We start from the raw sequence: 137,871 nt of genomic DNA on the forward strand, positions 1-137,871 counted from the left end.
GTGACATTGTCTTTTTATTTCCATAAAGAACATCTCTAGAGACATATTACAAGCAACAAACAATACAGCAGAACTTAAATTATATTTAAAAATAAAATAAAAAAAAGTTTATTTTAATTGAGATAATGATTATTACTGCTACAACATTGTACTACAGCAATGGACTTTAAATCTTTAATCCGTCTTCAGTTTGGTCCTAACGACCAATATGAAAAAAAAACAATATTATCTATTATAATAATTACAAAGGAAAATACCAATAAAGAAATAAATTGTCACCCTTTCCTTTAATTCAATACATCAATGCAATTTTGCATATGAAACAGCTTCTTGAATATAGGTTTCCTCTGTTAGGGATTCCAATAAAAGCCTAATATCCAGGAATATACAACCAACCTGTTCCATCAAACTTTATCTGGACTTTGATGAGCACATCTAAAAATGTTTATTAAACTAGCCGCACACAACCGCTGAAAGATCTATCCTGGGCTTATAAGTGAAACAATGACTTGAAGTGCATCCTCTATGGACATGCCAAACATTTTACACAAGTGCAGCGTGTTTGGTTACGTGTTTGTGCTCGAGAAAAAGAGTTAACTGTTGCATTTCCTATAGAATGACGAGTTTCCAGGACTCTTTTCATGCCTTTCTCAGGTCAACATTTTTCAACTCTGCACATTCGCCGGCCGAATTCTCAAGATGCTTCTCTCCGGCCTGTGAGACAACTTCATACAAGTCATTTTTGTTGAAGAACCATTATAATTTCTCAGACTACACTGCCTCATTTATTCCTCGTAGAAATAATTAGTGGCAATGCTGCATGAGACAAACGCAAGGGCTTCAGTCACAGACAATGATCATTTAAAATTGACTGACGATACACTATGGTCAAAAAGGGTGGCGACGAAATCCATGTTCCACTGTCCGGTTAACCAAACATCTGCTCTCCTTGAAACATGAAATTACATGAATAAAATGGCTCTCATTGGACATCACTGCTCTTCAAGTGCCATACTTTTTTTGTTTTCTTGCTATCACAGACGAAATGCAGTCATTTTTATTTAGTGCCAACACACCACACCCATCTAAATTCTTGTGGTGCCTGACGTTTGGTGCTATTCAACCATACAACGTAATAGCAGTACATAACACAATTGTGTGTGTTCAATACACAGTTACAGTGTCTCATCTGACTCCCAGTGTTTCAAATACAGCAGTAGGCGACACAGACAGGCAGTAGAGATGGGTAAAGGTAAGATAGAAAGACACAAACAGGACACACACCTACCCATCGTACCACAAAGAATAGAAATCCAAAGGTCAAAGGCCATCATTCATACGGCAAACCCTTAACTTCTTGTTGCCTTAGAAGTGGGTTGATTCGGACTAAGGGAAGAGACAGAATGGACATCTGCGAACAAAAGCTCCCTTAAAGTATCTAGTAGTTTTATTGTAAACACACACGAAAAGCCACTTCAGTCTAACTTACTCCCAAGTCTGTTTGGATGGAATATTGATAGCAGCGATGCAGTTCCTAGCAGCAATCTTTGGTTCTGGCCTGGTCCGGTTAGGTGAAGGACCCTCAACTCTCGGTTGGCGCTGCCTGAAACATACTGTAGGCATGATTGCTGTGGGCTGGCGTGTTTTCGTCCTAGTCTGCTATAAGTGATGTCTCTACGTTTTCTCTCTAGAATATGTGACACACTGCATCTCTTCAAAAGACGGGTAGAGAGGCGTCTATTGCCTGAATCCTAACGCATCTAGGAAACAAAAATCCTACTAAAAACTCTGCACTAGGTCTTTTCTGTTCACTAGTAAATCCGCGTGATACCTTTGCGTCTGATAGGGCGCAACAGTAGCCTACCGCTCTCTGGCGCATCCCACAGGGGAGACGTGGCACAGTTAGCTGGACTGTCCGGTCAAAGTGGGGTCAGTCTCACATTTTACCTTGAGGGGCGGCTCGGAGCTATCGGAGGCGGCGCCGTGAGACGAGGGTTGAGGCTGGGAGGTGTCGAAGCCCTTCTCCATCCTCCCCTCCCCGTTCGCCCTCTCCTCCCCCTGGCCCGGCACAGACTCGTGAGTGCGCATGTGCTTGGCCAGGTGGTCGTTGCGCATGAACACCCGCGGGCACAGAGCGCAGCTGAACTTCTTGGCGCCGGTGTGGGTCTGCAGGTGCCGCTGGAGCTCGTCCGAGCGGGTGAAGCGCTTGCCGCAGAAGAGCCAGTTGCAGACGAAGGGCCGGTCGCCGCTGTGCCAGCGCAGGTGGGCCTTCAGGTGGGACGTCTTGGCGTAGGCCTTGCCGCAACCGGGGATGTGGCAGTTGTGCATGTGCTTCCTCCTGCCGTCGTCGGTGCTTTGACCCAGCTGCTCGGCGTGGACGCAGTTGGGGCACCGGCACACCGCCTGGCCCGAGCCCCGGGAGGCGGAGCGGCGCTGGGGTTTGGGTCGGGCCGAAGCGGCGCCCTCCTGCGGCTCCTCCAGGGAGTACTGTTCGGGCTGCATCATCTCCGGGCCCAGCGGCTCCATCTTGAAGCCATCCTGGGGGAAGAGGTGGGAGGAGTGGGAGCCCGGGCCCAGCTGGGCCGGCGGCAGGGTGCAGAGCTGGGGCTCGGAGCCGTACGGCCCCAGGGACGACTGCAGGCCCATGGAGCTCCCGGGGCCCACGGCCTGCAGACCGACGCCCTGGCCGGCCTGCAGGTCCATCCAGCTCCCCGCCCCGGTGTGGAGGTCCCACCAGGACGGGACGTTCATTTCTTCTGAGCTGCCTCCAGGGGGCGCTGTCCGTAACCAGGGTTCATAGGGGTGGGCCATGAGAGCGGCTGAGGTCCGTGAGAAGATGCTACCGAAGGATGGGGTCGAAGAGGCGTGGGAGGGGGGCGGGGACGAAGCGGGTTGCTGGTTTAGAGAGTTGAAGCGAGTAGATTACAACATGGCGGTGTGGGATGGAGGTGCCGAACGGTTCTCTCCAGAGAGGCAGATCTGTAGGCGAAAGGAAATACAGAAAATCACATTATAGTTATTTCTGTAACTTTTTCACCGGCCCGAAACTGAATATTAACACCAGCTTTAAATCACATTAAACATTGTTAAACGCGGGAAAAGTGCAGTTTCAAGTGATTCGTCTGTGTAGTTTTCTTCTACTAAATGCCTCTGTGGGAGGGGGGGGTGGAGAAACAGTCGGTAAATTGTACCAAACATAAAACATGCAAACACTCGAACCCAAATCCCCCAACCACATGTAAACACGCCCCCCACCACCCCACCAAGCAGACCCGCCTCCCTGTCGCCCTAGAAACCACAGTTCTCACGCTGCGTGGCCGTGGAGAGAGAGGAGGCAGAGAGAGGGGAGAGAGAGAGGGCGGGGGGGAGAGGGGAGAGGGGGGAGAGAGAGAGAGAGAGAGAGAAGGGGAGGGAGAGAGGGGAGAGAGAGAGAGGGGAGGGAGAGAGAGAGGTGAGAGAGAGAGGGGGAGAGGGAGAGGGGGGAGAGAGTGAGAGAGAGAGAGGGGGAGAGAGAGAGCGAGAGAGAGAGGGGAGAGAGAGAGAGGGGGAGAGAGAGAGAGAGAGAGCGAGGGGAGAGAGAGAGAGGGGGAGAGGGAGAGCGAGAGAGAGAGCGAGGGGAGAGATAGAGGGGGAGAGAGAGAGCGAGGGGAGAGAGAGAGAGGGGGAGAGAGAGCAAGAGAGAGAGAGGGGAGAGAGAGAGGGGGAGAGAGAGACGTGTCCGGGCAGAATCCTGCCACATGTAACCGCTGCCAGGTACTTCCCGTGGAGGACAGTCAAAGACGAGAGCTCGAGAGCTAAAAAAAAAAACCTCATCAAGCCCTGTGTGGAGAGACAGAGGTGGAGTGAGACTACTACATACTAGAGAGACGCGGAGGTGGGGTGGGGGGGGGAGAACGAGAGAGGGAGTGTTGACAGCAGCGGAGGGGAGTGTAAAAAAAGAAGAAGATCCAGGGAGGTATGGCTGTAGGCCAACATCTATTTGTACGTCTCTGAGGTGGCTGGAGACGAAGCCTGGCAGACAGAAGAACCAGTTTTTTTGTGAATCACACATGATTTACAACAACATCCCTGGAGGCGAATGAGCAAAAAGAAGAGCGATGCGCTGTAAAAAAAAAAAAAAACTAAAAGAAACGCCCCGCCCCTTACACACTGGCGGCAGGAAGCTTCGACGGTTGCAGACTGATGGCATTCAGGAGCCTGAGAACCGAAGTCCAACAATAACAGCAGAACAATTACTTGTATCCGTATAATTATGGCAGCACGCTCTGAAGCAGCATCCTTCGCTGTTCTGCAGTAGGTATTATCGAATGAACCATAACAGTATTATCGCCTTCTCCACACACGCCCCGCGCAACCGGCTGTCAAGGAATTTTTACGGGTGACGGAATTCTCTCGTTAAAAGCCGTACCGTGTCGACGCCAGACATATTTTCTCCGTCCAGAAGTTAAGACCGAGCCCACAGGAGGCCGTTTACTCGTTACGCAACGCAAAAGTGATCCTAAGAATGTTCCGGCCCCCAAACCAGATCTGTTGGACAGCAACCCCCACGAAATATGCAATTATCTTTACAGCAGGAAACGGCGAAGTAGTTTCAGACTTAAAAGAGGCTGGTATCCTCAGGTCCTCAGATCTCAGGTTGTGATACCTCGTCTGTATAAGAGGACAAAACCGCACGGGTCACCGGAACGCACCACAGGTCAAGCATCAAGGGGAGAGGCGCGTCCTCCTGTCTTCTTCTGTGGTACCGTGGAGGCCAGACTGAATAAGCGGGTGCTACAGCATAACCAATTGATCAATTGATCTCAATTTGCTGAGTCAAGAGCAGCAGGATGATGAGTGATTTTTCGGGGGTGTGGGCTCTCCTTCTCCCACAGGTCTCACTTAGTCCCCGGACGGAGATGTCCTCTAGTTGTAATGAAATCGTAAAGCGATTAGTTTGGAATGCGGTAATTAAAGGTCTTGTGTTAAAGGTCAGCTTGATTTATCTCACGGCCCCTCTCTGGAGCCAGTATACAGCGCTTTTCTCTGTAATCTTCGGGGAATGCGAGAGTCGTACGTACGGCGCGCAACCAAACGTCTCCCCTCCTCTCCTCTCTCCCCCGGACACAACAGTAAACAAACTAAGGGAGAGAGAGAGAGACCGGCGATCCTCCTCCATTCACAAAAAAAAAAAGGTGTTACGGGATCGTGAGGGGAACAGCTGGCCAGGGGCCCTGGGGCGGGAGGAGGATCGCGGGGGGGGGAGGTACAGAGCGATGACAGGGCCCCGGTCATAAAACCTGCCCGAGACCCGGCGAGGGCCCCACTTTACAAGCCTTTCACAGACAGGAGCCTCCGAGAGGCCGCGGCGTCGGCGCTGAAAATGAACCGAGCGTTTGAGTCACGCAACGGCGAGGACGAGACGAGCATCTCATGAGCTAGAAGGGACTTATAGGCTTTTTCCTTGTTTACGGCCCGGTCTTTTATAAACTAGATCATCCTCAGATTCACTTGTAGCTCATGATCTATGAGAGCCTTAAAGGGTTAAGTATCATCTATTCTCATCGGTGATTCACTAAACAAAATGGCAGGAAAGACTTGTGGAACTAAAATGTAGAAGCGATTTAAGTGTGGTTGGTTAAACATGAGACTGGTACCACTGACATTGACATTTTAGTCATTTAGTCGACGTTTTTATCCAAAGCGACTTACGATTAGTAGATTTGTTTACTGTAAGTGAACCGACTATTCGCACTAATTGTCCGCCTTCAATGAGAACACGTGAAATAGGAAAAGACGAGGACAGGGTTGTTCATTTTGCTCCGTCTTTCACGCATGCGTACCAAAAAATTGCAGTTAGCATTTCGGACAACAATGGGTAACAGTTGGAGTGTCAGGAGGTGGAGAGGTCAAAGGTGGCGCAGCCCAGGTGTGCCCTAAAAAGATGGATCTTGACTCTCCTCATACACTATGTATATTGAAATGCTGAGGTGAGCTTGTCCTATAGCGCCTGCGCCCGACATGGATCTCGAACCTGCAACCCTTAGACCGAGAGCCTCATGCTCTTCCGACTGAGCTAGCCCCGCAATGCCATCTTTACTTGGTGACCAATTGGTCACACGCCCTACTTGTATGACTCACAGACGTAACAATATCCTTTGTGATTGGACTGTATACTTCACTACAATGTTGTTGTAATTAGTGATATATTCATTATATCTTATCAGCCAGGCAAACTCTGGCTCAGTGGCAATATGAATATGCCTCTCGTGGCCTTGTGAGTGTGAATTCATGTTTTGGCAGGTGGACATAAATACTATGATGTATAGCAAGCAACATCTCGCATTGTATTTTTAAGATTAAGCTTCTGGTATAACCTATCCGAGTGGGATAAGTAGGCCTAACTGCCCACGAGGTCATTGGATTGAGTCACCGAAAGCCTCCTGTCAACTATTACATTTAAATATCATTAGGAAAGCCAAGTGCTCCAGTCACATAGTCTCCTTTTGCGTGTCCCAAACACTAAATCACTGTCTCCTCTTTAAAGTCTCTTTAAAGGTAGGCCTCCAAACCTTATATCAATGCAAATACTAAAGCAAAAACATAACAAAAATATTCACACAGTATATATATTATATTGTGTGTGTGTATATATACATATTTTTTTATTATTATTTTTACAGAACACATAATTGATTTGTCTGAATTGTGTACGCCATTCATTTCAATGACCGTGATATCTGTATGGCAGATTTTGTGTCATTTGAGTGAGCACATGAGTGCTTAACCCTAAAACTTTGTAATACATTTATAAGAAAACTAGCAAACCTCAAAACCTTTCTCAAGTCTTTCTTAATTCAGTGCATGGTCACAAGGAGATAAGTGTGGGGCTTATTTTCTGAAATACATTTCGACTTCAAATACATTCGCCTACTTCAAATATACTGACTTTCCCATTTATAATATCTTCTACTTCCAAACGCGCGTGGTGTTGCTGGTAACGTGCCGTGTCCAACCAGATGTAAAATTGCTGACACATCCAGACAGAATGTACAGTAAATGATGACAAATGAATATGCTTACCCACTGATACGTTTCAGGTTGATTATAATGAAGTGGGCACAACTTTTAAAAACGAACATGTTCATAAGGTTCATATTTGGGGGAGCACTTATGCAATCTGTCAATCAAATCATATGGTGAATTGTATGGATGTTTGCATGTAATATATTATAGCCTAAATATATCTTATTTAATTTCCACTCGGAGATAAATAAAGCACCTTTCTTTCTTTCTTTCTTTCTTATCTATCGATCTATCTATCTATATTTATTCCGACATAAATAGAAATGTAGGCCTATCCATGACATCTACTTTATAGGTTATAATAATAAACTATTTAAAATAACAAATCATTATGAAACATGTCTCCAAATAAATTAACATGTAGCAGCCCAACGTTGGGAAAAACTGTATATTAAGTTTGTAAAAAAGAGAGGGAGAGAGAGAGAGAGAGAAAATAAGATCATTAGGTTACTTCTTTCTCTTAGGAAGTTTTGTCTCCCTCACATTGAAGCAGCCTGCCTTACTGTCCACGGAATATTTCCGAAACAAAATGTCACGAAGATGCGCCCTTACATTATAATTGTGAACCCTTATATTACAAGGAATAAGCTACAATGTAAACTTGAACCTAGAGCAACAATGAGCGGATGGTTACCTGCTGCGTCTGCAGTTACCTCACGATGCGATGGAGATGCGGTTCTTTGAAACTGAGGCTACTCCTATGAAAATAAATGATCACATCGGCTGCGGTCAGTTATAATCTACAGTCAAAACTGCGTAAAAAAGAGAAAATTATCCTCATGTGTCACAATGTCTCGTCCATCTCTCTCCCAAGTGCGACAATGTTTTCGAGCACAGGTAAGCACTACACTCAGTGGTAACAAAGTTTATGATAGGCTATGTATCTTTTTCTTCTGGGAGGCTCCGCCCTTTTTTGGTGTGTGTCTCTCCTTTGAAGATGCGCCCTCGCCTCGCGTCAGGAGGTAAAGAAGTCGTCACGTCCATTTATATTATCTGGGAACTGGATAATAGTCTCGATAAAATATAGAATACTACTTATTTGACTTATTTAACTTAATGGAAATTAGAAGGGGGAATATATATATATATATAGCCCTGAAAATGAAATTAAGTTGTGATATAGGCCACAGTATGCTTATTTCACTGCATGCAAATACATTTCTTTAGCACGTAGTCAACCTGTTAGTCAATGAATACATTCTTTTCACAAAACGTCCCTGACTCAACTTCCTCAAATAGTTTGTAACCAATCACAAGTTGCCTGTTCCTGGGCCACTAAGACCAGATATACACTCCAAAGAAACCATAGAACTATTTGTTACAAGAGAAACCCCCTTTTAAGGGTTACATATTACATTACACATTACAGCCTACAAGTTCCAGAGAACCCCGTTCAGCTCTGTAAAGTGCATAAATGGTTCTATATCGTCTTTAAATGTTCTGTATGGAACCTTAGACTCTCTTTCAATGGTTCTCGTATTGTTACAAATGGTCATATTAAGTATCTCTTTTTAGGGTGTACAATAAAGCCACTTTTGGGGGATCTAGAAGTGGTGTCATTGCCACCTGCAAGATCATAATTGTGACGGGCCAATATTGTGTTCTCCTGAAGACCAAGGTTCTAGGTTTCGAGCCTATTTGGACACACAGGGACTAACTCTGTTACCCATAGGCAAGCATCTCACTCATCTTCTTCTTTTATCCCATAATACATGTGTGTGTCCTGTCATGTACAGTGCGTGTCGAACAGTCGACCTGATCCCTACTCCAAATGGGTATAAGCTCACAGGGGGTCGCCGGGAGAGTTTAGCATTAAAAAAGCTTAAATAACTACTGCGATACATCTCTCTGACTGCGGATGTACTGTAGTACAAACAGCCTAACAAAACATATAGCAGCCGTGTCAGTCCGCATTGTAAATATCGCAGCACATGACCAGACATAATAGTTTATCACCGTCTTCCTCAGAGAGGTTTTTTTTGTCTCCCTCGCTCAGTTAATTCCTTTCCTGTCACAGCACGCCGGTGGAGCGACTTCAAATAAACTGACAAACAGATACCACAGACAGGCCGGCGGGAAGTGGGTTACTACCTTCTCCCTCTCTGCCTCGCCACTCTTCTCACGTTGTCTTCTGCACTTTTAACGGCCGAGTTTGACAATAAACCCCACGTTATATAACATATTCACTTTGGAAAAAGTTGTAAAATATTTGAGTGAATGTGCACGGTAGGACCGGTAAGACAAAAAAAAAGTGTCCAATGTGTGACAGGCACTGGATCATGACCTGTTTGAATAGAAAGACAGTTTATCCCTTCAGAAAACATTTCATGCTGCATTCAGTGTACTGTACAAACACCTGCTCGTCTTGTGGGGTTGTGATTTCTATATGCTAGCTTTCCCACCCTGTATTGACAAGGCCACGGAGACGGAATTCCTATCAATGGGGGTTTAAATGTGTGTGTGTGTTCTCAGGTTCAGCGTATTGTAGATATACTGGTATATGTACACACTGCAGGGATCAAGTTGCTCACTCAAAGACCACACACAGTCTAAATGATGTTTACCGGTGTCTTTCAATAGTCATGCATATTTGTGGATGCAAAATGCCTCTGAATCAAAAAGAGACTGTTTAATAACATTTAATTACAGTGTATGTAGGTCAATTACAAGAGGGGCTTACAAATTCATCTAATGTTTTTTAATCTGTTTAGACGGCATGTTTGACAGTATTGTGTGATTGGTTGCATTCTGTATAGAGTGTGTCTTTAAAGTGTGTGTATGCTTAAATTGTTTGCTTGTGTTTGTGGTTTTCCCGCTCAAACAAAACTCTTAAACTGAAGTATAAGTCAAATCAACTGAAATGCAACTTTTTTTTTTACTGAAAGTTGTTGACATGTCAAAGTGGTCTACCTCAAATTCAGTCAACTGTCCTACATAGAACAACTATAAAGTTGACTTTAGCTCATGGAAGCGACATCTCTGTGAATTGTTGCATTTGTTCAAGATGCACCGTCATACTGTCTGCCCTAACCTCCATTGCAGCTGCAGGACACCCCATAATTTCAGTGCCTGTAGTAAATCCTTCAGCTGTGGCCAGGGTGCCAAGGTCTTCCAGACCGATCCCTTCTCCTCCACTCCTTCCAGGAAGCTCTTCGCCTGGTTCTATCTCTCACTGTCATAGTTGTGTATAAATCCGTCCACACAACCGTCCTCGGACACAAAAGACACTCTGTTCAACTGAAAAGATTCTAGAATTATCTACACAGTTTATCAAATGAATCATTAGCGACCGTTTCAAAGTCACAGTGATCATCCGGTACATTCTGTCAATGTAGACGTTGACTGGCAGCCTGAGTACGCTGTCCAAATTGCTGTGCTTTTCAGTGTATCTACCACTTAGAATGTAGTTTGGTCATAACATCCTCACTCTCCTGAGTAATTTAAGGTTATGTGAGGACTTGAAGGTAAGAAAATATGACGCAAGAGCATCGTTTTCCTCCTTTTTTCCCATATTACTTTTTCTTGGCCTTCTTTTGGTTCTTATGAATAACAAGTAACCATAGTGCCCGGTTTGCTTTAGTCCCACGGGAACTGTAATAGTCTCCCAGACAAATCCCCTTGCCAACGTGCACTCCTCCATCTTTCCAAAGGCCTAGGCCAGGTAAAGCCCCACTTCCCCTCGGGAGGGGGGCTGATCCAAACAAAGCTAAACCATAAGCACACAGTGGGCTAGTCCACTTCCTTATCCCGCCTGATTATTCAAGATCCCGGAGGAGGGAATCGGCCCGGGGTTCTGTGAGCGACTCTGAGTCCCTCCACACACACACACACACACACACACACACACACACACACGGTGAGAGACACTCACTCACCACCACAGCTCCCCCTCGCGCCCTGCCTCCCCTTTCAACTTCAAACCCAGTCATTTCTGCAAGCTGCACTTTGATTGTACCAAACACCTGTATTTTTGGAGAGAGACTTCCTCAGTAGCCCCCGCCCCCCCCATCTTTGATAGTTAAACAGCAGTGGCGCCGTCATTACCGTCTGTGCGACTGATTCCGCCCCTGCCTCTCCTCCCACCTCCCACCACTGCCTTTTAACCGGAACTTTAATTGCTCGGCGAGAATATGGCGGGCTCCATTTTCTCCCCCCCCCCACTTAACGCACGTTCAGAAGTTTGGCCTCTTGTGTTGATGAAGAGGATTCTCTGCGCTCTCTCTTGTGGAAATTTATGACAGCTGTGAGGACGGCTTTAAAATGTGGTGGTAGTTGAGGTGTTGAGCTTTACATTTACTTCTAGGCTATCTAGATCTGGTGAGAAAAAGGTGAGAAATACAGAAACACAAGGTTGATTGCCTTGTTTTAGGCTGCATTGCAGACAGTGTGGGCCTTACACACACTCTCTCTCACACACACACACACACGCACAAATACACACTCTCCCACACACACACACTCTCTCACACACACACATGCACAAACACAGACACTCAAACTCAGGACGCACACACGCACAAACACAGACACTCGAACGCAGGACAGACACACACACGCACAAACACACACACACACACACACACACACACACACACACTCTCCAGTAGTAATACCAGGCTTTATTAGCGGGGCTTGCCATCCTGTCTTCCCCCAGATAGACGTCCTCGCCGCGCCGTCCAGCTGTTTCCTTCCCAGGATGCCCCTCATCTCACCGGCCCCCGGGTCCAGACGCCGGCCCCCGAGAGAGGCCGGGGGCCTCGCCGCCAAACACGCCTGTCCCACTCTCTTCACGGGGGGGGGGGCGGAGAGCAGCACCCAGTAGCTTTCCAAGATAGCCCCCACTCAGGACAGCTACAGGAGAAGGCGTTGCATGGCTGTAGCACACTAGACCTGGTTGGTAGAAACTGGCGACAGAGAAAATGTTCTTCGTCGTCGATACCGTAAGGGAGCCCTCACCTTACAGTATTTAAAGGGTTGATGTAACACAATATCACTTTAACCACGTTAGTCACTGAGGAACTGTAAAATTGGCAGTTTTCACATTTCAGGATTGTATTGGTAGTGCTTTACTGTAGGTAACTTTATAATGATGTGTTATCAACACTGTGTCATGCTGCTGTATTTGTTTTGAGAGTGAGCTTGAGGCTTGAATACACCCACACTGTTTATTTGTTTAGTCTGTGCTTGTGCATTTGAGTGTGTGTTTGTTTGAGTGAGTGTCTGTGTGTGTCTGTCTGTGTGATTGTGTGTGTGCGTGTGTGTGTGTGCGTGCGTGTGTGTGCGTGTGTGTGCGTGCGCGCACGTCTGAGGTGTTACCGATGGGTGTGTCCGTCGTCTCGGGCCGAGGTGGGTGTTTACTTCTCATGGCTTCTGAGTGTTTGTGTCTCAGCACAGACAGGATATGCAGAGGTTGTCAGCAGGCTTGGGGGAGATGAAAGGGCCGGAGGGGACGGGGTGTGTGTGTGTGTGTGTGTGTGTGTGTGTGTGTGTGTGTGTGTGTGTTGGGGGGGGGGGTTATAGCTGGGCGGTGTTCAGGTAACAGGCTGTCTACTCGCAGGAATCTCAACCCGCCGCCATCGACGGCCGGCACACACATTCTCGGTGTGTTACGCTCGTGCACACTTGCCACGAGCATACAACACTCAGCACTGTGCTGCTTTCACATCCTCCCCCCCCCCCCCACCAAACACTCAACACCCCGCATAAAGCTGAGCATAGCTAAACACCGGTATGGCCAGGTGCTTTGTAAAACTTTATTTAAAAGGAAAAGAGGGGGGGGGGGGGGGGGGGGTGGAGGGGTGGAAACACAGCCCAAAATCAAGGTTGGTCATGTTTGTGTTGACAATTTCCTTACTTATATGTCCTTCCTGTGCGTGTATCATCACCATATAATAATCTGTCTTGTGCGTCGTGCTTAAAAAAGAAACATAATTGATGACAATATTGAAATAACACTGTGCACCTCCGGAATGATTTTCATAACCACATTCCTGGATGTCAAACAGAACAATGTCCGAAGTCCTAAACTTCAGTGAAACAGCCATGTCTGGTATGTGGTATGGGTGAAATGCTGTCTGGCATGCTCATATTATTCCTGCTTGTATTGCTAAGCTACTTCCTCTCTGCTGCCTCATCCTCGACATGAGATCAACGCAAGACGGGTGATGACACAGCAAGGTTGGGAGGTCAGCATCTTAGCGTTAAGAGTTACAGTAGGAGTCTGAGTCTCGCGGGCCTCAGAATGTCACTTTTAGATGAAAGGTGTTGTCACTTTGACATTTTCTGCCGTGCTGTACAGATGAGGAGTTTGATGCTAGTGATGGTGTCAAGATGGTATGTGAAATTGTTTGACAATATTCAAATGTAAGTTTCCAACAAAATGCAGCAACACTAGGAATAATCTAGTGTGTAGAATCAGACCCATACATTAGTAAAATTAACTTTAAGAAGAGTAGCCTAAACATAATTTAGGGACAACATTTGGATTCAAAGGAAATGTTTAGGCTATAGTCTAATTCCTTCCTCCTCCTCCTCCCCCTCCTCCCAAATAACTCCTCTCATTTGTACGTAGTAGGCTAATCTCTTACCTCAGTTCAGTAATCTGGACCCGTTTAGAATCTGTGTCCACAGTTTAGTAGCCGAATCTGTTCCCTCAGTTTAGTAAAAACTGTGCTCTCACATTACTTGTTGAAATGAGTTGATATCTAACTAAAATGGCAGAACTCTCACTGACTGACTGACTGTCTGTCTGACTGTCTCTTCATTATCTCGAGAACCCAGCAGTGTATGAAGTTGATATTCGTCAGATGTAATTGCTCAGGTGACAATATTTCAGGTACTATTTGATGAGGCGTTGCGAGCCGCCCGCAACCAATCATCCTATCACGTTTGATGGCCCTGAGGTGTTTGTGAGTTCAGTGACTTATGCCAAACAGTAGCTAACGTTACAACTCTAAACCAAACTGATGCTGAACTAATACTACCGGCCATTGGCTTAGATGGCTAGAAAAAAAGTTGTCCTCGGATGATCTGCAAACCAGGACGGCTATGTAATCAACTATGTCAAGGCAAGTGTATTTAGAATGAGCAGAATCTTTTTGTGCAAAATGTAAGTGTAGTATGCACCAACTGACCAAAGCAAATTCCTAGTATGTGTAAAAACTACCATGGCTAATAAAACTGAATCTGGTTCTGATGTTTGTGTTTGTGCCTCTGTGTGTGTGTGTGTGTGTGTGTGTGTGTGTGTGTGTGTGTGTGTGTGTGTGTGTGTGTGTGTGTGTGTGTGTGTGTGTGTGTGTGTGTGTGTGATGTTTCTGTGTGTGTGTGTGTGATGTTTCTGGAGGGGGGTGGGGTGGAGGGTGTTATAATTGCCATTTAAACAATACATTATATCTTCCTCAACTCTCTTAAAGGGGCCATGCCATCAAATGCAGACAGACAGACAGAAGTCCAAGTGTTCAGTCCAGATCTTGGTCAAGGACCGGATTGAAGAGCATCTGTTCTTCTGCATGTTTTCGTATTGTGTTATTTGGGAAGAAACCCTTGCGAACACGGAGAGAACTTGCAACTTGGGGTTCAGTGTCTTGCTCAAGGACATTTCGGCACAATGCCAGGAGCTGAAATCGAACCGGGAACCTTGCGATCCCCAGCCGGCCGCTCAACCTCCCGAGTTACGTGAACTGAGGAAAATATGACCCTGGGAATATACGAGGTGCGACCGAAAGGTCCCCGGACTGTGTCAGCCACGCCTCTATTTGAATTGAAACAACAATGATATCCCTTTGTTGCCCTGTATCTCACGACTATTCTGGTATTATATTGTTCACCTCACTCAATCGGTGCTTCTGTGACAGGCTGTTTTGTAGAATGTCGCAGGGGTAGCTTGTCACAGTTCTACTTTGCTGTAAGGTGTCTGCATATTGCCCCAAGTGCTTCCATGGGTGGCAAAAGCGAATGCAGAAGTGCATTAACTCTGGGGGGGACTACTTTGAGGGGGACAATGAGTAATTTCTCTGCAGATTCTGTAATAAAAATGTTTTGAGAGTGTACTTTCATTATTGTAATAAAATTGTTGAGTTATGGGAGTTGGTAGAGAAAAGTGCCACAACTGTGACAAGCTACCCCTGCTACACTCTACAAAACAGCCTGTCACAGAAGCACCGATTGAGTGAGGTGAACAATATTATACCAGAAGAGTCGTGAGATACAGGGCAACAAAGGGATAGCTCTATCATTTTTTCAATTCAATTGAGCGTGGCTGACACAATCCGGGGACTTTTCGGTCGCACCTCGTACAACCAGGGAACCTATGACCCTGGGAACATAGCCTACGACCAATTTATGACCCTATGTAGCTGAGAGCATATCCCTGGGCTGTTCACTGTGAACATGGAATAGCCTATGCTTTCAGCTACATAGCCATGCAGGAATTGTAGTTTAATTTACTGTGCAACATAACTGTCCAGTTGTCAAAACCAATTGCCAACAAACTGGTTAGGCTTGCCTAACCTGATGAGTGCCAGGAGTGAAACATTGTGAGCTCGAGGTCAATGCTAGCCAGCTATTTTGCCCCAAATAAATGTGACGCTTGTTTAGTAGGCTACGTTATAAGGCTGCCAGGCACATGAACCTGACGTGGTGCTAGATGGTTTGTTACACAGAACCATCGGGGAAAGTGTCATTTGAAACTGTTTGGAAAAGGGCAGGTAGCCTACTTTCAAAAATAATTGTCATGTGATTGGATAAACCACCTGTCTATAACTATCTATCACGGGCCTCAACCCACGTCACACCAGAAGGCGTCGTTGGAAACGATTAAGAAAAGGCACTTACATCATGAATATACAACAGCTATTAACCAATCAAATTGCGGGATCAGAACTATTTTGTATAAGTAGGCCTGTGTACTTTTTATATAAGTAGGCTATGCAGTTGTATAAGTATGCGGTTTTTACTCAGCTAAAGGAACAAATTACTAAACTGTAATCTAACCTGAGATTACTAGCCTACATCTGTTTTTTTCTTGTCCACCAGGACACCAAAGGGGGGTCTGTTCCCGTGTTTTGCTGTGCAGCCCGCCGGCCCATTCAGAAGAGACGGAGACCTTTAAATACAGACCATTGGATTCGGTCACGTGGTACAGTATCACTCCAACCTGCCTTCTCGCAGCTAGCCGTCCTGTATTGCGATTAAAAAGGTAATACTTTCCCAGCGGGGTTGCATCGCGTCAGTAGTTAAAGTAGCCCTATTGCGCATACAAGTGTAATGTCAACCAATCCATAAATAGAAACGAGATGACAGTTGTTTAGTTTTGTTGTTTCCTTTGACAGGGAAATGACTGCTATACGGGCACATCGCTACGGACACATAGGCCTGTCATCCCGTATTACAAACACATAAAGCCGCTTTCTGGAACACCTCGATCCGACGTCGGGGCACAGTTAACATTATTTCCGGATGTATCGAGGAAGCGTTAGGGGCTACAAAGTAGCCAACGACGAAGAGTGTAATATACACAGCAACGTGTCATCAGGATTTGAGAAGATTATACTAGTACAGTAAAGTGCAGTGCAAGACCAACTCCTAATCTCAGCTGAGAAGGGATGGTCGGTAGCGTGCGCTGGTTGAATTCACTCTGACTCTGTTTAAGGGTGTGTGGATGGGATGCCTATTCCATGCAGTGTGAAAAATTATGACATAAAACAATAGCTAAAACCAAAATGCATAAATAAGCTGTTGTAGCAATTACACTTGAGTTCACTAAATATTTGTTTATTGACCCCATCAAAATGTGTTTATTATTATTCACTAGGCTATATATTATTGTTCACTATGTATACACTATGTATATTATTATTCACTATCAATAGACTGATATTGTCGTGAGTATGAATTGTCTTAGGTAATATCTTATCTACTTACAATATGTATCCGACTTTTCTTCACCTTTCCTCTCATTGAATGACTAACTTCAGTAGTAAATTAGTGGTTAAAATGTCTCCCTGTCTCTCTCTCTGTCTCTCTCTCTGTCTCTCTCTGCCTCTGTCTCTCTTTCTGTCTCTCTCTGCCTCTGTCTCTCTTTCTGTCTCTCTCTATCTCTCTGCCTCTCTCTCTGTCTCTCTCTGCCTCTGTCTCTCTTTCTGTCTCTCTCTCCATGTCTCTCTTTCTGTCTCTCTCTCTGTTTCTCTCTGTTTCTCTCTCTCTCTCTCTCTCTCTCTCTCTGTCTCTCTCTCTCTGTCTCTCTCTCTCTCTCTCTCTCTCTCTCTCTCTCTCTCTCTCTCTCTCTCAGGATGGCTGAGCCGCCTAGTTCATGTGATTGTTTTGTATCCTTGCCCCCCGGTTCTCGTGACGACCACGTGATCTTCGGTAAGAACTCAGACCGCCCCCGGGATGAGGTCCAGGAGGTGGTCTTCTACCCTGCTGCCTCTCACCCAGCTGGCTCAGTGGTGGAGGTAAGAACACTCACCTCATTGTCAGTTGGTTGGTTGGTTGATCAGTTGGTCGCTCGGTCGGTTAGTCGGTTGGTTGGTTAATTGTTTGGTTGGTTGGTTGGTTGGCTGGCTGGCTGGTCAGTTGGTCAGTCAGTCGGTCGGTTGGTCGGTTGGTTGGTCAATTGTTTGGTTGGTTGGTTGGTCGGTTGTTCGGTTGGTTGGTCAGTTGGTTGGTCGGTTGGTCAGTTGGTTGGTCAATTGTTTGGTTAGTTGGTTGGTTGGTCAGTTGGTTGGTCAGTTGGTCCGTCGACTGGTCCATCGGCTGGTCAGTTGGTTGGTCGTAGCTGCTTCAAACTCACTGATGATGCTAGAGAAACTAACCTTGAAACTCACCCTAATATGATAAATGGTCAAACCGGTTATGTTTTTTAACATAAAGTATTGTGAAGATACCATGTTTGGCTTAACCATCTGAGATCTGAAGTCTCACTGAAATCTAATATAGTTTGTCTCAGTGGGCCACAGTCTTGCGCCATACACGGAAGCCATTTTCTAACCAGTGACCGGCGACAACTATACTATACTGTACTGTATACTATACTATACTGTAGGATAGTGTATGGGAATGGAGTTTCAGCGCCGGTGTCTCTTTCTCTCCACAGTGCACGTATATTCAGATCCCCCAGGTGGAGCGCACCCACGCCGTGGTCCTGAGCAGGCCTGCCTGGCTGTGGGGGGCCGAGATGGGGGCCAACGACCGCGGGGTCTGCGTCGGGAACGAGGCTGTGTGGACCCGTGAGCCCGTCAGCCCCGGAGAGGCCCTGCTCGGGATGGACCTGGTCCGGTAAGAACCACGGATGTGTCAAAGTTTTCAAAATAAAAGCATGTAGCCTAACAGACCTGGGTCGAAAGAGATGCACACAACACTGTAAAACAATAGTAATAATTTGAAATACTTTCAATCACTGTAGTGTTTGCTTGAGCCTGCCTGGACTGGAGTGTCAGTTGGGTGTCAGGTTCGTCGGTTACCTCATGCCACACAAGAGCAATCATGCACAGAAAAGTAAATGAAATTCAGGAAGTTCAGGTCTTATACCCCACCAAAAAGGTACACCTATGGCCTATGCCCGCTCAGATGAACCCTGCTAAGACGAAGGTAACCACAACTCTGCACTATCTTATTATGTACAATCGGAGGCTTGCTAGACAATTGGAGGCACATCCATAACACAGCATTATCTAAGATTAGGTACTACTGCTGATGGGAGGTTTCTAAGAACGTTTTTCAGACGACAAAACAAACGATGGACTCGCTTCTATTGGATTTTGGGAAGTTTGACCAGATTGTTAACATTTTTACATTTATGTTTTAGTTTACACATTGTTAGCCGTTCAATAACACTTCGAGCCTAAGCGCCTTGTCATGACGCTGTTTTTACACGGTCATATAAGCGTGACACAACAGATGTCATGTTATTCATCTCTATGAAGCCTGAGACAGACTGATTGTTAAATGCTCAGGCAACATGTATCCAAGTATAGCTACAAACAAACCATCGTAGCGGTTGACAGATCATTGGCCCAGACGGCGTTGCTATAGAAACATGAAAGCGGTGCGACTCTTGATTCAACCTGGGTTCAAATACATAAATCAAATACTTCAATGTATTTCCCTCTCGGAGCTTTTGGGGCCGTTCAACCCGTCCAACTGTTTGACGGCGTCGAGAAATGTTAGCGTCTGCGTCTGCGTTAGCGTTAAATTCGCGTCTGACCCGGCTGTGCTCTCGATCGGCAGCTTGGGCCTGGAGCGCGGGGACAGTGCGTGGGGGGCCGTGGCGGCCATCACCGCTCTCCTGGAGGAGCACGGGCAGGGGGGGCCCTGCAGGGAGGACCCGGAGCCCTTCAGTTACCACAACACCTTCCTCCTGGTGGACCGCAGCGAGGCCTGGGTCCTGGAGACGGCAGGAAGGCTGTGGGCGGCGCAGAGAGTCACAGGTGAGGATGAGAGGGTGCTGGTGGTGGTGGGGGGGCTCGTTGTAACACTGCTGGTGGCCTTGTTGAAGTAGGGTCCGTTGTGGGAGAAGCAGTCGGTTTCGTGCAACGGTGGGGCGTAGCGGTCGTTTGAACGCAACAGCAGCTGTGGCGTGATCGGACGAACCGCCGCGAACCGACAGGATGTAATAGATCTAGCTCTGGAACAGCCTGCCCCTTCATATTACATCCTCCCAGACCCTTGAGTTTTTAAAATCCTCCCTAAAAACTACCTTTTCTCCCTGGCGTTTTAACCAGTCTGTGCTCAAGCCTTGTTCATGTTCAATGTCTGTATTGTTTGCTGTTATTTCCTTGTTTCATTGAGAGATGTTTTTATCCAGGACTCACCTTTGTACAGCACTTTGGTCGACTGCTGTCATTTTAAACCTGCTTTATAAATACATTTTGATTTGATTTAGCCCAGTTGTCGACGCGACACACAACCCGTGTTTGTTTGTTCCCCTTCTCCCCACACAGCGGGGGTGAAGAACATCTCCAACCAGCTGACGATCGGGACGGAGGTCTCGGCGGAGCACCCGGAGCTGCGCAGCGTGGCGCGGGCGCGGGGCTGGTGGGGCGGGGAGGGGGGGTTCGACTTCTCCCGGGCTCTGAGCCCCGAGAACCCCCCCGCCCGGATGGAGCTGGCCAAGCAGCGCTACCGAGGCGGCACGCAGCTGCTCCAGCGACACGACGGTGAGGGAGAGACGGGACTCTGTGACGACGCTAGGTGACACATATCGCCGATAGGCATGTTTACATGGATCCTAATCGTTTGATTTCATAGGTTTAAAAGCCCAAACCGAATAAAAGTGCTCCATATAAACCTTAATCCGAATAAACAGGCCCAACCTGATTGGAATTGCAACCGGTTGCAGAGGGGTAGTTTAACCTGTTTCATAAACCGATCGAGTATCATGTGAAGTATCACGATGTAACAGATTATTAACGTATTCACTCCAGAACTGGACCACAGCTGAGTTTGTTTTTAATCCAAACGCAGAACTGAACATTATCGGACGCCTAGATGGTAGAAAATAAGAAATAACAACCTGTTTACCACAACAAGTCCACAAAACATCTGGGAGAGTAAGTTGTTATGCTGTTGTTTCATCAAGAGCATCACAATAACGGCAAATAACGCGATGAACAGACAGACGATAGAGATCCATTCTAGCCAGGTTTTGACTTGTGCTTCCGTAACCATAGCAGCTCACTCACTCTGCCAGAGTGCGCATGTCACAGCCTTTCTGATTACATGCGTTGGCGCATATAAACACCACAATGTATTGGATCACATCCCATGTAAACAGTTGACCCGAAATCTTCAACCGGATTGATTTCAATCAGAATGAGAGAAAAAAAGTGCATGTAAACGCAGCTAATGTTGTTGTTGGGTAGCTGGTTTCTTGCTGAACGTGAACGCCTTAATGAGAGCAGACGGAATGGGGGAGGATACGGAATTCACTCGGGCGCCCGTGTCGTTAGAGAACGAGGAACTAGGATGCGCGTCTGAGTGAAAGAACGATAAATCTTGTTATCGCCACAACTCTTCCTCCCCTATCACCCCTCCTGCTTGGCTCACCTCCTCCTCCTCCTCCTCCTCCCCCCCAGGCTCTGTGACTGCGGAGGTGATGATGTCCATTCTGAGGGACAAGCCCAGTGGGATCTGCATGGACTCTGGAGGGTTCCGCACCACGGGGAGCATGGTGTCCATCCTGCCCCGGGACCCCCACCTTCCCTGCATACACTTCCTCACCGCCACCCCCGACCCCTCCAGGTGAGCCACGGGCCCAGTCCCAAACCAGACTGTCCCACGGGCCCAGTCCCAAACCACACACTGTCCCACGGGCCCAGTCCCAAACCACACACTGTCCCACGGGCCCAGTCCCAAACCAGACTGTCCCACGGGCCCAGTCCCAAACCAGACTGTCCCACGGGCCCAGTCCCAAACCAGACTGTCCCACGGGCCCAGTCCCAAACCAGACTGTCCCACGGGCCCAGTCCCAAACCACAGACTGTCCCACGGGCCCAGTCCCAAACCAGACTGTCCCACGGACCCAGTCCCAAATCACGCTCCTCGATACACCTAGAAAAACGAATGCAGCCTAAAACAACAGTCCTGTAATTAATCTCTCTTCATGATTGTTATAATGTTCCCCTTATGTTGAAACAGTTACGAGAGGTGGTGATTCAACTATATGATAATTTTGGAGGATGTAGTTTGTGATGTTGTTAAATTGTATTGCATTGTACTAGCATGTGTTTCTATTATTTTGTCCACCCTATTTCAATCAAAGGGGTGGGCAAAATAATAGGAACACATACTAGTACAATGCAATACAACAGTTTAACAGCATTACAAACAACATCCTCCTAAATGATCATATAGTTGAATCACCACCTCTCGTAAACTGTTTCAACATAAAGTGAACAGGGATATCAATAATGAAGAGAGGTTTTTTACAGGACTGTTGTATTAGACTGCATTCGTTTTGCTACAGTAGGTGTACCTAATGAAGTGTCCGGGGAGTGTCCCAGTGGCCCAGTCCCAAACCACATGATATATGGCTGTGGTGCTGCACAGTCAGAGCTTATGTGGTGTGGCGTATTATGGCCCAGTTCCAAACTTGCGTCCACCACCTACACCCTAGGCACTAGGCCCTTGTTGTGTTGACGGTTCACTGTGACCTACAAGGACTAGAAAGTGGGGATGGAAGGAGGTTGAGATGGTTTTGAGACGTCCCAAAGTGCACTGCCAGAGGACTAAAATTGGACTGTTTGGGCTCAGCAGCCTAGACGGTATTTATAGTGTCAACGAGGGCTGTAAGGAAGGAGGCAAAGGGATTTATTTTTATTTGACCTACGCGGACGAACTGGAAGTACTTCAGATTCAAGATCAAGAGATACCCTCTCCCTTTTATCTCCATGCATCTCTCTCTCTCTCTCTCTCTCTCTCTGCGAGTCTCCCACCCTTGGGCGGTTCAACTGAGTCTCTCTGTCTCTCTCTCTGCTGTATACCCACCCACCCCCGGGGTCGCCCCCGCCCCCCCCCTCCTTGTTCTTCCTGACCCCTGGGGGTCGCCCCTCCCTCTCTCCCGACAGGTCCGTCTTCAAGCCATTCGTCTTCTCGGAGTGCGTGACCCCGGCGACCCAGGTGGTCTCCCCGCGGTACGGCGCCGACGACCCGGTTGGGAAGCGGCCGCGCTTCCAGAGCCGAGTGGACCGCCGGCACAGCCTGTACAAGGCCCATCAGGCGGCGCTCGACGCCACGGAAAACGACCCGGTGGGTGTGACGACGAAACGAACGGGCCGCTGAACGCGGGTTGTGAAAAGACGGATATCCAGGCGCTGAAGTACATGGATACGAACGGACTATCATCGCTGTCAATCCAGTTAGAATTCCCTGTGATTGTCTTTATGCTACTTATTTGGTATTCCTGCTCAAGTTTGTTTGTAATCCATGTGGGTTTGCGCTCAAGTTTTTTAATCCATGTGGTTTTTGATTCTTGTCTTGCGCGTGTGTGTGTGTGTGTGTCTGTGTGTGAGAGTGTGTGTGTCTGTGTGTGTATGTGTCTGTGTGTGTGTGTCTGTGTGTGTGTGTGTGTCTGTGTGTGTGTGTGTCTGTGTTTGTGTGTCTGTATGTGTATGTATATGTGTCTGTGTGTGTGTGTATGTGTGTGTATATGTGTCTGTGTGTGTGTGTGTGTGTCTGTGTGTGTGTGTCTGTGTGTGTGTGTGTATATGTGTGTGTGTGTGTGTGTGTGTGTGTGTATATGTGTGTGTGTGTGTGTGTGTGTGTGTGTGTATATATGTGTGTGTCTGTGTGTGTGTGTGTCTGTGTGTGTGTGTGTGTGTGTGTGTGTGTGTGTGTGTCTGTGTGTGTGTGTGTGTGTGTGTCTGTGTGTGTGTGTGTGTGTGTGTCTAACTCCCTCAGGATGAAGGGAAGTCTCTGTATGGGATCCTGCGGGAGCTGGAGTCTCAGTGTGTGAGCGACATCCAGGCCATGCTGAGCGGAGAGCTTCCCCTGGAAGAGCTGGGCGATCTGTTCTTCGACTGCGTCGACACAGAGATCAAGTTCTACCAGTGAGGAGGTCAGTCGGAACCGCCGCTCTGTGTCTGTGTGTGTGTGTTTATGTGTGTACATACGTGCACGGGAATGTGTGTATGTGTGTGTGCGCACGAAAATATAAAATACTAATATAATGCCTTCTTAGAACTAGTGTTATACAGAATCAAACTCAACACCCATGTACTAAATGTGTCTCTCTGTTGTTACAGCGCCCTCATGTGGAGATCTCTAGTGCTTGCAGGGCGGCAGGAGATGGCCCCGGGACAGCTACCGTAGCCTACATTCTGTGTTCACCGTTGGGATGGCTGCCATCTCACACAGAACATACCCCTCATGCAATTCCATCGTTAAACACAGACTAAATGTCTTTGACTTTCCATGCAATTGCAGCAATCATCTGTTATCATCACTCCCAGGGAGCAATGACTGCACCTCGTTAGTGAGTAAGTGAATATAGACCACACAGGAGTGTATGTAGAGCTCAGATGACATTGCACAATGAGGTCAAGTATGTAATTAGTATAACATCATGAAGCTAATCATTGTTGCAAGTGATCAACGAGTTTGTGGACTGGCCGCACACAAGTGTATAAATTAATAAAGATTGTGCTCTGTCTACTCATAAGTGAAATTTGAGTTTTTACACTTATGTACTTGTGCTTCGGCAAACCTTTCATAAAAGAAAGAGTAAATACATTTGACATCAAAATCAATGTTGCCAGATTAGGTGGTTTTGGGCTGTTTTTGTTTTTAGGGGGGGTCAATTAGGGCGGATTTTGAGGGTTTATTGGGTTGGAAAACGTCAAACCAATCTGGCAACAGTGATATTGTATTTTGTATTTTGCACTGCTCGTCTGCACTGTCCCCGTCTTGTCCTTGCACCCTGTCTAATGTTGTCTCCATCAGTGTTATGCACCAACTGACCAAAACAAATTCCTGTGTGTAAAAATCTACCTGTCAATAAAACAGATTCTAATAAATCTAATCAAAATGGTTGGATGCAGTTAACGCTGTACACTCCACCCTGTTGGAGGCGCTCGAAGGATATTGTGCGATACATTTTACGCATGAAGCAGAGGACAGGAAAAGGATGCAGACGCGTAGTGTTTATCCTAACCTGCCCTGTATGCTATATATTATCCAGCAGAAAACGTTAGCTAGTGTCGTCATTGAAATTTCAATAAGTTGTGAATATAAACCAAGATTTCTTGCAATGTGACTTGCAAGTTCAAGCGCTGGTGTCCGCTGGTTGTTTGACCCACGAAGCAACGAAGGAAATGCGCAGCAGCTCACAGCGGGAGGCCTGCGACATTAAAAGGGACACCTCACAGTGAAGGCAAACTACTAAGGTTAACGTTACAGTGATCGCACTTGAACTATGAACTTTCCCTTGCATTGCCTTGTTTGAGCCGTTTTCATCAGTAAACTTGGCGTACATGTCACCACCCACCTTGTAAGCTAGATAGCAAAGTAACTAGGTCACGAGTTGGGGAAACGAGTTGGGGATTGTGATGAACCCACGTGAATTTCTAGCATGCTTCTGTTCTTTCTTCTGCAATGCACAACGCAGTGAACCAGACAAGTGATACCTGAGCCGGGTAACTTTGGAGAGCATGGATTCAGAGGAAGCAGAATACTACCTGTGGAACCAGCATGGGGACTCTGGGCCAGGGCAGGGGGATGATGCCAGAGAATGGAGGGGGAATGATGAGAGTTGGTCTTGGGATCCCAGCAGCAGCGATGCCGCAGGAGGAGCCTACACCGGCATGGAGTGGACTGGTGGGGGATGGGAGTCTGAAGAGCCCTCTCTTGGGAGTTACAGCACAGATCCGTACAGAGAGTGGGGTAGGTCCGGAGAGGGCGACCCGGCGATGAGGGGCAGAGACCCAGTTAGCGGGGGACATCCGGAGAAGGATGACGGCGTTTCCTTCAGCCCGCCACTGGGCATGGACGTGGACGGGGAGCCCGTGGAGCCCTGCGCAGGCCACCAGGAGCTGGCCAGGAAGAAGATGGAGCTGCAGTCCATCGAGGAGCAGATCATCCTGAAGAAAGCCTCCATCGCCATGAAACAGATCGCGCCCATTCTGAAGGCGATGAAAGCCGTGGAGAAGCAACGTCGAACGTTTGCGGAGGACGAGGACTTCATGAAGAATCAAACGCCAGAGCATCTCGAGGATGTACCGTTTGAAGACAGGATCAGAGGCATTTTGCGAAAGCGCGACATTCCGCAGAAAAGAGTGAGTAGACATGAATTCTACATGGATTTGTTAGTATGTCATAATATGGACCACATGAAGACTGTAATGTATCCAGTGTTTTTCAAGTAATTTATCTTTGAGGGCTTTTGAGCACGCAAGTAAGTGGGAGGATGTTATCACGGCCTTTCTCAACATAGTCGAACTGTTTCGCCTTCCGAAGATCAGAGTGAAGCCCAAACAATGTACCCACTGTACCGGCAGCCTCGAAATGTGTGAGAAAAATACAGTTTTTGATTTATCTCTTCTTGCTTAGGCCTCTGCCCGGCCAGCTGCGGTCCCTGAGGCCAAAGTGCTTTTCGAGCCCCCCAGAGTGGCGAGAAGCTTCGTGGAAAAGATGAACGCTTCCATCTTGGACAAAGATAGCCGGGAGGACAGTCGTCCTCTGGAAGGCGAGAGGGAACATCCGCTGAAACGCAGAGTGAAGCGTCTGATGGAGGAACGCCGCAATCCTGCGCCTCCGTCGAACGAAAAGGTAGGACCCGAACACACGTCGAGCACACATGGTTAAAGATCCGGTTTAGAATGAAGGTCGAGTGTTTAAACGATACCTCAGGGTCACTCTGTCTGTAGCATGTAGTGTTATATGCATTCGAGGTATGCTAGTTTGCTTATTTACATGATGTTGACGTTACGCTCCGTCAAGAGTGGGGTTAGTCAGTGACGTCTCCTTGTATCTGTCGCCTAGAAGGGTCCGGAAGTCGCGCCCAGGCAGAACCGCGTCGAGCCGGAACCGGAACCAGAACCGGATCCGTACCCCGCAGCCAAGGGCTTCCAGCGCTTCCTCAGCCTCCTCAACAGAGGGGTGGACATCGACCGGATGTCAAAGATCGTCAACGACATTCCCGCCGCGGACGGCAGGCCGCCGGAGGCCCCGCCCGAACCGGCCTACGGGGACGACGGCCGAGGGGCCCGCGGCGGCGGTGGGGCAGCGGCGCTGGCGCCGCAAACGGACCGCGGCCGCTCCGAGAGCGGAGAGAGGAGAGGGGGGGCCGACGCGACGTGGCCGGGCGAGCGGAGGGGTTCTCTGTCGAGCGGCGGGACGACGGGCAGCCGACGGTCCGAGTCCCCGGTGGGGCCGGGGGTGGGGCCGGGGGCGGCGGGGGCCGAAGCGAAGCCGGAGGACGGGCAGAAGTACGGGCAGATGCAGGACCTCCTGCAGACCATCGGGCTGGACCTGGGCCTGGAGGAGATGGACGAGCTGACCGGCCGCATCCAGGAGAGGCTCTACGGGAAGAAGGAGACGGAGCTCTCGCCCGGTCTAACTCGAACTCCGAGCAAGGCGCGTAGGGACAGCAGAGGGGGCGTCGCCTTGACGCTGAAGCAAGGCGGCCCCACCGATGGCTCCCAGCCCCAGCCCATCCCTACCATATCCCGCTCCGCTTCTGGGCACGTGACCTCAACCTACACCCCGGCCCAGAATCCCCAGCACTTGGCAGACAGCGTGAGCCGCTACCCCCCCGACGCCGAGCCTCCTCAGTGGGGGTATGGACATGACACCGCCCCCCCGCCCCCGCCGCCGTCGTCGTACCCCCCCGTGTACCCCCCTTACCCTCCCCCCGACCACCCCCCTTACCCTCCCCCCGACCTCCCCCCTTACCCTCCCCCCGACCTGCCGTATGACTTCAGCGCGCCCCCGGTAGCCTCCGGCCACGCCCACGCATACCATCAGCCCCCTTACTACCATCCTCCTCAGGGCCCCGGTTTCCAAGAGCCGTGCGCCGACCAGTGGAACGCGATCGGCCCTCCGCCGGGGTGGCAGGGGGCCTGTCCCTCCCAGAATGCCGTTCCCGCCTGCCAGTACGTCGTCCCTTGCGATCGCGGGCAGTTTCTGGCGAGCATCGCACCCGGGAACACCATGTGGATTCCGCAGTTGGCGGAGTTAGTTAATTGGAAAAAGAAAGGAAAGAAGAAAAAGAAAGGCAATAAGGGGAAAGTGGCGACGCAGCAGCAGAGTGTGAAAAATGTAGCGCAGAAGCAAGGTGTGAAAAATGTAGCGCAGATTCAGAGTGTGAAAAATGTAGCACAGATTCAGTGTGTGAAAAATGTAGCACAGATTCAGAGTGTGAAAAATGTAACACAGATTCAGTGTGTGAAAAATGTAGCACAGATTCAGAGTGTGAAAAAGGTAGCACAGATTCAGAGTGTGAAAAATGTAGCACAGATTCAGAGTGTGAAAAAGGTAGCACAGATTCAGAGTGTGAAAAAGGTAGCACAGATTCAGAGTGTGAAAAAGGTAGCACAGATTCAGAGTGTGAAAAAGGTAGCACAGATTCAGAGTGTGAAAAAGAAAAAGGTTGAGGTGAAGACCATAGCGCCCGAGGTGAAGACCATAGCGCCTGAGGTGAAGACCATAGCGCCCGAGGTGAAGACCATAGCGCCCGAGGTGAAGACCATAGCGCCCGAGGTGAAGACCATAGCGCCTGAGGTGAAGACCGTAAAGCCTGTGGCCAAGGCCTTAATGCCTGTGGCCGTAGCTAAAGGAATAACACTAGTGTTGAAGACAAAACTCAAATAACAGGAGAAGACCCTGCAGAGGACTCTGAAACTTTGCCTGTACCAAAAAGGTAATTACGTAAACCTGGGAGTCGGAAGGGGTAAAGAAAGAACCTTGGAACTTTCATGGGAGAGTTCTAGGATTACTTATTTTGTAGTAAAGAGTAATGGTTTAGGTGAGAAGTAATGCTCCCACTTGACAAAATTAGGTTAAAGAAAACACTGGGTATTATGAGTTTTTCAGCAGGCAATACCTCAAATGTATTGATTCTTCTTTGTATTTTTTACAAGAAATGTTTTGGTGTCAAGTTTGTTGAAAGCTTCAAAGATTTGCTTGAAGAAAATAAAATTGAACACAGTTTGAAGTTTTGAGTTCGTATGTATATTTGACTGTACTTTTGTTTTTTGTTTATTTTGTTAAAAAATAAAAAATTGTATTAGTTCAAGTTAACTTTAATTGTCACATATGCATATATATATATATATATTACATGTATAGTCACAGACTTATATAGTTATATAGATATATGCTAATGACTAATTAGCATAAATATAGCATGCTGTTGTGCTGAGTAGCTGTTGAGTTACAGTAAGTCCAGGTGATGGAAGATATTTGAAGTTGTCCACTCTCTCCACTAGGGTCCCATTGATATTCAGAGGGCTGTAGGACCTTTCCTGCTTCCTTCCATAGTCCACTAGCATTTCCTTTATCGTACACACATTCAGGTGGAGGTTGCTGTCCTGGCACCACCTAGTCATGCACTCCACCTCCTCCAGATTTCCCTTCTGTGAATCAAGGGTGGCTATATAGTAGTGTGTGTAAAGGGAGTACAGACGTGGGGATAAGACACAGCCCTGGGCCGCACCAGTGTTGACGATGAGGAAGATGGCTGTCCACTCTCAACGCCTCAAGTCTGCCCGCCAGCAACTTGAGAATCCACTTGCGCAGGGAGATGTTAACTTCCAGGTCCTTGTTTGGAGGTGAGTAATGTTTAGGATGAAAGCTCATCCTTCTGCTGCCTCTACCAGGACACATTCTAGGACATCTCTAAAGGTAAGAAAAGGAATGATACTGTATCATGCGAAGTGAAGTCATCCGGCCAGTAGGTGGCGGTAGACGGTAGGCATGGATTACTTTTGTTGACCCACAGCTGTGAAGCAAAACACGTCTGTTAGCTTAGCTAGCCAGCCAGCCATTTGTCGTATTATCACGTTTCAGGTTAGCTAGGAGAATTTGGTCACAACCATAGGCTACTACATTTCAGTCAAAGGAAATGACAATCCATGGCTAGTGTCCATGTTTTTGTCGGACCGGTATTTTGTGAGAGACTCTTGAAATGCGACAGACCTCCAGAGTACTACGGTAGGCTAGCTAGCCTAGGTGCTAAAACAGAAGTAGCACTAAATCAATTCAAAGTGTATAACGTCCTTCTCTCTCCCTATCTAAATGGGCTCTAACGTTATTTACTAACGTCTACTATTATTGTGAAAGGGCCTTCTACCCCGAGTATACATGTTTCCTTAGTTTACTATCTCCATTTCAACGCACATATCGATTTGACTGCCTCAAAGCGACGTTTTATCCACCAGCTAACCTTTGCTTCGCCTTAATCCTGAAGCTTGAACGACCCAGAGACTCTGGGACTCGGTGAACGAATACCTGAGAATACAGCATGTCTAAAGTGAGGCCGATTGGAGAACGAGAGCCAAAGGAGTTGGATGAGGCTGTACATGAAAGGACAAGGAACGGCCACGGGGTGCACAGCAGTGTCAACCCTAGAGGAGCAAGGGATCCAGCGAGGGAGAGGGATCCAGCGAGGGAGAGGGATCCAGCGATGAGGGATCCAGCGAGGGAGAGGGATCCAGCGAGGGAGAGGGATCCAGCGAGGGATCCAGCGAGGGAGAGGGATCCAGCGAGGGAGAGGGATCCAGCGATGAGGGATCCAGCGAGGGAGAGGGATCCAGCGAGGGAGAGGGATCCAGCGAGGGAGAGGGATCCAGCGATGAGGGATCCAGCGAGGGAGAGGGACCCAGCAAGGGAGAGGGATCCAGCGATGAGGGATCCAGCGAGGGAGAGGGACCCAGCGAGGGAGAGGGATCCAGCGAGGGAGAGGGATCCAGCGAGGGAGAGGGATCCAGCGAGGGAGAGGGACCCAGCGAGGGAGAGGGACCCAGCGAGGGAGAGGGATCCAGCGAGGGAGAGGGATCCAGCGATGAGGGACCCAGCGAGGGAGAGGGACCCAGCGAGGGAGAGGGATCCAGCGAGGGAGAGGGACCCAGCGAGGGAGAGGGATCCAGCAACGAGGGACCCAGCGAGGGAGAGGGATCCGGTGAAAGAGACGGTGTCGGGTAGGTTTCCAGCAAAAGATCCGGTGAGAAGGAGTGATCCACTTCATAGGAGCAGAGGTCAGGGGATGAGTGGCAGTGCTACCTTCACCCCAGAGCCGGATTCGGATGATGTTGCGGTCGCGTTTCTCAGTGCGGAGGACCAGGAGCTCGCCAGGAAGAGGAAGGAGCTGCAGTTGATCGAGGAGGAGATCATACGCAAAAAAACGGCCCTCGCGATGAAGAGAATCACGCCTCACTTACATCCAGAGGACGGCAAGCAGAAGAAGAAGGCGCCACATCGAACGTTTCGAGAAGAGGAAGAGGATGATGTCGCGCCTGGCCAGCCGCCTGCGTTTGAAGGCGCACCTGCGCGTCTTGAAGACAGAGTGGACGCCCTCTTGCAGAACCGGAGACCCTCTAAGGTGAGTGAATCTGCTGTGCACTGAGATGGATAGATACATTTGTCAGTTACACTTTTGTACGCCAAGTAGGCCTATAGAGTCAAGTGTACGATGATAGGCGTTATAGTGGCCCCTAATATAGCCACAGCTATTTCTTTACTGAGAAACTGTCACAAAAACTAAGTAAGTAACACATAGATATATACTTCATAGATCTCCCCCAGGGGGAAATTTGGCAACACAATGCTCTTCCACTTATTTCTACACATTTTTGAGCAGGTCCTTGCCAATCCAGGCGCCGGTCCGAAAGCTGCCTTCCAGCCCCCCACGGCGGCGAAAAGCTTTGAGGAGAGGCCGAGGAACGACGTTTCCACCTGGAGCCATCCGAGGGACGGCCGGAGCCTCCGGTACGCCGAGGAAGACCATCCGTTGAAAAGCAGAGTGAAAGCGCTGATGTGGAGACGCGCTGATGGGGCTGATGGGACCGCGGCCCCTCCCCCGACCGAGCAGGTACGTCCCCTAGAGATCCTCGCCTGGCACGGCGTGAAGGTCCGCTTGACTGTGTCAAAAAAGTAAGTATCTACGCCTTTTGAGAACCAATGTTTCTTTCTCGGGCCTAGTGGCCCATAGGGCAGGAGCCTATCTCCTGTTTCTGTAGCGTGAGGCAGTTTTGAGGTACAAGTCCACCCCCTGGACATGACGCTAGTATGACACTTGACTGTGTGAACGTATATTGCCGTTTCATGTACTCCAGCTATGAAGCAGTAGCTATTTTGTCAGTTAATGTCAGTAAAGGATGGATGGTCACGGTTGGTTCTTGTACCTGTGTTCTGGAAGGTTCTGGAAGGCCAGCTCGATGCCCCCGGCTGGAACCACGTCGAGCCAGAGCCAGAACCGGAGCCAGAACCGGAGCAGGACCCTGCAGCCAAGGGCTTCCAGCGCTTCCTCAACATCCTCAACAAAGGGGTGGACTTGGAGCGGCTGTCGGAGATCGTCAACAAGGCGAGCGGCGAGGAACTGCTCTACGGTGGGCTCCTTCTACCGGACGGCCGCCCCAAAGCGGCCTATCGGCGCGGGATGCCGGGTCACCACGACGGAGCTCCGCGGAGAGACCCCAGCCGCTCCCGAAGCGGAGAGGGAGGAACGGACCCGCGTGTCCCGGACGGACCCCTCGGCGCCGTCGACGATCGAACTCGCTCGCCGCCGAATGAGAGGCCCGTCCGGAGTAGCAAAGCGACGGGCGGCCATTTTGGGTCCGAGTCTCCTTCCCCGGTGAACGACAGGAAGGATGTGAGGCCCGAGGACGAACAGCAGCACGGGCGTCTCCTGGGCGTCCTGCAGACCATCGGCCTGAGCCTCGGCGTGGAGGAGGTGGGCGAGCTGACCGACCGGACCCAGGAGAGGCTGTTTGGGAAGAAGGAGGAGAGGGAGAAGGAGAAGGAGAGGGAGCTTAAGGAGCGGCTGCTTCGGCTCCACAGGTGCTCGTCCTCGTCTTCGTCCTCGAGCGCCTCCAGTCCCAGCCCGCCTCGCGTCTCCTCGGGCAAGGCCTCCGGGGACGGCGGAGAGGAGAGCCGGACCCCTAAACGCAGCCGCTCTAGGGACAGGGGAAGGGATGGGGACGGAGACGGAGACGGAGACGGAGACGGGGACGGGGACGGAGACGGGGACGGAGACAGGGACAGGGACAAGGACAAGGACAGGGACAGGGACAGAGACAGAGGTAAAGACAGAAAAGGAAGTAGAGACAAGGACAGAGACAGAGTTAAAGACAGAAACGGAAGTAGAGACAAGGACAAGGACAGAGACAGAGGTAAAGACAGAAACGGAAGTAAGGACAAGGACAGAGACAGAGGTAAAGACAGAAACGGAAGTAGAGACAAGGACAGGGGTAGAGGTAGGGACAAAAACGGAAGTAGAGACAAGGACAGGGGTAGGGACAGGGACAGATATAGAGGTAGGGACCAGGACAGGGACAGGGGTAGAGGTAGGGACAGGAATAGGGACAGGGACAGAAGTAGGGACAGGAGTAGGGACAGGGACAGAAGTAGGGACAGGGACAGGAGTAGGGACAGGAATAGGGACAGGGACAGAAGTAGGGACAGGAATAGGGACAGGGACAGAAGTAGACACAGGAATAGGGACAGGGACAGAAGTAGGGACAGGAACAGAAGTAGGGACAGGAGTAGGGACAGAAGTAGGGACAGGGACAGAAGTAGGGACAGAAGTAGGGACAGGGACAGAAGTAGGGACCGAAGTAGGGACAGGGACAGAAGTAGGGACAAACGGAGCGCATCCAGAGAGGACCCCAATGGCCGCCGGCACCAGCCCATCTGGATTCCACCTACTCCGACTGCGACGTCCACCTACACCGCAGCCCAGTACTACCAGCACTTAGCATACTACAGCTGCCAATACCCCGGCCTGTACCCCTCAGGGTACCCTTCCTACCCAGCCTACCTGTCGTATTACTATAATAACAACAACAACGTCAACAACAACGTCAACGCGAGTGGCGTCCAGAACGCGTGGCTCAACCCCGACCTCTCCCTGAGCGAGGGCCAGGAGGGCGAGCAGCTGGGGCCCCGCTGCCTGCTGGAGCCCCGGCGGAACCTCCAGCACTGGCTGTCCAATCCGAGCCCGGCCGTCAGACACCTGGTCGACGTCTCCCAGCCAGGGGCCCCGCCGGAGATACCCACGGCCGCAGGGGCCGGGAACGCCAAGACCCCTCGGACGAACAAGAAGACGAAGACGGCGGCGTTGGCGGAGGGCCCCGAGGCGCCGGGCGTAACGCAAGAGGAGATGCAGCTAATGACTGAGGAGGAGATGAGGACAAGACTGAAGAAAAAGGTGTGTGGGACTTTTGAGTTTTAAGAGCGACGCGTCGAGAAATTGTAGAGAATTTAGCAATATGCTAAGTGTGTCTACTAGTGTGACGTAGCTTTTACAGTAACTGAAGATAACCAGCTCACTTTCTTGTTGATATTGAATGTGTCCAAAGTGAAATGTGAAAAACATCCAAGTCACAGAAGCAACACAGAGCTCTTATAGTTATGTTGTTCATTGATTGTCAGCGACAGAATCTGTCTTTAAGTCATTATGAGTGTTCATTTCCAGAGGGTGTAAGATTGAAAAAGTTTCCATTATTTCTCAGCTTGAAGAGTTCAACCTGAAGATGAAGCAGAATCCGGTGAAACCAAAGGAAACGACCTCAGTGGCGGAAGAAATCGACTAACCTGAATGGCTGATTTACTGTGTGTAAGTAAATATTTATTTATGTATTTGTTATATTGTTCAGTAAACAATTGTTTTTTGTATTCTCATAGTGATAAGGAAACATAGTGATCATTGTTTACCTTTTGGGATGTACGTAGGTTTAACGTAGCATACGCTCACAGAACATAGAGAAAGTAGTATTCCGATCGTCATTTCTTCTGATATCGACAGGCCTCCTCCGTACACCATCTTCAAGACAAACCTGAAACCTCCAATCCAACCGGACAGCGTGGATAAGGGCTGCCTCACACACTCTGTCCTACCAGCAATGCTTTCATCTGATCACGGCATAATCTTAAATTCTTTGGATATCTTCCAAGCCATATGAAACGACTGTACATACAGTAACATTAGAACATGTTATTGAGATGATAGTTCCAGCCAGCCGATCAGTTTGTCAGTGTTTATGCATGGTCAGTTGGTCTTAATCTGTAGGCTACTGTGTATGGGATGGTATGAGAGTGTAGTTAAATGGCAGTTGAAATTGTTTTAATTTCATAGTTCTGTTATAAGTTAACTGTGAGCTTTTTTGTAAATACTACATTGCAAATACTGTATCTTAAAAATTGTGGTGATTTAGTCTATATTTCTACTAAAATATTTTTCTTCTACCTGACAGTGTCTGACTTTCTCTTCATCCGATGGTACTTAAAGATCAGTATATGATTTTGTGCAGTGTATTCCCATATGTAATATGTACGATCTCTGTTTTTCAAAGGTGCTGTATTACACATCAAATGTTAAAGGCTGATTTTTATTGCACACGTCGCAGAACACAAGTACAACACAAATACAATTTACAGATCTCGCAATGTCCAGACATCTTTTCAAATACAGTGGTTTTGTAACAAAACCAAGTCAAATACAAATAAATTACACAACTAGTCAAACAAAAAAGGAGTCTCTTGAAACGCCCTGATCCAAAGTGTCACATTTCCCCACTCCTGTGTTGAGTGCCATACTTGTTGCCCTAATATCTAACGTTATGAAGTGTGTGTGTGTGTGTGTGTGTGTTAGGTATTCAAAGCTCATCCCTCTCCTCTCCCTCACACATGCAGGCAGCCCTCTGGCTGTTCATGTAGGGCCTGCAGCCCAGGGTCCACACCGTGTTGAACAAGGTGTCTGCTACCGCCTCGCACGCTGTGGACAGAGAAAGAGACCAGATGAGTCACCAGCACGTTATGTACTCTGTAGCTGTAGTATCATTCAAGCGTATATTTTCCAGAACCTTTTTTTTTTTTTTTTTTCCCATTTGTGTATATAATGTACATGAGGATATTAAATCTTAAGATCATGCTGAATATAGTTCTGCTATAGATGACATGGTTAGGTTATACCCTAAAGCATAGTCTTGAAGTTCAGAAAAACGTTTCAAATTTATAGATAACGAAAAAAAAGGCAGCCTGCATTTTGATCCTACTGACCTTCGACCTTTGACACGAACCCGAGGCTCTTCTTGAGGTCGGAGCAGATGCTGTGGAGGCACCAGCGGAACTTGGAGTCGCAGCGGTACTTGTTGGAGCCGCACGTGTCGTAACACATGTCCAGCTGATTGCAGCACTTGGTCATGGCGGGGATGCCCAGATCCATCTGGCGTAACGTCACAGGACAAAGGTGGTGAGGCGGTGTCCCTGTGGCACTATGTCCTGTACTCTTGAATCTCTCTAAGATCTGAGATCTATCACTTTTGTCATTGTGTTAACACGCAAAAAAAGCTACAGACCAAAGCTGTGTACTGTTACCGCGAGTAAGACTTATGGTTTGTATCACAATGGGCTTGTACTGTGTGTGTGTGTGTGTGTGTGTGTGTGTGTGTGTGTGTGTGTGTGTGTGTGTGTGTGTGTGTGTGTGTGTTCTCTACCGATACTAACCGAATTGGGTACAGGCAGTCCCATGAAGTAGGAGCTGCAGCCGTTGGGCTCGGGCGTCTCGTAGTTGGGCCGAGGGAGTGGGGCTTTACCTGGGAGAAACAGCGGGATGTCGTTAGCAGAGTTTACCGGTTCTAATCGGACCCAGCAAAGAGAACTCACATGGTGTTAAGTTTATTTTTAGTTCATGCTGCAACACAAAATGCCTCTTAGAGAACATTAGTGTTTTCTCTATGTCAACAGACCTCGGAGGGAGATTATCAGGTCAGTGAAAACAAACTCATTGAAATCTGTTAGGAAAAGTATTTCACAGTCCCCCTCTCATCATCACTCATCTCAGCTCATAGTCCACTTTCAGGTGCGCTGTCTGCCTTCATCATCTTTATCAGTAAGTTGATAAACGGTACTACTCATGCCAGATGAAATCACAGTGTGTACTCAGTCATGTAGTCATGGGGTCTGTTTAAGGACTTTGGGGAGTGTCATAGATATATCAGTGGTCATGATATGACTTGTTAAGAAGACATGACAAAAAAAAAATGAAATTAGTAATTAGTCTTTGACAGTTAACCTCAAGTCAGGGCTGCCAAAGGTGGTGGGTGTTGGGCCTACCCTGTTTATTATGTCCGAGTCATGTTAAAATGTAAAATCGTCCATTTGCTACAAAACAGCCCCGACTTTAAGAAACCAAAAACTCGATTCAAGTCATCATATCCTCCTACAGAACAACACTTACCGTAGCGACATTTGTGCTGGCACACTCCATCTCGTCCGCCAAGCAGCTCGAGCATGGAGTCGAAGTATCCGTTGACCGCCTCGAAGGACCCCCTGAGAGAGTTCAGCCCCCAGTCTGAGTCTTCCTCCTCGGCTCCTTCCTGCGGGGTGTCTGCCTGGGCTGCTTCCTCCGGAGGTGGGGAGTCAGTCTCCTGGCTGAGGGCCCCGTGAACACAGAGGCCCAGAACCAGGAGCGCGATCGCGGCCCGGTATAGCATCCTGTAAGGCTAGGAAGGTGGAGAGTTAGGGGTGGATTTGAGAGGTAGTGCCCGTACGAGTTCAGATGGGGAGACTGAGAGGAGGGCAAACACGTAGCAGGGAGTCTTGTCTGCATCAGCGGGACCTGGACTTTGAGACTCACACCAGGGACAGGCTCCACTGTGGAAGTACAAAGTTCAGCCTCCTATCTGAGGCATTTTTATTATCTTTTCTTTTTTTTAATGAACATTTGCATTGAATGTGTTGTTTATCAGCTTCAGCATTTGTTTGTTATCAGAATGGAATTCACTGAGTTCATGTCAAGTTTGTGAAAAGTAGACACCTGTGTCATTGTCCCCTTATGATAAATCAATCATTATCATGTGCAACTCACATCAATTCTTCTATTCTAAAATATTAATTAGTTGTATGTTTAATATAGTTATACTGGAACTGTGCATGCATTTCAAAGCATTTAGGCTGAATGCACAGATGGTTTGTGCGTAGTGAAACAGAATGTGAGCTCGTGAGATCAGGATGGTCTCGCGAGGCTACAGATCGTTTCTGTTAAAAGGAGACCAGGGTGCTTTTATTTTGAAACGTGAGAAGTAGGCGGCGACTAAGTAAACGTGCACGGAAGTAGACAACGAAAACATGAAGTCCTCCAGCAAGTGGAAGCACGATTTTCAGTGATCCACCAAATTGTAATATTTGCACCTCAAAGTAATTTAGCTAGCTTTATGATCATGGAAGCAGCGAACCAGAGAAGCATCTAAAAACTTGTGAAGTTCTATAAAACTAGAAGTGCGAGCGCAAAACTAGTCACGGGTTCCTCACATAACGGGTTCCACCAGCCTAGAGTTTTTGTAGTTCTCGAATGTCACTGGAAAGTGGATCTTGAAGGTGAATCGTCTTTAGAACTATCTCACAGTTCTAGAACACGAAGTGGCAGTTTCAAAAACCAACATTCTATTCCAAAGCTACGGCTGTTGTACGTGAACCCAGCTTCAGTTGACGCTCACGTTTGTTAGCTAGCTAGGTGAGTTACGTGAGCTAGCTGTGGCGTGGTGATCAACTCCAACGAGGCGTTACTCCGACCAAACTTCGTATGTATCAAGATTCAAGCTAGCTAGCCAGATTCAAGCTAGCCAGCCAGGCAAGATGGCATTTGCCAAACTCTTCACCAGTCTAACGTTACCGACTGAAGATGTCACGCCCCCACGTGAGCCTGTCTCGACCATGGAGAGGTAGGTGATGGAGCATTAATAGCTGATAACTGACTATTATTACCCAGCAAACACGCAACGTCAGGGAGACGTTCAGATCACGTCTTAATAACGTCCGTCTGTCCAGAACCCCGTGTGTTCGTCTGCTGGACCCCTCAATATTCACACGTCTGGCTTGGACCCCTCTAAGACGTCTGTGGACGTGCAGAACGGGTCCAATATCTGAACGTTAAAAAAAACATTCATTCTGGCTCCTAATGGGATGTCTTTGGACGTCCGAAAAAGACAAAAAAGACGTCTTTTAGACGTGTCTTTGCTCAGTGGGTACGTCCTACTTGTTTAATAGTGTGTGAGTCAATATGTGTTTTGTTACATGTTTTTAAACCTTAACCCCTGCACCCTTATTTAAATGCGGATTCTTCTACAAATGGCAAATAAACTCTCTGACTCTAACAGTAGCTAGCTAACGTTATATGCGTAACGTTAGTATGTTTTTTTTTCTTTTGATGCAATTCCTTGACCTTTATTATGTTCAATCTAAGGGAGGAGGGCGAACTGGGGAAGAGGAAGAGGAATAAAAAGAAGAAGAAGACAGAAACCCAGCAGGTGACGTAAATCATAACGTTTTGACAGTGCTTATAGAAAGGTCAGCTAGTCAATGCAAAACCAGACTAGCACTAACAGATAAAACCCTATTTTTGTAACGTTGGCCTAATTTAGCTCTAAACGCACCATTTAGAAATCAATCAATCAATCAATCAAAGCTTTATTTGTATAGCGCATTTCATACCCAGAGGCAATACAATGCGCTTTACAGAGAACAAGGGAGGTGGGTATACGACCCACCCCTACATATTCCAGAGGGAAGCCAGATAAGTGAGCTGTAAAAATTCTTCCCTGACCCCTCTCAACGAGGCGATCGAGCAAGCTCCTGGAGTATGTTTGTCTACCAGATAAGAACATTTATAAAGCAATAAATTACATTAAATTACATTTTCCGAGTAAGAGAAGCTAAAAAACAACATAGGAGAGACATGGCAAATACTGGTGTGTGTTTGCTATGGCCCAGGCCTAAAGCCGGAAGTGGGCTGGTGTGTGTCTGTGTGTGTGTGTGTTAACTAAATGCTACGACATCCACAGCAGACACAGGGGTATCTATCGGACTCAGGGAGGTCTGCTGGTGACAGTGGGGCATCCACTGGACCTGGTTAGAAGATAGGAGGGAAAGATAGCGTGGCATCACGACACCACAGTGAAATAACATTCTGTGTGTGTGTGTGTGTGTGTTTCCTGTGCAGAGTCCATCCAAAGAGCCCGAGAGGATCAGCAACAACCAAAAAAAAACCCATATGTCACAGACGGCCCAGAGGCCAGATGCCATAGACAACCAATCGAAGACGCTACACAATAAGCAACCAGGCCTGGACTTCAGCAAAGAACTGGACCTCTATAGACGTTCTGACCAGGGTCCAGGCTGGCCGCAGAAGAGGAAGAAGTGGGACCCAAAACAGCAGAGCCAGAGCAACTGGCGAGGAAACTCTACCGACGGATACGGCAATCAAGCTAACAGGTCCAGAGGCTTCCACGCATCCACGAGAGGCCGAGGTTTCGCGGACGGAGGCGGACAGCGGGCCGGTAGAGGCCGGGGCTGGACTCGGAGGGGCAGTGATTCGCCCAGGATGACGGAGGATAGTTCCAGGGCGGGCGGCGGGAGCACAGACCAGAGGGGCCACCAGAGGGGCCACCAGAGGGGCCACCAGAGGGGTCACCAGAGGGGTCACCTTCGAGGCGCCGACCGCTCTCAGAGAGGGGATCAGACTCGGCGGTGCCGAGGTGGCGGGAAGCCTCCGGGGAAGGTATTTAAAGTTCAGCGTCGCATCGCTTTAGCCGTTAGCATCGGAGGATGTTTTTCTCTGTTTCTATTGTATATATTTGATTTCAAATTGGTGACTTGGCAACATTTGTATTACCCCTTCACCCAGGCCCCTGTGGTGGAGTTTAAAAGACGCATGACACAGGAGTTCAAGGACCAGAACGCAGTCGAGATGGATGGGAAGTTGATCTGTAAACATTTCCTCAGGGGAAATTGTCTCAAGGCAGGTTTTTCATCCAACAATCTAAGTTTGTCTTCGATCCATCATATAATTCTACAAATGGTGCTGGGTGATTAAATGTCATGTGACCATGTTATGTCATGACTCCATGTATTGTCACGGTGACGGCTTTGGTTCATTTGTTTTCCCCAAAAGGTTGATGAATGTCAGCTCGAACACCCAGTGGCTCTCAAAAATAACATGCTCAAAGAAGCGTGCAAGTTCTACATCCGGGGGTATTGCTTCAGCGGAGAGAGCTGCCCATACATGCACCATATCCTTTTACCTGGCTATAACCTCCTGGTTATAACTTCCTCATTCAATGACAGAACAACACATGGCTGTAATCAGGAAGGAGCTATCACTGTCATTTGTTATTTACTTAACAGAGTAGCCACAGGCTTTCCCGTGCAAGTACTTCCACTCGCGAGGAGGGTGTTTCTGTGGAGACCGGTGCAGGTTTTCCCATGAACCCCTGACTGACCTCACGAGACGACTGCTGAACGAGGTCAGTGGGTCCATCTGACTGGCTTCATCAAACGGGGATATTGTGAACGTTTTCTTATGTTTTACCTGGTTTGCGTTTAGAATGGTTTCTTTCCTTTACTTTATTCAGTTTATTTTTTACAGGGACAATGCACACCGATCAACAATTTTAGGAACATTTTAGTAAATGAGCCCTCATAGTAAATGTGCCAGTGTTAGCTGGGTAGCTAGTTTTCAACTGCTGTTGAACTGCATCTTGCACTTAACTGCACTTAACTGCAAGATGTTAAGTGCTGGATAAAAACAGTAAGAACATCACCAGAATGTTTTTGAAATGTTTTGTATTCCCAGAAGGGAAGCTGTTTATGAAGTTTTGCGTTCTGCCCACATAGGCATTGAAAAGGGAAAAAGAGGAAAAGGAGTTGATGTTGGCTCAGTCAATGAACACGGACCAACCGATGACCACCGAGGATGCCATGACCTCTGACCCGTCCAAGCCTGCCACGGACATACTCCTGAATCCTTTAAGGTGACTACAAGACTCGGAGTAGTTTCACATTATTGCAGTAATAGCGGCATACTTTAACAGTGTAACGGATAACCTTTTCTTGGCTCTACCTTCATACAAACCACCTTCGCTGTAAAAGGCAACTGTATTGTTGACTAACTGTTTTGCCATGTTCGATAGGATTATCACCTATTACATTTATGTTTGGATTTCAGGCTAAGTTTTTACAACAGCTCCTGCCCATCTGGGCCAGATGCAGAGAAGACTGCCCCCTTGTGGAACAAAGCGGTATCACCAGAGGCTGCAGAGAAGGAGACCCATCATACCTACTCCCCTCCTGCCCTCAACCCTCCCCCAAGTCCTCCTGACTTCAAGGAGCCGGTCTCCTATTCCATCGAGGCTGTTCTTGGGTCCCGCAGACCTGTCGACGCACCCAAACCCTACGGCGTTCTCACTCCCCCCATCGGCCGGCCGTCTCCGGGACATTCCTCCCGGCGGTCCCCCGATCGTACCTCAAGCTCTGCGGACCGCCAGGGAAAAGCGGCCGAGCTTCTCGGATCACACGGACATCAGGAAGAACCTCCCCGCGGCCTCTTTGCGGGCGCCGTCGCCGGGGCCTCCGGTGCCCGACTTACAGCGGCGACAAAAAGATCCGCGGACGGCGTTGACGTTTCTAATTCAGACGAGACTGTCGTCGGATCTAACGAGCCCTTTGAAACGCATTACCAAAAGCTTTTTTCAAGCCCAGGCGGTCAGACCTCCTTCCCGCATCGTGGAGCGAACAGGTGCCCCGATCCTCCCCGTACCGCCCACGGCTGTAAAGGACCCGTCTCCCGTCCAGATAAGAGTGCGTTAGGGACTCAAAAGTTCCTCAGCCTTTTCGCGGGTCCCATCTGCCAGGCGACTGCTCCCAAACGCCCCGCACAGACAAAACCACATACCCTGACGACTCCGCCCGGTCCCCCAGAACAGACGCGGACCCCTCATCCTCCAAGAGCCAGGGACGGTAAGAGGAAGATTTCTCATTTCGTTGAGACAGTAGTATCCAGCAAACCCCTTAAAACGCCTTTCGCAAGCCTCTTTTCAAGTCCAATCGGTCAGAACTCCACTCCCCAACCTCCAAATCCCACAATTCCAGATACTCGTACGACTCCATCTTGTCACGAAGACTCCATACATACCCCAGCTCCTCCTCCTCCTAGCCCCAGAGAAAACAAAGTTAAGCCCTCAAAGTCACCCTTTCATAATCTCTTTTTGGGCCTCGATGACCAGTCCACCACCCACACCCCTCCATTTGAGAAGTCACCCAATCCTACCAGCTCCTCAAGTCGGAAGGGGGAGGTTCCTTGTTCACTCGAGTCACACAAGCCCCTGGACAAACCTTTCTGCAGCCTCTTCGCCAGCCCCATCAGCGAGGCCGCCACCCCTCGGTCTCCAACACGGACCAAACCAGAACCCGTCAACACCAAGGCCAAAGTCAGCCTGCCAGACCCTACATCAGACAGAGGTAAGAGGGGCTGCTTTCAAACTAGGCCAACTTGTCATTCTGTGTGCATGTTTAGAACTATAGATTTTGAATTAAAAACATTTCATCTGGTCTCTTCAGAACCAGCTAAAACCAATTCAGTTTTGAAGAGCCTTTTTCGGCGCCTAAGTCCATGCCGCCATGAGGGGGAGCAAGAGGGCGGTCAGAAGCTTAAAGGCTGTAAAGCCACTGGTATGTTCACATTCACTTTCATTTTACTAGATATCTAGTCATTGCAATAGTTGTGAAGTTTTGTGCGGTTTCTGGTTTCCCCGCTAACATTGCTACATAGTTTTTTTCTTCCTTTATCTATAAGCAAATTAACTGGATTCATCCTTTATGAACACAACAATATTGGGGCTCATTTGCCAATACAGCAGGTGGATAGAGAAAAATATAATATTAAACTGCTTCAATAATACAGTCACAATATATGACCATCACACTGGAGTTTACAAGACCCGTTTTGCTGCTTCTCAGGAAGCGATGCCTTGGGCCTCAGTGATGAGTGCAAAAGCACCAGAGGATCTGCCTGCACTGACAACCACAGGCGGAAAGAGGCGGAGGAGAGGATGGAAGAGGACGAGGGACAGGCGGACGACAAGAAGGCGCCAGAGGGGAGTGATGCGAGGGACGAGCCGGCGGCGATCCCATCGACGTCTCGTTTGTCTCTTAGCGGCCCTCCCCCTCGAGGACCGCCCCCTGACGATCTCACGCCCCTCTCCCACCACCCTCGGTACCCCGACCCCGACTCGAAAGCCGTCGGACCTCGGCCTCCCCCGCGAGACTCCATCTCCCAGGGGGCCGCGGTAGCGCAGCGCCCTCCCCACCGGAGTCACATCCATGCGGGTGCTTCCGGCTTCCACAATCTACCCATCCGACCTTTGGCGCCGATGACACGACCTCACCCCAAGCCTAGGAAACTCACCCCGGCGCCGCAGCAAACCAGGGGCCAAATTGAGTACGGGACTGCCAGACCACTGAAAGACCTTTTTAGTACTTTTGACCCCACAGCGTCACCTTTTGGCCAGCACGATGAAAACTTCCACACAGTGTAAACAAAATTTAAAGACGCTCATAGTTTTGGAGACGCATTGGTACGTGAGAGATAATAAAGATATTTAACGGTAAATGAATGTGGATCAGTGGACTCTTTGCTCCCTGACAATTTAGGTTCACTTTTAGCTAACTTCAGTTGACCATACAGTAGTAACAAAAATAGTGCACGTTTTACCGTTTATAACAGTCAATTGGCTATAAACCTTTTTACAGCACTTATAAAAGCACTTGTAAAAGTGTTTAAACATATTAGGCTCCTCGGAGTCATGATAATCAGAATATGCACATGGAATGGTGTAATAACTAATCTTTATTCCCAACAGATTGTGCAGTGTCATAACACTACTGCATGGTTATAATTTGTACATGTCCACATTGTTTAGGATTAAGATCTGACCATTACCATCTTAAACATGTTTTTTTCATTTGACTTTCTCTGCATTGTGGAATGCTCCCTGAACACTTTAATGTGACTGCCCAAGTGAATTAATAAACACATGAACAAAATGTATGCACAGAATTATTCAGACTTTGATACATACATTTTAATTATACAGTTGTGGTCAAAAGTTTACATACACTTGTAACATGTATGCGTCATGGTAGTCAAGAGTTTCCAATAATTTCTACAACTCTTATATTTCTGTGATGGAGTGATTGGAGTACATACTTCTCTGTTACTATGGTAACAGTGTGACCAAATGCTGTGTCAAAAATATACATACAGCAAAACAAATGATCAATGTTGGTGCTGTAGGAAGTTGTATAAATCAAATTAGCTTTGTAGAAAGAATGTATTTTGGAAGATCCAGAATATTGGCAAATACAAGAGGGTTCCGGGAGCTGAGGTTGCCTGGCCCCTAATTAATTACAATTAAACATAATATGTACAATATTGTTATTGTTAAACTTCAAAGTGTATGTGATCCAAAAATGTTCTCTTATGGAATTCTGCCTACATACTGTAGGCCTACATCAATACACTTTATAAGAGATGAAAGATAATGGCATATTACATTGCATGTAAGACAAAGACATAAAAAATCAAAATCAAGGGGTACAGGTAGAAAATCTACAGCAAAGCACCACCTCCAGTCAAAGGTTTCAAGTCAATTCAAGGTGGAATATAATAGTACAGAAAAAAATACACACAATACAGTACCTACACATACTGCACTTTATTTTATTTTTTAAGTAACATTTTATTAACATAAGTTGTTCAGCCATACATAAAATACAGCACAACAATTGACATGCCAGGGGGGCATAATTATAGGCCAATAGTAATACATTTCATGTTTTTATAATATTCATTCCCCTACCCCTTCCCAGTTGGTCTTTCTCAAAGTAATATTTATGCAGGATGCTTTTAAACACATTACTACATATATAGTCTAGTCTAACCCTCTAGTCTTACACATACACACTCATTTGCATAGCAGTCAAAAACAATATGATTCATGATAATAATAGTGACAGGAACAAAAAATATTAAAGGAGTAGTAAAGGGAAAATGCATGTTTAGCCCTGTTTTAAGGTTACTTATGATCATATACAATGGTTCAGATCAAAACGTTGACAAAACTAGCACTTTTGAGAAAGTCTGATAATTGCTCTACCACCGTTTTGGTCATACAATGGATGTGGGTGGGCACCTTGAAAAATCTTTCAAAAACATGTTAAACTCTCGATTTCAATGTTTCAAAATGTCATTGTATATGATCATAAGTAACCTTAAAACAGGGCTAAACATGTTTGCATTTCGTCTTTACTACTCCTTTAACTAAACATAAGTCATGACGTTAATTGATTAATGTTAATAATAATAACAATGTCCATGATGATGTGCTTAATAATCATAGTAATAATAGAAATGCCCACAATAATGATGACAACCACATACAACAAATATTTAAATATGGTTATAAACTTTGAACACAATTAAAAAAATTTTTTTTTTTTATAGTATCCACATAAATCACTGAGTTCAGTCTTAAAAACAGGAACAAATGGTTTAGATCCATTGAATGTACATTTACGGATGTGGTACAAAATATAAGATTTATTAATTAAAAAGTCTTCAATGTCCTTAAAATCAAACACACCGAAAAAAAAATCCATAAAAGAAAAATGTACAGTGAAATACAGAATGTATAGATGAATATGTACTGTATGTAAAGAATGAAATATGGATGAATGGATGGATGAATGGATGAATATGTATAAAATGTCCAACCATCGTTGTCATTTTCACCGTTATGATAACGGTGATAACTTATCAAGCAGTGGTTTTACTTCTGCGGCACCACCAGACCCCACCTCGGCCTGCTTGCCCCCAGACTCACTGGTCAGGATATTGGCAGGACTAGCCTGTGGCTCTTCCCCAGCAGAATCCATACGCTCTTCCCCAGCAGAATCCATACGCTCTTCCCCAGCAGAATCCATACGCGTTTTCCTCTTGAAGCATCCCATCTAAGGGTGGTCGACAACATTAAAGATAACCAAATGATTTCTCACCCAGAATGTTGGTGTAGAGGTGTGTTTTTTTGGGGGGTCTCACCTTGAACATTCCCACAGTGATGATGACCAGCAGTAAGAGTCCTCCGCCAACACCTGTTCCTATAATCAGCTGTTTATCTGGGGCGATGATGAACTCTGCCCGCACAGAAATCTGTCGAAGTAGACATCGTGTCAGCGGTTCACTGAGGGATGTTGAAGGAACAAGATGCCCTCCTCAAATTGGTCAACATAGAAAATAACCAGTCTCAGTTTTACCTGTGCCTTGTGGAAATCGATATCACCCATGCTCTGATTAGAAAAAAGAAACAATTGAGGATGAATTTAGCTTTTTGCATAATAATTTAAGAGATACAAACGTATTTTGTTGCCTCACTAAACTTACCCTGCTCTTACTTGACTTCTGGACATATCGTTTGTTATTGTAGCTAATTGCCACGGAGCTTTTGAACGTGACGTCTTCTCTAGCCCCTTGGAATGTCTCTAGCGGTGTCATGCCCTGTGAATTTAGAGAAAGAGTAGTTAGTAAAATATTAGTACCTTGCTCCACTCCTTCCAATTACCTTGTTTATTGTATTGTGTCTTTGTGAGGTACAGACCTTTACGTATCGCTCAATGTCCCAAAAGGCTACATATCCCGACAGTGTGAAGTTCACTTTTGAATATCCATCCAACATTAAAATCTCACACTTGAAGGACTTGCAGTGTTTCTCCTGACTACAGTCCTGTAACGGAAGGTGTGTGTTTATCATTACGATGTAGTGATATTCTTACTTAATTTGAATTCTCACATTTCTTTACTTGATATAATGTGTAATAGGATTCACTCACATTTGAGATGACATCAGCACTTGGTACACATTCAGTATTGTTCTAAAAAATATGAGGAAAGAAAACACTGATGTTTTATCCATTTCTAAAAGTTGACAGTAAAACAAATATTACATAAAGGTAGGCCTATTATACTGGGAAATACTCGCTTTAACTAGTTACCTGAAAGGCTGACACTTGATAGGCGTTCATTTTAAATTCATGTTCAAGCACAGTTGGGAACGTGAAGTGGACTGTGAGAGGCAAAGACCTCGCAGCCAAGTTCATAACCTGTTAATGTTGTTACAATGAATTACATTTCCTTCATGTTGCTTTTATTTTAGAGCTATTTGTTGTGGCACAACATAATACAGTAGACTAAAACTCTGCCAATTAGCGATGCAGCATGAGTAAAACCCTAACTAGCAAACAATAAAAAGATTGAGCAAAAAAATAAAAAAATAAATAAAGAGATTGAGCATGAAAACACATTGAATGTGAATTTGTAGATTAGTGGCTTCTGAAGAATTGATTGCCTACCTCATATATATGCAGCAGCTGTTTGGGCCGTTTGTCTTTCCGAGTGAAATGAGCGTATGTGAAGGACTTTTCATCAAGTCTGAAAAGAAAGATTGTGACCTTGAATTGATTCAGCAGTTATGTGCACGCTCTAAAATGCTGACTCACAAATGTAAACGCATGTAGAACCAGGATCCTCCCTCTTAAGCACCTATTGTATTTTTAGTTTGCTATTGCACTTTGCCTTCAGCACTAGATTATGCTCTTAGTCACTTGTTTTAGAAATGAGATGCAATTGTGAGTTCTGGCGAGTAGTAGTACACTGACTTTTCCTACATTAAACGCAAGTCGCTTTGGATTAAAATGTCAGCTAAATGACTAATGTAATGTAAAATGTAATGTAACTTACGCCTTAACTGCCACATCAACTTCAAAGTGTACAGGAATGGAATTGGTCATGGTACTGTTGGTAGAGTGGTCATTATCACTGTAAATTGAATAAGAGGAATATTAAACAGGCCGGGTTAGATTTTATAACCATGCTATTTGGAGAAATTAGACGGCAACACCTTAGTAGTACCTCTGTCCAATGACCATCATAGACATGGTGTCATTCCAATCATAGGAGGCGTTCACGCTGAATTGAACCAAGAATGTTGTCTGGGCAAAAAAGATATATATGAATACAATTTGATTTAGAGGAAACATAACCGAACGTGTGCAGAGAAAATGGCAAATTTCACATTCGGTCACTTCTTTTTAGCTCGTTTTAAGGTCAAGAGTGATCAGCTAGTGCATCACTGACTGTGGTCTTGCTGTGGTAGACAGGATGGCTGATGCTGCAGACCGTTCGGCCCTTCAGATCATCACAGCTGTGGAGAGTTGGCCTGATGGGCTAGTGAGCAAAGGCAACAGGAAGTTCACAGAGTACAGCGTTGTTGTTTTTGTTGTTGTAGTACTGGGACTTAAGGAAAAACTGTTGATTGAGAATCATAATATGTATTGAGAGTTTTCAATTGCATGAACAATGTAGAGATTAACGGAACCTTGAGAGGCTGCATTTTGGAGAAGGATAAGCCAGGTGGGTAGAGGAGTGTGAGAGTGGTGTTGTAGGAATCGTCTCCATGGTTGGACAGCCGTGCAGTCACATGGTATTCGCTCTTTTCCGCCACCACTAGAGTCAGGGTGCTTATTAAGGAGAGAAAAAATCAGGTCAGACATTCACGGCATCACAACTTTGTTGCCCACTCATTGGTTTTAATTTGCTTGACTTCATAACAGTCAAATACATACGTGAAATACACTTCGAGCTCTGCCACGCAGGTTCCGTTGTCTTTACAGTTCTTGGTAAACGGCACCTAGTGCAAATTCAAGAGGACTGTGAGTGATTTTTTTATCAGATCTCAAATCGAATTACAGAGGAGACCAAGCAGGCTACCTCAATCTCAGTGGCTGAAGGCTCGTCGGCATCCAGGACGGCAGATGGTGTCTTTGTCTGGTTCTTAAGTTGAGTGAAATTCAGTTTGATCTGGACAGCGGACAATGTGTCTTGCACCTGGCATTTCTGGAAGGGAAACCGATTTTCCACACATTTTGATCAGTATTGAATATTGACTTATTTCCGATTCTTTCGATGATTTTAGTTCTGCAAATGCTTAAAGGAGTCGTAAAGGGGAAATGCATGTTTATCCCTGTTTTAAGGTTAGGCCTACTTATGATCATATACAATGGTTCAGATTAAAACGTTGACAAAACTAGCACTTTTGAGAAAGTCTGATAATTGCTCTACCGTTTAGGTCATACAATGGATGTGGGTGGGCACCTTGAAAAATCATTCAAAAAACATGTTAAACTCTCGATTTCAAAGACAAGAAGCTCACGAGGGGGTAATTGGTGTCCGTTGGTGTTCTGACATCAAATTCGCCGCAATGTATGAATCCTGTAGAGTTTTATTGATCATTTTATGAAATCCATTGACTTGTATTGAAGCGACCGTTGTAGATGTGTAGATCAATCCGCAAAGGGGATTCAGGAAGCAGAACTACTTATGGTAGCTATTGCTTATGTTGCTAGGCTACCTAGTTTGGGGAAGTTTACACACGTATGTGCTGCAACTAAATAGTTCTATGCTAAATATTTAAAAAAGCCTTTCCAGATGAACTAGAATCTTACTTAATGGCGAATTATATGTCAGAACGCCAACTAACACCTCGGTGAGTTTCTTGTCTTTGAAATTGAGTTTAACATGTTTTTTGAATGATTTTTCACGGTGCCCACCCACATCCATTGTATGACCAAAACGGTGGTAGAGCAATTATCAGACTTTCTCAAAAGTGCTAGTTTTGTCAACGTTTTGATCTGAACCATGGTCATAAGTAACCTTAAAACAGGGCTAAACATGCATTTTCCATTTACTACTCCTTTAAGTATTTACTCTTTGCATCAATATTACTGTTTTTCGGCAAGTTTCCTTATAGAGACATTTTTTTATCATCTAACAGCTGGCATGGATAATCTCTCATGATCTTACTGCCATGTAGACTGGGTGGTTAAAGCAGGTGTGATTTTTTCTTAGTTCCACGGCTGATGTTAGCGTCTTGGCTTTCTTGTCAGTCTCACTGAAGAAGGCTCGGTTAATTGGTTGCAGTGAATCCGCGTCCAGCGAGTAATTGATGTTGATCCCACCAGCTCCTGTACACATTCAAACGTTGCTAAATGGCCTCCGAACCTTGTCAGCGGTATAATCGAGGAGCGACTGAGTCCGAGTTCTTACCGTCTTTGCTTTTTGTTTCCTCTGTCATCATAAAGCAGACTTTTAACGTGATCACGTTGAAAATGGTCTTCTCCCTGACCCGGCAGTCGAACTGAGTGTTGATCTCAGAGGGGTGGAAGGACAGATGACCCGACACACTCAGAACCGGTCTGGACCTGCGAGGTGTCGAAACGAGATTCTCTTGAATGGAACCTACTGTCGTTTTATTGATTTGTTTATTTTACAGGTAAAGACCCATGGACATTTAGGTATATTTGAAGGCTTAAAACAGATCCTTCACCTTTAAAACATACTTTAAAAAAAAAATATTTCTTACCTCAAAATCACAACCCCTCCACGCGCACCAACTGCGATGTCAGTCAGTCCGTCCTCATCCAGATCCAGTCTCCCGTCAAGCGCCTGGCCAAAGAACTGCAGCTTAGGTGGCATCAACTCTGCTCCCAATCGCTGGGATGGAATCAAGTATCAGATCAGTATTTGCAATTACATTACATTCTGTTCTGGCATACAGGTGCCCCAACATGGAAATGCATGTGCTATAGGACAATTATGTCCGCAGAACTGTAAACTTTGAGGCATCGGATTACACAAATAGGTGTTCTCTGAGCATACATGCTTTAAAAAAAATAAAAATAACAACCTCAACGGTCTCACCTGGCTGTACTGGTCACGTATTCCTCTCAGCCGGTGGCCCAGGTAGATGTACACAGCCCCCCTGCGGTCGTCCTCCAGCGGAGCGCCCACCGCCACGTCCCTCAGTCCGTCACCGTTCAGGTCTGTGAGGGAGGAGATGGACGAGCCGAACCTGCCCCCCGACGGTCCCGACACGCTCATCACGAGCTGCAGCTCCAGCTAAGGACGAGGAGACGGAACTAATTGTTTTGTTTTGTTTTTTTAAATATATTTTTTAGGGCTTTTCAGCTTTAATGGGACAGGACAGTTTGAGAGAGAGACAGGAAATGTGGGAGAAAGAGAGGGGAGGACATACGGCACAGGACCCGAGCCGGGCATCGAACCCGGGTCCGCTGCGGAAAGACTAGCCTTCATATGGGGCGCGCCTTACCCGGTGAGCTACCAGGGCGGCCCAGGAACTAATCATTGTTCCGGATTACAGATCATATTCCTACCAAGTCCACTGTGTTCCTGTTCCTACTTCAATGCATACTTATTCTTTTCTTCTTTTTTTTTTTACTTTAAAATGTATTGACACAAATGACTCCCTTATGGAATCAACTAGTGACAGAGAGGCCCAAGTGAATCCCACCTTATCAGTCAGCGTGTAGACATAGATGCGGCCCTCACTCTGGGACTGGTGGAACGTTGGTGCCCCCACCAGCAAGAAATCTGTGTTGCTGTCTGAGTCGACATCCACCGAACACAGCTCTGCCCCAAAGTAGGACCCAAACTGAAAAAATCACCCGTGTTAGCTATTCATATTTGTCCAAACGACTTGAAATATTTATACAAAACTGTACAGATATATATTTAAAGGTGTAATTCAGATTTTTGGACATAGAGACTAATTTACGACTTACCCATTATGTTGTTGATTGATTCATTTTCAGAGCGAGAGACCGCATGGAATTATGGGTAAGTCGTAAATGAGGCTCTATGTCCAAAATTCTGAACTACCCCTTTAACATTGAAACAGTATGTGTAGCATATTCTTTGAATGAAAATGTCATCATTGTGTTACTTTTAGAGAAATTGTGTTTGCGTTACCAACCTTCTCCCCAGAGAGTCTCTGCGTCACTGTCCAGTTTCCTTCAGCCGTTCTAAAGAGGAGAACCATTCCTCTATGTCCAGATCTCGGTGCTCCGGTAAAGTATAGCAGCTCAGTGTTGTTCTTCTTTGCAATCGCTATAGAGTAACCTACATGACCAAAATAGAAAGCATATTGATACATAAACTATAATGCTCACTCACTGAGACAAAAGCAATTGACGTTCAAATTAAATTAATCTATCAAAAAAGAAAAAAAAAAAGAACTCCAAGGTTTCATGCTGACAAATAAACCAAAAGAATGTCAAAGATGAACCAGAAATCACTTGGAGAAATACACATGGATTCATACAAATGATGGGACTCATTGGATTACTTTTGTAGAGGCTGAAAACATCTGCTAGACTGTGTTTCAGCGTCCCCTGTAAGCAGGTGGGGCTGATTGGCACAATAATGTGTGTTCCCAGCTAGACAACAACATTGGGGAACATTCCCAACACGTTCTGCTAAAGTTTTCACATTCTTAGACCATTTTTAGAACAAATGATTGCTAGCTGGGTTTATACTGTAGGCAGACATTCCCTGACATGTCTATAACCTGAAGATCTGTTTGAGCGAAACGTTTAAATAAAGTACTGGGAGCACTCGTTTCGTGCACACGCCCGCCCGCGACAAGAGCTGATTTGTAGTCATCTGTCCCCGCTGCGCGCAGGACGCGTGTGTCCCCCGCTGATCCGAGCGAGAACGCAGGCGGAATATCGCTCCCCGTCTGAAACGGCCACTTGAGTGAGTGAGCGAGGCCATTTTCAAGAATTTCAACATTACCCATATAGGAGTCTGATCCCAAGGTGGGATCCAGTATTTCCTTCTTCTCTGATCCACGGCCCCGGGTTTCATAGAGAGAACCACGCCATTCGTTTGATCCCACAGAGCCTAAAATCAATATATCCTGTACAGGAATTGAAGCATTGCATTGTAGATAATTACCCACTGTGTGTGTGAGTTTAAATGATTTTAGGACTGTTGATAGCTTAATTCTATCTAGCATAATGTTTCAGAGGATTTGTTTACCTTCTGGAACAAAGCACTGAACCCACTTTGAGACATCTCTTCTGTTAAGTTTCCTGCCCGAGCAGTCTTGGTACCTGATTACAAACGGACACAATGTCAACATTGTTCAGAATTTTGTATCAGGACCTCAAAATTATTGGAGATTGCATGAAGGTAAAATATCAGAAGACCGGTACCTTCAATGTTGAAAATCTTTTTCTGGAAATTGTCCAGGATTCCTGACAGTGCGTTATAATCTTCTATTTTAAATGCATTGTTTTTATTTGAGGCCAGGTATTCGAGTTGGGTAAGATTAAGGTCCTTGACCTGCCGATAACATCATGAAAATGAACAACATCCTAACAGTGATGGATGAATTGGTTTGGATTTGTCCCAATGTGTCCTGGATAAGGACGTCCCCTGATATGTAGCTATAGTGAAATCAAACAGCTGTGTTGTGTTGAACGCAAGGACTTACAGCGATGACAAAGCGTATGATGTGCTTTTCTTTAGATCCATTGATTGACTGGTACCTCTTATCTAAATCACTGGGATATCCATCTGTGATGATAACCAGAACTTTAGTAGCATCCGGGGCGGCACCAGCACTTGAGTTATCAAAGATGTTCTTCCTGAAACAGAAACAGAGGTACTCTGTTATGTAAAGGCCATCTCTAGTTTATTTGAATGAATAATTCCCATGTTTTTGGGAGACTTTTCACACTACCCATTTCTATTCTGCCATCCAACTGGGCATCTGAAAAAGCAACATTTATAATTTGTTCACTGTCACTGATCACTCACAAGACAAAGTCGATGGCCTTGTGTGTGTTTGTTAGCTGTTTCATATGCTCTTCGTCCTTAAGTTTATCAAAGGCCCTCTTCTGTTTGTAGTCATCGAAGTCGAAAACTTTCCTGGGATCCGTTGCAAACTGAACGGCTGCGAACTGAAAAAAATCGATATGTAGGCTAAATTTAATATTCTCCAGGCTGATTTATTATAATTAGTTTTTATTATCAATTTATTTCAGATTTCATCCCATTTCATTCCTGACCTATTGTCCCTGTGGTCTCTCAAAACATCGCTCCCTATTCACTATACAGTGCACTATATAGGGCGTCAGCCATTTTGTTTGAGTGTCCGAATTCTCCACGGAATTCTCGTTCCCTATATAGTCCACTATTTATTACCCACAATTCACCTTGATTTGCAGGGAACAGTGCATGTACCCTACATTTTCTCCGTTCCCTAGGTAGTTCACTACATGGTGAACCCTATATAGGGAATAGGGAGTGAGGGAGTGAGGGAGCGATTCCGAACACAGACTCCGACACTAGACTGCAGAGCAGCGGACTATCGTGCCTAAATCAAACAAACTGCCTTGGGGATTTGCGTTAGTTCTGGTTCTTGATTCTGATTGGTTGGTTACTTTGTAACACACACCTGGGGCCGAATATCATTCCATTTTCAGTATTAATGCGCCTCACATTTGATCCAATGATTTGTAGGCCTATCATTGAGTTTTTTCAAAACAACTTAACATTCCATCCAATGCAGCTGTTGCTTGGCAATCCTTTTGTTAGAGGAACTATTTTGCTCGGCGGAATTGAGGGAATGATGCTTCGTTTAATGTTTATATTTTATATTGCTGTGTTTATTTTACACTAATAGCTGTAGTAACCGTTGTATAAAAGCAATAAACCACTCGAGGCCGTGTGTTATTTAAATATGCCACTCCCCTGTGGAATGCGTCCCTGTTCGGATCTGGCGAGACCAGGGCCCTGTACTACGAAACAGGATTACGGGGTTAGCGCGATAACTTCAAATTCAACCATGTCTGTGCTACGACGGTGGAATGACTTTTCACCATGTTATATCGCCATGGTAATTTATGCTGCCGAGTTTACCTGCTCCGGGGCAGGTTAAATTCCAGATTATGGACCAAAACATATGAAGCACAGGACGCAAACTGCACAGGAACCTAATACTGCTACACCACCGCGGACACCCACCAGGCTGAATTATGTTGCACAGATGAAAAATTGTGTTCAGAATCATTGCATAGGTTTTTGCTAACCTGGTATGAGGAATTTTCAAAATTTTTCATTATATCCCAAATGAAGACTTTGTTTTTCTCAAATTCAGAAGTTGACATGCTTTCAGATCCGTCAAACAGAAAGACGAGGTTGACTTTCTTTTTGGTACATTCTGGAAGAGACCACAATAGAACAGTAGATATTATGCAGTAATGACAAGACATTATGCTTGGGGGATTATTTCAATATAATTTCTGCGATTCCAGTTCAATTTAGGCTATTTAATCCCTCCTTACACCCCTCCGTCATAATGTACCTTGGAAGTCAGTGGTGAAGTTAGAGGTGACCTGGAGCTGACTGTTGAACTGGTAACATACGCTGTTCAGATAGGCGTTCCCATGACACTCGTGAGCAAGACCAGGACTGCATGCCTGAATACGGATGTAAAGAATATGTAGTACATATACTGAGAACTGTACTTTCTACAGTCAAACGAATCACTTACAACTATGTTGTTTAATAATGTTAAAGGTGGGGTAGGTAGTTTGACGTCAACAAGGCCTCCGATTGGTCATCTTTTTCAAAAGAACCCGCCCCTCCCTGCTGTCAATCATGATGTAGTCCCTCCCTCCAAACAGGACTGGTAGGTGTGGCGAGATAGAGACCCTGATTGGTCAATACATTCGGGCGCGGTGCATTCTTTTAATTCAAAATACAGAGGCAGCGGTAAACATGGAGATCCAAGTTTATTCTCAGAGCACTTCTGTTACTGATAGCTGAAAGGATATTATGCAAATTTTACCAAATAAAGCCAAAAGCAAACTACCTATCCCACCTTTAACAAGATAAATCTGTATGATCTTACAATGAATTTAGGAGGGTTTGTTGAATCATCAGCCATAGACAGTCCAATGTACTTGACTGAGCCTTTTTCCATTGGAAGGGAAATAGCTACATCACGAGTCAACATGTATTGGAGACAAATATGACAAATATTAGTCCAAGAAAAAAATGCTGTGATATAAAATAGTACAATTACGACTAGATCATAATAGTTATGGACTCCTGTGTCTACCTGGAGGAGTGAAGCAGTCTGTACGGTTGTCAACACATTTGCAGATTCCGCCAGATCCATTGCGCTGAAGTGGGACGCTCACCATGACTCTGTGATTAGGGGGTAAAGAAGGGGTTCAAACAGAAGAAACCGTAGCGCATCACACATGTGGGGTTTAGAGTGTGAACTGTCAGTGTTGTTGGCAGGATGTCTTCAGAGGTGTGAAATGACTGTTTGAACTTGCGCTGGCGTGCGTGTCAACGGAAGTGATCCGAGTGCAAACTAGAAATGATGCTCGGAGAGTTTCTCTGTGCCCTTCCCATGTTGAGATATGGCCATTTTAATCCCCCCCTATTGACAATGAATGGTGGTGAGAATTTCCCAAAAAATGAATGGAGGTGAATGGGCAGCCATGTTTGGGCGGCTCCATGGCATCCCCCCCCCCGGGTCGGTTTTGGTATACTCCAGGCTCTCCCCCCGCACCCCCCAGTCCAAACCCTGTGCCTGCTTCACCCCCACACAGGGAGCTGGCTTTGCTCTAAGTTTTGTTTTAATTTGTGGAACCGCCCGGGTTTCGGATCCGCTCCAAAATTGAATGGGTTCTAAGTTGGCCCATACTACACTGCCTCTACTTGGACCCAGGCACACTCACACACACACAGACATACACCAGTCCTGGGCTCAGATCCCCTTTCCCCTCACCCTAACCCGGGTCCATATCCTTGTCCTACCCCCTCCCTACCCCTGCCTCTATCTGGGCCCAGGCACACTCACACACACAGACATACACCAGTGTTTGCCATGTCTCTCCTATGATGTTTTTAGCCTCTCTTATGTAATTTAATGTTATTTGTAATGTAAATGTAATTTATGTAAATGTAATTTTATGTTATTTATTGCTTTATAAATGTTCTTAGCCGGTAGACAAACATACTCCAGGAGCTTGCTCGATCGCCTTGTTGAGAGGGGTCAGGGAAGAATTTTTACAGCTCACTTATCTGGCCCCTGGGTGATACTGGTTTTTCGCTTCCCTCTGGAATATGTAGGGGTGGGTCGTATGCCCACCTCCCTTGTTCTCTGTAAAGCGCATTGTGTTGCCTCTGGGTATGAAATGCGCTATACAAATAAAGCTTTGATTGATTGATTGATTGATTAATGAACCAATCACCCAACGAACACACGCCAGCGAAAAGATTACCTCTTGTCCTGCACTGTTGCTGGGGCGGAGGTAAATATTGTAGTGAACCTTGGTTCCTATGGGAACAGGATAACTAATGAGCCTATGCTGTTCACCTGTGTGGAACTGCCGTCGCTGCCAAAGACTCTCTGATGAGCTGATCAGACCCAGCTGGACTTGATTGCTGGAGGAAGGGACTCATATTTGTTTGGGGGTTGGGTGCCGTTCGCACGCCGTATAGGGCTGCCGGCGGTGAAGATAGGTAGCCGGGGCTGTAGGGCGAGGTTCCGGCGGTAGGCAGGGCCGGGGGGATTGCTAGGGACCCTAAGAGTGCCTTTTTGTGTGACGAGGCTCTCCTGCTGCCCATGGAGACGTCTCATTGCGCTAGGTCGGTGGTCGCCTCCTAAACAGACTCTGACCGGACCAGCGCTCAAGCCCCGCCCCCACGGGGAGGGGGGAGGGGGGAGGGACCACGGGCCAGTTAAGTGTTTCTTTTAACCAAGGACTTTTTATGTTCCATGTTCTGTCTAGCGTGTCTGTTTGTGTGTGTGTGTGTGTGTGTGTGTGTGTGTGTGTGTGTGTGGGGGGGGGGGTAGTTAATGGGGATATCTTCATGTTTTAGGTAGCCTACGGCAGCGGGGTTGGTTGTTCTGTGAGACTGCGGGAGGCTGGGGGAAGTTAGCTGGTAGGATTTGAGCAGAACACTCCTGTCCGTCTGATTAGTCACTGTACTCACCTAAAGAGGGACCTGTGTGTGCCTAATTGTGGGGTGATATCCAGCGTGCCTGTTTGTAGGGTGCTAGCCTACTGTGTGCCTATTCAGGGTGATATGCATGTGGGCCTTATGTTCGTGAGGGTGTAGCCTAATCGGAGGACAGACTGTGGGAAAGGGGGGGGGTCTTAGTAGGGCCAGTCCCCCAGCGGCTCATGAACCAACTGCTCTGACGAAACGTATATGAATTGCATTAAATAAAATGTTGATCATTTTCTACACATCGTGCCTCTCTGGAGTAGTGGTGTTCTCAGGTTTCTGACATCCGGACCGTAGCGGTACAAGGGTGGCGGCAGCGACGTCTGCTCCTGGTTTATAGCCTAGCCTTATTCAGGCTTAGCACAATATCATTTGATGCGGAATATATGGATACATGGGTGTGTGGATTTTTGTAGCAAAAGGACTTGTCTGAGAGTGCCGGGCACAGTGCATTTCATTGTATTTTATAAATACACATGACAATAAAAGCCTTGAACCTTGACTATCTGTATGCAGCCAAAGAGAAACCCCAAGCCACCACTGCATTGCAAGTATAGCAGGTGCAAAAGACACAGATTAAACTACGACAAAAGATTAAGAGGTCAGCTTGCTGCTAAGTGATGCAGTAGTCACGTCCACAGAGGAGTCTGTCAAAGCCTTTTTGCTTTTCAGTAACAATTATGTTATGGATTTTCATGATTTCTCTGTTCTTTTGTGGTTTATTCTTACAGAACACTTACCCCCTCTCCTTGCCAGATATGAATTGCAGGACTTTATAGCCAAAGAAATCATCTTCCTCTCCGGTATAGATTTCAGGGTTGGCTGCATCGATGTTGAAAGCCCAAGAAGCAGAGATAACTAGAAAAAAATAAAATAAGTTGACATCAGGGGCGCCTCGGTAGCTCACCGGGTAAGGCGCGCCCCATATGAAGGCTAGTCCTTTGCGTGGCGGACCAGGGTTCGGGTCCTGTGCCGCATGTCCTCCCCTCTCTCTCTCCCACGTTTCCTGTCTCTCTCACTGTCCTATCCCATTAAAGCTGAAAAGCCCTAAAAAATATCTTAACATTAAAATAAGTTGACATCAGACAAATACCGTACTGGGGCTAGTGAAACATGACTGTGTTAAAAGTGGACCTCAACATTTTGTTATCCTATAGGTTCATCCACTTCTCTCTTACAGTAAACCATAGGCCTACATGTGGAGAATGGGTGTAACCCATCAAATTGCGACACAAGAAAGTGTTCTTCGAGGAGAGAGTTGCATAACTCTCCATTCTGTCCGTAAACAATGATTTACCCTACCCCAAACATTTGCAATGTTTAGTTGAATGAGTCTCTTGGATTTAACACCTCGCAATTCTTCAAGTCTTACCTATGGCTGCCATGCAGGTGAGCAGAGAGAGGAGTTCCATCTTCGGCATCTTCTCCCTCAAACCTCCTGCATTTCACTGCCAGACAACAACGAAAAGAATCAACTGCAACGCCAGAAGTGAGGCTGAATAGTTTCGTGAAGGAAAGAGGAAGCTTTGGCCTCTATAGGGTGTTTCCGCCCCTTAAAAATTTGTTGGTGCGGTTGCAATATGTCAGAAAAGCTGTGGGGTCTGTGTGAGCAATTTCCTCTTTCGCACATTTCTCATGTTTTGCACTTCCTTGTCGAGAAACCTAGCCGAAATTTAGATCAAGATTTAAAATTTAAAATGTGCAAAAAACAAAAAGCTGTCCTATTCTGGCAAACTGGATTTCTTTTATTTATAGGTATGGATAAAACTAAGTAGTGCCTATGCCCCCTTTTGAGTTTGCCTTGTGTTTTTGTCATGCTCATTCACACAGTTTGCAAAGTAACTGATTCGGATGGAAATGACACCAAGCAAAATGGATCATTAGTATAGATTCACTCTAGCACCCTGAACCCAGATCCTAATCCTGGTCACATTTTAACAACTTTAAATGAATGTATTCTACTTAAAACTTTCTCAAAAACATATCTGCTGAATGAACTGCGACAAATACTTGTCTGTGCATTTTGTGGGTTGAAACGAGGGATGCTTTTACTGATGCTGTTACTGATGGGTGGGGCCCATGTGTAACCACACAGCTGGAGGGGCCCCATGTGTAACCACAACGCTAGTGATAACATCAGCACAGCTGAAGTGTTGAAGAGTAATAGCCTATTTAGTTATGAGAATGTAACTGCTTTTAGCTTCCTTTTATCATGTGCATACTCTGGTGTAGCCCTATTTATCAAGGTCACAAAAGCCCCTGCATAAATAAGGGATACTTTTTTTAAGCGCTCAGTTACAGTATGTGAAGATTGTAGTACAGTAGCTACAGAGAAATGCACAAATGAACAGGTCCTTAAGTTTCAGATTCATTTAATTTGTTTCAGATGGTTCTTAAAATAAGTTGTGAGTAGAAAGATAAGCAGTGTGATTAATAATCCTTACCATTAGGCGATAGATAAGAAACTCAACTTTTTTGTTGTGTTCTTTAAAAAGCACAACTGCGCATGCCTGTGACGCGAGAAACACAACTGCGCTTGTCAAAAGGGGTCGTGACCCATTCAAAAAGCTTCACTCTCAAGAACGAGGCGTCAACGTAGTCACCGCATCCAGTTCTATTAATAGGCTCTGTGCACCAGCTCCACTTCCTGAAAGTCACTTGGCATCTTTATTTCCTGTCCTATATGATTGGATTAAGTGATTAATCACGTGTGCGCTGGGTCTGCCTCTCAAACTCTCAATTTCAAAGACAAGAAGCTCACCGAGGGTGTAATTGGTGTCCTTTGGTGTTCTGACATCAAATTCGCCGCAAAGTATGAATCCTGTAGGGTTTTATTGATCATTTTATGTAATCCATTGACTTGTATTGAAGCGACCGTTTTAGATGTGTAGATCAATCCGCAGAGGGGATTCAGGAAGCGGAACTACTTACGGTAGCTATTGTTATTGTTTATGTTGCTAGGCTACCTAGTTTGCGGAAGTTTACACACGTATGTGCTGCGACTAAATAGTTCTATGCTAAATATTTAAAAAAGCCTTTCCAGATGAACTAGAATCTTACTTTATGGCGAATTATATTTCAGAACGCCAACTAACACCTAGGTGAGTTTCTTGTCTTTGAAAGTGAGTTTAACATGTTTTTGAATGATTTTTCAAGATGCCCACCCACATCCATTGTATGACCAAAACGGTGGTAGAGTGATTATCAACTTTCTCGAAAATGCTAGCTTTGTCAACGTTTTGATCTGAACCATTGTATATGATCATAAGTAACCTTAAAACAGGGCTAAACATGCATTTTCACTTTACTACTCCTTTAATCTCAACTTTTTTAGCCGCTTTTTGCTGGCTCTGTTACAAGCGTCCATATATTGCCAGGGCCCAGGTCTCTCATTCACACACTAATGGCGGTCAATGCAAGATGCCAGTCTGCTCATCGGGAGCCGACCCTGCTGTCGTCGGACGACCCGCTCTCTTGAACTCTTGAACCACAGCCGTCACAGATATCCCATGATGCTCTGCTCTTATACAGTATACAGTCAATCAAACAGTCTACCTGTTGACTCAATCATCTGGCATGGTATCGGGATTATATTATGCATGACAAGTATTATACAGTAGGTGCTGTTGTATTATTATTATTATTATATTATTATTTTGTAAATGTATTGCCATGCAGGTGAGCAAGAAGAGGAGTCATTTATTGGGCATCTTCTCTATTAATCCCCTGGACTTCACCACCTGGCAACAAGGTAATAATCTATGCCAGCGCCAGAGACTTTGGAAACGAGGCTTGACCTTTGCATAAAGTACAACGCACAGGAAGCTTCCTGCGTTGTTCTTATAGAAGGGTGTTCCCGCCTCTTAAAAAGTTGCTTGCGTGGCTCGATTTCACATCCATGTTCTGAAACAGTCAATTTTCTCTTTTATTTGGTACCAATCCTCACCACCCCGTTTCTCACTTAATAATCCACTATACTGCGTTTGCTGATGACTGTAATGAAAAGTTGACAAGTTATGTCGTCATATATATATCACATACCTCAAATCCTGTAGTCATGTCACCAGGTGACCAGGTTGAGTGATGGCATTATGGCTTGCTCAGGGTAAAACAAGTACATTCATAATGCTTACGCTAATGTTAAATGATTAGCGAATGTTAGTCTGAACATGTGCCATGGAGTGGCATGAAGAGATTATGGGTGGGGTGGAAGGGGTCGGCCATAATGTCTTCGTGCCACTCCCCTCAGACAGGAGGATGCGGTCCATCAGGACCACGTCTGCACGCCACAGAGACGGCGTCTTCCCCACGGCCATCAGCCTCTTCAACAAGGCTTGTGTCCCCCTCTGACCCCCACCACCACCCACCACAGACTCATACACTTATATAGTCAAAATTGCTGATTGTCCATTGTTCTCAAACAGTTATGTTATGTCCTCAAATATTCGGAATTCCCTCAAGTACCTCAAGGCGGTTCATGTGATAACATAAAAAATCTCCCTAGCCTCGTTATACACTGACAACCGCCTCCTGGCCTCCTGACAACCGCCATTTTGTGAGTTGTAGTCTTCTCTTCCTGAAGCCTTAGGGCCCCCTAAAAGGCAAAAGGTTTCTGAACTTTGAGAGAGAAGTCCACGATGGGGCACCCCTGCGTTATGCAGCCCAGGGAGATGATGTCCACGTGGGGTGAGAGGTACTTCGGCAGGGAGCTGGGGGTGACTCCTCCACTGGCCTCAATCAGCAGGAATGGGAACTCTTCCTTAAGAAGACGCGCCGCAGTGTGGAGTACCTGAGGGAGGGGGGGGGCAGGAGAGAGGTGGGGGGACCACAGGGTCAGTTGAAGAGGAAGTAATCAAGGCAAAACGAGTCATACCTGTATGAATGAGAAGGCCTCTGCCATCTAGCTAAGAAATGGAATGACATGCCATCCTCCGTGTGTGTGGTGGAACTCCATCGTCTTTGCGAGACAAAGCAACGGGCTAGGCTGTCGTTTTGCCGTCGGCTCCTACGGTTAACTCTCCGGTGGAAGCTGTTTTTTTGTGTGTTTTTTTCATCCGGGATGAGAGGAGAGCAGCCCAGATATTGGCCTCTTCTCCTACTACCGTTCCTCGCCGGTCTCACCTCAGGTTTGAAGTTGTCGAGCATGACGATATCGGCCCCGGCGGCCGCGGCTTCGCTGCCCTCCTCCCTGGAACCGCACTCCACCTCGATTTTACTGCTGAAGCCACAGACGGCGCGGGCGTCCCTGACGGCCTGCGGGGGGCAGACAGGCGGAGAGGTGACCTATGACCTATGAGTTTTCCGCTATAGTATGCATCTTGTAGTCTAATCAATACATTGTTTAGAATATCTTCACATGGGTTTGCCCAGCTTTTTTAATTGTTTTAATTTGTTTTGATTCCATTGTGTAGAGAGTACTACTCATTTGTGTGATTTTCCAAGTAGTAGAAGGTCCGGTGCGAATGTGTCACGAATACCTGTGTGATACTTCCTGACGCCCATATATGGTTATCCTTCAGCATCACCATCCCGCTCAGGTCCTGCCTGTGCATGGAGACCCCGCCCACCAGCATGGCGTACTTCTCCACCAGACGGAAGCCGGGGGTGGTCTTACGAGTGCCGGCCACCTGCCCTTGCCAGCCGGCGTCCGAGGTGACGCACCGTAGCTGGGCGCACCGGGTGGCTATCCCAGAGGCCCGGGCTAGGCAGTTGAGGGCCGGCCGCTCCCCCAGGAGGACGCACCTGGCCGGGCCCCTCACCACGGCCACCTCGGTCATTGACCCTGGACCTGGAAAGGTCAGGCGTTTCGGCTTCGTTTGAAAATCAGCAAGAATCTGTCCAGTCAGTCAGCAGGAATCTGTATCTTGTTTTCAACATTTTTGCAGTCTTTCAACACCAAGGGTTATTTTTGCCAATGCATCCAACAGTATTGGTAAATGGTGAAAGGACTGCACTTTTTACTTAAGAATGCATTTTGGACGATCAGATCACAAGTGGACAGCGAGAAACATCGCCGTTTACACCTGTGTCTATTATGAGTCTCCAAATGTGTCCAGCTGACCACTTGTGTTTATATTACTAACCATAGTAACTCACCCACTTGTGATCTGATCTAAAACGCTTTTTAAAACCAAGTCTAAATGGGGTCTTAAAGACCCTTTCTATGCTGCCTGTCTGTACTGTTGTGGTTGTTGCCGTTGTCTTTTAACTTGATTTTTCTTTCACAGCCCCCTTTCCCCCCTCCCTCAAGAAGCTTGTGCTTTTTGCCGCCATCACTAAGAATTTGTTCTTAATGATTTTCCTGGTTAAATAAAGGTTAAATAAAATAAAAATAAAACCCCTCAAGGTCGCCGTCCCAAATGATATAACCACAAAGCCTATCAGGAGCTGTGTTCGGAATCGCTCCCTATTCACTATATAGTGCACTATATAGGGCGTCAGCCATTTTGTTTGTAGTGTCCGAATTCTCCACGGAATTTTCGTTCCCTATATAGTCCACTATTTATTACCCACAATTCACCTTGATTTCCAGAGAACAGTGCATGTACCCTATATTTTCTCCGTTCCCTAGGTAGTTCACTACATGGTGAACCCTATGTAGGGAATAGGGAGTGAGGGAACGAGGGAGCGATTCCGAGCACAGCTAGGGTCTCTTACCTAGATCTGCTCCATCTTCATACAACCACTCCACAGTGCAGCCAAGCTCAGTGAAGACTACGGTAAAGAAGGGGCTTCCTGCCAGCACACTACGGGGTGCCTTGCAGAACAACTTGGCCACGACCTCCTGTGACCCCACACACACCCCCGCGGGGTCAAAGTTGGGCGTGTCCTCGGCCAGCCAATCCCGCGCCAGACGGGTCAGAGAGTGGGGCGGGATAGAAAGTGACAGGTCGCGTTGGGGCGGAGTCATATTAAATGGTGAATACGGTTGATCCTGCTGAGAAGATAAAAAGGATGTTAGGTGACTATTCGGTGATGACTGTTATGAAAGGTGACAAGTTATACTGTAGGTCGTCATACTTCGAAATGATGACATTTATGTCAAAATGTGACCAGGTTGAGTGATGGCATTATGGCTTGCTCGGGGTAAAACAAGAACATTCATATAATGATGAGAGTAGCCTGCTCAAGTCAGGTTTATTCACATTTGTGTGTTTTTGAAATTTGTAATCATAATTGAACGCAGACTCCTTTATATATCAGGAAGTGGGTGGGTTACTTTGATCAGAAGCTCTGGAGGCCTGGATGGTTCTAGGTACTGGGTCATTCCATGCTGCTGCTGCTGGTGGATCTGCTGCTCACTGTGGCTGGGAATTGGTTTCTTCTGGTATTCACAAAAACTTATAAAATAAAAATGATATATGTTAAGCCTCATAAGTGACATTAGGACCAGATTTATGAATGGAATGAATGAGCTACTTAACTTTAGGATATTATTGGGTGTTGTTGTTGCACATTTTAAGTCAATATTCAACTTTAATCATCTAATCACCTTTGGACTACAGGACGGTTGCAATGTTACAGACATTGTGATTTGACTAGCAACCCCTAATTATAACGTCCTATACTTTCCACAAATGTCTTGGCTACAGTCAGTCAGAGAAATTGTCGTGTTTGGCATGTCGTAAAGCAGGCTTCGCCAGCCTGATCATGTAGTTTTAAGTAGCCACTGGCATATTTACACTTGGCCTATCAACCCACCATACACCCCTTGAACCTTATGTAGGATATTAAAATGCTTGGCTACTTCGGAACATAAGGCCTACTTGCTAGCAGGCGGCGCCATAATTTCTCAATCTCACCTCTCAATCTCAATCTCACCTCTCAATCTCAATCTCGCTTCTCAATCTCACCTCTCCTTGTGTGACTCAATCTCACCTCTCCTTATGTGACTTCAGATGCCGCACAAAATTGGAAGTGGTTGTGATGACGTCGGTGATTTTTTTGCCACATATTTTGCATACGGCAACTCTCTTCTTGTTGTCCACTAGTCTAAAGTCGTTGAAGCCAAACGTGATGACTCTTGGAACCTTTCCAGACATGGTGAAAGTAGGCTACTGGATAAACGAGCGGCACTTAACAGGCAAGTCGAGTCAGTGATACAGATGTTCAAGTCAAAGTCGAAAGACAATGGTGGCAAATGTGGCCAAAGCGCGTCTCCTGCAGACAAACCAGTCACGTGACTCGAGTCCGAGTCATATGACTCGAGTCCAAGTCATATGACTTGGGTCCAAACACGAAATTGATGGAAGGGTTCGTTCGATTAATATTAAGATTACAATTTTGTCATTCTGATTTTATGTCACCGGAGGAGTCACAAGGTTCCTGACACCTGCTGCTCTCTAGTGGTAGGCATACTGAGCTAGTTTAACTTAGCGTAGAAGGTTGTTTGATTAAATACCATTTATAGGCTATAGCCTAAAAAGCCATTCCTTGCGTGGGGGATTGAAGTTGGTTCACAGAATTAGGCTATGTATTGATACATTGAATTGCTTTCAGGCTCTTTAATAGATAGGATACCCATTAGACAAGACATATAATTATTGTCAATACAGAACCGCTAGAAATGAAATATTTACAATAGAAAATAAATAATAAAATATAATGTCTCTTTCGTTGAATGGTCGAATAGTAGTGGGACATGGAGTAGACACTACAACCACAACAGTAGTGGAATTTGACCCCTCCTACATGTTGTAATGTTGACAAACTGACTGGAGAGGTTATGAAACCCAGTCACACTAGAAGTACAGCTTCCAAAAAAAGTGTCTGTTTTTATTCCCCTTATTTAATGCTTGCATTTAAAATGTCTGATACACTCATGTGCAACATTCACAGCAAACCATACTGCCACCAGGCAACCTAACATATTAATATGTATTTATACAGTATATTATAATTTCAAGTAGCACTTTTACCAAGCTACAATCACAAGGCCCTGCACTGAGAGAGAAAAAGCAACATTTCTACATATAACAGTAATTCAATCGTCAGTTGAGTTCGTTTTAGAAGTACTTGTAGCAGCAAATGCAGTACTTCTCTGGTGCAATTACTCACCTGAGTGCTACAATTAGTTCACTGACAAACAATAGTGGTGTCTTGGAGAATGGCTACCTGCATAGAAAATAGTAGCAAGACTTGACACTCTTGGTGAGAGAGAGAGAGAGAGAGAGGGTGAGAGAGAGAGAGAGAGAGAGAGAGAGAGAGAGAGAGAGAGAGGGTGAGAGAGAGAGAGAGAGAGAGAGAGAGGGGGGGGGGGGGAGAGAGAGGCGGGGAGAGGGAGGGGGGGGGGAGAGGGGGGGAGAGAGAGAGAGAGAGAGAGGGAGAGGGAGAGAGAGAGAGGGGGGGGGGAGAGAGAGGCGGGGAGAGGGAGGGGGGGGGGAGGGGGGGGAGAGAGAGAGAGAGAGGGAGAGGGAGAGAGAGGGAGAGAGAGAGAGAGAGGGGGGGAGAGGGAGGGGGGAGAGGGAGGGGAGAGAGGAGACGATGACGTCAGACACCTTTGCGCACCCTTGCGCTCTCACTACGCTCTCGAACAGAGAGACCAGCTTCACACCCAGTGCCAGAACAAGGAAGTGAAAGTATACACATGGAGGGTGTGTCTTTCCTTGCAAATATATCTTTGATTTAACGTAGCCCTCGCCGGGGTAATAATGGGGGACGCTGCGAAGGCTAAACGACGGGAGCAGTTAAAGCGCTGGTCCGGTTCCAGCACGGACAGAGAGCCGGCGGTGCCCCGGCGGAGGTGGCGGGGCGGTGTCGAGGCTGCGGGCGAGACGGAGGCCGTAAACAACGAGCTAAAGGACCCTTCTCGGGATGGGGAAGTTCCCGGGCCGACCACCAGTCACCTACTCAAACGGAGGTGCTGTGGCTAGCTTGATCATCATTTGCATGTTTATTGTTTCAGTAATCTAACGTTCACTTTGCTGTAATGATGAGCTAGCTAGCACTAGCCACGTTAGCATGCTAGCCTAGCTGCCCCGGATGCTGGAGGTAGGAATGTTGTGCGTGGGATGGCCAACAAGTTGCTTGCAAAGATACACTTCATTCTTTATATCTAATAAGACATGTAAAGACACTGAAACAGTGCTTGCAACACTATGATAGCTTGATTCACACCCACATGTAGCAAATGGTTGTCAGCCATGTCCACAACAATACATAGATAGCTAAGGTATAGAGAGAGAGAGACAGATCTGCTTTATTGATCCCCTGGTGTAAATTGTTAACACGTCCAGCACCAAAGTGTATCTAGCTAGCTAGTCATTCATGACATGCGGTTTTTCCCCTTCATCTATTCCATAGGAGGCGAGTGAGGTTTGACCGAGCTGCAGAGTTCTTGGCCGCTTGCGCCAGCGGAGACACGGACGAAGCCAAGGAGATGCTGAGAGAGGCGAGAGAGATGCTGAGAGAGGCGAGAGAGACGCACGGAGAGGACGGAGGGCTTGATCAGGGAGAGATTGTCAACTGTGCCAATGCCGACGGTATCACCGCTCTTCACCAGGTGAGGACTAAGTGTTTTTGTCCTAGTGTGGGTAGCTACTGATCTTATACTGGGCGACCGCAATCACTAATCCTGTTTTTCATTCCAGGCGTGTATAGACGGGAGTATGGAGTTGGTGTCCTTTCTCTTGGACCAGGGGGCCAATGTGAACCAGGTTGATAGTGAGGGCTGGACTCCTCTACATGTGGCTGCCACCTGTGGAAACCTGGATATCACTGAGTATGTACACACCGAAAGATCGAAGTCATAAGTTTGGCGAAGGTTGTGAAACTGTCCCATCCGTTCTGATCCACAGCAGAAAGAGTAGTTTTAGCAAGTGGGCGCGGTTGTGACTGTCTCGCTGTGGGTGCCAAGCTCATTTCTGCGTTCAACAATTCTGTCATTGTGGCCATGTCCACAACAAGTCATCATGTAAACACAGACTGGTATACAGGCGGCTGATTGTGTGGTACTGGCCACTCCTACAAGCCCACCAACTAGGTTCCTCTTTTGGTTGACCTTTCTCCAGCTGTGGATGGTGTGCAATTATTTCCTGGTGGTCTTGATGCAATATCACAAACTGAAAAAATACCACAGCCTTATTTAAAGCTTTGTCTGAAATAAAGCTGTTCACTCGAAAAAGCACTAGGTTTTGTCTGTGGACAAACAACAACAACAACGTCCGTCTCTCCCCGTCTCAGTTTCCTCCTGCGACGGGCCGCGTCTCTGTGCGCCGTGAACTGCGACGGGGACGTCCCCCTGGACATTGCCGAGGACGAGGCCACCGAATCGCTGCTCCTGGAGTACACGCGCAGGCAAGGTGAGGAGGGGGAGGAGAGAGGAGGAGAGGGGAGTACACGCGCAGGCAAGGTGAGGAGGGAGAGGGGAGGGGAGAGGGGGGCCAAGACGATGGCGACACTTCTGAGGAACACACAGAGAGAGAGAGAGAGAGAGAGGGAGGGAGGGAGGGAGAGAGAGAGAGAGAGAGAGGGAGGGAGAGAGAGAGAGGGAGGGAGGGAAAGGCATTGCACCATTTTGAATGTGACACTTGGCCTGCTAAACTGGCAAGAGGGAGTTTCCTCTTTCGTTCTATTTTTATTTTCACAAGCGGGGGGTAGAAGGTTTCACAGCCTTGCCACTTCCTGTGTTGACTTACAAGAGTACACAGAGTGCTGCTGATCGCGGACATATGACTGTACAAAAGCATGACAAAGGAAAATACAGCAACACCTAAAAAAAAGAGAAAAGGGTCTCCTAGGTGGACATTTTGCTGTGTTAAGCGTGTGTGTGTGTGTGTGCGTGTGCGTGCGCGTGCGTGTGCGTGTGTGTGTGTGTGTGTGTGTGAAGGGGTGGACGTGGAGGCGGCCAAACGGCTGGAGGAGGAGCAGATCATGAGGGACGCCCGGGCGTGGCTGACGGAGGGACCGCCCTCGGACCTGCGGCACCCCAGGACCGGGGCCACGCCCCTGCACGTGGCGGCAGCCAAGGGCTACCTGGAGGCCATTAAGTGAGTGGCCGACCGACAGCGTGCGAATCCCCCCATACTACAGGTGCATCTCAGAAGACTAGAATATTGTGTATAAGTTTGTTATTTTCCGTGATTTAATTTGAAAAGTGAAACTTTCATGTATTATAGATTCATTACACTTGAAGTGAAATATTTCAAGGCTGATTGCCTCCATGCCACTCCAACTGCTCCACGCTGATGCAGGGATTTGTGCAAAAGGAGCCCCCATCAAGTATTGAGTGTATAAATGAACATACTGTACAATCATAAAGATTAAAACAAAAAGGCTTGAAATATTTCACTTTGTGTAATGGATCTAGAATACATGAAAGTTTAGCTTTTTGAATTAAATTATGGAAAATAATGAACTTTCCACAATATTCTAATTTTCTGGGATGCACCTGTACACAGCATATGCAATAAGATGTTTTTGTGTAAAGGTCAAAGGTCACGTTACAGCATACTGTGACTGTCTGGAACATGCTGTATGGACGGCCAGTGTACACAACGCGGCTGCTTCTTTCCCACAATTCATTGTGCCCACATGCTGATATTAACTAAAGGTAATGTCGGGCTCACACTACAGGGTTTTTTGGGCAGATTTATCCCCGTTTCAGCCCTCCCGACAATCGGAGGAGAAATCTGGTCTGGAACGTTGGTCGGTACCGATGTTGGGCCCGGATGATCTTGTAATGTGAGGGGTTTACAGATCCAATCTTATACCTCCTGATCAGCTCGCAGACCCATCGGGGCCCCTAGAATATCAAACGTTTGATATTTAGATCACTACTTTACAAGTGAGACGGCTAGACCAGTGCTCGTTGCTCCCTCGGGCACGATAATATCCCGTAGTGTGTGATGAGCCGTTAATTTTAAAACCTTGTGGTGTGAGCATGTTTGAGATTCCAGAGAAGAACATCTGTTAAGTGTGCATGATGCAACCCGATTTCGAAACAGGTTAGGCTTTTAAAAATCCTGTAGTGTGAGCCCAGCATAACTGGCAGTAGCAATCTGGCCAATAGGATTGTACATTTCTGAAGCCTGTAAATGCTAGCGTTTCTATCGGTGCAACAATCATTGGGTAGTAAAATGACAGTGTATGAACTCCTGTTAAGGTAAGGACACTAGTAATACAAGTTAAAACATGGCCGACGTATCTTAGCACCATGACGGAAACACTTCCTTTCACTCTTCCTCTCTCTCTTTTCATAAAGTAAGATTAACTTTAATAATCTAATAATCCCCAGACGGGGGGTTAGACAAGGAAGTACAACATTGGTTAGAGTAAAGAATATACATAAGAGTACAAGAAGCGTATACATACAATATGCATAAAATGTAGAATACACACACACACACACACACAGAGGAGCGGCCTTAAAGGGGAAGCTGGCCCCAGGCTCATTAGCAAAGGATTTGGCGTGCGTTTCAACCGAGAAGCGCAGCCTCCACACGGCCGTGCTTCCCGCCCCCCCCCCCCTCTTTAAGCCCTAACTCCCGCCCTAACTCCCCCCCCCCCCCCCCTCCGGCGTTGTGCGTCCCAGGCTGCTGTGCCAGTGCGGCCTGGACGTGTCGGCCATGGACTGCGACGGCTGGACGCCGCTCCACGCCGCCGCCCACTGGGGTCAGGGGGACGCCTGCCGGATCCTGGCCGAGCAGCTCTGCAACATGGAGGCCCGCAGCAACGGGGTGAGACACGCGGGCACACCTGTTTTCATCACCCGTTAGTAACGGGATACAGTTTTGTTTACCTTGCGTTATGTTGTTGTTTTTATTTGTAATGCGCTCCATCATCACATTTTTACATCAGCATGGGGGGGGGGGGGCAGCAATAACAACAGTCAGACAGTCAGTTAAACAAACACAGCTAGAGGGGGATCTAGGACATGTAAACCACTCATACACACAACAACAACAACAAACCAGCTCAAGAATTACTTGCAGCACACAAGTGGGTTTTAAGTTTGGCCCTAAAAGTCTTGAATCTACCATATGTACATAGCAGGATGCTTGTGTGCTGAGGCCGTTGAATGTCGCACCAAGTTTGGAAATGTACTCTGAGCTGGAACTCAACAGAATGCTAGCCTAGACATGGTCATATTCTTTAGAGAGTGTCTTGTACTGTTTTCTTTTCTCTGTTTTTATTCTCACTCCACAACGCCAGGCAGGTCACTACTTTGACAACGTCGAGCGTGTTTTCGGTCAGGACTTTCGGTAGAGGCCCGTTTGGGCTTTCGTTGCGTTTCCTGCTCGTTCAAGCGTTTTGTCGCTGTGTGAAAATAACCCTTCCAGGGTCAGACGCCGTTCGACGTGGCTGACGAGAGCGTGGAGTCGCTGCTGCAGGACCTGCTACAGAAACAAGCCAGCGTGAGACTCACTTTTATACCCCCTTGTTGTGCACGTGTGTGTGTGTGTTTTGTTTAAATGATCCGTTCTCTCAATCCTGTAGGCGAATCATGCTCCTAACTCAAATAAGGGGTGTGATTTCTCAGACACATTTTCTCATTTTTGAGAAACGGTGACCATGTTAATCTCGTATGCTGACTGCACTGTGGCGTCTTCGTCCGTGTCCCCTCCGCAGTGGCGTAACGAACAGTCCATCATGGACAGACAGAACCCTCCGGGCTCCACCGCCGCCAACGCCCTGAGCAAACGACGGAGGTCAGTGTGCAGACCGCTCTCTCTCTCCGCGTCTCCCCAAACCTATTCTCTACGACCTCTCTGTATCTCTATGTATCTCTATCTTCTCTTAACTTCTCTAAACTAAACTAAAAACATTTCCCCCCCCCTAATCAGTCGGTATTGTAGTGTTCACAGACGATAGCAGTCCCCGCGTCCTAGACCTTTGTCCTGATTTAGAGAACCATACGGAAAATGCCAAGACAACAGTGCAACATTGTTATCAGAAAAAAACGACAACAGCTAATCTTGGCCGCTCTTCTCGGTCCGTGTCGTGTTCCAGGACATCAGTGTGCAGGATGAGCAGCAGGGACAAGATGAACGTCCAGGACCAGTCCAAAGAGAGGGGCGTGTCCGGCGGCCTCGAGCTCAGCGAGGAGAGAGAGAGCAGCCCAGGTAAACCTCCACCCGCCACACAAACTCCAAAATATCATAATAATAATAATGCATTTTATTTATATTGCACTTTTCAGGGCACTCAAAGACGCTTTAGATTGAGAAAAACGGTGCTAAAACATTTTACAATAAAATAAGGCTTAATAAATAAAAAATAAAATAATTAATAAAATAGCTCTTTGCTCAGCTGAGGGCTTACGAAATTTCATTTAAACTCAATTCAGATAACTTCATTTAGGCTGGTATGCCGACGTTCGTTTGTGTACCCACAATGCAATGGAACTTAACAGAGTCTTGTCTTTTCTCCAGAGAGTTCCGCCGTATCCAGTCCCGACAGCGAGAGCGTCAACGCGTCAACGCTGAGCCCTGCCGACCAGGTAGCGCGCCAGGCCGCTCTGTCTCACACACACTCTCGTTATCGAAACGCGAGGCGGCGGACGGCGCATTCTAACCCCCCCTCCCCGGCGCTTTACCGTTGCTTTTCTCAGACTCCGGAGGAGCGAGAGGTGGAGGAGGAGAAGGAGAAGGAGCAGGACCTAGCCAGCCGAACCGCCCGGGTCCAGCCCACCCCACAGCGCAGGGAGGCCACGGCGGAAAGCCCCAACAACCCCAACGCGGAAAAGCGCAAGTAAGACGCCCAACCGCGTCGTCCGTCCTCAAAGGCTTCTTCTGAAATGACCATATTGACGGTAGCTAACAGGTGAAAGTAGCATCAACAGTTATGGGAGCATAAATGTGTTTAAATTAATGGATATACTCCGCTCCATTGGGACAGTGTGGATGTTCCACTGTGTTATATTGGAACAACGTGAATGTCGTCTGTACCGTGGATGTGTGATGAGTTCTCATTGGCTTGTACCATGGATGTGTGATGAGTTCTCATTGGCTTGTACCATGGATGTGTGATGATGCGTTCTCATTGGCTTGTACCATGGATGTGTGATGAGTTCTCATTGGCTTGTACCATGGATGTGATGATGAGTTCTCATTGGCTTGTACCATGGATGTGATGATGAGTTCTCATTGGCTTGTACCATGGATGTGATGATGAGTTCTCATTGGCTTGTACCATGGATATGATGATGAGTTCTCATTGGCTTGTACCATGGATGTGTGATGAGTTCTCATTGGCTTGTACCATGGATGTGATGATGAGTTCTCATTGGCTTGTACCATGGATATGATGATGAGTTCTCATTGGCTTGTACCATGGATGTGATGATGAGTTCTCATTGGCTTGTACCATGGATGTGATGATGAGTTCTCATTGGCTTGTACCATGGATATGATGATGAGTTCTCATTGGCTTGTACCATGGATGTGTGATGAGTTCTCATTGGCTTGTAACATGGATGTGTGATGATGAGTTCTCATTGGCTTGTACCATGGATGTGTGATGATGAGTTCTCATTGGTTTGTACCATGGATGTGATGAGTTCTCATTGGCTTGTACCATGGATGTGTGATGAGTTCTCATTGGCTTGTACCATGGATGTGATGATGAGTTCTCATTGGCTTGTACCATGGATGTGATGATGAGTTCTCATTGGCTTGTACCATGGATATGATGATGAGTTCTCATTGGCTTGTACCATGGATGTGTGATGAGTTCTCATTGGCTTGTACCATGGCTGTGTGATGAGTTCTCATTGGCTTGTACCATGGATGTGATGATGAGTTCTCATTGGTTTCTACCATGGATGTGTGATGATGAGTTCTCATTGGCTTGTACCATGGATGTGTGATGAGTTCTCATTGGCTTGTACCATGGCTGTGTGATGAGTTCTCATTGGTTTGTACCATGGATGTGATGATGAGTTCTCATTGGCTTGTACCATGGATGTGTGATGATGAGTTCTCATTGGCTTGTACCATGGATGTGTGATGATGAGTTCTCATTGGCTTGTACCATGGCTGTGTGATGAGTTCTCATTGGCTTGTACCATGGATGTGTGATGATGAGTTCTCATTGGCTTGTACCATGGATATGATGATGAGTTCTCATTGGTTTCTACCATGGATGTGTGATGATGAGTTCTCATTGGCTTGTACCATGGCTGTGTGATGAGTTCTCATTGGCTTGTACCATGGATGTGTGATGAGTTCTCATTGGCTTGTACCATGGATGTGATGATGAGTTCTCATTGGCTTGTACCGTGGATGTGTGATGATGAGTTCTCATTGGCTTGTACCATGGATGTGTGATGAGTTCTCATTGGCTTGTAACATGGATGTGTGATGAGTTCTCATTGGCTTGTACCATGGATGTGTGATGAGTTCTCATTGGCTTGTACCGTGGATGTGTGATGAGTTCTCATTGGCTTGTACCATGGATGTGTGATGAGTTCTCATTGGCTTGTACCATGGATGTGTGATGCGTTCTCATTGGTTTGTACCATGGATGTGATGATGCGTTCTCATTGGCTTGTACCATGGATGTGATGATGAGTTCTCATTGGCTTGTACCATGGATGTGTGATGCGTTCTCATTGGTTTGTACCATGGATGTGATGATGCGTTCTCATTGGCTTGTACCATGGATGTGATGATGAGTTCTCATTGGTTTGTACCATGGATGTGATGATGAGTTCTCATTGGCTTGTACCATGGATGTGATGATGCGTTCTCATTGGTTTGTACCATGGATGTGATGATGAGTTCTCATTGGCTTGTACCATGGATGTGATGATGCGTTCTCATTGGTTTGTACCATGGATGTGATGATGCGTTCTCATTGGTTTGTACCGTGGATGTGATGATGCGTTCTCATTGGTTTGTACCATGGATGTGATGATGCGTTCTCATTGGTTTGTACCATGGATGTGATGATGCGTTCTCATTGGTTTGTACCATGGATGTGATGATGAGTTCTCATTGGCTTGTACCATGGATGTGATGATGAGTTCTCATTGGTTTGTACCATGGATGTGATGATGATGAGTTCTCATTGGTCTTTAATCAGGTTTCAGGCCCCGGTCAGAGACGAGGAGTCCGAGTCTCAGAGGAAAGCTCGTTCGCGTCTCATGCGCCAGTCGCGGCGCTCCACCCAGGTAACCGCCACCGTCCAGCGCCACCTCTTAACGCGTCACACACACACACACACACACGTCACGTCGTGGGTGTTTTCCACTCACTCCCATTCGCCGGCGTTTCACCGACGGTAACGTTAAGCTGACGTTCGCCATGCTCCCGCAGGGCGTGACGCTCACAGACCTCAAGGAGGCGGAGAAGACGGTGGCCAAACCTGCCGACCCGCCGCGCGCCGTCCACCCCGTGAGCCCCATCGTCACCCTGACGCCCGCCGAGAGAGGTGAGTCAGAACACGCCCGGCCCAACAAGGCGGACGAGCCGCAAGACGCTAATCAAAGCAACCTGGGCGTCCATAACACCTCAGCAGGGCCACAGGCTGACTGGCTACACGCCACGCCACGCCGCTTCGATGCAGTAATCCGCGCAAAACGAATACGAGAGTATTGAGTGCATAAATGAAGGTACTTTTCAGAAGGGGATCTAAAGTAATATAAGTGCGCTGTGCTCAGCCATGCTGCTCCACCCAGAGTGCTGCTGGGACAGGAACAAGCAGCTAAATTCAAAACTATATAGAAAAGACTTTGTATAGAAAAGTATAGAAAATACTTTGTTTAATGGTTAAAAACCGCAAACAACTATGTTTTTTAACCATTGAACCACTGAATTCTTTTCTATACTCCCGGTGTGTGCTGGATCACTTAAGTTTTGAATGTATACTTTTCGGAAGGTTGACATTTCTGTGTTATAGATCAATTTTTTGATTGGTCTCATGTAATACTGGATTTTGGATTTTCATGAGCTGTACGCCGTAATCATCAAGATTAAAACAAAAAAAGGCTTGAAATATTTCACTTGAGTAATGAATCTAGAATATACGAAAGTTTCACTTTTTAAATTAAATTACGGAAAATAATATACTTTTCCACAATATTCAAATTTTTTGAGATGCATCTGTATATATATTTTTTTTTTGTGTATATAATTGGTGCCACATTATTGATACATTTTTTGATTAATCACTCGTCATTATAACATACCTAAGGCTATATATATCAGACATCCAGTTTGGTCGGCAGTGTCAAGAGATTGGCCGCTGTTTGTGTCGTATAGAAGCAGTCAGTAGCACCGACTGGAGAAGTGGGTGGGTTACAATCAAATGTTCCGCTAACTTCAGTTTTTTCCGTACGAGTGGCGGTTTAGAAGTGATCGTGCCTCTGTGTCCATGGCGACGCTACCGTCTGTAAGTGAACCGGCGCTACTGCGTTCTACCGTGTGTCCCTGCGTTTCAGACACTGACCCGGTGAAACCAGCCGAGTCGGAGGGTGAGACTCAGCCGGGAGAGACACGCCTGGGAGTGAGGGAGAGACGGCGGGGGAGGAAGGAGAGACGCTCCACTGGGATCGGCCAGCTGTCCGGGGAGGTGAGAGCAAACCTGGCGTTTACTACGGGCCTCGAATCACACACACACACACACACACACACCCCCGCTGACCTGATGGGTGGTACGGTCGGTAACTGGTACGTGTAACGGGGCAGAACTGCAATCTGAGTCCCCGGGCCCCTCGGGCTATTTCAGCTTTTTAGGTGAAATGTCTCCTGTGTTTTGATTAGCTGTGCTACAATTACTGTGCTACAATTACAATGTCTGTGTCTTTAGATCAAGGTGGCTCCCATGTCCAACAATCACGTGACATTTACCAAACCGTTGGTAATCGTGCATTATCTTAATTTATTTGACAATAGAAAAATTAAAAAGCACAGTGATCTATATCAACAGCTTAAAAAGACATTGCCAAGGACAACACAATAAAGTCCAGGACTTATTTCCATTGTGGGCCTTGATGTGATGACAGGTAGCGGAGGAGCACGTGACTAGACAGCATCCAACAACAATCAAACATCATCCAAACTAAACATCCTTCTACAATATCCCAGTACAACAAGAGTATAAACAAGCTAGAACAACATTAGGAGAATTACAGGCTGGCATTTCTACGATTATGCAATTTTTCCGCAGAGTGAAGATCTGGATGAGGCCTACCCGGGAGACGCTTACAGTAACAGGACTCCCAGGTAGGTGGCGCCCCCTAGGGTTCATAAAGAGGATATGTCATTGCTTAGGTTGACATGGCTATGGTGGTTGAGAAACCCACAAGACTTGACGTTGACTGAAGGCTTTTCTATACCTTTACAGCGAGTCGCAATTGGGATTTTCATCACCTGACTACAAAACGGTAAGAGATTGTTTGTCTCCTTGCGATACAAAGGCACACATTACTAAAAAATGTCTAAAAATGCGCTCTCTGTGTTCACCGAATTGAATAGGCTCTTTGCACAAGCTCCACTACTTCCTGAAATTCTACAGGCATCCTTATTTCCTGTCCTTTACTATTGGATGGAAGTGATTAATCAGGTGGGGATCAGGATCACACCTGATTAATCACTTCCATCCAATGGTATAGGACAGGAAATAAATATGCCTGTAGAAGTAGTGGAGCTTGTGCAAAGAGCCTAATCGGGCGGCGCAGAGCGAGAGCGCCCGGTACCCAGGAAGCCAAAGCCGTGTGAACTGAGCGTGTTTGTCCGGCGGTGTGAACTGAGCGTGTTTGTCCGGCGGTGTGAACTGAGCGTGTTTGTCCGGCGGTGTGAACTGAGCGTGTTTGTCCGGCGGTGCTTCCCTCTCCCCCTCAGCTGTACACGGAGGTGCTGCAGGAGAACAGGCTTCTGAGGGACAAGCTGCAGGAGACGGAGCTGCTGCTCAGCCAGAGCAAGGTGGAGCTGGAGAGACTCCGGCAGGTCAGCGGTCCGGGCGCACCAGGCCCATCCTGGCCTTTTAATGTTGCACTGAAATGGAAAAAGCTTTCTGTCCCATTTTGGTTCACATAATTGGTTATAGTGTTCACCTATTCAACGATGTATGCCAATTTTTTTTTACAAAATTCTACTTTTGTTGTAATCTTATATCAAAGTATAGAATTTCTTACTTCCTGGAAAACGGTAGGTCACGTGCAATGACGACAACAGGTACCTTAGATTTTAGGCCAATAATCTCACGACATCCACCCGTCAATCAACGCTATCCTTCTATTGAATCTGTCTAAAGCTCTTAAAAACCGTCCACTTGTCAATGTGTCAATCAAATTCCTCTAAACATTATGTCCCACCCCCATAGCTTGTTTGCGTCGGAAATACGTCAAACTACAGAAGTAAGATGATCTCAAACGTCCGTTTCAGTGCGAGTCCAGCGTAAACGGACATTTGAGATTATCTGACTTCCGTAGTTTGACGTTTTTCTCCGACTTAAAATGGGTTATAGGGGCGGGACATAATGTTTAGAGGAATTTGACTGGAACGTCAACAAGTTGGCGGGTTATAACAACTTTAGACAAATTCGATAGACAGATAGCGTTGATTGACGGGTGGATGTGAGATTATTGGTTGACCTTGCTCTTGCACTGCTGACGTAAGCACTTGGGAGATTTTGTTTTACAGGAAGAAAAAAATCATAGGATTTGATATGATTATAACAAAACTGTAAAAAAAAAAAAAAAAGTGACAATATTCTGAACATTAATAGGATTTATTAGGATCAATTGGAGTTTCCCTATATTACTAGAAATCGCTGTTTCTCAGCTTTCAGGAAGTGTTGGACTGTAGATTTTATTATTTTTTTATTATTATTTATTTTTTTTCCCGGCGAGATGGTTGTATATGTAGATCTTGATATTTAGAGTTTTAGACCCATTTGATAGGTGCCTAAAATGAACGGTCGGGGTTAAGTTCCGCGAGCTAAACTCCCCGTTGTTTTCACTTGTCATTGTCCTTCCAGAGCCAGGAGAGCAACACCGACAGACCGGCCCTGCTAGAACTGGAACGCTTCGTAAGTCCCAACACCGTATGTCCGCCGCGCGTTTCTCAAGTGTGCTCGGCGAAACGAGCAGGAAGGCGAAATACGCCGTCACCTGCGGTTGGTGTCATTGTCACCTGCGGTTGGTGTCATTGTCGATCTCTACCCCTCTTTTCCCGCAGGAGAAAAGGGCACTCCAGAGGAAAGCGGTGGAGATGGAGGACGAGTTGAAGGTATCTGAGGCCAGTCAAACATGGCGGCATCTGCTTAGCAGATATTCATTCTAATAATGTCTAGGTGACATATAGCACAGTGAGAGTACGAGGTATGAGTATTGGGTCCCTGTTTTCTAGACCGCTGAGGTCTTTATGTGGAACTAAGCGAAGACGGTCGTCTTACCCGATGTTTGTGCCGCTCCCCGTCCAGGTTTTGGTGGACCTCAGAGCAGACAACCAGCGGCTGAAAGACGAGAACGCCGCCCTCATCAGAGTCATCAGCAAACTCTCCAAATGAACGCCTCAGCCGCCAAACCTTCTGAACGGACAAAAGTATTCTGTGTCCAATCTCACAAGGCCCGGGAACAAACCTCACATTAACAGCTTACTACACTGATTAAAAAAAGAATAATAATAAAAACACGGAACAATAAAAAAAAAGTACGTTAGTTGATAGATATTGGATTAGAAACTGGAAAGAAACGCGAGCAGGGTCATTAGTCTATCGTTTGGCTTCTCTTCTTAGTCTGTATACTGTATACCGAGCTGAACTGCACCTCCTATTGGTTCACAGGGTACTGTAGGGTGTTCCTGTTCATTTTTTTTGTTTTGTTTTAGTTTTTTTACTGGAATATTTTTTAAATATGTGCTTCGCTTCCGCTTTAACTTGTTTTTAGAATACATGTTTTAATGTTTTTTTTAGTTTTTTTTTTTTAAGCCATGCAAAGTGCAAGCTCAAGATAACGTGATTATACTTGAGTACATACCACTAGACAACCAGTGTCGTGCAGGGCTCATATGACGTTCCGGCTCTGTGGAGAGATCCCAGGAGACCTTCTTAGTATTTAGACTTTGAAAAAGAACGTTTTGTTTTTTGTTTTGTTTTTTAAATCTCATAAATGTGCCAAAAAACAAAAACGGAACCCCTGCGTCTGGTTAGTATTGCATGTTCTTTGAGGCAGAGGTGAAGAGGTTGGTGTGTCTCTCTCAGGGTGAGTGTGGGTTAATACTCTCTCTACTTGAGCTGACTACTGTAAAGTTGGACCAAACTGTATTTTAATGCATGTCTTTCCCTCTGCTGTGAATGTATATTTAAGTGTATATTTATGTACAGGGTCCAGTGGTGTGGTAGTGCTCTCTATTGTACAAGGACACAGATGGTGGGTGCTCATTCTGTGACTGGCACCTGTTTGTTCCTGGGCAAGATGGGTCAAGTCTTTTTGAATGTTTACTGCAATTTTTTTTAAGTAAATGCATGCCAAATTGTATTTTGATAATGTGCCTTTCTATATATATTTGTAATTAATATTTCTATTTTGCTTTGGCAAAAGTACACAAAGTCCCAAAAATAAAATACAGTATGGTAACTACTGATCAGAGTGGATTGGTTTTTAAAAGATATGTCTGAAAATAAAGCCTTGATTTCACAAAATGGAGACGCGGGTTCAGGGCTCATATTTATCAAGCATCTGAGAGTAGGAGTGCTGATCTAGGATCTGTTGTCCGTTTTGAATGAAGTCATATGGAGAGGTGGGGCTCTGATCCTAGATCAGCACTCATACTCAGACGCTTGGTACATACAGGTCCAGATCTGCTGAAAGTGTAGCTAACATGGAGGAACCCTAATCTCAGCACTCTGGGGCAAAGCCCCCTGTGCGTTCAAACTTCATCCTCTGAGGCTTTGTTTTATTTTTAATTTTTTTAAGTCACATTTTAGTTTTCCTGTACAGTTTCAAAGGAAAAGTCTTGAGGGGCCACCTATCTCATCCAGGCTCCTTCAGCTGTCAAGAGAAAAATCAAAACAAATCAGACATACCTTACGTATGTCTTAGAAATCAAGAGTTTAACATGTTTTTGAATGATTTTTCAAGATGCCCATCCACATCCATTGTATGACCAAAACGGTGGTAGAGCAATTATCAACTTTCTCAAAAATGCAAGCTTTGTCAACGTTTTGATCTGAACCATTGTATATGGTCATAAGTAACCTTAAAACAGGCTAAACATGCATTTTCCATTTACTACTCCTTTAAGAAACAAATGCCTGAAGGATTTGTAAAGGGGAAGTTCTTAAGCAAAATGGGTATTGGGTTATAAATACTGAACTATATGTCAAAACAGTCAAGAATTGGGTGTATACAAATATTAAGTAGGCTTCATTTGCTACTAATTTTACACAAGAATAGATTTAACAGAAGTTTATCCACTAAATCTTCCAAAAGGTTAAAGCCAGCATATGTTAAAATATAGAAATACTACTTATATTGATCAATTCATTATATATGAAAATTAAAAAGCCTTTTTTCAACAGTCAGCACATTTTTTTGCAACAGCCTCGCAATAGTAAAATGCTTAGCAGCAAATGTGAAGAATTGAGGCATAAAAACATCAAGGATAAGTTTCATTTTCAATTCAGAGCGACAGCCAGCATTTCCCCAGTATGACGTGGTTGCTAGAGTGTATATAAGCCACACAACACTTCAGCCACACATCACTTCAGCCACTTGCACCACTTGAAAGACCTTTTTGGGGTGAGTGAAATGTTTTACTTGCTACACTTCATGTTTCTAAAATGTACAGAATAACCATTTAATGCAGAGAAGGTAAACCATACAATACAAGGTAAACCATTATTTCTGTAGTGCTTTTTTAGACAATAGATTTAAGATAGTTTAGGGAAGTTCTGGTGGATACAATATTTAAAACAAACGTCATCAATGCAATGTTTCCTTAAGTCCCTAACCGAGGTGTTCGAGACATCACCAGTATTCAGTTTAAACGGTTAGAAAATAAATAAAACCATACCGGATGTAGAGTAACCGAGTGGAATTTGGTTAAAACTCACTCCTCGGTGTAAATGCCGCCCACCAGTGGATGCTAAAGAGGTGCTGGTGAATCTTGAATGTTTCTGAATCTTGAATTAGAGGTGGTAACGTGTGTTTTGGAGCCCAAGTGTGTGACAAGTGAGGGTGGAAGCCAACAGTGACACCTGCTACGTGTATAAACAGCCTCTTCTCCTCCCTGCAGCTCCCCACTGACTCCAGTTGACCGTACTGTTTGAAGAGGCATTACTATGGTATTGATGATGGCCAAGAGTTATTACAATCTTGTAGCAAGCCGGAGTGGTGGGGGGGGGGGGAGGGTAGTAGAGAACTCAAACCAAGCGCGGATCGAACCAACAACCTCCCGCTCCCAAGCAAAGATTGGTTTGATCCGAGCTTGGGGCGAGTCTCTACCAACCTTCTTTAAGTCTCTATCTACAGCTGTCTCTATTCTCTACTGGCCTATATTTTCTACTGAGTCTTTCTGACTGTCTATTTTCTACTGATTCTATATCTCCCTCTATTCTCTACTAGCCTGGCTTCGCCAGACCCAATTCGCAAAAAAGCAAAGGGTCTGGAAACTCACAGTTGCTTTCCGATTTCCAAAGGGCGTTACCAACGGATGTAGATCAAAAAATCTCTGGACGCAATTGGATAGACCTACAACCAATCAGCAAAAATGCCTCTACGGCGCTCCTCTGTTCCGTCATCTTATGAAACCCGCCCCCATTTGTTATTGGCACAAACAAATTTCTGTTCAAGCGGATTCCGAACGGTTGGATGTCCAGACTGATCTGCGGAGTGAAATCTAATGTGAGCTGGCGACACCAGGCTAATTCTCTCTCTCTCTCCCTATTCTCTACTGAATCTATCTGTCTCTATTACTTCTGGTCGGAAGGGCGCAGACGAGTGGCTGTATGTAGCCAGTACTGATGTACAAAGAACATACAAGCGGCTGTATGTAGCCAGTACTGATGTACAAAGAACATACAACCGGCATGAAATATGGCCACACACCGGCTGAAATGCCATACTGACTGAATGTCATACAAGTGGCTGTATGTAGCCAGTACTGATGTACAAAGAACATACAAGCGGCATGAAATATGGCCACACACCGGCTGAAATGCCACCTATACTGACTGAATGTCACAAGTAACTGGGGGCGACCCTACCACAACTGGGGAAGACCCAACTGCAACTGGCGAAGGCCCTCTCAAAACTGGGGAAGACCCCATCATCAAGTCTGGTCAAGTATTCTCTCCTTCATTTTTGTTGTTTGGAAAAATTAATGCAGAATATCAGTTAAGTAAAGGTTCCACTTACATTTTTTGCATGAAAACATGTAGTCCACTTTTGTCTAACCATGAATCTGTGCCTCCCTAGAATTATCAACTGGCGGACGATGCTTACCAGACTGTAATCAGCAACAGAGACAGACTGGATGAGGTGCAGATCCTATAGTCTATTCAGTATCCACATATCCTCCATGAAACCCAATGACACACAGTATGAAACAATGACAGTTACACCGTCTCACATATCCTTTAGGATGAACAGGTCGCCATTGTTAACAGGATGAAACGGTTCTTATTTGACCGTCCGTTGATAAATATAAGCTATTCATTATTATGTCTGGTTAAAATAATCATAATGCGATCATTTTCTTCCAGCACCTGATTGAGCTTTGTATCAAGTTCCACGCTCAAAACCTACTTGGAGATGAGGAGGAGATGGACTGGGTATGTGTATCAGTGACTACAAGCACAAGCATGCGTGCGCGCGCACACACACACACACACACACAACATTGTGCAAGCCAATATGCTGTTAATATGGAAAAGCAATAATGTAATTGTGGTGACTCTGTCTGTTTGGTTAGGCTGATAACAGCGGGGGGTTGGAACGCTGGCATGGAGACGAGGACTGTGAAGAGATGGACTGGGTATGTTTTGTTTAAGTATAAACAATGTTACTGTCCCCTCCTTTGATCATGATCCAGGTAGGACAATATTGTAGACAACACACAGCCATGAAGATGCTGAATCACACACACACACACACACACACACGCCTAAGGAAGACACATCTCACTTCGGCCTCTGAAATGTGGGTTATTCATATTTTGGTAAATCATCTCATTTTGTGGCGCTCGCTGTTAACTGGGCGTCTCTCCACAGATATTGTCCTGCAGTCCAGCCTTCTGGACCTGGCGAGACAAAGACGAGGACGAGGACGACTGAGCACATCTGTCGCGATTTAGCATCCGTATATATCGTTCACAGCTCAACCACCTTTGACGCGTTGAGCCTACCGCATCACCATAGATGGACAAAAGGGACCTTTGTGACTCTAGAAAGTCAACCCAACTGGTCTCAAGAGGATGGGCCTCCCCTTGAAGTCTGGTTCCTCTCAAGGTTTCTTCCACCAGGGAGTTTTTCCTTGCCACTGTGCTTCTGCTTGCTTCAAGGGGCTCTTAGGTTTGGGTTCTACTAGGCAGCCTGTGATGATGCTTGTGTTTAAAAAAAAAAAAAAAAAAAAAAAAGGGCTTTGCACATGAATTATTTACAGACAAGTGTATTTTTAGTGAATTTATGAGACAAATGCTTTTTATACGTTCTGATGATTTTGTGACATAAAATGTGTTTATGATAATGCGAGTGAGTGTGCGAGTTTCCATCTTGGTCTCATATCAAACCGACAAGAATAATCTGCACAACACCTGCTCATTCTCTCGTCACCAAACAGGTGTAGGTGACACGCTTTCATGATCCGCGATCCCGTTTCACAGAAAATGAAGATTTATTTTGGTCAGTTGAGACAGTAGAGAGAGCATTTTCAACACTGCGCTGTGTTTGGACAGCCCGGAGACTGAGAACAGAACACACACATTTGTTTTCATTACAGGCCAAGTTGAGCAAAATCTTTATTGACCAAGGAGAGCAATCAATCACAAATGATGATCAAATATACAACCCCACCAGCATGCCAGTGTTTTCATAGAAACTGTACAATGTGAAGGAATGTATGGAACAGCATCTAGATCATTCACAACATCGGAAACACATTTTACATCCATTTGCTCTGGTAGAGTACTACAAGCCTGGTGGAGTAGGACTACAAGCCGACATCAAAACTCACAACCCAATTTCAAAACCACGCCTTACTCGGCCTCAATCATGCATTTTCTGGTGAACGACCACACCTCTTTTGTTGACCTTACTTTTTTTCTTGTTTTGACTCATCAACATTACATAGCTCTCTCTGTTTGGAGTGTGGATGGGTGTGGCAGGAGCCTGGCTACAGAGGTGTTTTGTCTGTTGCCCTGCCCCTCCCCCTCCAACCACCCCCACCCTCCCCCTCCCCTCCCCTCCCCAATGAGAGCCAGACACACCGTCAATGTCTTCAGCAGCGGACGGCGCATCACCGATCGGCCTGCTCCTGTGCTTCCTCTGGCACTAGCCGTGACCTGTGACCTCCCGCAGCGGGCGCGCAAGGGTCAAGGGTGGCAACACAGTCTTGAACGAGAGAGGGGGGGGGGGGGGGGGGAGCCGGCAGATCGACGTACAGCACATTAAGGCGAAAAAAGAAATAAGGTTTACATTGTTTGTTTTTTTTTATTCCTCACGACTTTTAAAGTCTGCGATAAGGCCTCGTGGCTAAGGAACACAAGAGTGCCAAGGCCTCAACAATACTGAGTGACAAGTGACTTGCTGGGGTTGGTTGGGAAGAACAAGGTAAATATAATATGCGGTTTCATAACTTTAATTCTAACGTATTCCACTGTGTTCTAGAGTGGCGGAGGTGTTGGATCAAAGCAGTGACGGTTCTACTGGCGCAGAGCTGCACTTGAGAAACCCAGCAGCACTGATGGGCGACGGGTAGAAGTAGATGGAGGAACAGGCTAGCAGCGACACCTACAGGTCGGTAGCAGTACTAGCAGCAAGCCCTACATCAAGACTTCCTGACGGCGAACTGCACACAGCTCAAAAGGCATGCGGGGCTGGTCACCGCTCTACCCAGACAGCTGGGGAAGAACACACCAGCTATTACGAGTGTAAAACAGATCATTTGCAATGGTTTCTATAAGGCAGCGGAGAGAGAGAGGGAGAGAGAGAGAGAGAGAGAGAGAAAGGGGGGAGAAAGGGGGGGGGTTACAACCCTCTTTTTCTTTAGTATTTTCAAAATTTAGTTCACTTTAGCCCCATCTCCCTTGGAGGAGGAGAGGGAGAGAACAGAGGGGGGGGGGGGGGGGGGGGGGGCAGTTCCGTTTTAATCAACTGTACGTTCTAACAAGGCAGGTCTCGGTACGATGTCAACAAAAGAAAAACAACAAAACAAAAGCAACAAACGGCAGCAGCAGCAGGCCAGCGGAAGAACGCCAACAGGGAGGGGGTCGCGGTCAAGGATGGTGGATGAATGACCAAGACGACAGCTGATTATACCGACAGCAGGATATCTATAGCCAGGATTACACGACTGCTTAGTAGTACACATATTTATATGTGTGTGTTTATATATATAAAAAGGCAAACAAAAATCGATTGTACAGTTGCTTTTCCACACGCACTTCTTACTGAGAGAGGAAGACATAATTTTGATGCGTTACGAAGGGGTGGGGGGGTTAATCTCTTCAAGCGGAAGATACCATGAGAAGGTGGGGGGGGGAATCCTACTCAGCACAACTAGTAGGGAGACTAGAGGCTGCATGGTGAGGGCAGGTCGGTGGAACAGCTGAACTGAGGTGGATCTTGTGGAACCGGAGGAGGAGGAGGAGGGACGGATGGACGAGGGGAGGGGAGGGGGGCGTGGCTACTGCTTCTGCTGCTACTCCTGCAGGCGTAGGAGGAATTAAGACAAAGGCGCGAGGGTGGAATGAAAGAAAAGGCAGAGAAGAAAAACGACACGGAGGAGACGAAGGAGACGCCAGGACCGGGGGAAGGGGGGGGGGTCTGGAGGCCTCCTCTGTCTCTTTTTAGTCCTTCCATTCCTTCTTGATGTTCAGGTTCCACTCCCAGGAGAGGTGGTCGTGCTTGTCGTCGTCGGTGAACTTGGACTTGATGTTGTAGGTGCCGCGGGCCAGCATGCCCTTGGGCGCCTCCTCCAGCGGGGTCAGGAAGTGGTACTCGTCCAGCCGCGGCCCGTAGCTCCCCACCATGTAGTCAGACTTGTCGACTGCGACCCGGGGGGGAGGAGGAAGTCCGGGGGCGTGTCAGCCAGCCGGGGGGGGGGGGGGAGGGGGGAGGAGAGAGCAGGGGGAGGTGGGAGAGCAGGGGGAGGATGAGGAAACTTTTTTTTTTGAATACATATTTTGTCGTCCCCCCAAGGGAGGTTTGTGGTAGATTCTACTGCACATGCCCATTTCCGTTCATTCTTGCCGGGGTCTTTGTAAATGAGAATTGGTTCTCAATTGATTTTATCTGGTTAAATAAAAGGTCAAATAAATAAATAAAGGAAATGTTTTGGTGTGTGTCAGCGGTGGTAGCCGTGAAGCTAGCTAGCTAGCGCAGCACTCACTTTTCACTCCTTTCCTGAAGGTCTGTTGGACGTACTTGAGCCCAGAGACGATCTCCTTGTTCACCTGAGGACAGAGGCGGCGTCTTATTTCTATTCATATAGAATTATTATTATTATTATTATTATTTTTTTTTACTGTATCCACACAAACACTATTATCCGTTTCACGTTTGTTACGTGGGAGGTGATGTGGAAATCACCTCCGGGCGGAGAAAACATCAAAGGGAAGGAGGAGACTTAATTGGAGTCCATAATTCTTTGAGCTCCTATAAGTTGCCTTTACATGCATTGAACCTCCCCCCCCGGCCCCCGCCCCGCCCCCCCGCTCACCTTGAAGCTGATCTTGATTCTGTACTCCACCCCTTCCTTCAGGACGAACGACTGCTTCTTAAATGCCTCTAGATCGCCTGTTAAAAAGACATGAACAGAAGAGGAACAATAAGGTCTTGTCGAGTCACAAAGGGCACGCGATTCAGTTCACCAAGCGCTCTGTCACACGGTGATGGTTATTCTCTCTCTCACACACACACACACACACACACACACACACACACACACACAAATATATACACACACACACACACACATACACACTCTCTCTCTCTCTCTCACACACACACACACACACACACACTCTCTCTCTCTCTAAACTAGGGCAGCAGATGCTGATGCTGTTAGGTCTGTATGTGTGTGTGTGTGAAGTCAGTGACAGGGTAAACACTGCCTGCTCTATCAGCCATGGGGGGTCAGGCAGAGGCAGGGCTGAGTGAGTGTGTGTGTGTGTGTGTGTGTGTGTGTGTGTGTGTGTGTGTGTGTGTGTGAAGTCAGTGACAGGGTAAACACTGCCTGCTCTATCAGCCATGGGGGGTCAGGCAGAGGCAGGGCTGAGTGACATCACAATGGGGGTCATGATCATTGCAGTGGCAATGCCTCATTAACAGACTTAATGAAGGATGCTGCCCCACCCCACACACACACACACACACACACACACACGCGCACGCACGCACAAACCCATGAGATTAAGACACACTTTCCTCTTCACCACAAAGATGTTTCTTCTGTCCACCATAAATAACAACGCCCCTTCAAATGATCTCCCCAGAATTCCCCTCGATGCGATGTCAAAGCGCGCCGAAAACGACCGCGATTTAAGACCGCCGGCACTCTCTCTCGTCCTGACAATCTCTGGGGCGAGCATCGATTGCTTTGGTCTGGCCTTCCCGGAACTGGCGTCTCGGCGGGGATGAGTCAGAGACGGCTCAGCGTGACACACACGCGCGCACGCATGCACGCACACACACATTAGGGATGCACCGAATGCAAACGTCTGGGCTGATGCTGATGTTTAGATTAACAATCTGTCCGATGGCCAAAGGTTGCTTTTCCATCCCTCCATTTTGTGCCCCGGGAAACAAGGAAATGAAGTGTTCCAAAATGCTAATTTGTCAGATTTGCATAATGGGCACCTTTATCTAGGTGTGAACTATTTCTGGCATCTTGTTTTAAGATTAGGCTTCATATTTGTGTGCAAAGCGAAGCGACATATCCACAGTGTAGCTGGAATGGAACATTCTGTGGCAAAGCGCGCACTGCATCTCCATCTAGCCGAATATGGATCGCCTACTTTCAGCTTACAGCTCACAGCGTAGGCCAGAGAAAGAAAGAAAATACACCAAATACATGTGAGTGGCACGTAGCCGACGTGTTGCCCTCCAACGTCACCGATCGTCTCCGAATCTGCAGCTGGGTAGGCTAGGGTTTTGAATCTGCAGCTGGGTAGGCTAGGGTTTTGAATCTGCAGCTGGGTAGGCTAGGGTTTTGAATCTGCAGCTGGGTAGGCTAGGGTTTTGAATCTGCAGCTGGGTAGGCTAGGGTTTTGAATCTGCAGCTGGGTAGGCTAGGGTTTTGAATCTGCAGCTGGGTAGGCTAGGGTTTTGAATCTGCAGCTGGGTAGGCTAGGGTTTTGAATCTGCAGCTGGGTAGGCTAGGGTTTTGCAAAACAAAAGAAGATACCATAATTGGCGCGACAAACATCGGCCACCGCCATCGGTGAATGTCATTTTATTTGCCGATGACCGTCAACAAGGCACTGACCCGTGCATTCCTACTATATATAAACATCCCTTGTATATAAACACATCCCTTGTATATATACACATCCCTTGTATATATACACACATCCCTTATATATATATACACTGGAATCGGTTGCTGTCAACTCTCAATATGAAATCCAAAGAGCTGTCCCCGTCAGTGAAGCAAGCCATCATTAGGCTGAAAAATCGAAACAAACCCATCAGAAAGACCGCAAAAACAAATACATTCACATACAGATACATTCTTAAACAGAAAGAAAGCGCTGGTGAGCTCAGCAACACCAAAAGACCCGCTAGACCACGGAAAACAACGGTGGTGGATGACAGAAGAACCGTTTCCCTGGTGAAGAAAGACCCCTTCACAACAGTTGGCCAGATCAAAGTCTAGACAGAGACAGAGTCAATACAGAGGGTTCACCACAAGATGGGAAACATTGGGGAATCTCAAATTGGAAGACCAGATTGGAGTTTTCCAAAACACATCAAAATAAATAAAAAGCCAGTACAGTTCTGGAACAACATCCTAAGGACAGATGAGACAACGATAAACTTGTACCAGAATGATAGGAAGAGTATGGAGAAGGGAAGGAACTGCTCATGATCCAACAAAAGCAGCATAAACATACTGCTAAAGCAATTCGTTTTTCAAGGCAGAGAAGTGGAAGGTTCTGCAATGGCCAAGTCAATCACCTGACCTGAATCCAGTTGAGCATGCATTTCACCTGCTGAAGACAAAACTGAAGGGAAACCGCCCAAAAAAACAAGCAGGAACTGAAGACCGCTGCAGTAGAGGCCTGGCAGAGCATCACCAGGGATCACACCCGGCGTCTGGTGACGTCTATGGGTTCCAGACTTCAGGCTGTCATTCGCCTTATTCACCTCAGCTGCCATATTGGTCAGTCTGACGTAATTAGGGGTGCGGATGCGGAAGTGCCCGTTGCCTTCAATGTTAAAAGTTCACTGTAAAAACACCACTTCAAGAACCAAAATAGTCAAAATAACAGGCTGAATACACTGTAATCTGGTAATGATGAGTTTGTAACCCCGATAGTGTATTCAGCCTGTTATTTTGACTATTTTGGTTCTTGAAGTGGTGTTTTTACAGTGAACTTTTAACATTGAAGGCAACGGGCACTTCCGCATCCACACCCCAGACTGACCAATATGGCTGCCAGGTGAATAAGGCGAATTGACTGCAAAGGATTTGCAACCAAATATTGAAAATGACAATTTAATTTATGATTATGTTAGTTTGTCCAATTACTTTTGATCCCTTAAAAAGGGGGGTTTCACATAAAAAATAAATATAATTCCTATACTGTTCAACCGATTTGGAAGTAAATACCCTCAAATTAAAGCTGAAAGTCTGCACTTAAAGAACATATTGGTTGTTTCATTTCAAATCCATTGTGGTGGTGTACAGAGCCAACATGATGAGAACTGTGTCAATGTCTGAATATTTATGGACTAATTGTGTGTGTGTGTGCATATATATATATATATATATATATATAGTATTAATTGTAATTAATTACAATTATATATAATTGTAATTAATTAGCTTTTAAAATAAGGATCAGCCCATGTTGCTCGCCTCTGACGCTAATTGTACAGTGGTCAGGCATTTATGGTAAATGTTAGGGATGCACCGATACAGGTATCAGTATTGGGGCCAAAACTGCATTCACATACTCCTCATAATAATGTCCCGATACTGCAAACCGATACCTACGTCGTCATAACGACACACTGAGTGACTCGTGAAAAGCGCAACAATGGAGTCAGTGTGATTGAAAAAGATTGCTCATGCTTCCTCCCTCACAGCAAAAGACTGTCTCATTCCCTCCTTCTCTCAGAGCAGGATCCTCCAGCATGTGGCTATGTTGCGCAATACCTGCTCCAAGCGAGGGAGAGACGGAGAGATGTCTCTTCTGATTTAGGAACAGCGAAAATGCTTTTTAGATGAATATCTTAACCTTATTGCAAGTTACAAACAGGGTTGGAGTGATAAAAGGTGCAAGATATAGCCTAAGTTAAGCTAGCTGGCTAGCTAACGTTATCTTACGTTACAACTAGTGCGGTCAATCGATAAATAAATAAAAAGAGTTAATCACAATAATAGGCTGATTAATCATGATTAATCACAGCAGATAATCACTAGCTAAACAGATAATCACTAGTATTATAATAATTTCGTACATATACTGTACTTTTATGTGTTTCTTGCACTTTGTCTTGCGTTTAATGTCTCATGTAAAGCACTTTGAGTTGCCTTGTTTCTGAAATGTGCTATACAAAATAAACTTGCCTTGCTAGTATTTAGTGTACTTGTATTTTTGGGCGGAGATAAGTACTTGTATTTTTGGGCGGAGATAAAACAATGACAAAGTGGTTAGAACTATCAAAAGAACATCTGTATGGACGCCCATCAGCCATAAACCAGGCTTGACCTGGCCTAGTTTTTACTACTTGCTTCGGTGGAAAGACGGTTACATCACACACACACAACTTCGGTTTTATCAAAACTTCCATCTTCCAACTTCCAAGTTTGTTGCTCAGCACACCAGGGGATATCTCCTCAGTCATCGTGTTATCTCAGCGAGTTCTTATAGGAGTGTTTACCTGGCTGAATAAGATACTGAAAGACGTGAAATGCGCAGATAACATTATCCACATACACAGTTTCACATGCCTTTCAGTAATTCAGCCAGGTAAACACTCGCGTTTTGAATTACGGGAGGAAGTTGGGTTCAAATTTGGTTACATGATTAATTTGCGTTAAAAAATGTTTACGCGTTAATGTTTCCAGATTAATCGTGAGCGTTAACATTGACAGCCCTAGATTAGCCCAACATTAGCCTCTTGGGAGCCAGCATCATTAGATAGCTTTGTGTGTTTTACTGAATCAAACCAGTGTATGTTGACATCCCTAACCTAGCTACTAGTAGCTTGCTATTTAGCTAGCCTAGTTAGAATCCCATATCACATTTGGCTGATTTGTAGCTACTTGGCTGTTGATATTCCAGGCCTGACTGTGGTAACTGAAAATTGCAGTATCATTAAAAGTACTCGTATCGGTACTTGGTATCGGCAAGTACACAAAAGTGAGTACTTGTACTCGGTTTGAAAAAAAATGGTATCGTCCCATCCCTAGTGAATGTTAGTGGTCAGCCACTGACGGTAAATGTAACAGCAGTCAGCCACCAACGATTAAGGCGCAGCGGTCACTCACCTTGCAGGTCCAGGGTGAGGGGCAAAGGGGCGGCCTCACAGACCAGGGTCAGCCGCGTCACCTGGACGTTGGGGGCAGTGGGGTCTGCCACAGGACAAGACAAGAACAGGTATGTTTAATAATACTATATATTACCTATTATATATATTATATATGCATATTATGACAGACAGCTGCCGTGATAGAGCCTCTACAGTTAGGCGGTGTGTCACACTACTCGTTATTTTATCGCTATGCTGCCTGAGTGGTTTTAATCCATTATTTCTGTATGGATCATTCTGGGACAAACGTCATTTGACAAGAGGCAGGACTGCAGTGTGTCTAGTAGGTGCTAGTCTGTTGGCGCACAGTACAGAATGTAACAGCTTGCTGTCTGCCCGTGGACCCCAGAGACTGGTGAAATCAGGACAGCTATCCTCCGTCACCTGGGAGGGCCACAGCCTTAATTAAACACCCGATTATTCACGGACAGCACCAATCCCAGGGCAGTCACACACACACACACACACACACACACACACACACACACACACACACACACACACACACACACACACACAAATACTGTAGACTCAAGTATACTCAACACACACACAAATACTGTAGACTCAAGTATACTCAACACACACAAATACTGTACTCAATTATACTCAACACACACACACAGAAATACTGTACTCAATTATACTCAACACACATACACACACAAATACTGTAGACTCAATTATACTCAATAGCACACACACACACACACACAGAAATACTGTAGACTTAATTATACTGAACAGCACACACAAATACTGTAGACTCAATTACTCAACACACACACATACACACAGAAATACTGTAGACTCAATGATACTCAACAACACACACACACACACACACACACACACACACACACACCATCTCTCTTACCGATTTCAGCGTGGCCGCCACCCAGCAGCGCCTCCTTGTACTTGCGGAGGCTCTCGTCGTCCTTGTCCAGCTCCTGGATCTCCTGCAGGGTCTTCTGGGCCGGCGGCTTGTAGTTGACCGGCTCGCCCTCTTCGTTCTCCGCGGCGATGGCCGCCAGCTGCTCCGGGGTCAGATCGTCCTCGGCCATGTCTGGACAGAGGGAGGGAGACGGGGGGAGGGGACGGAGGGAGGGAGGGAGGTAAGATGTGGTTAGCGTACGAGCGAGGGCGCCGGCCGGCCGGTCTCCTCCTCCTTGAACTCGTAAAGAAGAGCTGGAGGCCGGATTCGATTGGATGAAGGCCGAAAAACGGCAGCCACAACAACAACAAAAAGCATTCAACCAGAACAGTACACAAACAACAATCAGAACAGTACACAAACAACAACCAGAACAGTACACAAACAATATTTCCTGAATGTCCAGTTCATGGTTCTAATTGAGGGTGTAGAGCATTGCTACTCCTATGAAAGCTGACAACCATATTTCAGTAGCCTAAGTAGAAAATATTTCCACGATGAGAATTATAGCCAGCTAGATCTGGAGCCGGTTACCTAGAATTGAAACCTTCCCCCTGCTCGGAACGGCTGAAGGAAAAAGGTGCTGTTCTGGAGAGAATGGTCTCCCCTATTAAAGACTGGAGATGATCTAACTCTGAGAAATCAGAGCACACTTCTCTGAAACGACGTCACAGCTGTTAGCAGACAGGAGAATGAGGTCATGGTGCAAAGTCACATGACATGTCTCTTCTCTGTAGGCCGATGCTCGCAGACACACACAGGTATGCACACACACACACAAACACACACTCTAGGACAGGCGCGCAGTCACATTCACTCTATCACGCGCGCACGCGCACACACACAGCCATATTCACTATCATGCACAAACACACACACCTTCAAGCTCAGACATTATTGAGGTTAGAGGAGCAGCTGTGTTCCTCAGCATTGGGACCACCACCAAGGGGCTCTTCTCTCTAAAAACAGATCGATCAGCCAGTCTGTCTCTCTCTCTATCCCCCCCTCTGTCTCTCTCTCTCTCTCTCTCCGCCCTCCTCTCCCCCTCTCCCTCTGCCCTCAGGGCCCTCTCTGCTGGACTTCTAAAAACAAGCTCACACCCATCTACATACACTGTCTGACTTACTGACTGACTGACTGACCGACTCCAGGAAGGGCTTCTTCCTCCTGTACTTTCTTTAGTTTGACGATGCATCTAGACCCAGAAGATCTGGACCAGTACTCCTATCTCGGGCTTAAAGATATGATTTCAGATAACTCATTGCCATTGTAGCACGACTAGTGGCTGTGTAATTATTTAAACAGATCTTAAGGGCATATTTACAATGTTGTTTAACCACAACATGCTACGTTCCATTCTTTAAAAGAAGCCAGGGCAAGAATAGGGTCTAAAACTCAGCCGAAACTGTGCATTGGTTGAAGAAGAAAAAAAATGATTCCAGCTACTCAAGTCTACACTAGGCGTGTCATTATTATTGGAAAAAACAGCCTCCCTCCGACACATGACACAACTGGAGGCTAACAAAAGCAGGAAGTGCTGTGTTTAAGATGGAATGATCCGACATTCCCATTAAGGGTAACGGCTTCTTGGAACACTGGGCTGGCCCTGAATCTTAACTTAAGGTCAGATAATAGTTTGGATCATTAAGTATTAAAAAATCAGGAGGAAGGAAGAATTTTTCCATATTCTGTGGTGGAGTGTAAAAACGATTTGGTTGGCGTTAAGGACTGTACATCCCCTTCCCTTCCCATAAATCCAACGGGCAGCTTCGTGTGCCTGTGCCAGTGGAACGAGACTTCCTTTTGGTGGGGGAAAATGGAGCAGAGTGGATTACTGACGCAGTAGCCAATTCGGTTTGGGGGAGATTTGTACCTAGTTGCACAGTCATTATCCAGCTAATCCTTCACCACAGAGTTCAAGTACAGGGAAACTGTGGTAACTACAGGAGACAGGTAAACGCTGCAAGATGACATAATCTAGGACTGGGAAGAGGGTCTGCAGAAGGGCCTGATATTGTGTTTACATGAAAAGTATTTGTCAAGTCCTAGGAAGAGCTTCGCTGTACAATACAAGTATGTCATACATGACTGACTGCAACGTAGCATAGCTAAACAACATGTCACATATGATAACTGAGGCGTTTATAGATTAATGGGACACACTTGGAATAAACCTCTCCTGGTGAAAAGTAGCCTTATCATGCTTCTTATTTATTTAACCGAACCAGAGCGTGGAGCTTTGACAGCAACAGCAAACACTCAAGATAAATGGCAAGATGAATAACGATAAGAAATTATTTCAAATGTCTCCTCCCAGAATCCCTTCAGATCTTGGAACTGTCTCCGCCTACTTTGAACCGGATACTCTGACATGATTCAATCGGACGAGGTCTGAATTTGCACCAACAGCAACCGAGTGCATTAGGCTACCTCCAAAAACACCCCTTCAAGCAGATACAGTAGGTCTAATGGCACGCGGAGGTCCTCTGGGAACTGGGAAAGGCCTCGAGTCCTAGCAGGGAGTATGGCTTCCATCAACCTCGGGCGAACAGTTTGGAAGGCGGTGCCTTTGTGCCTCTGGTGCTGCTAACCAACATACCTCCACTCTCTCTCCCGCCGAACTGACCTGCCCGAACTAGCATCTCTGAGAGGAATGCCGCGGAGGGGGGAGAGCGAGCCGCGGGGCGTTAAACGTGCCTGAGCGCGGGGGGGGGCAGGGGGCCTGAGCACAGGGGGGGGCAGGGGGCCTGAGCACGGGGGGGGGGCAGGGGGCAGGGGACCTGCTCAGACTCATACTGGAACGTGCCTGAGCACGGGGGAGGGGGGGCAGGGGACCTGCTCAGACTCATACTGGAGGTTGACACGGCGCGCGCGCCACCTTGGAAAGCGCTTCGGCTCGTGGCTCAGGGTTTGAACTCAACTACCAACTGTCAGGATTTCAAAAGCCCAACCGACGCGCTATGACCTTGGCATAGAGCTAGATTGGAAGACTTTTTAAAGAGTGAACAGTCATGATATCCATTGACTCGTGTTTCATTTGATTAAGCTGACTGTTGCCTTGTGTTTATCTTAATAAATGTTTGCTGTGTGCTAAATGACACCGCAAGAGAGGAAGGCATCGAGTTACACACGAAGTTCCTAGATTGAAGAGGAAGTACACAGTTACACACATATTACATCCCACAATGGCACTGGATGAATGGTGACACACACTGCTCTGGTGGTGACCAAGTAGAACTGACTACATTAGGAAGGTCAAATCACAACCCGACAAATCACAACACAAATACTTAGCCCTATGTTTTTTGGGGGAAACTACAATACGTTTCAGAGCAGCAAAATGCAGCTGTGTGATAAAACTGACAATGAACAATCCAATGTTATCAATGACAAACATTAGGCTAAGGCTACTAGAGTTGAGGCTTTTATGCTTCAACAATAATAAAAAATGTGAACGGGTGACACCAACAGCAGTATTCTTTGTCTGAAGCAATTGTTATCTGCAGTAAGAAACTACAGTAGAATCAATTTACTTACTAATAACTGTCTCGTTAGACCATACCATACACATTTGCATCAATCGTGTAGCTGCCTTGCTCTTTGTGGACAAAAACGAACAGTATTCAAGCGATATTCAAACGTCAAAGACCACAAAGCATTCAGCAGCTTGCTAGCTAACCTGGAGCAAGTCATCATCCATCACGAGGACTGCCATGCTAGTTCACCATCACCCGATTCTACTAAATACCTGCTTAAATCATCCGTAGGATATGTTGTATACTTCAATATTGGCCATGATATCGCGCCACAATCACAACTTCTTTGATTCAGGTTGGTTATATTAGTGGGCTGAGCAAAGCAACATCGTTCTTGTCTGCAGGGTGGGACACTGCTAGGGAACATTGCTAGAACAACTCAGCACAGCTATCTAGTCTTGCCAAGTTGGGATGAAACGACAGACATACATACAAACAGGCTCTACATCTAAGTACACTTTCATATGTTCAATCGGTGGCGCTCTCGGGTAGTTTGTGCAGGTTCTTACCGGTGTACAGCAGATTTTTTCGGGGCGCTTCAAGAATAAGTGGTCCAGTCGCTCTGCACTGCTGTGCGAGTATGACGAGCACGCGCAACACGCTTCCGGGAACGCGCGCGCAACACGCTTCCGGGAACGCGCACGCGCACGCACTGTATGCGGGTACCGTGCGCGTATTGCTGGTGTGCGCGCCCTCAAGAGCTTTTTAGGTGGGGCCACTTATGCCCTTATCCCCCATTTATAATGTCTGGTTAAACAGCGAACAAAAATCAAGATTCAAAGGCAAGAAACATCATAAATAACACTAGAACGACACTCAGAGAGCGCATGTACAGTTGTTGAATCGTGTATAAAGTAGAGTGGACTCTTTTTGTTGAGTAATTCTATACGGCCTACTTCCATCAAGCATCAAAATAATATTGATCGCATTGATGATGACGCTGAATCTGTTGTGTAACCTAGATGAGAGAGCGCTTTGCTGTATCGCAGGGATTAAATATTAAATTGCAGGACCCAAGGGGGGGGGGTCTTTATTCGGCCACACATGACACACACATTACACACAGTGAGTGGAGACACGACACACAGCACACACACACACATGCAGTTTTTCGGGCGTCGCCGGTGGAAATTGTTCCCTGCCCTTCTCCCATCCAAGCTGTCCTCCTCCAGGAGCAGTGGGCAGCCATCGTTCATGTCTAAGTGCTCAGTCCAGGACTTGGTCAGGGACCAGACTGAATAGCCTGTTCTTCTGCATGTTTTTTGAGGGGGGGGGGGGGGGGACATGGGGAGACCGACCCTTGTGAACACGGGTAGAGTATTCAAACTCCACACAGAAAAGCCCGGAGGCCTTCTTGCTGCGAGGCAACAGTACTAGGTACTACGCCACCGTGGCACACTTTTGGGGTTCATCGTCTTGCTCCAGGACACTTCGTCACACTCCGGAAGCTGGGATCCTCCCTGGTGGAGGACAGCTCGGGATATTTACAGGGAGCAATATCCACCAGTGGCCCGCGAAAGTTGCATGTGTGTGCTGTGTGCCTCTCATGATATGTAATGTGTGATCACTGTGAGGCAGAATAAACCCCCATTGGGTCCTGTAATCATATTATTATTATTATGATGATTAGCCTATATGTAGAAATGGTTCTCAGGGAGCACAAACCTCCACCCATGAATGCATGCCGTGGCTCTGTGCATGCGCAAGTGGACATCGGTCTGGTAGTTTTTGTGTAATCCTGCTTACTAACTAACAGAATCACTCACTCACTCACAGACCTGCTGTACACACCACTAAAACATTACTCTGCAATAAAGACATTTGAAACCAACAGGCATGCCTCAGTCCTTCCTTGCAAAGTGAATTCTAAGTATCAAAGAAAGTCTCAACAAGAAAAACTTATTTTTGAGATTTTATTACAACAATAGCTCTCATTTTCCAAGGATGACTTACTCTAGCGTTTCTCAATAGAGTTAGGGTGAGAATGAGCTTATATAGCCAACGTTGGCTATGTAGATTAGCTTCCTTGCAACATCCTTCAGTATCCAAAAACTGCAGTTAAATTGCTTTCTAGACACAATTCCAGTGACATCAAGACACAACACATTACCTGACCAGAACCTAGTACATCATCCTAGTACAGTATGTATAAAAACTACCTAGCAATAAAACTGATTCTGAACTAGCTAGGCACTGTAGCTAGCTTAGGGTAACCAATGTCCATGACCAATAAACTTAGGTAATACGGTACCTTCTACGGATGCACCGATTGTGAAATTTTGGGCCCACACTGATGTTGAAAATAACAATTTGGCCGATAGCCAATGCCAAGGTTTTTATATTTTTGTTGTTTATTTTGTTATTTATTCCCTTTTGTGCCAGCTAACAAAGATGTTTTCATAATCAGAAAATAGCATATTTTAGCCCTTCACACTATCTCTGAATGAACACAAATCCAATCATACTGATAATCAACAGATAAACATCGACCACTGCCATAGGTTGATCGGTCATCTTATTTGCTGATAGGCCGATGGCAGTCAATACGGTGAATATCGCTGCATCTTCCATAGCATTGCAACTTCAATAATAATAGTAAAAGACATCATACAGTATTTCTGTCCTTTTTTTTTCCAGATCGTCCTCCCACTCGTGATACAGTAGGCCTACATGATATTAAAGTATATAAAGATCTGGAAGGAAAAAACAAACATTAAACCACTACAACGATATAAGCGCGTCCTCTTACAGAGGCTGCCTGCTTGGCTCTGTATTTCCTCTGTCTCTCTCTCGCCAAAGCTTTCCGTTTCTCGGAAGCCTCCGGAGTCTCGTTCGCTCTGTGTTGCCGTCTGAGCAGTTTATCCGAATCCCGTCGTTTGGCCTTAGCCTCCGGCGTCTCGTTTGCTCGGCGTCTTCGCATCCGCTTTTTCGCCGACTCCAGCTCTCTGGCCACCGCTTCCGGCGCCTGCTCCGCTCGCCGTTTGCGCATGGCCTCTCTCGCCGAAGCCTGGCGCTTCGCTGCGGCCTCTGGCGTTTCCAGGATCCGGGTTCTTCTCCAGCGTTCTCTACTGTCCTTCCTTCTCTGCGCTGCACTTTTGGATTTTGTTCTAGGCATGGTGGTTCCCCCACTTCCACCACCCCCCCCCCCCCAAAAAAAAATCATAATTATTATTATTACTATGATAGTTCTAAACGTATAAAAGAACAATATAAATCAATAACACAAAAACGTTGCGTACACACACATTACTGCAAAGAACTAAGTATATCAGGCCTAGTCACGTCAAGTCAAATGTATTTATGCATGCAGACACGCCCCTTTTTGGGTGAAAACGAGGCGGGGCCAGGGCGAAACTTGCCGGCCCATTTGAACTTGCCGCCATTCAGACTCAAAGTTGTTCAACCAAAAAGGGGCGGCAACCATACCCACGGCATGAAAGTTCCCGGATTATTGCTGTGGTCTATTGGAAAAATTCATGGGATTCTCAAAAAAATGCCGAAAATAAGGACCGTGTTTAACAAAGATTCCAAAAGTAGAGTATGTTTTGTTCTAAAATACATCATTGATGGCTCTGTGAATTTTTAAATAGTGGCGATGCTAACCTTTAACCTACAAAGTGACAGACCTCACCACTCTATACACAGCGCATAAACAGGTAAAAGTTTCCAGATGATTGAACCACATCAGGTGAATCCAAACGCTAAAGAATATACTGTGAGTATGCGTATACCTTAGGATCTCCCGGTCTAGCAAGTGACGGTTCTCAACAAAGTGTCACAGAGAAATTTCAAAGATACTCACTCACTCAGGAGGGTTTACCAATGACTAGCGCTGGGTTTTGAACGCTTGGAATTGCTAATAAGCTTGTTTGATGTATCTTATTCAACTTCAGGCAAACGCCTTTCCTAAAAAATGGTTGGTCTGGCATTCAAAACACGGTGCCAGTTATGGTGAACCTAGTCTCAAGGAGAGTTCTTTCGCTGATACACTACGTAAGCTACGCTAACTACATTGCTGACAAGCATGCTGCAGATCTCTCTATGGGTCTGGGACACTTCATGCAAAAAATCTGTTGTTCAAATCCTGGCAATTCATTGGTAGCGCCAGAATCCCGGTGACACCAATCAGTAACGACTTTCGCGATCAGGCGTTCCCACCCATAGATATCCCCCGCCATCGAACCTGGGCTAGTGTCTCTCATTTGCTGCTACAACCTGTCACTCTTTCAATTTTGACCCATTGATACACCCTCAGAACACCAGCTTGGGCGGCAAAGTTTCAAGATTCCTTTATTTGTCACATGTAATGTACGGTGTACAGTCACAGTGAAATGTTTCTACAGGCTTGTAACAAATTTACAAATTAACACTAATTACACAATAAGTTCCATTCCGTTCCTTCCGTACAGTATAAGATGGATTATGTACATTCTATATGCATATGAATAAATAATAAATAAATGACCGAGGGTGAGTTATGTACATGCTATAGCTATAATAATGAAGCTCTTCCCGAGTCTCTGTGTGCTTGCCCTGTGTGTGCGGTATCTTCTCCTTGACCATAGCAGAGAGAACAGTCTGTTGCCTGGGGTCTCTCAGGATCCATGATCTTGCATGTTTTGGAGTAGATGTCTTCAAGATGGGGGGAGGGGTGGGTGGGTTGTACTGACCGTACAACTCTCTGTAGGACCTTGCGGTCCAGAGAGCTGCTGTTCCCGTACCAGGTGGTGATATTCCCAGTCGGGATGCTCTCGGTCGTAGATGAGTAGAAGCTCCGTCGGATCTGGTGGAACGCCCTGACAAAGTGGCACAGACTCTGTTATGTAGTATGTGGAGCGCAGCAAGTCAACGTAATATTTGAGTGTGGAGAGATTATGGTGAAACCCTCCTGAGTGAGTAAGTATCTTTTAAATTTCTCTCTGACGCTTTGTTGAGAGGCATCACTTGTAAAAGCAGTGGGAGATCCTTATAAGAACAGCTGGTCTACGGCGGGACTAGGGACTGTACATATGAGAGCGGCAGCTGGTCCAATGGCCGTACCTAACAGTCCCTAAACGGGCTAGCACGCAGGTAGTTCCCTGAGCACGGAAAAAAGAATAGCTTCCAAGTTGTCAACCCAATTTACCACACACAAAAAGAAAAAATGACCATAGTCCTGCTCACTGCAGAGTAATGGGCTATATGCACAACTCCAGTACTTCCTGAAATTAGACATGCTTCTCCATTTCCTGTCTTATTGGATGAAATGATTATTCAGGTGTACCTGACCATTGTGCTGCAGTCAGGCACACCTGATTAATCACTTCATCCAATAGTGTAGGACAGGAAATAGAGAAGCATGTCTAATTTCAGGAAGTACTGGAGTTGTGCATATAGCCTATTCGCCTACAGTAGGCTCATTTACATTGTTTGGTCATAGCATCACGTTTGCCACAGGAAAAGTTAAATCTGGCCAGCGTTTGCAAGAGCATTTGATATAAAAGGCATGAGAAAACCGTAGGCACATAACGTTAATGTCATTTATGAGCGATATCCAAATACTTATGTATACAAAGACATTAGATTAAATAGAAATACTTACAGAAGTTGTGTTATCTGTGATTCCCTAGTTTAGTTGTCCATACCGAGGACGCGCGGTAACTTTAAATGAACAGTAAACAGGAAGTGAAAACAGGCAGGGAGAGCTGCGATTCGCTGCCTGTTGACCTGTCACGTCTCAAATACGTCATTTCCGTACTGACAGACGAGATGAAAAATCTTGCAATGAATTATAACGACGGTGAGAAATAATTTGTGGATCTGTCAAATGCACTATCCGGCAATGTCAACGAAAGCGAGAAATAATTCGTGGATCCGCCCCGTGATTAGGATGTAATGTGTTCTTCCTTGCCCCGTGCTACACCCCTTCATCATGGAAATCGCTCTGGTCGTTTTTGCTTCCTTCAGACGAACTAATAGCTGCTACACACTTAACACAGCTACTACACACTTAACACAGCTACTACACACTTAACACAGCTACTACACACTTAACACAGCTACTACACACTTAACACACGGCACGGAAAACAATCTCCTCCCCCGGTCTGTGTCCTGGGCGGAGGAAATAACCTTTGTTTGTCCATGGTGAGAACTTGCAATTGCTTCAAATTAAAAACAACACTGTAGTGGTATTCAGAACGGAAAGTGTACTTATGACATTATCCCCATGACCTTGTTCATTTTCAAGGCGTTGACCGGCAAACAGCCACTGTATATAGCTGCCCTGTTGGACAGGGATGCTCCAGCCCATCAAACACGTTCTAGTGACTGGATCACACTTAAAGTTCCACGGGCTAGTACAGGTCTAGTACAGGACTAGTACAGGTCTAGTACAGGACTAGTACAGGACTTGGCAGGACAGCATTTACTTATGCAGCCCCAAAGTCCTGGAATGACATTCAGTCCAAGTTAAAGCTGGAAGTTCTTCAAGATTCGCATGTTCTTGTCCTGCAACTGGCCTAAAAATAGGGTCTGGATGTGCACAGCTACTCTTATTTTTCCTGTATTTTGTTTAAAATGTGCCCTTTTTTGCATTTCGTTTTATGACCTTAAGTGTTTCTTGTACTTTGTCTTGACGCTTTGTCTCATGTAAAGCACTTTGAATTGCCTTGTTGCTGAAATGTGCTCACTTTGTACTGACGAAGGTCCCTGCGTGGACCGAAACGTTTGCATCTTTTTATCCCAGTAAAATTGATCTCATTTTCTAACAAGACTTTGTCTTTATTTGTTTGTGTGCGAGTCCACTTTTGCTTTTTGAAATGTGCTATACAAATAAACTTGCCTTGCCTTACTGTATTATCCCCATGACCCCCACAATTTCACCACACAACCCTCTCTAAAACATTCTGGTTTACACACTGGTGACTCAGCAAAAGTGTGTAAACACTAGGAAACAATCGTGACGTCAGTCAACACATTGTTTCAACCAGAAAAATAAAATTGCGGACTACCAAATGAAAACATTCCACACCGGTTAGCGAGATGTCCAGCTATGCCAGAAATACGCCTGCTTCTTATCAGGCGTTGACCGGTCGATGACTCTCGCCCAAGATCTCCTTCCAAAAACTGCCCACAATGTTGTACAAGACAAATCACTCTTTCCATGACAAACACACAGGCAGCATGACAAACGCACAGGCAGCATACTGTGTTTTTTGTAGGTTTATTACAACTAACCTACACAATGAGAACCGGGAAAAGGGGGGGGGGGAGAATCAAAGAAAACCCCCCTTCAAAAACCTAAAATTGTCCACCAAATAAAAGGTACAAAAAGTGTTCATAATCTTAAAAAGGGAGAAACTAGGTCCATACATTAAAATGACTTGAATACAGAACGTGGTAAAACATTTGAGTCCATTGCTTTGACGAGACCACGATGACCAGCCCAGGGTGTCAGAAAACGGCAGAAGGATGGGCGAGGTCAGGACAGGGCCAGATCCCCACGAGTGCTACTAGAAAAAGGTTTTAACTGGTTTCCATCTGAAATAGAATTGAAAGCACAGTTAGAATCAACAGAAAAAAACACATACCACATCATTAACACACTTATCAGGAATATTCCCAAAACACGTCAAAGAATAAGATAATGTAAACAAATTTGACCCGTAACCCCTTTCTTACCTTTGCGTTGTAGGCATCCAGCTGGGCGTCCAGCTCTTCGGCAGAAAGCTGCGGTCTGCTTCCTCCTCTCCCACCTCGCCCCCTCCCCCTGGATCCTCCGCGGCCGCCACCGCCTCCTCCTCCACCGCCTCCTCCTCCTCCTTGTCTCCTCTCGGAGTTGGGACGCCCGATTCTGTCTCTGTTAAATCCGCCAGTTTTTGAACTGTAGAAGAAAATCAAAACGGGTCAGCCTCAAAGCAGGAAGTCGTGGGCATGTTTGAACAGCCCGTGTCACCGTGTCGATGAAAGTCACATCAAGCCAGCCTAGCCAGAGAGGAGAACCCCATACCTCTGTGTAGACTGGCGTCTCTGTGTGTCGATTTGTGACGTGACATGCTGGATGCTCATGGGACGACCTAAGAGCAGAAGGAAAAAGATAAATTTTTCAACCCGAAAACCATTTAAAGCATCGTCAACAAACAACGAGTTTAGTTTGTTCCAAGAGTAGAGAGTTAAAAATGAAACCTCACCATCCAGAGGGACATTGTTGTACTGTTTCATGGCTTTGAGCGCATCTGCCCTTCTCTCAAAGTGGACATCTGCAGTTCCTTGGCTGCGACCGGAACGGTCATAGTGCACAGCTGCCTTCTTTAACGTGCCGAACTCCGCAAATAATTCCTGAAAAGCACAAAGATGAAAAATGTCAGGCACTGTGACAGTGGTTTTGTCAATAAAATGTACCGGTACCATCGCCAACCATAGTTTTTCACCATATAGACATACCTTGATGTCTGCATCGGAGACCCCAAAGTCGAGATTTGAGACCAGGAGCTTGCCACTGCTCTCCCCGCCGCCGCCTCCTCCTCCTCCTCCTCCAGATGCGCCGACAACGACACCTCCACCGGTGCGACCGCCGATTCCGCCATCGAACATGTCATGCTGCCATTTGTCCGGCAACTCTCTTGGCTGTAAGGGGGGGTAATAAAAACACATGCAGCTGCTGACTACTGGTCCCCCTGCTCCTGCCGACCAGAGACTGGGCATGTGCGAACCAAACCACTGCTGTGGCAGGCAGGGGAACTTTTTAACACCGCTGCCATTTGGTCAATTGGTCAACTGATGGAAAAGACTTCATTATTCTTTGATGACATTTTCACACACAAAAAAAAAAACTATGAGCATCCCATCCATCATCCGACAATACAACAGTTAGTAAATGAAAGATTGCATGAAATAAACAAGTAAACTATTGGGAAAAAATGTCCAATTAAGTAGATTCTAAATGGTCCTGCATGCACTACTAGCGTTTGGGGTGGCTGGGTATGCTAGTATATTGTGGCCCTTCATGGTAAAAAAAAAAGTCTTCATGGTAAAAAAAAAAACTAAACTGACTTGAACTCCCAAATGACAATTCAAGTGGCGGGACCAGGGCCTAGAAGACGGTGTGTCTTCCTCTCCTCCAAACCAGCGAGTCCATCGGGGGGATCCTTGCCTTCAAGCTATGGGGGGGGGGTCCTTTTATTGTTGTCCTTCACTGCCTGACCATAGAAAGTTCATCAAGTTGGTCGTGTGTTCTTTGAGCAGTCCGTATTTAACATAACCAAGCATTCAGCGTGGCACAGCAATGGCGAACCCGTTTGCTGAGCATCCATCTTAAGGATCGCCATTTTGTTCACTGGAAGTTGTGTAATCAAGTTAAAACTCAGGCCGAAATTGGTTTAAGTATCTAAATCGTTGAAAAATAACTGGTTCCTTTACGATTCTCACGACCATCTGAGGCATGGCTTTAGCAACCAGCTAACCCTAACCCTCAACAATAGGGTGAACTAGCAGAGCGAGTGGCTTTGCTAGCGGTAGCATTGAAGATAGCACAGCTATGAGCATAACCTCAGCTAGCTAGCTGGCTAGCCGGAGCTAATACAAAGACTCCGTCCCTCGCATGAGGCTGGATGGCAGGACCACACTTCCCTGGCCGGGATCGGACATGCGGGACACCGTAGTTATGGGATCGATGCTGCTGTAGCTGAGCTGGCTAACGTGAGGCCACGACGGACCCACTGCTGGCGAGGCACGTCTTCAGACGCCATTAGCAGTGGGATTAGCGTGATTTAGAGGTGAGATCCCCGGATGTGCCCACTCTCTCTCGGGAGCTCCACATCATGCATTGAAAAAAATGTTGAACGGCTTCACAGAATATAGCATTATGTGACGTTCGTCGTCGGGGGGATGTCGGACCGTTTTCATTTTCATTTCTCCTTCTTGTTCCTACCCTGCTGTACGGCGTGGGTCTGCTACTTCTTTCCCGGGTGAAACTCTGTCTGCTCTTCACAGGCCCGGATCCTCCGCCTGGTCGTCGGCCTCCTCGGTTCCCTCGTCCGCCACCACTACTACCACCACCTTTCTTATTCTGTTTAATAATGTCGTCCAAAGACATATCCATCTTATCCGCCATTTGGCACTACTGTTGCTAAAAATTAACTAAAACGTGGAAAAGCCCTGAGTACGCAGTCTTGGTTGCAGACCTTGTTCCTGGTTGTGCGAGGAGAGAAGAAGAGACGGCGGGGCGGTTAAATAATCCAAGGAAATTAGGTCAGCGGGTGTTTCTGCAACTTCCGTTCGTCGGTTTCATGACCATATTTGGCGGTGCTGCCACCTGCTGGTCATATTCATACACGGGACTGCATCAGTGCTGCTAACACGTGTTGCTTTACTTGCTGTGTACGGTTTTAGGGGAGTAATCCAGACATTTTGTTTGGTCAATAAAACCATTCACAGTAAAAGATATACTGGGCTGCTTGGCACTGTGGTATGTTACCACTACCTCATATGAAATCGAACAAATCATTTTGTCTCCCGACCACTGCCAGTTGGCGGCGCTGTTTCATGTCCCCTCGCTTAGGTTGACAAGTGAGAACGATGTGAAGAAGTGAAATGAATCAAGCTATCTCGCTTCGTTAGGCTACAACCAACTCTTAATTAGGATATAAAAGGTATCTATTGTGAGTATATATCTTCAATGAACCACAGTTAAATCTATCAGGGCACAATATTTCTGGCATTCACTGCCAGTTAACGTAGTGTGCTGCAAAGCTATCAAACTATAACGTTATCCGTGTTAGCCAGCCAGCTAACTAGGGTTGTTGTTGATCCAAGGGTGTGAATGTTGTTGTTGTTGTGTCCACTAGAGAGAAGATGAAGGTGAAGATCAAGCAGTGGAACGGCGTGGCCTCCTGGCTCTGGGTGGCCAACGATGAAAACTGTGGGATCTGCAGGATGTCTTTCAATGGCTGCTGTCCTGACTGTGAGTTACTATGCAAACCAACCATGACACTGCATGTGAAAGGGCCGAAAGCTACAACATGAGCAAAGCGATCCTCGTCTAAGTTCTATCTATGTTCACCTTGCTTTTGACATCTCCTGGTCTTGACGTTCAACCAGGCTACGTTTATGTCCATCTAACGTCCTATCTGTCCCGAGGTGGTGTCTACCTGTGTGATGGATGGTTTATAGTACAACACTTGCTTTTCTTACGTTAAATGCAATTATTGTTAGTCGCTTTGGATAAAAGCGTCTGCTAAATGACTAATTTTTGATGCACTGTCATAGTGGTGTTTTTATAAATTTGTCAAATCATATCCTGTACCATTATCAAAGAGTGATTCCTTTAAGAAGGTATATTTCTGTCTTTCCAGGTAAAGTTCCTGGGGACGACTGTCCGCTGGTCTGGGGTCAGTGCTCCCACTGTTTCCACATGCACTGCATCCTGAAGTGGCTGAACTCACAGCAGGTCCAGCAGCAGTGTCCGATGTGCCGTCAGGAATGGAAGTTTAAAGAGTGACCTCGCCTTGCTTCGGGTTGCCTTTCAAAGACTCTTGACACACGTGCCACTTTTGGAGGATTGTCTTATCATTTTGGAAATTATGTACATCTATTTCTATGTTTTTGTACCTTTTAACTATCTGTTTTCGGCGGTTGTATGCTTGATGAGAATGTGAATAAATATCTCTGTCAGTTAGGTCACAACCATCTGATTGATTTAAAACTGGATTAGGCTACATTGGATTAGGTAAATGTCTTCTTGATCAATCTGAGGGATTGCCTCCATGGATTTATGGCTTTGAGTACATCTATGATCATTTCCTTCCCAGAGTGATCAACAGTATTGTATTGTAGGAGACTGAATGCCCTTATGGAAATTAACACCTATAGGGTCAAACACTTTGGCTAAGGTGGGGATTATATTAGTGTGGACGGGTTACTCATATGATCATAGGAATGAGCGTAATCATAATTTATGCCTGGAACCAGCAATGTGTTGAGAGACTTGGCTAGATTACAGGTGCATCTCAGTAAATTAGAATATTGTGGAAAGTTCATTATTTTCTGTAATTTAATTCAAAAAGTGAAACTTTCATATATTATAGATTCATTACACATGATTGCCTCCATGCCTCGCTCCACGTATTGAGTGTATAAATGAACATACTGAACATACTGTACAATCATAAAGATTAAAATAAAAAAGGCTTGAAATATTTCACTTTGTGTAATGGATCTAGAATACATGAAAGTTTCACTGTTTGAATTAAATTACGGAAAATAATAGACTTTTTCCACAATATTCTAATTTTCTGAGATGCACCTGTTGATTGTCCAACACTACTACCCTCGTACTCATTTTCCTCCATCCTGAACCCGATTTCACTCAGTGATCTGATCCATAATGTCTCTGCAAATTCACAGACTAAAAAGCCTCAGCAGCTCCTGCACTGTACTACCCATGATGCACTGGGTGGGTTGAACTCTCCTAGCAGGAGCCAATTAGACGGCAGCATTCACAGTCTCATTTGGAAAGACTACTTTTATGACAACAGTAAACTTGGGATTTACATGATGTAGACAAAGACAAGTAAAATTTATGGAATATGGAATAACTTTAATGAAAAAATATTGTATAAAAAGAGATACATATTAAGATTGATATACAAAGGTATCAAAGAGCACTGTTCACAAACTCACTGATTCCAAATTCGTTTGCAGTGTGGATATAGCATTGAATTTAGGATTTTCTTTCAACAATTGACACATCTTAGTTATTCCCATATGCACTCATAGAAAGGTGCTAAGAGACTGAGGGGCATCAACAACATATAACAACAACTTATAGTCTCACACACAAACACATGTCCATGCTGACTAGTCATTAGAAAAGCATATTACATATCACCTAAGAAGCCTCATTCAACTCCTTAATCCACTGTGTATAAAAAGTACAAAAGCAACTCACACTTATTCATTCCCCGGCATTAAAACACAGTGTCTGCGGTGTTGAGAGTGGGCTGACAGTAGCTCCTTCACAGCAACAGTTTAGATCACGCTCAGCGAACGGCCAATCAGCTGGCTGGTTTCTTCCCGCCAGACCAGACGGGCGTGGTCAAATCCCTCCAGGAGACAGCGCCCACATGGAATTATCTGTCCGTTTTGTTCCATCGCCTCGGGGGCAACCAGAAAGGGTGGCAGATTATCAGTTGAGTTTTTTGGATGGACGGGTGAGGGGCGTTCAGTCCCCCACCCCGAACAAATCCAGCAGCTCCTTGTTCTCGGGGTCGATGAGGTCGCACGGCTTCTCTCCGCTCTCGTTCTCCAGCTCGTGGTCGGCGCCCAGCGAGAGCAGGTACCTGAGGGAAGAGAAGCAGAAGAAAGCCCCCCCCCCGCTGGGTCAAAAACGTGTTGCGTTGCAGCGGTCGAACATGAGTTTCTGGCATAGCTCAGAGGGGGGGGTCAGCGGGGGCCAGGAATGCGCGAGGCCATCCTCCGCGTCTCTGCCCCCCCGTGAGGGCAGCTCAGAACTCAGCCAATGTGCGTGCGCGTCCGCTGGTGCGCTGCCCTTGTATGTACTTGTCGCTGACCGTGTGAGCTGCCCACCTCTGACCCGCACCGTTTATGAAGCCAAGCAGCAGAGGTGCTGCATTGTGATGGCATGATTAGCGTTGGTGCAAGTGGGCTGCAAAGCATTATGGGAGGATTTGTGGTGATATGAATAGGTCAAAGGCTCGCATCCCTGTTGTGATAGCTTACTGCCCTGGCTCTGTGTGTGTGTGTGTGTGTCTGTGTGTCTGTGTGTGTGTGTGTGTGTGTCTGTGTGTGTGTGTGTGTGTGTGTCTGTCTGTGTGTGTGTCTGTGTGTGTGTGTGTCTGTGTGTGTCTGTGTGTGTGTGTCTGTGTGCGTGTCTGTGTGTGTGTGTGTCTGTGTGTGTGTCTGTGTGCGTGTCTGTGTGCGTGTCTGTGTGTGTGTGTGTGTGTGTGTGTGTGTGCGTGTCTGCGTGTCTGTGTGTGCGTGTGTGTGTGTGTGTGTGTGTGTGCGTGTCTGTGTGTGTGTAATCTTGGCTCACCGGGCGATGTCGGGGAAGCCGTCGCTGCAGGCCATGTGGAGAGGCGTCCAGCCCTCCTCGTCCCTCTGGTGGATGTCTGCTCCGTACGCCACCAGCAGCTTCACACACTCCAGGTTACCAGACAAGACGGCCTCGTGAACGGCTGCCATACCTGGATATACATGCCAACGGGAGATGGCATTATTAAAGATCCATGGTTGGCAAGTCAAAAGGATCTCCATTGATAGAAGAGGCTACGTTGGTGCATTCGTTATGGATTTCAGCCACAAAACGTAGTTAAAGGAGCTTTTGTTTCACCGAAACTCAAGTAGGATCAAGTCACAACCGAGCGCACAGCACAAAGCCATTTCAACATGTGTTGAACAGACGGCCCCTCATACGACGTTGGATTCATGGCTGAATGACTCTTCCCCCGGGGTGATCTCACGGGGACTTACCGGAGTGGTAGATGGTGTCGAGGCTGACCCTCCGGGGTGATTTCACGGGGACTTACCGGAGTGGTAGATGGTGTCCAGGCTGACCCTCCGGGTCCGGATGAAGCGTCCGATCCTCTCCAGCTCCCCTTCGCGCACGTAATCCTGGAACACGACGTCGTTGGAGAAGTGCACGTTGCGCGGCGGTCTGAGGGTCGAGTCTGAGCCCCTGTACGAGATGGACCGACCACAGTCCTGGGCAGAGAAAGCCAGGATCCCCGCGGTCTGGGAGACGGGATACTGGTTGTACTTCATCATTGACGGGGGGAGTGTACTTATCTGAACTGATTTTAAGGAGAAACACGTCTCCTGCATCAATAACTTCCAACCTCAACTTCCAAATTCCAAATGCAAAATACCCGATGGCCTCTCTGCGATATGAGCAAAGAATCAAAAGCTCAGTTATTAAAAAACGATTCTCTTTTAGAAGTCCAGAAAGCTGTTACTCTTCGCCGTTTCTCTTGCAGAGCAGTGTGTCCTGTGTCTCTGGACAGTGGCTCGAGTCCCCTGGAGGCCAGTGTGCGCGTGGAGGCCTCTATATACCCCTCACGCGCTGCTATTTTAGGCTCTGTCACCTCCCAGAGCTGGTGGCTGGAATAGGAAGATGAGTGTCTCTCTTGGCTACTGCTCAGTCACAAGTCAGAGGAAAACTCAGCTTCTGTTTTCACCACAGCGCGTTAGACACACTCATTCCCCCCTTCTTCCAGATCCTCCCACGTTCAAAGCATTCGGTGTCCTCTAACCAGACGGAAGTCTTCCTTTGGCGTGATCCGCTGGCGGTGTTGGTGACAGTTGCAGTATTTTGGACGAGTTTGCTCACTGCTCTGAACCAGTCATCTCATCTGCGTGGCGGAGGGCCAGGATTGAGCTACGCCTGGAGTGATATATTGTACAATACTCACCTCCAACACCAAACTGATCAATAAAACATGACCTGCTGAGTACTTTCAGTGTTTGTGTGTGTGTGTGTGTGTGTGTGTGTGTGTGTGTGTGTGTGTGTGTAATAACATAACATAACATTTGATTTAGTGTGGGCTGCTCTAGATACCAGTGTGCACACACACAGGGTGGCCAGTCGATGCTAACTGTCCAGTGCAGTTTTGTTTTGCACTGTTTAGCTAAGCTATGACTTAAAAACTAGAAAGGGTGCTCAGAGAGCACAGGCCTCTGTGCACTAATGCATTTTGTTGGTGTAACTCAGTTGAAATGGTTAAAATCACACGTTGGTTTATATGTAATATCTTACCACGGGGTCCAGGTTAAGAAAATTTAGGCCTACATTTTCCAAATAGTGAATGAAAATCAGATATTATTTTGTTTTACAGGCATAGAAAGATGTTTGCTTGAACAGCAAATAAATAAAGTTTATATCTATCTATCTAAAGCTTATTTGACTCCTCATTGTAATGAAGAAGAAAAAATATTGGTCTGGATTTGAACCCAGGTCTACAGATTACTACTACAACAGCCTACAAGAGAGAAAGAAGGGTTAAATGTTGATGTATATCATAAATAATAATAAATAAAAAAAACATATGCTTCTATTTCTATATACATTTATGTGACGGGTAGGGCACTAGGACCCAGTAGGGAGCACTAGTTGGGAGAGGCTAGTGCCCTACCTGTCACATTCATATGAGAGTAAAGTTGAACCCAAGGTTCCCGGTTCGAGTCCCATCGTTGCCGGAAATGTGTTTACACATTAACATTATTTGAACACTATATTAGTGATGTATTAATAATCCTTCAGTGAATATATACATTTAGACATTTTTATCCGCAACACACAAAAAACAAGTACAAGTACTTCGACCCCCTGGCTAAACTATTGGTAAAGACCATGGGTGTCACAGATGAGATACCATTGGTGGAATCCGTTTTTGGGATGGTGCAAAAGGGAAGTCTCCTGTCATATCAACACCCGAAGATGACAACATGGCACATTCAAGTCCCCCATGATGCACCACCTTACCCCCTCTACCACTTGAAGGTTACCTGCTTGCCCAACAGTGTGTGTTTTTGAACACAGAAGATCATGGTAAATGGTAAATGGACTGCACTTATATAGCGCTTTTCCACCTTAGCGGCACTCAAAGCGTTTTACATTGACCTCTCATTCACCCATTCACACACACATTCACACACCAATGGTGGTAGCTGCCATGCAAGGTGCTAACCTGCTCATTGGGAGCAATTTGGGGTTAGGTGTCTTGCTCAAAGACACTTCGACATGTGGACAATCGGAGCTGGGATTCGATCCACTGACCCTTCGATCATTGAATGACCCAACCAGCTGAGCTACAGCCGTCCCAGAAGAGGTGCATTCCCACCTGAAGAGCTTGCAGCTAACGTTTGAGATGGCAACCCAAACGCAGACACACACCAGTGTCTGTTGCAGGGTCGTTTCTATATACCCACTACACAGTGCTTCATTTGAGCTTTCTGGATGAGTCTGATGGTGTCTGATCAAGTGGAAAATCTCACAACAAAGAAGCACGTTCTCGAAGCATATTCTCGAATGAACAAACAAAAGAACACACCCAACTGGAAATATATCCTCCGCCCGGCGGTCGGCGAGCTCGGACGCAACGAGACCACAGTAAACATGCTGTCCCCTACCAATGATGTATCGACCATTTTAATCCCATTCATATCCCACAACAGCCAAGAACAGCTGCGTCTAAGTAAATAAATATAGCTTATTATAATGTAATCAGACAGTCTAGCCAGATGTATTATGGTCAGAGATGGGGAAACCCAGCTTCAGAAAGTAGAAATACTAACCATGTTTTTGCTCTGACCATGCACTAAACCATCTGATTTCACTAATTAGTTCCCCTACCTGGCTGAAGAGAGCCCCATGTATGGTCACTGCGTGGTCAGAGCCAAAACATGGTTAGTATTTCTACTTTCTGACCCTGGGATTCTCATCTCTGATTATGGTACATTAGTGGCCTCACTGGAGGTTGCCCTTCGCTCACTGGGCACAGGAAGCAGACGTTTCTCAGAAGGACGGGTCACTGACCCTGACCCTGCGCTTCAGAAGATGCGCTCAAAAAGCAAACGCTGAGCATGGTTATGGTAAATGGACTGCACTTATATAGCGCTTTTATCCGAAGCGCTTCACAATGAAGGCCTCTCATTCACCCAGTCAAATACACATTCACACACCAATGGTGGCAGCTGCCATGCAAGGTGCTAGCCTGCTCATTGGGAACGATTTGGGGTTCGGTGTCGTTGCCCGAGGACGCTTCAACGTGTCGTCAGGAGCCCGGGATTCGAACCGCCGACCCTATGATCGTTGAACGACCTGCTCTACCTCCTGAGCTACCGTGCCCCATCCTTGCTCCGTGTACGTAGCCCAGGCTACTACTGGGACCAAAAGCCAAGTCATGTCGTTTAAAGTGACGTGTAGTCCCACGTCAGGACTTGGGACGGTTGTGTAGCGTTGGCGTAGGAAGCTGCTCGACTAGAACGGTTCCTTTCTGTTTTGGCATCATATGAGCCGTCCTTTGGCGTCACACAATTGTGAAAGATACCCAGAAAAGGGAGCTCAGGTTAACACCAAGGAACACAGAAAGGGTACATTGTCTCTGTGGTCTAATTGTATTGTTCCTCTGTGATTCGCCGCTTTGACATGGGTGATATTTGATCTTCCATTGATTTAATTGCCTCTTCTCCGAAATGGAATGAGTGTGGAGGCAGAGGCCTGTTTGGCTGCATGACCCTGGGAAACGTGGAATGAGTACCTTCTCTCCCTGGGTCGAAAAGACGTATGGAAACCGACGGGTAGCCAATCCCTAACCAGATTCCTGTAGACTCCTCCCCCTCAGAACCACACCCCTGACTCACCTAGAGCCGGCACTGCAAACGAGCAACAGGTGCGCATCAATCAGAGAGGACACGCCCACGCATGCTGGCACAATGCAGGCGTGGCGTAGAAGAGAAAAAGACTGAATAAACAGCAGGTTGATCTTTGTCATCACACGTACTGAGGATGAGAGAGCAGCTTGATGAGATCAGGTGCGCATGTAAGTACCAACATCTGTCTGAAATCAGCGTGTAATCTACGTTTGATGTCTGTATTTGTGACACCGACTGATTGAATTGGTTTCGCTTGTCTGAGGTGGATTTTATCGAGGACCTGCCATGATTACAAATCAATTGATACCTAAATGCAAACATTACACAAATGTGGTATTTTTGCATTTCCTCACTCATTTATTCATTCATTCATTTATATATGTGAGCATTTTTATTAATTCATTAATTTATTTCTTATGTCAAGTTTGGTCCTCCAAACTATTTTTTTTTACCCCATGATCAACATAATACAAGTTGTACGACCGTAGTTAGTTATTACCATAACAAAGATTACACTTTTATAAACTAGACTTGATTCTCAGTTGGCATAAATTGCAGTGCAGCAGGTTTGACATTTTTATTGTCATATTGATGTTGTTATGCCAACGTACTACTGTTTAATTAATTTAGTTTAGTTAATTTCATACAACACATTTAAAATAACATTAACATTTTACATGACAATAGCATAAAATGTTGATCAGCTATTTGACCCTAGGTAACCTGGTGTTGGTTTCTTTGAGACATGTTGAGGTGTGAAGGCCTGAACTCGCTGGTGCAGAGCGATGAAGTGCCTCAAAGGAAGTGTGAACTATCAGAGAAAGCACATCTTGGCCCACGTGTTTTCTTCCATTGATAGAATAATTATGTCCACTTTGCAAGATGTGACTTAAGAACTCATCGATCCCTGCGGCCATTGGCCTTTTAAATAACTCAGTCTGATGTGGTTGTTGTTCATATTGTATTTGTTTATTGTTTGCTGTCTACTACGTGTTTGCTGGGGGCGGCTAATAAAATGGATAGGATTTAATAATTCGTCAAGAGTAGTTTGAGTTTCGTAGTACAGATTTGACTAATTGCGAACCACAATATTCAAACAACTAATATTTATAAATATTAGTTTAATATGTAATCTATTTTTTTTTTAATAAAAAATGTACTTTAAAAATTTAAATTAGTTTAATATTTTAACAAATATTTATAAATCATCTATATGTGGCAAATTGCAATTCTGAGCACTGAGCAATGAGCATTAGTCTCAATGTTAAGCCCAGTGCTTCCCAGGGTGGGTTCTAACCAAGTTCAGATCTTTGTGTGCCACTAATCCCAACCATTAACGATTGAATTATGTTTACAAGATACTGTACAGGTACCATGTACAACTAGAAATGGTGCTCAGAGAGCACAGACCTCCACAGTTGAATGCATTTCGTTGCTCTGTGCGCACCAAAATTGAAGGTAGTAAATTGGCCCATGCTGCACCCACTACCAAGTTTCATGAAAAGCAGTCAGGAAGACGTTGCGTAATCCTAGTCCAAAAAATGAATGGAGGTGAATGGGCGGCCGTGTTTGGGCGGCCCGTTGACGACCCGACCCGTGTTTCAGATCTGAGGTTCCACTGAGGTTTGTGAAAATCGGTCCAGTAGTTTTTGGGTAATCCTGCTAACAGACCAACGCACCCACGCACCAACAAGTGTGCTGTCGCTGGGGCGGAGGTAATTAAATGTTCCCATTATCCTCCCCTAACCACTCAGATTTGCAGGTGAGTTACATTTCATGATGTCTGTCATAATCTGTAATCTGTCATATCTTGCATCATAATATCCTACTACAACTGGGACATATTGCTGTGAGATCACGTTTCAAATTAATGTGGAAAACAATTCTGCTGTAAAGGAATGTGTTCCGAGAGCCCTGTGACAACGGCATCTTTATAGACCGCTGTTTGCCTTTGTTACAGCATAATAATACTTGTTATAATTTGGTGTTGGGTCATCACCAGAGCATTATAAATAAATAAATAAACTCTTGGAGCTGACGGTGCCTCCTCCCATCAAGGTGTAGCCAAACCTGGTTCAAAGCACTAAAAATAAATAAATAAATACTTTGAGCTGGCGGTGACTCCTCCCATTGAGGCGTGGCCAGACCTGGCTCAAAGCGTGCCGAGACCCAACCAGCAACACGGGGCATTACGCTCTACGGGAATGTCGACATACCCAGACCCACAAAAGGAATTTACCCCGAATTTACTCACTGCCATCTTGTCTCATTGTAGCTTTAGGGTTTCGGGGGAGGGGGGGGGGGGCATGACCTGTTCCAAATTATTTATTTGTTTGCTTCTGGCTCCCTAGCTAGTCGTGACTTGTGAAAGCATAGCATCCCATTTACTATTGGCAATGGAAAGCTGTGTGAATCTTATGGCAGTGAGCCGATACTCCATCACAGGTCAGTCAGCAAACCCCAGTTCCATCACCTCCAGACACGGCTCTGTGACGTCAGCAGTCTCCTCTGCACTAGTACCATGTTGGCAGGTTCCTTTCTTCTCTGGCTTTATGACCCATGTTCTTTAAATTAATTTGCATTAAAGCTATTTTTTGGTGGAGTAGACTAGATCTAGTTCTTTTTTTCCCCCCAAAGAGAAGCGTCAGAGTAGAAGCTAGTGCAGACGTGAGTGAATGAGTAGTTTTCAATAACCCTAACAGCACAAATAATTGAATGGAATAAATCTACCGTATTTACCCTAATATGGGAGTGGGAAATTACTGAGAAGTTGTAAAAGGGGACAGAACCTAGGCCTAGTCTAGAGACTACCAGAATTGGACCGGGATGAATCAGCATGTGACGGTAGCATCATCACTGACGTGCCGACTTGAACTCACCCTGAACGCCACAGTAACCCCCCCCCCCCGCCTCTCTTCCAGATGTCAACACTAAGGTTGGTGGCCCCTGACAGACGCTTCCCAGTCACAGCCAGCGTTAACGCGCCACTGAGGGACAGGAAGCAGGCGCTGGTGACCTCTGGTGACCTCTAGTGAACACCAGGAACGTGTGGCGGGACACAATTTAGAAGACCTGTCCTCCGTCATGTACCATGCACATCACTGACGCCACTAACAGGTAATGGTCATTCTGAATTGCTTCGAGGGTCGTTCATCTCACTGAATGAAAAAGGATTTTTGCAAAAGGCATCATCCTGTAGAATGATTTAATGTGCAACTACTACATATTTGATGAGCATTAAATATATTAATTGTAGGCGTGTTTGATTGCAACGTGTTGGGTTTTCTCAGTGCTGATTAGATTAGATTAATAAAATATAGATGTGCATATTAAATTGCGAGCACAATATTTATTGCGAAAACAAAAACAAACTCAAAAACGACACAAGTGTTTGTTTTTTACAGATTTTTTTGTAGTTTATTTGGCCACCAGTTCTCGCTTAATCCACGTCAAATTGAATGTGATGGAATGCTTAGTTTCTAGATCCTTCCGGTCCCCTCCCCTCCCCAGCTGTGGCCCAGGCCCTTGTCCCCCTCGTCCCCGCCTCAACTCAACCCCCGACCCCCGACCCCGACACGCGTCCCCAAACACACCCGCAAAAAATAAACAAAGAAACACACATTCACAACCCCGTCTCTGGACGAGAGAAAAAAAGTCACACGCGCACACACACACAACCCTTTGTATGTCAGACACACACACATTGAATCAACCTCACTCATGCATGCATACCCCACAGTACACACGCACACACACACACACACGCACACACGCACGCACACACGTCAGGCGAAGCCAGAGAGGGCTAGGACAGGACAGTAGGAGTGGTGGGGGTCGGGCTGTCACACTGTTCCTCCTGCTTTAGACACCATAATGGACCCCTCTCTCAAACTCCCCCCCCACCTCCCTCCCTCCAAATAACAAGTTCCCGGTAAATACCTCCCCCCCCTTCAGTAACCATCGTGGAATCTCTGTCTGGCGTGAACACAGTGCAACCAACAGAACCGTTCCACCGTTCTCCACAGCCGACCCATTTCAGTTCTGAGAGGGAGAGAGGGAGAGAGAGCTCACGGGCCAACTCCGCCCCAGCCTGGCGTCCTGAGCTGGGCATACCGGTGAACAGGTTTAAACAAGTGACAGATCAAGAATAAAAACCCTTATACTGAAAAATACAATTAAATAAAACAAGCAATTTCACTCCTTCCTCTTTTTACCTTTTTTTTTTTTTTGTATCTTTAAAAAAATAAGTCAGTAGCCGTGAAATAAGCAGAAAAACTGAACTGAAAAGAAACCATATGATTTGTAGAGGGAATAGAGGCGGAGAGAGGGAAAGGAAAAAAAAGAGAGAGAGAGAGAGAGAGAGAGAGAGAGAGAGAGAGAAACAACCTCTGATTGGTCTCGGCTACAGATGCATATTTTGCTTTCCAGGGGCCCCTTGTGCTACACTCAACACATCTATTCATTCCCCTTCTCTTTACAAAAAATAGCTATATATACTGTAGGATGGCCCCATGCCCCTGAGAGAGAAGTGTTGTATACCTCCACACACACACACACACACAACCCTGGCCCTCAAACTGCCTATCACAGGAAAAGGAACTTTGGCTGCCCTCCCCAAACCTACATATAAAGGCTACACCCCAGAAATCACACTGGCCCTCTCCGAGGGTTTGGGGGGGGATGGGGGTGGGAAGGAATCTGCAACACAAATTACAGGAAATATAATATATATCACAATTTGTCAACTGGATATGCCAAGTATTTCAATGCCGTTTCTTTTTCTTCTACGTTTTGGCTCGTAATATACAAGGCAAGCTCTTGTCGTCGGACGAGGAACTTGGTGACGAGGGGGTCGTGGTTGGACCCCCCCCTCTTCGGAGAGGTGGTTCGCGTCGTTCCGCTTGAGTTCCTGCGCAGGGACAGAAGAGTCCAACGCGGGCCGGGGGGGGGGGGGGGGGGTGGTTTCTCGGGAGAGGGCCGGCCAAGGGTCCTGCCGCGACCTGCTGACTGGCTTGACTGGATGGAGGTTGAGGAGGAGTATTAGTGTTTACTGGACAGGGGGTCGCTCTCAAGAAGAAGAGGTGGTGATGGTGGTCGGGGGGGGGGGGGGGGGGGGTGGGGGGGGGGTGGCGTGTGGGCGTCGTCCTTCCCCTCTCCGTTGCCCCGGCTCTTATAACTCGTCGTGCTGCTCCTCTCCGTCCGAATCCGAGTCCTGCTCTTCAGCGTCGTCGACATCCTGAAAAAACAACAGAGGCGAGACGCTCTTTCACATGTGGCGGGAGGGGGCGTGGCCTGCTAGCCGGCGTCCCAGGTGTGGGTGTGCGATTCTTCCGAGAGCCCCGCCCGATTCGTTACGGGTTTACGAGCCGCGTGCGAAGCAGACGGCGCACAGAGACGTCGCAGTGAGCCCCGGTGGGAGTTTTAATTAAGACGGACGAGGGCAGAGAGCCCCGGGGGGGGCGGCCATTAAAACACGTGGAGACCGGCGTCCGCTTACACCTCTAACTACCCGGCCGGCCGGGACACGTCGGGGCGCATCGTCCGCCTCCCGAGTCGACGAGGCAGGGCGCGTAAACAAGGCCCGCTGAAACTAACCTAAAGCTAAACTTAAAAACGGTGACGTCTTGGTCTTGCGAGGCCACTGCCGCGGCTATAAGCAGGGAGCTGGGATGTGTGGGGGGGTGTTGACTGGCCGGGTGGGGGTGTTGACTTGAGAGAATGGGAGGGGGGGGGTTGATTCTGCGACGGTTCACGTGCGGCGCTTCAGCGGAGAGAGCCTGGGTCTCAGGGGAGGGGGGGGGACAGTAAACAGCGGCAGTAACAGCTGTGGCGGCCATTAATTACAGCAGCCGGCGCTCTATAAATAAGACTTACGAGGGGGTGGGGGGGGGGGGGTCATGGAGGGTGTGAAAACGCAGCATTCATCCTCAGCTTTTTTAGAAGCATTTAGAGAAGACGATTGGCTCGGGGCGTGGCCAGGCCGTTTTGCTTCCAAATGCGGGAGGGGGGGGGGCCGAGGAGGTGGATGGAAGTCTCGGATAATTGCATTTGTAACGAAGCTCCGCCTACCAGAGGGGCTCACTTCCTGTATTCAACCGTCCCCACTTCCTGCATGCAGCTGGTGTTTTTGAGGTGCACCGGTCAGCTCGACTCAGATTCACTTAGCATGGTCATCTTGTTCCTGGCCTTGGAGATGGGCAGCCTGCCCACTTCTACGGTTCCCATCTAAAATCCTCAAAGGAGGTGGGGTCCTGTGGGTCTATTCTGGACGGGCACTCTACAAGACACCAAATATCCCCCCAAAAGAGCAGGAGGGCTTGCAAAATAACATTAACTTAAGTCAAAACGGAGTCAGAGGGAAACAAAGTCAATTGAAACCCTGACTTTTGAAGTGAATGGGGAAACAAGTCTTGCGCAATGACGACAACCGAATCGTTTCTCAGGTGAGGGGGGCGGGGTTACGAGAGGTCATAGCCAGGCAGTGTTTACGTGGCTCAAGTCCATGGGCTGCAAATAACATCCGGCTAATATATGAGCTGTGAACAACAACGACTACAGTAATATAACCACAGACTATCTATAAACCATCAGGCCTGGATTCACCCACGTTCACCAAGACCTCGACAGACTCCAAAAACTGACTAGGGTAGTAAAACGCTTACGGCTACCGAATCATGCCTGTCGAAAATGTTACAAAACGGTAGCTCGCTAGCTTGAGCGACCGTCAGACTTACGTCGAGCTCCTCGTCCTCCTCCTCCCCAGCCGGCGCGCCGCCATCCTTGCCGCCGCTCTCCAGGAACTTGGTGAAGCCCTCGAGCGTCCGCTCGCCGTTGTAGTCGATCACCTGTGGGGGAGAGGAGATGACGCGTCAAAACTAGTAGGGCTGGGTTTTAAAAAATCGATTCATCGATTCTGAATCAAATTTTTCAGAATTGATTCATGAACCCCAAAATCTATCGTTTGTTTAATGAATGAATGAATAAATGAAGGTATGAATAGTTCATTAATTCATTCAATGATTCATTCATTCATTTTTGGAAATCAGTATCGATACCCAGCCCTAGTATTGTGTTGCATAACTTGGCAGTCATGTAATTAAGCTAAAAAAAGCTTAAGCTAGCTTAAGCTAAAAAAAATAAAGTTTAGTAACACTAACTGAATCGATATTAAATCGAATCGTGATAATCAATTCTGAACCGAATCTTGAAATTCGACTTAATACCCAGCCCTAAAACTAGGGTTGCAAATCAAGGAATTTGATTAATTGATCTGTTAACCTTAACAAACAATAGTCGATTAATTGATAAGAACGTCCTGCGCTGGACTGTGCTTTGCTCGCTTCATATTTGTGTCTTCTTCCGCTGTGTCGTTGAAATTTCCCGGCATCCCAATTAGCCTTCACTACATGGCGCCCTCATGTGCAGTCAGACCTTAAATCATGATCACATTTCACACAACTCCCGTTGATAACGTTCGTTCAAAAACAAAAGGTTTTGTTCCACTAACAAGCAATTCATTGAATAACCAAATCTTACTTGAGTATCGGCAATTAATCGTTAATCAATCGATTAAGTGTTAACATCCCTAGTCAAAACGATGCCGTCGTTCGGCGCATCGACTACGCGGCGCTCTGAGGAGCTGTTGCACTATCGAGCCCCGGGGCCCCCCCAAAACATGAGGGTGTTACAATTAGGACATGGGTCAGTCAGTCAGGGTGGTCGTCCAGCTGATGAGAAGGCCGATGCTGTGATTGTTTACGACCTATATATACCTTCATTCCATCTTTTTTAATTGCTTTTCAGATGAGCATGGGCCACTGGGCGCAGCTGCCTCCTCTATCCCTGACCTCTGACCTTCTCCGGCTCCGTCACACGGAGGGCTATGGCGTGGGTAAGGGGGTTATAAACCACGCCACCGCCACCTCCCCGCCCAGCCCCGATGGACGCCGCCGCCATCTCTGGGGGGATGAGACCGGCGACAGCACCGCCTGGGTGGGCGCCTCTCGAGCGGGTGAAGTCATCGGCAGACATCTTTTAAGAGTCTCTGTGGCTGTGTGCTGGACACCCAACACCATGGCGGGGTGTGTTACTGGGCCTCAGGGATGGGGGTGTGTTACTGGGTCTCAGGGATGGGGGGGGGTGTGTTACTGGGTCTCAGGGATGGGGGTGTGTTACTGGGTCTCAGGGATGAGGGCGTGTTACTGGGTCTCAGGGATGGGGGTGTGTGGGGGTGTGTTACTGGGTCTCAGGGATGGGGGTGTGTTACTGGGCTCAGGGATGGGGGTGTGTTACTGGGTCTCAGGGATGGGGGTTTGTTACTGGGCCTCAGGGATGAGGGTGTGTTACTGGGCCTCAGGGATGGGGGTGTGTTACTGGGCCTCAGGGATGGGGGTGTGTTACTGGGTCTCAGGGATGAGGGTGTGTTACTGGGTCTCAGGGATGGGGGTGTGTTACTGGGTCTCAGGGATGGGGGGGTGTTACTGGGTCTCAGGGATGGGGGTGTGTTACTGGGTCTCAAGGATGAGGGTGTGTTACTGGGTCTCAGGGATGGGGGTGTGTTACTGGGTCTCAGGGATGAGGGTGTGTTACTGGGTCTCAGGGATGGGGGGGGGGTGTGTTACTGGGTCTCAGGGATGGGGGTGTGTTACTGGGTCTCAGGGATGGGGGTGTGTTACTGGGCCTCAGGGATGGGGGTGTGTTACTGGGCCTCAGGGATGGGGGGGGGTGTGTTACTGGGTCTCAGGGATGGGGGGGGGTGTGTTACTGGGTCTCAGGGATGGGGGGGGGTGTGTTACTGGGTCTCAGGGATGGGGGTGTGTTACTGGGTCTCAGGGATGGGGGTGTGTTACTGGGTCTCAGGGATGGGGGGGGGGTGTGTTACTGGGTCTCAGGGATGGGGGTGTGTTACTGGGTCTCAGGGATGGGGGGGGGGTGTGTTACTGGGTCTCAGGGATGGGGGTGTGTTACTGGGTCTCAGGGATGGGGGTGTGTTACTGGGTCTCAGGGATGGGGGTGTGTTACTGGGTCTCAGGGATGGGGGTGTGTTACTGGGTCTCAGGGATGGGGGTGTGTTACTGGGTCTCAGGGATGGGGGTGTGTTACTGGGTCTCAGGGATGGGGGGGGGGTGTGTTACTGGGTCTCAGGGATGGGGGTGTGTTACTGGGTCTCAGGGATGGGGGTGTGTTACTGGGCCTCAGGGATGGGGGGGGGTGTGTTACTGGGTCTCAGGGATGGGGGGGGGTGTGTTACTGGGTCTCAGGGATGGGGGTGTGTTACTAGGTCTCAGGGATGGGGGTGTGTTACTGGGCCTCAGGGATGGGGGTGTGTTACTGGGTCTCAGGGATGGGGGTGTGTTACTGGGTCTCAGGGATGGGGGTGTGTTACTGGGTCTCAGGGATGGGGGGGGGGTGTTACTGGGTCTCAGGGATGGGGGGGTGTTACTGGGTCTCAGGGATGGGGGTGTGTTACTGGGTCTCAGGGATGGGGGTGTGTTACTGGGTCTCAGGGATGGGGGTGTGTTACTGGGTCTCAGGGATGGGGGGGGTGTGTTACTGGGTCTCAGGGATGGGGGTGTGTTACTGGGTCTCAGGGATGGGGGGGGGGTGTTACTGGGCCTCAGGGATGGGGGGGGGGTGTTACTGGGTCTCAGGGATGGGGGTGTGTTACTGGGTCTCAGGGATGGGGGTGTGTTACTGGGTCTCAGGGATGGGGGTGTGTTACTGGGTCTCAGGGATGGGGGTGTGTTACTGGGTCTCAGGGATGGGGGTGTGTTACTGGGTCTCAGGGATGGGGGTGTGTTACTGGGTCTCAGGGATGGGGGTGTGTTACTGGGTCTCAGGGATGGGGGGGTGTTACTGGGTCTCAGGGATGGGGGTGTGTTACTGGGTCTCAGGGATGGGGGTGTGTTACTGGGTCTCAGGGATGAGGGTTTGTGGGGGTGTGTTACTGGGTCTCAGGGATGGGGGGGTGTTTGTTACTGGGTCTCAGGGATGGGGGTGTGTTACTGGGTCTCAGGGATGGGGGGGTGTTACTGGGTCTCAGGGATGAGGGTTTGTGGGGGTGTGTTACTGGGTCTCAGGGATGGGGGGGTGTTTGTTACTGGGTCTCAGGGATGGGGGTGTGTTACTGGGTCTCAGGGATGAGGGTGTGTTACTGGGTCTCAGGGATGGGGGGGGGTGTGTTACTGGGTCTCAGGGATGGGGGTGTGTTACTGGGTCTCAGGGATGAGGGTGTGTTACTGGGTCTCAGGGATGGGGGTGTGTTACTGGGTCTCAGGGATGGGGGTGTGTTACTGGGTCTCAGGGATGGGGGTGTGTTACTGGGTCTCAGGGATGGGGGTGTGTGGGGGTGTGTTACTGGGTCTCAGGGATGGGGGCGTGTTACTGGGCCTCAGAGATGGGGGTTTGCGGTTCCCGATAAGGAGGGTTGATTATTCAGAAGGGGCCCCAGTGAAAATGACTCGGTCGGTCAAATTAACCGGCTACAACCATCTGCCTGAGTGTGAAATGATTGAGAGGAATGCTGACTCTGGCAGGGAGGGAGGTGAGGAGGAGAGAGGCAGGTACTTCAGTAATCCCAGACGGATGGATGGATGGAGGGATGGACAGAGGAGAAAACTGATAGGGGTAGATGATGGATGGACAGAGAAGACTGATATTAGGGGTGCCTGATGGATAGATGGAGGGATGGATGAGGGATGGATGGATGGACAGAAAGAGGAGAAGACTGGGCTTGGTGGATGGATGGATGGATGGATGGATAGATGGAGGGCTAGGTGGATGGATGGATGAAGGGATAGATGGATGGATAGATGGATGGAGGGCTGGATGGATGGAGGGATCGATGGATGGATGGGCGGATGGATGGAGGGATAGATGGATGGATGGATGGATGGAGTGATAGGGGGTTGGATGGATAGATGGAGGACTGGGTGGATGGATGGAGGGCTGGGTGGGTGGATGGAGGGATAGATGGATGGATGGATGGATGGATGGAGGGATAGATGGAGGTCTGGGTGGATGGATGGAGGGATAAATGGAGGGCTAGGTGGATGGATGGATGGAGGGCTGGATGGATGGAGGGATAGATGGATAGATAGATGGAGGTCTGGGTGGATGGATGGAGGTCTGGGTGGATGGATGGAGGGATAGATGGATGGATAGATAGATGGAGGTCTGGGTGGATGGATGGAGGGATAAATGGAGGGCTAGGTGGATGGATGGATAGATGGAGGTCTGGGTGGATGGATGGAGGGATAAATGGAGGGCTAGGTGGATGGATGGATAGATGGAGGGCTGGGTGGATGGATGGAGGGGATAGATGGAGGGCTGGATGGATGGAGGGATAGATAGATAGATGGAGGTCTGGGTGGATGGATGGAGGTCTGGGTGGATGGATAGATAGATAGATAGATAGATAGATAGATAGATAGATAGATAGATAGGTCTGGGTGGAGAGGTACACGCGTGGCCTCGGTGGAGGTGTTTACAAAAAAGGGGTCGGGGTTAAAAGAGCCCCGGGGTCAGAAACTGACACTTCACTGGAGATTGAATGTCTCCCTCCCGGGGGGGAGGGGGGGGGAGAGGCACGCCAGCGCGACTGCCAGGCAATGCAGCACGCGGCATGCGTCTGGGAAGTGAGTCACCAAACGGACACGCTGCCGAATGCTATTCCCAGGGTGGGAAGAGGACCTATAGGAGGCCAGGCTCGTACAATAGCAGGTCACCTGGTCCAGACCGAGGGACGCAGGTGTCAGCAGCATTGCAATGTCTTCAAATTCTCCCTCCCTCGTGTGGGAAAGAGGAGGTGGGGGGAAGTGAATGGGGGACCACTTTAACCCAACACTTGGATTTGATCATTTTGGACACTTTAATCCAGCACTTGGATTTTGATCATGACTTTAATCCAACACAGTGGATTTGATAAGATTAGTAGTAGTAAGCAACAAACAGATTTGATCTCCAGTTAAGTCTGTTAAGTCTCCAGTTAAGTCTGTCATTAAGTCTGTTAAGTCTCCAGTTAAGTCTGTCATTAAGTCTGTTAAGTCTCCAGTTAAGTCTGTCATTAAGTCTGTTAACTCTCCAGTTAAGTCTGTCATTTGCCCTGTCCCATCTAGTCCCTGCACCCTGTCTATTGTCATCTGTCCATCTGTGCACCAACTGACCAGAACCAATTCCTTCCTAGTATGTGTAAAAACCTAGCAGGCAAAAATCAAATCTGATTCTGATGTGGAAGTGGAAGATGGGTATGAACTTGATAGCGACCACTTCCATCAAACAGATTTTTACCAGCGGCCTGTTTGGTGAAGCGGACGCGGCGTGGACGTCTTCACAGCCGGGGGGGGGAAGGGGGGGAGGGGGGACTCACCTTGCGCTCGTCGCCGGCGGGGAAGTACTTGAGCGTGGGGAAGCTGTGCACTTTGACCGCATCGATCTCGTTGGCCGTGGAGTCCATCTTGGCCACGACGATGTCGGCGCTGTCATGGTACTTCTCGGCCAGCTTGTCCCAGATGGGGGTGAGCTGCTTGCAGTGGCCGCACCAGGGCGCGTCTGGGGGGGGCAGAGAGAGAGCGCCGGTCAGGGTGGGGGGCAGAGAGAGAGCACCGGTCAGGGTGGGAGTGGGGGGGGCAGAGAGAGAGCGCCGGTCAGGGTGGGAGTGGGGGGGGCAGAGAGAGAGCGCCGGTCAGGGTGGGAGTGGGGGGGGCAGAGAGAGAGCGCCGGTCAGGGTGGGAGTGGGGGGGAGGGGGCAGAGAGAGAGTGCCGGTCAGGGTGGGAGGGGGGGGGGGCAGACAGAGAGCGCCGGTCAGGGTGGGAGTGAGGGGGGGGGCAGAGAGAGAGCGCCGGTCAGGGTGGGAGTGGGGGGGGCAGAGAGAGAGCGCTGGTCAGGGTGGGAGTGGGGGGGGCAGAGAGAGAGCGCCGGTCAGGGTGGGAGTGGGGGGGGGGGGGGCAGAGAGAGAGCGCCGGTCAGGGTGGGAGTGGGGGGGGGGCAGAGAGAGAGCGCCGGTCAGGGTGGGAGTGGGGGGGGGGGGGCAGAGAGAGAGCGCCGGTCAGGGTGGGAGTGGGGGGGGGGGCAGAGAGAGAGCGCTGGTCAGGGTGGGAGTGGGGGGGGCAGAGAGAGAGCGCCGGTCAGGGTGGGAGTGTGGGGGGGGCAGAGAGAGAGCGCCGGTCAGGGTGGGAGTGGGGGGGGCAGAGAGAGAGCGCCGGTCAGGGTGGGAGTGGGGGGGGGGGGCAGAGAGAGCGCCGGTCAGGGTGGGAGTGGGGGGGGGGGCAGAGAGAGCGCCGGTCAGGGTGGGAGTGGGGGGGGGGGGCAGAGAGAGAGCGCCGGTCAGGGTGGGAGGACAATCGATGCAGGGAAGATGTGCACGACAAAAGACAACAGAATTAAATGTAATCGATTTATAATTTCTTATTTATATATTTTACATGTATATATTTTATAGTTATATTTAATTTATATATATTTCATTTTATTTTAGTCTGCATGCGTAAAGATGCAAAGTTACACATGGAGTGGATTGACTGACAATCCTCCAATTGAACTGAGTGTTGAAACGACAGGATTGAGGACGTTCATCACTACTGTTGGGATGAACGTGATTGACGGGGCAGTTTTAGCGTTAAAACTTCCTCCCACACATTCCCGCACGCACGCGCACTAGTAAACTGCTACACACACGTTTATAGCGCTTATACGACTGGAGGCAGAATGGCCAGGTATTCCGGTAAGCCCGCGGGCCTCGGTTCTGGAAAGCCGGGCTTACGACAGGCGTGGCCGACCCGGTCGCCCCGTCTTGTCCGCCCCGGGGGAGGGGAGGAGGGTGGACACGCGGGTAGCCCGGCACGTGCAGCCGATGCCCAACGCCCCCCGGGGGAAATCCAATCATCCGGTCCTTAGCGGTCATCCTGGCTGGTGCTACCCCCGCTAAGAGAGACTGGAATATCAAAGCCTCAGCCATGGAAAATTCCTCAGTCCCTCAACTGAGAAGAGTCGGGAGGGGGGGGAGGTGATATTAAAATCCAGATGGGAGACTAAATTTATCCGGATGTTTTTTTTCCCCATTGATTATCAGGGGGTGGCTGGGAGGGCATAGGTTTAAATCCCCCCCCCATAGGACCTCATCCCCTGGGCATCTTTAAGGAGGCTTAGCTCCAAGGCTGGAGGGGGCACTCGGATTTCAGATGCAACAGCGTGCAACAACCTCCCCCCCCCCCCCCTCATCACACCAGAGCGCCTCAAAATATATCCCTCAGCACCCCCCTGCCCCCCCACCCCCCCCCCCCGTCCCCCTGTCCCCCGAAAAGACAAGCCTGGACTCCACCTGGACAGAGAGATACATCACCACATAGCTCTCATGCCATCATCTCCCAAGGTCCGAGTTTGGGGGGGAGGGGGGGGGAGCGAGAGAACGAGTGTGTGTGAGTGACCGGTCTCTTACAGAACTCGACGAAGACGTTCTTGCTGGGATCGAAGACCACCTCCTCGAAGTTCTTGCCGACCAGCACCCTCACGGGGTTCTTGTCCCAGTCGTCGGGGATGTCCTGGCTCATGAGGTGAGGCTAGAGGGGGCAGTTAGGGGCAGTTACAAGTTTAGGGTGGACAGCGGTTGTTAAAAAAAAAAAAAAAACCCTTTCCATGAAAATATGCACACACACCACGTTACGCCTGAGATATTAACTGACGCAGATTTCCTGCTTATTCCTGCGCCGCCATCGAGGTACAGTGGAGATGACATGACAGTGACAAGGGTCCTGATTGGCCGATGTCTACGGTAAGGCGTGCTATTGGACTGTCCGCACCGAGTCACGCCCCACTGAAGTGCATTAAAGGCTGATCTGGCCGGCGTGATAAGATGCTGCTACCACACACACACACACGCGCGCGCGCGCACACACACACACCTTGAGTTTTCCGTCGGTGAAGAGCGTGCAGAAGGCGATGATGTTCTCGGCGGTGATGGCCTCGCTCTCGGGTTTGTACTTGGTCATCTCGTCCTCCAGGGTGATGAGACGCACCGCCGGACACTCCTCCTTCTTCAGCCCGAAGAACTCCAGGATGCGCTGGTTGTCGTCGATGTCGCTGTCGATGAAGATGAAGAGGATCTGGGAGGGAGAGAGGAGGAAGGTGTAGGATGAGTTGCGCGGCCCTAATAAAGTCTTATCAAACTTATTCAGTCTTGTGGTGTGATTATGAAGATGGGCAGGTAGGCAGACAAAAGACAGCTTGTGCAATAGGGATTCTATTGGTGTGAAATATGCAAAACATATGCAAAGCAAAACGGTTTGAGTGGACTAAGTGGACTCTCGAGTCTGATTGGACAACAGTATTCCACTTCAGATTCCCTTCGGGCGGCGCCACACCCACCTTCCCTCTGAAACCGTCGGCTGCCTTCTTGAACTGGTCCATCTTTTCCGGGAAGTCGCTGGCAGCCTTGGGCACGAACATGAGGAGGTGGGACTTGATCTCCCCGCCGAAGATCTTGGGGGCGGTCTGTAGAAAACAGAACCAAACATGAATAATCTGACATGCTGTGGGGGGGGGTTGCACAGTGTCGAGGTGGTTTTGGGGATATTGTAGTCTTGAGATAGTCGGTAGGAAGAGGGTTAGTTATGGAGGATTAGTACCGAGGCTGCGTTCCGAATCGCCTACTACCCTACTATATAGTATGCCAAAACAGGATGTAGTATGTCCCAATAGATAGTATGCCACATGCAGTACGGCAAAAATACCAGGATGTCCTACTACATCCGGTCGTATTTTGCAGTATGCAAGCCAGCAGGCTTTTCTGCCTATTCTGACCCACAATCCTGTGCGCAGCGGAAATGTGCGTCACATGTGCGAGTCGTGACAGCTGTAGACGAATGTCGCGTTATGGACAGCGACGGATGTGGGCAAATTTCAAGGCGCAATGTTATGACAAGGTAGTATGTCCCAATTGGATGCCTACTGCTTGCAAAGTATGTACATTCTAAGGGCAGCTGTACTGGTAGTAAGAAGTAGAAGTATGCGATTCTGAACGCAGCCCTAGTACCTAAACGAGGACAATAATGGTGGATCAGCAGTATGTAGACAATGTGAATCAAAACCAGAATGAATGAGAAGAGTATAGGAGAGAGTGACTGGATTGAGTGTGTGCAGCCATAAAAGGTCATCTTATTCAAATATACAAAAGGTATCTTACGCAAATATTCATTCGGGGCAGGAATACGCAAGACCCCGTTGTCAACGGCAACGTGTCGCTTACCTGCTCTGTGAACTCGATGACCAGAGGCAGCTGGTTGGCCTTGATGAAGGTCAGGAGGTCGTCTTTGGTGAGCTCTCCGTCAAAGGTGTTGCGGCCCTCGTCGAACTGTCAAAAGGTCAAAGCGGACGCAAACGTTAGGTGGGGTGGGGTCCGGGGATTCACCAACTACCCAGTCGGTGTCCAGATCTGACCCATCCTGCCCGTGAACTCGACCTCAAACCCTAAACATAGATTTCCCGAACAACCCCCATTAAATGCTTTTGGTAAGTCCAGCGATGGGAAAGACCCTCTAGGCTAAATTAGGTTTTAGTGTTAGTAACACCATCGCTACAGTGCTGGAAAGTCCAAACTGGTACAGTGGAGGATTGTGGGGGAATCACAGGCTTACAGACATTGACCAAGGAAAGACTGTGAAAGGACTGTGAAACTGGACCCCTGAGCCCCAATGGTCATTAACAAGGAAGAATCAGCAGCTGCTCATCAAAATACAAGAGTCCTTTTTATTTTTTTCTAAATGTTGGGGTCCGTGCCAGGGTTGGGTTACATGCACTCGCACGAACCGACAATGGAAGGTGACAAGATAAAAGAATCTCATCCATGTCTCATTAAACATGGAGAAATAACCACAATAACCACATTCTCGTCGTCCTTCGAATGTCTGCGATGAAGACGAGTGAAATTTCGTTTTTTCTGCGGCGCCTCTAGGATGAAGGCTTGGAACAGTACCGTTCACGCCAAACCTCATTCAACCTCCTGACTTGGCCTAGATTCTAGTTGTCAACACAGACCACCCAACCCAGACTGCCCAGCCAATCAGGTGAGTATCTGAGGCACGACTGAGCATTCATATTAAGAGCAGGTGGGGTCAGGGACAACACATTTTGCAGCTAATGAATTGCCTCATGTGCACTTTCACCTATTTTGGCCTAAGTTGGTCTGGGCTGACCTTTGAGGCTCTGCCTACCAACAAGCCTCAGAAGATGTTGATTGGGCTATGGTTGGGCTATGGTTGTGCAAGGCAAGGCCAGGCAATGAGAGTTTATTTGTATAGCACATTCCAGCAACAAGGCCATTCAGAGTGCTTTACATGAGACATTAAAAGCATCAGGACAAAGTGCAAGAAATATGAAAGGTCATATAAAACGAAATGCAAAAAATGCAAGAATGTGCAAGGATGGAAAACAATACTGATTCCTCTGCACCTCTGAAGAGAACTTGATCATTCAAGTAGATCAACTTATTTTTGTTTATTTGTTAATTATATTCTCTTTCATCATCCCTGTGACATCACTATCAAAAAGGAACCTTCATGAGGCGTCTTCAGGTTGAAATGAGGAGAGTTTAGAATCTTCTTGCCCCGAGTCAGTTATGACATCATCCATTCACCCTCATCAGCCAATGAGGGTGGTCGGACGACACGCCATGACCTAATACAGGTGTCGGACCCTCCTGACACCACCCGAACCCGATGACATTCTCCGCTTGACAAACGCGGACCCCGATGAGCCCCGAAAGCGAGCTGAAAGGGTGTCTGGGGAGAGCGGCGTTGCACGGGAGGTTGAAAGGCCAATATTAGCACCGGGCCACCGAATCCTGCGAGAGATATGGAGGTCGGGGGGGATCGCGTTACCGGGCTAATGCGGGGGCGCGCGGGTCGCTCGTGAGGCACGAGGCTGTCGGCACTCGGCAGCGGGCTTTCTAAGTTGCCGGTATGAATGTAGAACCGCGGCGGGATCGTTTACAGAATTAAATGACCCGGTCAGCCTGTTAAAATCTTACACCACTTAAAGACCGACATGCCGATGCTTGGTCACTATGGAGCTTTTGGGACACAGGAGAAACAGCAAGCTAACGTTTACAGAGAAGACTTGGGCCCCCCAGTCACAAATAGCTAAAGTGCATGGGGGGTTGGTTTGTTAGCTTTGGGGTCACAGGATCAAGAGTGGCTTCTGAGCTCTTATTAAATTCTTAAGACAGCTTTTACACACGTACCTTCTTGAACAGGACGACGGCGTCCTTGGCCACCTCGAACTTGGCGAACAAGGCGTTGTCGGAGGCGATGGCGAAGGGGACGTCATCTACGGACTCGGCGGCCTTCAGGAAGGCCTTGGCGCCGTCCGACTCGGCGTCCTGGTGGAGACGGGGGAGAGGCTGAGCTTAAAGAGACGTTCTGACGCTCTTTAAGCGCTAGTTGAACGGAAGCACGCGTTCAGAGCGGAGGAGAAAGGCTTGATCCAGGTCTGGGACAGCAGCCAGTTTTCAATGTCAAAAGCGTCACGTAACTCAAGATAAGACAACGGAATAACAATAGAAAGAAAAATGTCAACCTTGCATTGCATTCTCTTTCTTCTTTTTTTTTGTGCTGCTGAAAGACCTTACGGTAAACGAGTCCGCAGGGGCGCGGCGTGCCAACGGCGCCTCACCTTGAAGAAGCCGATGACGACGACCTCGTTGTCGGCGATCAGCGACTCGGCCTCGGTGACCTCGGCGAGGGTGGTGGCGGCGGGACCTGTGCGCTTCCTCAGCCAGGCGACGATGTCTTCGGCCTGTCTGCCGGCTGCAGGAAGACAACGAGACGCCGACGGTTAGAACAGTAACTCAGTCGGTCGGGCACCGTTCCAATACGGTTAGAACAGTAACTCAGTCGGTCGGGCCCCGTTCCAATACGGTTAGAACAGTAACTCTCGGTCGGTCGGGCCTCGTTCCAATACGGTTAGAACAGTAACTCAGTCGGTCGGGCCCCGTTCCAATACGGTTAGAACAGTAACTCAGTCGGTCGGGCCCCGTTGCAATACGGTTAGAACAGTAACTCAGTCGGTCGGGCCCCGTTGCAATACGGTTAGAACAGTAACTCTCGGTCGGTCGGGCCCCGTTCCAATACGGTTAGAACAGTAACTCTCGGTCGGTCGGGCCCCGTTCCAATACGGTTAGAACAGTAACTCTCGGTCGGTCGGGCCTCGTTCCAATACGTGACAAAGCACCCGTCATGCTTCGTTGAAGACGGCGTGTCTCGTCACGGCATATTCGGATAGGCGAACGCAATACAAAGAGACACCACACCTACACTACCCCCAATCATGTAGACTATCTAGTATGTTATGCAAAATAGGGCGTTGTAACCAGGAAGTCAGAAAGGATGCATTCTATAAGTACCTGATAAGGGCCCAGATCACATGACCGACCCAGATCACATGACCGGCCCAGGGTCACCGCGAGGTACGGCCGAGCACAGATCAAACAATGACTTTAGCGAGGAACAGGCTGTAAAGTAAATTTACACCCGCGGTTCCCGGTACCCTGTGACGTGGTAGAGTACGGGAACAGGTCAAACACCCTTCCTGAATCTAATAAAGGCTCATTCCGCCAGAGAAAGGGACAGGAGCGAGGACTACGTTGGGTCACGCTGTTAAAACGTGGGCAGCATTCCCGGAGTCTCCCTACCTTGTTACACGAACGCGACGGTAAATGGGATTGTCATCGAGGTCGACTTGTGATTAATTTGCATGCTATTAAAAGGGGGTGATGACGTCATTGTGGAGAGACTCTGCTGTGCAGGGCTGACAATAACCAGACAGACAGACAGCTGCATGTGGCCTTGAAAGAGAAAGAGAGGGAGAGACAGAGAGAGAGAGACAGAGACTCAGAGAGAGAGATAGAGGGGCAGAGAGTACTGGAAGCTGGCTGGGAGTCAGAGCCTCCGCCACACACACACACACACACAGCTGGCCCCCCTTAAAACCACACAGCCCTGGCCCTGCCCAGCAGAGGGGACGTGAGGAGCTGCACATCGCACAGCTGTGGGGAGACGAGAGGGAGGGGGGGGGAGAGGGTGTGGGAGAGAGAGAGAGAGGGAGAGGGTGTGGAGGAGGGGCCTCTTTAGTCAGTCGTAGGGGGCGGAGTGAATGGCTCATTCACCAGCTTGCTCATTCAGCCGGCTGATAGGAGTCACATGTGGAAGACCTCACCTCTGACTGGGCCAGGGATCCTTCTCACTGCTTATTTGGGGGTGGGGGGGGGGGGGGGGATTTCGTTTTAGTCAGTTTTATTTTAGTCGTGTGAATTGTTTTAGTTTCAGTCGACTAAAATCTAACGTGTTTAGTTAGTGTAATGCATTATTTAAGCGTTTCTCTAGAATGTATTCTATGTATTCGAGAACTATCCATGTTCTAGAATACATACATGTTCTACAATACATACATGTATTCTAGAACTCATTATATACTCCTGGAGGAAACCTCTATTAACCTGTTATTATGGAATGGTATTAAGGTTTGAACAATACAGACAATTTTACTGCTTATTGGTTAAGTTATAACTTGGCACAAATACTGTACACACTGAGGTTCAGTAGTACCGTACGGCTACTCTTCCAAGTGTGGTTCCTGGAAAGATGTTCCAGTGTTCCTGTTAACATTAATAGTGTTTACGGTG

At 47.1% G+C, this 137,871-nt stretch overlaps 13 protein-coding genes and 1 long non-coding RNA gene across 22 annotated transcripts in view; 6 read left to right on the top strand and 8 right to left on the bottom strand.

The window, feature by feature from the left end:
• Positions 1-1,902: 1,902 nt before the first annotated feature.
• Positions 1,903-2,811, bottom strand: sp6 (Sp6 transcription factor; the record flags this gene model as incomplete). The annotated part of the gene is made up of 1 exon (XM_084441527.1): positions 1,903-2,811. The coding sequence occupies one exon, from the start codon at positions 2,809-2,811 to the stop codon at positions 1,903-1,905; it is 909 nt and encodes a 302-aa protein (XP_084297653.1).
• A 13,407-nt stretch (positions 2,812-16,218) lies between these two features.
• On the top strand, positions 16,219-24,276 carry scrn2 (secernin 2). Of its 3 annotated transcripts, none has more exons than XM_084440872.1 (9): positions 16,219-16,261; positions 17,354-17,516; positions 18,158-18,339; positions 19,291-19,490; positions 20,004-20,219; positions 21,138-21,303; positions 22,629-22,809; positions 23,461-23,617; positions 23,805-24,276. In XM_084440872.1, the coding sequence occupies exons 2-8, from the start codon at positions 17,355-17,357 to the stop codon at positions 23,611-23,613; spliced, it is 1,260 nt and encodes a 419-aa protein (XP_084296998.1). In that variant the 5' UTR covers positions 16,219-16,261; position 17,354; the 3' UTR covers positions 23,614-23,617; positions 23,805-24,276. The 3 variants fall into 3 exon arrangements, with proteins under 3 accessions (XP_084296998.1, XP_084297000.1, XP_084296999.1); XM_084440873.1 differs by lacking the exon at positions 16,219-16,261 and adding an exon at positions 16,577-16,670; XM_084440874.1 differs by lacking the exon at positions 23,805-24,276 and having other exon boundaries at positions 20,004-20,253; positions 23,461-23,589.
• A 6,243-nt stretch (positions 24,277-30,519) lies between these two features.
• Positions 30,520-34,911, top strand: LOC311311700 (uncharacterized protein). The gene is made up of 5 exons (XM_084441454.1): positions 30,520-31,096; positions 31,355-31,585; positions 31,913-33,922; positions 34,227-34,330; positions 34,520-34,911. The coding sequence occupies exons 1-4, from the start codon at positions 30,560-30,562 to the stop codon at positions 34,305-34,307; spliced, it is 2,859 nt and encodes a 952-aa protein (XP_084297580.1). The 5' UTR covers positions 30,520-30,559; the 3' UTR covers positions 34,308-34,330; positions 34,520-34,911.
• Positions 34,912-35,083: 172 nt separating this feature from the next.
• LOC311311538 (group XIIB secretory phospholipase A2-like protein) lies at positions 35,084-37,303 on the bottom strand. Its single transcript, XM_084441279.1, has 4 exons — positions 36,953-37,303; positions 36,220-36,308; positions 35,773-35,938; positions 35,084-35,488 (listed from the first exon to the last, which is right to left on the bottom strand). The coding sequence occupies exons 1-4, from the start codon at positions 37,206-37,208 to the stop codon at positions 35,370-35,372; spliced, it is 630 nt and encodes a 209-aa protein (XP_084297405.1). The 5' UTR covers positions 37,209-37,303; the 3' UTR covers positions 35,084-35,369.
• A 550-nt stretch (positions 37,304-37,853) lies between these two features.
• LOC311311440 (uncharacterized protein) lies at positions 37,854-44,558 on the top strand. 2 transcript variants are annotated; one of them, XM_084441156.1, is made up of 9 exons: positions 37,854-38,439; positions 38,964-39,020; positions 39,713-40,270; positions 40,397-40,510; positions 40,664-41,015; positions 41,386-41,522; positions 41,717-43,008; positions 43,108-43,218; positions 43,507-44,558. In XM_084441156.1, exons 6-9 carry the CDS (start codon positions 41,419-41,421, stop codon positions 44,082-44,084), a joined length of 2,085 nt encoding a protein of 694 aa, XP_084297282.1. In that variant the 5' UTR covers positions 37,854-38,439; positions 38,964-39,020; positions 39,713-40,270; positions 40,397-40,510; positions 40,664-41,015; positions 41,386-41,418; the 3' UTR covers positions 44,085-44,558. The 2 variants fall into 2 exon arrangements, with proteins under 2 accessions (XP_084297282.1, XP_084297281.1); XM_084441155.1 differs by having other exon boundaries at positions 37,854-38,435; positions 38,957-39,020.
• Positions 44,559-45,228: 670 nt separating this feature from the next.
• On the bottom strand, positions 45,229-67,597 carry LOC311311170 (integrin alpha-L). 2 transcript variants are annotated; one of them, XM_084440826.1, is made up of 32 exons: positions 67,553-67,597; positions 59,868-59,943; positions 59,236-59,353; positions 56,589-56,677; positions 56,379-56,464; positions 55,830-55,944; positions 55,555-55,685; positions 54,281-54,423; positions 53,955-54,108; positions 53,674-53,803; positions 53,498-53,571; positions 53,252-53,375; positions 52,431-52,576; positions 51,969-52,109; positions 51,359-51,556; positions 51,021-51,151; positions 50,705-50,859; positions 50,462-50,622; positions 49,370-49,495; positions 49,225-49,289; positions 48,978-49,119; positions 48,737-48,826; positions 48,512-48,591; positions 48,341-48,418; positions 47,953-48,031; positions 47,596-47,703; positions 47,434-47,475; positions 47,202-47,327; positions 46,988-47,101; positions 46,861-46,893; positions 46,646-46,756; positions 45,229-46,557 (listed from the first exon to the last, which is right to left on the bottom strand). In XM_084440826.1, exons 2-32 carry the CDS (start codon positions 59,914-59,916, stop codon positions 46,342-46,344), a joined length of 3,555 nt encoding a protein of 1,184 aa, XP_084296952.1. In that variant the 5' UTR covers positions 59,917-59,943; positions 67,553-67,597; the 3' UTR covers positions 45,229-46,341. The 2 variants fall into 2 exon arrangements, with proteins under 2 accessions (XP_084296952.1, XP_084296953.1); XM_084440827.1 differs by lacking the exons at positions 55,555-55,685; positions 56,379-56,464; positions 56,589-56,677; ... (1 more) ...; positions 59,868-59,943; positions 67,553-67,597.
• LOC311311171 (nicotinate-nucleotide pyrophosphorylase [carboxylating]-like) lies at positions 60,863-67,514 on the bottom strand. Of its 3 annotated transcripts, none has more exons than XM_084440829.1 (6): positions 66,374-67,514; positions 65,715-65,835; positions 65,153-65,429; positions 63,973-64,283; positions 63,617-63,748; positions 60,863-63,284 (listed from the first exon to the last, which is right to left on the bottom strand). In XM_084440829.1, exons 1-6 carry the CDS (start codon positions 66,535-66,537, stop codon positions 63,090-63,092), a joined length of 1,200 nt encoding a protein of 399 aa, XP_084296955.1. In that variant the 5' UTR covers positions 66,538-67,514; the 3' UTR covers positions 60,863-63,089. The 3 variants fall into 3 exon arrangements, with proteins under 3 accessions (XP_084296955.1, XP_084296954.1, XP_084296956.1); XM_084440828.1 differs by having other exon boundaries at positions 65,153-65,432; positions 66,374-67,513; XM_084440830.1 differs by having other exon boundaries at positions 65,153-65,432; positions 65,988-66,505.
• Positions 67,598-68,067: 470 nt separating the features above from the next.
• On the top strand, positions 68,068-81,988 carry ppp1r12c (protein phosphatase 1, regulatory subunit 12C). The gene is made up of 20 exons (XM_084441516.1): positions 68,068-68,354; positions 68,798-68,996; positions 69,085-69,215; positions 69,677-69,795; positions 70,323-70,482; positions 72,027-72,171; positions 72,775-72,849; positions 73,064-73,143; positions 73,445-73,557; positions 73,867-73,934; positions 74,046-74,185; positions 76,520-76,607; positions 76,753-76,867; positions 77,877-78,007; positions 78,605-78,660; positions 78,782-78,821; positions 79,279-79,383; positions 80,417-80,467; positions 80,617-80,667; positions 80,861-81,988. Exons 1-20 carry the CDS (start codon positions 68,146-68,148, stop codon positions 80,945-80,947), a joined length of 2,163 nt encoding a protein of 720 aa, XP_084297642.1. The 5' UTR covers positions 68,068-68,145; the 3' UTR covers positions 80,948-81,988.
• A 1,815-nt stretch (positions 81,989-83,803) lies between these two features.
• LOC311310900 lies at positions 83,804-85,978 on the top strand. The gene is made up of 4 exons (XR_014630517.1): positions 83,804-84,920; positions 85,145-85,213; positions 85,354-85,416; positions 85,652-85,978. It is a non-coding gene; the product is annotated as an uncharacterized lncRNA (long non-coding RNA).
• A 1,776-nt stretch (positions 85,979-87,754) lies between these two features.
• Positions 87,755-99,397, bottom strand: LOC311311754 (rho GDP-dissociation inhibitor 1-like). Its single transcript, XM_084441515.1, has 6 exons — positions 99,340-99,397; positions 95,238-95,426; positions 94,320-94,403; positions 89,319-89,395; positions 88,989-89,052; positions 87,755-88,646 (listed from the first exon to the last, which is right to left on the bottom strand). The coding sequence occupies exons 2-6, from the start codon at positions 95,422-95,424 to the stop codon at positions 88,447-88,449; spliced, it is 612 nt and encodes a 203-aa protein (XP_084297641.1). The 5' UTR covers positions 95,425-95,426; positions 99,340-99,397; the 3' UTR covers positions 87,755-88,446.
• A 6,636-nt stretch (positions 99,398-106,033) lies between these two features.
• Positions 106,034-109,040, bottom strand: LOC311311339 (THO complex subunit 4-like). The gene is made up of 6 exons (XM_084441021.1): positions 108,741-109,040; positions 107,255-107,437; positions 107,002-107,149; positions 106,821-106,887; positions 106,493-106,694; positions 106,034-106,351 (listed from the first exon to the last, which is right to left on the bottom strand). The coding sequence occupies exons 1-6, from the start codon at positions 108,921-108,923 to the stop codon at positions 106,337-106,339; spliced, it is 798 nt and encodes a 265-aa protein (XP_084297147.1). The 5' UTR covers positions 108,924-109,040; the 3' UTR covers positions 106,034-106,336.
• anapc11 (APC11 anaphase promoting complex subunit 11 homolog (yeast)) lies at positions 107,867-110,612 on the top strand. Of its 3 annotated transcripts, XM_084441022.1 has the most exons (4): positions 109,044-109,060; positions 109,339-109,470; positions 109,657-109,772; positions 110,164-110,612. In XM_084441022.1, exons 3-4 carry the CDS (start codon positions 109,664-109,666, stop codon positions 110,307-110,309), a joined length of 255 nt encoding a protein of 84 aa, XP_084297148.1. In that variant the 5' UTR covers positions 109,044-109,060; positions 109,339-109,470; positions 109,657-109,663; the 3' UTR covers positions 110,310-110,612. The 3 variants fall into 3 exon arrangements, with proteins under 3 accessions (XP_084297149.1, XP_084297148.1, XP_084297150.1); XM_084441023.1 differs by lacking the exons at positions 109,044-109,060; positions 109,339-109,470 and adding an exon at positions 107,867-108,585; XM_084441024.1 differs by lacking the exon at positions 109,044-109,060 and having other exon boundaries at positions 109,402-109,461.
• A 1,419-nt stretch (positions 110,613-112,031) lies between these two features.
• ppp1r27b (protein phosphatase 1, regulatory subunit 27b) lies at positions 112,032-113,590 on the bottom strand (the record flags this gene model as incomplete). Its single annotated transcript, XM_084441560.1, has 3 exons — positions 112,032-112,149; positions 112,863-113,013; positions 113,356-113,590. The coding sequence occupies 3 exons, from the start codon at positions 113,588-113,590 to the stop codon at positions 112,032-112,034; spliced, it is 504 nt and encodes a 167-aa protein (XP_084297686.1).
• A 7,814-nt stretch (positions 113,591-121,404) lies between these two features.
• The window catches only part of p4hb (prolyl 4-hydroxylase, beta polypeptide), a 20,505-nt gene continuing 4,038 nt past the window's right edge, over positions 121,405-137,871 (bottom strand). Inside the window, exons 3-11 of the mRNA XM_084441082.1 lie at positions 135,864-135,997; positions 135,433-135,570; positions 133,441-133,545; positions 132,561-132,686; positions 132,098-132,298; positions 131,635-131,755; positions 129,567-129,748; positions 123,934-124,044; positions 121,405-122,435 (exon numbers count right to left, since the gene is read on the bottom strand). Of these exons, the coding sequence (XP_084297208.1) occupies positions 122,370-122,435; positions 123,934-124,044; positions 129,567-129,748; positions 131,635-131,755; positions 132,098-132,298; positions 132,561-132,686; positions 133,441-133,545; positions 135,433-135,570; positions 135,864-135,997 (1,184 nt within the window). The 3' untranslated portion in view covers positions 121,405-122,369. The remainder of the gene's footprint in view (positions 122,436-123,933; positions 124,045-129,566; positions 129,749-131,634; positions 131,756-132,097; positions 132,299-132,560; positions 132,687-133,440; positions 133,546-135,432; positions 135,571-135,863; positions 135,998-137,871) is intronic.

Source organism: Borostomias antarcticus (genome assembly GCF_949987555.1).
Source record: "Borostomias antarcticus genome assembly, chromosome: 7".
Lineage (NCBI taxonomy): Eukaryota > Metazoa > Chordata > Actinopteri > Stomiiformes > Stomiidae > Borostomias > Borostomias antarcticus.

What these genes read in the sequence shown, in the direction of transcription:
- scrn2 (XM_084440872.1), top strand. Translation starts at nt 17,355, where the DNA reads ATGGCTGAGCCGCCTAGTTCATGTGATTGTTTTGTATCCTTGCCCCCC. An exon ending in CTCGGGATGGACCTGGTCCG is followed by an intron (nt 18,340 to 19,290) that starts GTAAGAACCACG and finishes CTCGATCGGCAG; the next exon opens with CTTGGGCCTGGAGCGCGGGG. An exon ending in ACGCCACGGAAAACGACCCG is followed by an intron (nt 22,810 to 23,460) that starts GTGGGTGTGACG and finishes TAACTCCCTCAG; the next exon opens with GATGAAGGGAAGTCTCTGTA.
- LOC311311700 (XM_084441454.1), top strand. Translation starts at nt 30,560, where the DNA reads ATGAGGGACCCAGCGAGGGAGAGGGACCCAGCGAGGGAGAGGGATCCA. An exon ending in AGAACCGGAGACCCTCTAAG is followed by an intron (nt 31,097 to 31,354) that starts GTGAGTGAATCT and finishes ATTTTTGAGCAG; the next exon opens with GTCCTTGCCAATCCAGGCGC. An exon ending in CCCCTCCCCCGACCGAGCAG is followed by an intron (nt 31,586 to 31,912) that starts GTACGTCCCCTA and finishes GTGTTCTGGAAG; the next exon opens with GTTCTGGAAGGCCAGCTCGA.
- LOC311311538 (XM_084441279.1), bottom strand. Translation starts at nt 37,208, where the DNA reads ATGCTATACCGGGCCGCGATCGCGCTCCTGGTTCTGGGCCTCTGTGTT. An exon ending in GACTGCCTGTACCCAATTCG is followed by an intron (nt 35,939 to 36,219) that starts GTTAGTATCGGT and finishes ACGTTACGCCAG; the next exon opens with ATGGATCTGGGCATCCCCGC. An exon ending in GTTCGTGTCAAAGGTCGAAG is followed by an intron (nt 35,489 to 35,772) that starts GTCAGTAGGATC and finishes CTCTGTCCACAG; the next exon opens with CGTGCGAGGCGGTAGCAGAC.
- LOC311311440 (XM_084441156.1), top strand. Translation starts at nt 41,419, where the DNA reads ATGTTGGCTCAGTCAATGAACACGGACCAACCGATGACCACCGAGGAT. An exon ending in ATACTCCTGAATCCTTTAAG is followed by an intron (nt 41,523 to 41,716) that starts GTGACTACAAGA and finishes TTTGGATTTCAG; the next exon opens with GCTAAGTTTTTACAACAGCT. An exon ending in AGACCCTACATCAGACAGAG is followed by an intron (nt 43,009 to 43,107) that starts GTAAGAGGGGCT and finishes TGGTCTCTTCAG; the next exon opens with AACCAGCTAAAACCAATTCA.
- LOC311311170 (XM_084440826.1), bottom strand. Translation starts at nt 59,916, where the DNA reads ATGCCGAAGATGGAACTCCTCTCTCTGCTCACCTGCATGGCAGCCATA. An exon ending in AAAGATTTTCAACATTGAAG is followed by an intron (nt 53,572 to 53,673) that starts GTACCGGTCTTC and finishes GTTTGTAATCAG; the next exon opens with GTACCAAGACTGCTCGGGCA. An exon ending in TCGATTTCCACAAGGCACAG is followed by an intron (nt 46,757 to 46,860) that starts GTAAAACTGAGA and finishes CTACTTCGACAG; the next exon opens with ATTTCTGTGCGGGCAGAGTT.
- LOC311311171 (XM_084440828.1), bottom strand. Translation starts at nt 66,537, where the DNA reads ATGTCTGGAAAGGTTCCAAGAGTCATCACGTTTGGCTTCAACGACTTT. An exon ending in CTGAAGTCACATAAGGAGAG is followed by an intron (nt 65,836 to 66,373) that starts GTGAGATTGAGT and finishes TTATTTTATAAG; the next exon opens with TTTTTGTGAATACCAGAAGA. An exon ending in TCGACAACTTCAAACCTGAG is followed by an intron (nt 63,285 to 63,616) that starts GTGAGACCGGCG and finishes CCCCTCCCTCAG; the next exon opens with GTACTCCACACTGCGGCGCG.
- ppp1r12c (XM_084441516.1), top strand. Translation starts at nt 68,146, where the DNA reads ATGGGGGACGCTGCGAAGGCTAAACGACGGGAGCAGTTAAAGCGCTGG. An exon ending in GGAGTACACGCGCAGGCAAG is followed by an intron (nt 69,796 to 70,322) that starts GTGAGGAGGGGG and finishes GTGTGTGTGAAG; the next exon opens with GGGTGGACGTGGAGGCGGCC. An exon ending in AGATGGAGGACGAGTTGAAG is followed by an intron (nt 80,668 to 80,860) that starts GTATCTGAGGCC and finishes CTCCCCGTCCAG; the next exon opens with GTTTTGGTGGACCTCAGAGC.
- LOC311311754 (XM_084441515.1), bottom strand. Translation starts at nt 95,424, where the DNA reads ATGGCCGAGGACGATCTGACCCCGGAGCAGCTGGCGGCCATCGCCGCG. An exon ending in TGGCGGCCACGCTGAAATCG is followed by an intron (nt 94,404 to 95,237) that starts GTAAGAGAGATG and finishes GTCCTGTGGCAG; the next exon opens with ACCCCACTGCCCCCAACGTC. An exon ending in CCTCACCCTGGACCTGCAAG is followed by an intron (nt 89,396 to 94,319) that starts GTGAGTGACCGC and finishes TCTTTTTAACAG; the next exon opens with GCGATCTAGAGGCATTTAAG.
- LOC311311339 (XM_084441021.1), bottom strand. Translation starts at nt 108,923, where the DNA reads ATGGCGGATAAGATGGATATGTCTTTGGACGACATTATTAAACAGAAT. An exon ending in TCTCCGATGCAGACATCAAG is followed by an intron (nt 107,150 to 107,254) that starts GTATGTCTATAT and finishes TGTGCTTTTCAG; the next exon opens with GAATTATTTGCGGAGTTCGG. An exon ending in CAACAATGTCCCTCTGGATG is followed by an intron (nt 106,888 to 107,001) that starts GTGAGGTTTCAT and finishes TTCTGCTCTTAG; the next exon opens with GTCGTCCCATGAGCATCCAG.
- anapc11 (XM_084441023.1), top strand. Translation starts at nt 109,664, where the DNA reads ATGAAGGTGAAGATCAAGCAGTGGAACGGCGTGGCCTCCTGGCTCTGG. An exon ending in CAATGGCTGCTGTCCTGACT is followed by an intron (nt 109,773 to 110,163) that starts GTGAGTTACTAT and finishes CTGTCTTTCCAG; the next exon opens with GTAAAGTTCCTGGGGACGAC.